The 121,685-nt window shown below is 33.1% G+C and overlaps 11 protein-coding genes, 3 long non-coding RNA genes and 1 other non-coding gene across 20 annotated transcripts; 6 read left to right on the top strand and 9 right to left on the bottom strand.

Moving 5' to 3' along the window:
- Window positions 1–3,615: 3,615 nt before the first annotated feature.
- LOC133829559 (ABSCISIC ACID-INSENSITIVE 5-like protein 7) lies at window positions 3,616–5,909 on the bottom strand. The gene is made up of 3 exons (XM_062259261.1): window positions 5,125–5,909; window positions 4,955–5,002; window positions 3,616–4,006 (listed from the first exon to the last, which is right to left on the bottom strand). The coding sequence occupies exons 1-3, from the start codon at window positions 5,884–5,886 to the stop codon at window positions 3,923–3,925; spliced, it is 894 nt and encodes a 297-aa protein (XP_062115245.1). The 5' UTR covers window positions 5,887–5,909; the 3' UTR covers window positions 3,616–3,922.
- A 5,523-nt stretch (window positions 5,910–11,432) lies between these two features.
- On the top strand, window positions 11,433–12,721 carry LOC133829558 (uncharacterized). Its single transcript, XR_009891831.1, has 3 exons — window positions 11,433–11,703; window positions 12,091–12,165; window positions 12,359–12,721. It is a non-coding gene; the product is annotated as an uncharacterized LOC133829558 (long non-coding RNA).
- An 11,463-nt stretch (window positions 12,722–24,184) lies between these two features.
- Window positions 24,185–25,055, bottom strand: LOC133829557 (uncharacterized). Its single transcript, XM_062259260.1, has 2 exons — window positions 24,520–25,055; window positions 24,185–24,437 (listed from the first exon to the last, which is right to left on the bottom strand). The coding sequence occupies exons 1-2, from the start codon at window positions 25,014–25,016 to the stop codon at window positions 24,299–24,301; spliced, it is 636 nt and encodes a 211-aa protein (XP_062115244.1). The 5' UTR covers window positions 25,017–25,055; the 3' UTR covers window positions 24,185–24,298.
- Window positions 25,056–30,026: 4,971 nt separating this feature from the next.
- Window positions 30,027–30,492, bottom strand: LOC133829556 (uncharacterized). The gene is made up of 2 exons (XR_009891830.1): window positions 30,232–30,492; window positions 30,027–30,083 (listed from the first exon to the last, which is right to left on the bottom strand). It is a non-coding gene; the product is annotated as an uncharacterized LOC133829556 (long non-coding RNA).
- Window positions 30,493–31,465: 973 nt separating this feature from the next.
- On the top strand, window positions 31,466–35,551 carry LOC133831764 (uncharacterized). Of its 3 annotated transcripts, none has more exons than XM_062262173.1 (8): window positions 31,466–31,800; window positions 32,005–32,068; window positions 33,844–34,113; window positions 34,368–34,449; window positions 34,535–34,601; window positions 34,722–34,895; window positions 35,002–35,065; window positions 35,189–35,551. In XM_062262173.1, the coding sequence occupies exons 3-8, from the start codon at window positions 33,873–33,875 to the stop codon at window positions 35,278–35,280; spliced, it is 720 nt and encodes a 239-aa protein (XP_062118157.1). In that variant the 5' UTR covers window positions 31,466–31,800; window positions 32,005–32,068; window positions 33,844–33,872; the 3' UTR covers window positions 35,281–35,551. The 3 variants fall into 3 exon arrangements, with proteins under 3 accessions (XP_062118157.1, XP_062118155.1, XP_062118156.1); XM_062262171.1 differs by having other exon boundaries at window positions 31,472–31,800; window positions 35,179–35,551; XM_062262172.1 differs by lacking the exon at window positions 32,005–32,068 and having other exon boundaries at window positions 31,472–31,800; window positions 35,179–35,551.
- A 2,064-nt stretch (window positions 35,552–37,615) lies between these two features.
- LOC133831763 (uncharacterized) lies at window positions 37,616–42,950 on the top strand. Its single transcript, XR_009892558.1, has 2 exons — window positions 37,616–38,025; window positions 38,905–42,950. It is a non-coding gene; the product is annotated as an uncharacterized LOC133831763 (long non-coding RNA).
- Window positions 42,951–46,451: 3,501 nt separating this feature from the next.
- Window positions 46,452–50,311, top strand: LOC133831761 (uncharacterized). The gene is made up of 3 exons (XM_062262168.1): window positions 46,452–46,672; window positions 47,542–49,396; window positions 49,480–50,311. The coding sequence occupies exons 1-3, from the start codon at window positions 46,669–46,671 to the stop codon at window positions 50,141–50,143; spliced, it is 2,523 nt and encodes an 840-aa protein (XP_062118152.1). The 5' UTR covers window positions 46,452–46,668; the 3' UTR covers window positions 50,144–50,311.
- Window positions 50,289–54,181, bottom strand: LOC133831762 (uncharacterized). Of its 2 annotated transcripts, none has more exons than XM_062262170.1 (6): window positions 53,744–54,181; window positions 52,120–53,016; window positions 51,497–52,025; window positions 51,187–51,431; window positions 50,601–51,106; window positions 50,289–50,519 (listed from the first exon to the last, which is right to left on the bottom strand). In XM_062262170.1, exons 2-6 carry the CDS (start codon window positions 53,014–53,016, stop codon window positions 50,378–50,380), a joined length of 2,319 nt encoding a protein of 772 aa, XP_062118154.1. In that variant the 5' UTR covers window positions 53,744–54,181; the 3' UTR covers window positions 50,289–50,377. The 2 variants fall into 2 exon arrangements, with proteins under 2 accessions (XP_062118154.1, XP_062118153.1); XM_062262169.1 differs by having other exon boundaries at window positions 53,739–54,180.
- An 854-nt stretch (window positions 54,182–55,035) lies between these two features.
- LOC133831759 (uncharacterized) lies at window positions 55,036–57,153 on the bottom strand. Of its 3 annotated transcripts, none has more exons than XM_062262165.1 (4): window positions 56,610–57,153; window positions 56,045–56,497; window positions 55,439–55,688; window positions 55,036–55,342 (listed from the first exon to the last, which is right to left on the bottom strand). In XM_062262165.1, exons 2-4 carry the CDS (start codon window positions 56,480–56,482, stop codon window positions 55,263–55,265), a joined length of 768 nt encoding a protein of 255 aa, XP_062118149.1. In that variant the 5' UTR covers window positions 56,483–56,497; window positions 56,610–57,153; the 3' UTR covers window positions 55,036–55,262. The 3 variants fall into 3 exon arrangements, with proteins under 3 accessions (XP_062118149.1, XP_062118150.1, XP_062118148.1); XM_062262166.1 differs by having other exon boundaries at window positions 55,036–55,347; window positions 56,610–57,152; XM_062262164.1 differs by having other exon boundaries at window positions 55,036–55,688; window positions 56,610–57,152.
- Window positions 57,154–57,524: 371 nt separating this feature from the next.
- Window positions 57,525–58,155, bottom strand: LOC133831760 (probable histone H2B.3). The gene has a single exon (XM_062262167.1). The coding sequence runs from the start codon at window positions 58,050–58,052 to the stop codon at window positions 57,645–57,647; it is 408 nt and encodes a 135-aa protein (XP_062118151.1). The 5' UTR covers window positions 58,053–58,155; the 3' UTR covers window positions 57,525–57,644.
- A 3,522-nt stretch (window positions 58,156–61,677) lies between these two features.
- Window positions 61,678–63,834, bottom strand: LOC133831758 (uncharacterized). Its single transcript, XM_062262163.1, has 2 exons — window positions 63,151–63,834; window positions 61,678–62,024 (listed from the first exon to the last, which is right to left on the bottom strand). The coding sequence occupies exons 1-2, from the start codon at window positions 63,762–63,764 to the stop codon at window positions 62,018–62,020; spliced, it is 621 nt and encodes a 206-aa protein (XP_062118147.1). The 5' UTR covers window positions 63,765–63,834; the 3' UTR covers window positions 61,678–62,017.
- A 2,096-nt stretch (window positions 63,835–65,930) lies between these two features.
- On the bottom strand, window positions 65,931–68,299 carry LOC133831757 (soluble inorganic pyrophosphatase 4). Its single transcript, XM_062262162.1, has 9 exons — window positions 67,915–68,299; window positions 67,546–67,732; window positions 67,415–67,443; window positions 67,254–67,319; window positions 67,036–67,143; window positions 66,870–66,935; window positions 66,656–66,776; window positions 66,449–66,530; window positions 65,931–66,356 (listed from the first exon to the last, which is right to left on the bottom strand). The coding sequence occupies exons 2-9, from the start codon at window positions 67,679–67,681 to the stop codon at window positions 66,314–66,316; spliced, it is 651 nt and encodes a 216-aa protein (XP_062118146.1). The 5' UTR covers window positions 67,682–67,732; window positions 67,915–68,299; the 3' UTR covers window positions 65,931–66,313.
- A 13,166-nt stretch (window positions 68,300–81,465) lies between these two features.
- On the bottom strand, window positions 81,466–81,572 carry LOC133833414 (small nucleolar RNA R71). Its single transcript, XR_009892795.1, has one exon. It is a non-coding gene; the product is annotated as a small nucleolar RNA R71 (small nucleolar RNA).
- A 26,232-nt stretch (window positions 81,573–107,804) lies between these two features.
- LOC133831756 (ras-related protein RABE1c) lies at window positions 107,805–110,305 on the top strand. Its single transcript, XM_062262161.1, has 9 exons — window positions 107,805–107,963; window positions 108,060–108,157; window positions 108,689–108,761; window positions 108,866–108,966; window positions 109,107–109,172; window positions 109,371–109,468; window positions 109,549–109,611; window positions 109,701–109,793; window positions 109,934–110,305. Exons 2-9 carry the CDS (start codon window positions 108,085–108,087, stop codon window positions 110,015–110,017), a joined length of 651 nt encoding a protein of 216 aa, XP_062118145.1. The 5' UTR covers window positions 107,805–107,963; window positions 108,060–108,084; the 3' UTR covers window positions 110,018–110,305.
- Window positions 110,306–118,428: 8,123 nt separating this feature from the next.
- Window positions 118,429–120,951, top strand: LOC133831755 (WAT1-related protein At2g37460-like). Its single transcript, XM_062262160.1, has 7 exons — window positions 118,429–118,699; window positions 118,796–118,858; window positions 118,955–119,071; window positions 119,162–119,405; window positions 119,516–119,677; window positions 119,765–119,916; window positions 120,511–120,951. Exons 1-7 carry the CDS (start codon window positions 118,503–118,505, stop codon window positions 120,716–120,718), a joined length of 1,143 nt encoding a protein of 380 aa, XP_062118144.1. The 5' UTR covers window positions 118,429–118,502; the 3' UTR covers window positions 120,719–120,951.
- The last annotated feature ends 734 nt before the right edge of the window (window positions 120,952–121,685 follow it).

The raw sequence follows: 121,685 nt of genomic DNA, 5'->3' as shown, positions 1-121,685 counted from the left end.
TTGAGCATAAGTTGATAAAAATAAGAGTTTATACTTTTCTAGACCTGTAATTTTTATCTCATTGTCTGTTTGGACTTTGTATGTTGATAAATTATTTTTTTTGACATTGTGTTTTCTAAAATAGTTCAAATAGACTTATAAACCTGATTTTGATCAAAGTTTTTTAAACTAAAATCACAAATAATTCATCAAACTAATAATTCTGAACTGTGTTGTTATACTCAATTTTTTGTTCATCAAAATCAGGTTTAGGGGCCTATTTGAACCATTTTATAAAATACAGGGTCAAAAAAAATAATTTATCAAAATACAGAGTCCAAACAAATAATGAGACAAAATACAAGATCTAAAAAAATATAAACCCTAAAAATAAACATTATATATTAATTTTTTAATAAAAATAGGGTGCAATTATAATCACCCTTTGCATTTTCAATTATTTGAATGTGTGGAACATTTTTAAAATTAAAAAAGGTGAATCAAAACTTTATAAATAGATACAATTTTCTCACTTGTATGTAATTAATTTGTAATGTGATTAAACATACTATATAGATTAGAACATTTACGATGACATGCTTATTTTTAAAACACTATGCTGAGTATGAGAGAGACCTGATAAATCTGTAAAAACATTTCTAGAGAATTCCATTCTTATGAAAGATTATATATATTTTGTTTCATTTTGATTATAATCATCTGCATTGTTATATATTTCTTAAACAATAATCTACTAAATTTTAAAAGCAAATTTAAAAGTCATAATATTTAAAGTATATTCATTATTGAATTATTCTCATCCTCGTGGATCCATATATACATGATCAATAATTCATTACAAAGGTAAATCATTTCACGTAATTAGGTTATGAAAATACTATAATTTTCTTATCAAAACTTGGAAATTTTGATATGCTACTATACTTGTTACCACTTAAAACAATGGCATGGCATGAACTAATATTGTTGTAACAAATTAAAGCAAAAATCAACTTACATGGTTTACTGACAATGTATTAGCTACGTCCATAGCAAGAACCCCGTGAAGAGTTATCTGAAAGGGAGTAAACAGATTCAAGACATTCTAACAAAAAATCACGAAAAAAACTGCAATAAGGTTAACATTAAATCTACCTACATAATAATCCAAGACACAATCCATTTACAAACATCCTTACATTAAACAAAATTCAATGTGTTAGCTATGTCCAGAGCAAGAACCCCGTGAAGAGTTATTATGTAGAGCTATCTGAAAGGGAGTAAACAGATTCAAGACATATTTTAACAAAAATCACGAAAGAAACTGCAATAAGGTCAATATTAAACCTACCTACATAATAATCCAAGACACAATCCATTTACAAACATCCTTAAACTAAACAAAATTCAATTTAGTGTTAGCTTTGTCCACAGCAAAAAACCCGTGAAGAGTTATTATGTAGAGTTATCTGAAAGAGAGTAAATAAAATCAAGACATATTCTAACAAAAATTGCGAAAGAAACTGCAATAAGGTCAATATTAAACCTACGTGCATAATAATCCAAGACACAATCCATTTACAAACATCCTTATACTAAACAAAATTCAATGTGTTAGCTACATTCACAGTAAGAACCCTGTGAAGAATTATTATGTAGAATTATCTAAAAAGGAGTATACAAATTCAAGACATATTCTAATCAAAATCACGAAAAAAAACTGCAATAAGGTCAATTTAAACCTACGTACATAATAATCTAAGACACAATCCAGAATTTATCATGAGTGCGTACTTAAGTAACTTAAAACAACACAAATTACAAACATTCTTACTAATAAATCAAAATTCAAGTTTCAAACCCATCATCCTCAATCATTTATTAGGAACTAGAATTTACCCAACTCTATCAATGAAATATTCTAGTTAGAGATTGAATAAAATTAAATTAAAATATTTGAATTATAAATAAAAATACCATATTGAAATATTCTAGTGAGTACTGATGATTCTCCTTTCGCATGGTCGACGAGGGCTTCTGCGTTTGGTACTTTGGCGCCAAAGGTAATTAAAACAAAGCCATGGAATGAGAGAGAGAAAAAAATTTGTTGTTACGAAAATTCAACTTTTTTTTACTATAAATAAGCCTAAATTGTTTAACATTAGTACAAATATTATTAGTTGTAAATATTATAAATATTTTAAAAAATATACTTTTAAAATTAATTAAAAAATATAATAAAATAAATATTTAGTAATTATATTAATATAAATTTAAATATTATAAAATTTATTATTATAGTAATTTTTTAGACAAGATTAAATATTTAATAATTTTATTAATATAAATTCAAATGTTATCAAATATTATTATAATAATATATAATACAAAACTAAATATTTAATAACTATATTCAAACTATTCAAATGTTATAAAATATTATTATAATGTATAATAAAATTTCGGTAAAATAAATATTTAGTAATTATATTACTACAAATTCAAATATTATAATAATATTTAATACTAAATTAAATATATAATAATTATATTAATATATATTCAAATATAATAAAATATAATTATTATAATAATAATCTTAATTTTTATCATTTATATTTAAAAATAAGCATTACTTTTTTTTAATCAAGTAATCTAATTTTATGATGTATTACAAACATTATAAATTCATTATATATAGGTGTAGAAAAAAAAAACTAGCAAGATCAACATGTTCCGGTATATATATATATAAGAGTAAATATATGTGTATTCAAAATTATGCACAAAAATATTCACTACTACAAAAATAGGCTTTTCTCTACGGTTTTTTTACTTAATACACTACGGTTTTCGAGAGTATTGAAAAACGCAGTGTATTCGACCGCAAAGAAAAGTGGTATGCCAACCGCGGTTGTAATAAGCCAACCACAGAGAAAGATGTACTTTTCTCCGCGGTTTTTTTAAAACAACCGCTGAGAAAGAAAGACTTTTCTCCGTGGTTTTATTGAAAAAACCGCAGATGAAAGTATTGTAATTTTTCAAAACTTTGACGAAGCATAACTTTGTGCTCAGTTGTCCGTTTTTGGTGTTTTTTTTTTTTACTTTGTATTTTTTCGAGATCTATCTATCTGCATAGAAAGAAAATCTGAAAACCTGAAAAGAAAAAAAAAACAAATTTTTTAGGTCTTGTCAACGAAAAATCTGAAGAAAAAAAATTCAGCAACGAAATTAATGATTTATGAAAATCTCTCAAAATTTTGATTTTTATTTGTTTATTTCACTCAAAATAAACTCTAAAAATAATGATGAAAAAAAAAAAAAACTATACTAGATCATTACCTATTCTGAAGCTCAAGAACACAATATATGCTCAAAAATACAGTGAAAATAGACAATTTTTCGACCAAATCCTAACCATTTTTACTACCAAAAACCTGAAAAATAGACAAATACCAAGCATCTACTTTAGTTTTTAACTAAGATTTGGCTAAAAATGATGAAAAAAAAATAGTAAGATTAAGGTTGAAAGACATACCGTCGCTGGTTTTTCGCGAAATGAAGTAGGTTTACGAACCTTGTGGAGAAGAATGAGTTTATATATAGGTCTGGAACCTTTTCTCCGCGATTTTCTTAGGAAAACCGCAGAGAAAGAAAGATTTTTCTTTGCGGTTTTCTTAAAAGCAGAGAAAAGTATTGTAATTTTTTAAAACTTTTACCAAGCATAACTTTGTACTCGATTGTTTATTTTAAATATTTTTTTTTTAACTTTGATATTTTTTCGAGATCTATCCAAAGAAAAGACTATTTTCTTTGAATAATTATTTAAGAGAGAAAACGCGAAACGACTAATCTATATACTATGATATTGTGCAATACAAAATAAGTAAACAAACAAACAAAAAAGAAAAAAAATTGCATATAATTAAGTTCTTAATAAAATTCAGAAAGGAGCTGAGTTGGTCCGACGCAGTTGAAATTTAGGCATTGTATTTTGATAAGAAGACAATAATTGCTTCTCTATTTCCTGCAACCAACATTTTCATATATTATACTAGTAACATCCCATTATTATTTACATTTCTTCGTATAATATATTTGAACAACTCCAAACTTGGAATCTACGTACAAAAATTAATTAGATGAAAAATAACCCAACTAAAGAAATAAAATAATTAGATATAGCCATAATAAACGAAACAAAAAATAATAGTTAGACTAGATTAAAAATAATGTTACATATAGTTTATTTTCGAAAATGTTATAGGAATGGCCACTAAGAGATTTTCTAATAGAATGGCTGCTCATTGCACTCACTTGGTATATATAATGCCCAAAATGTTGGGGTTCAAATCTTATTTGTATTGCTCTTTTTATACAGTTTGAATATATGAGTTTGATATTTAATGGTGAATATATGTGTAAATTTAAGTTTAATTTTGATACTTTCTCATGGTTATAATTATTATTAAGATTTTTTTTTTTTTTTTTTTTTGGTGATTTTAGACTATTCTTCTTTTTTACGTGAGATTTGAAGCTCTCTCACGCAGTCACAACACAACGTACCACTCAAAAAGCTAATTTCAAGTTAGAAATCACTCCATCAAAATAGAGATTTTATGATTTTATTTGGGAGATATTGAAAGTCTATAATATCTCTCAATTGGATCGCAATCAATTCAGTCATCTCTCGCATTCCAGGTCTCACAAGTCGGGAGAATAGAATAGAAAGGAAATCCTCGGTATTCATACTCCTAATTTCAAATTTTTAGGTGTTTCCTCTCATTTATATGAATTTTTAATAGTATTATTGTTGTCTAACCTCACAAAAACGTGCGTACATACGGTACATAATTATTTGTGTAATATAATATCGGGTCCTAATACGGTATATAACTATTGGTGTAATCTAATTTCGGATCCTAATATCGCCAAATAAGTATGAAATACGGAAATGATGATGGAAAGTACGTACCCTTAACTTTACGAGAAACTCAATCCTCTTCTTCAAGCTTTCGGCTTTCTGCTGCAACTCATTGATATAAGCCTTAAATCATCAAACTATATATTAATTTGTTATTACATATAAATATATATATATATAAAAATTAAAATAACATAATAAAATGAAATAAACAAACAAACCTGTTTTCTAGCTCTGGACCTTGCGGCGGACTCTCGGTTCTTGAACATTCTATTCTGTCTCCTCTCAATCGATTCCTCCGACGGCGTCGTTTTCTTAAAGCTCCTGGTCGACGACGCCCCCACTGCCGCTGCTTCCGGCGTCGCAGTCGTCGAATCCACCGTCGGAATCATCACCGCCAGTTTGTTGTCCGATGAGTATTCCGAGTCCAACATCGACATATTTACGTGCTCCTGGTATTGTACGGACGGCGGCGGCGGCAACAATTGAAACGGCGTCAAATCCGGCTGTAGGTACTTGAACATCCTATTCTGTCTCCTCTCAATCGATTCCTCCGACGACGTCGTTTTCTTAAAGCTCCTGGTCGACGACGCCCCCACTGCTGCTGCTTCCGTCGTCGGAATCATCGCCGCCAGTTTGTTGTCCGATGAGCATTCCGAGTAGTTCAACATCGACATATTTACGTGCTCCTGGTATTGTACGGACTGCGGCGGCGGCGGCAACAATTGAAACGGCGTCAAATCCGACTGTAGGTACTGCGGAAACGGGGAAAGCATCGTCGTCGTCGTCGTCGGATCTAACGGGGCAGCCATAAATGGATTGTTATGGTTTTGGAAATCGAAATCTTCAAAACTCATCGTCATCATCTTGTTGTTCACGGCCACCGGTGGAGGTGGTGGTAGCGGTGGTGGTGTTGGAGCGATGAGCTTTTTTAATATTACATTCATAGGCCACCTATATAATTCATCTTCTTCATCAGACATCAATCTCAATTATTCCTAGGTAATTTTAAATCAAGCTGTAGTTTTTAAGAAGTGTAGTTTTTATATATGCATGTATGTATATGTATATGTGTATATATATATATATAGCTGCCATAACAAATATCAAATTAATTTGTTATGTAGCTAGATTATAGGAGTCAAATTTGTGTTTAAAAGAAAATAATAAATACTTAAATATGTGCACTATTAAGGCTAGCTAATTAGGTCATTTAAAAGAAAACTAAACTGATTTTTTTTTTTTTTGAAAAAACTAAACTGATTATTAGATTGTGCCGATAACGATATATCGTATTATCAATATGTGTTAGACACTATATTAGTGTTATTGAGGAATACTTTTTAAATTAATAAATAATTAATTTTAAAATTTTTAATTTTATATAGTTTTTTTATTAATTTTTATAATTCAATAATGTTTTATTTGAGATTATTAAATTCACTAATTTATAAAATTAAAAGGATTTTGGTTAAATTAAAAAAATTTGACCAAAATCTGATCCGGAGTACTCTTTTGTTAATCGGTAACTTTTGTAAAATACAAAGTCTAAATCTGGATTTATCAAAAAAAAAAATTAGTTAGATTACTAAATTGAATCAATGATGGTATATCATATTAAGCGTTGTTAGCCACTTCTAGTATTATTTAGCAATATTTTATATTAATAAATAATAAACTTTAACTTTCTAATGTGTAACAATATATATTAAGAAATTTATTTTAATTATCATAATAATAATAATAATTATGATGCTTTGAAGAATTATAATTTGATTATTAATATAAAAAATTTTATAAATAATAATATTTATATGTATATTAAAAGTCTGTATGCAAACAGAATGTTGCTTAACCATTTTTTATTTTTCTGTTTACTTTAACGAATTTTATCAATATATTTTTAAAATCTATTAAATAATACAATTGACTACGTACTCTTAAATTTAAATTTCAAATTCAATATATATATAGATGGAATGTATATGAAACTTTTTTTTAAACTACGGATAACGTTTTAATTTAAATTTTTTTTAAAAATAATTGTTTATCTCATATATAATATTAAATATATATTTTTTATAATATATAATAAAATTAATCAAACTTGCAAGGTAAGTTTTGTAAGTTGTTTTCATCACCTAATATAAAATAATTATCAAATTAAAAAGAGAGAGAAATACATTTTAACCATTATCAAGACACATCTTTTATAAAATAATTACTTATTTACTTATACCATTTATTTAGTTAATTGATTTCAAATTTTTTTAATTCAAATTTTGGTAACTATACATTTTGTAAACACTACTTGGTTGTTTGGTAACACTTAAAAAAATAGTTTTTTATTTAATTAATTAGAAATTTGAAAATTAAACATAAAATGTATTTGATAAATCTATTTTTATTTTTATTTTTTTTAATTTTAATTAAAATTTATTAAATTTTGAAAATAAAAATTTTTCACTTTCAAATTTTTTTTAAACAATTTTCATTTAATATTTTTATTCTTTTCTTCAAATCAATACCTCATGTTGTTAAACCAAAAATAAAAATAAAAGTTATCAAACACGTTTATTATTTTTTGTTTTTAAAAATAAAAAACAAAAATATTTACCAAACATATTTTTATTTTTTAAAAATAAAAAAAAACAAAAATAAAATAATATTTATATTTTTGTGTTTAAAAAATTCAAAAACAAAAATTTTAACAAACCAACCCAACCTACCTCAATTTTTTTTTTTAACACCACTATGTATACATAAAGAAAAATTGAATTGAATTAATGTGTTGTAGTTGGTATTTGAAATTCATATCACAATCAACCAAAAGCCAAAACAATAACAAATCATTGTACTTTATTAATTCCATGGTACTAGCTAACTTATTTCCTTGATAATTAATGATTGCAGACTTTCTATTTATTAGATTAGAATGGTTTTGGATAAAAGACTTGGGATTGGATTGATTAAGCATCTTATTTGAAATTTTAAATTATGCTGAGAATGACAATTATATTTAATATCTCTTTTATATAATAAGTGTGGAGACAAATAAAATTTTTGGTTTAAAGGATTTTTTATTTTTTTTTAATGTTAACTTTAACGGAATATTTTTATATTTAACGATAGTTTGTAAATACTTAAACTTAAATAAATAATTGAAAAAATTAAAATAAGATATTTTTGAGAGATTTTAAAATGATAATTATTTAAAAATAATAAATATTTAAAAAAATTAAAATATGATATTTTTGAGATATTTTACAATAATAATTATTTAAAAATAATACTACTACGAACCCGACCCATAGGCCCATACCTTTCTCGACCGAAGCCATAAGTAGTAGTTTAACGCTTGATCGAAGCGGCAGTTACTAGGCCCGGCCCAACTATCCCAAGGCAGAAGGATGCAAAAAGCCAAATGTTACAAGGACAGGGACTTGGGGCAGGAAGATTTATAGACACAGAAAGAGAAGATCTAGAATCAAAGAAGAGAAGGGAAAGCCGCTCACAAATGCTAAATTGGGGAGCAGAAGCCACTCGCTTCACTAAGGGCAAGGAGCAAAAACCACTCAATTCTTTGTGAAATGTTGGAGAGAGCCAGCCCTTTATTATTTATTATAAAGTACGTGGGGTTCGCTTGGTGAAGCGAAATAGACGGGTATCCCCTAGATATCGAACGAACTAGCCACTCGTTATTGTAGCAAGGCGTCGTGGGTCTTGCGAGCTTCTGGGTGTATACGCCTGGAGCTCCTCTATATGTAAGGAAATAGCTACATCCAAAAGGGGCAATAGTCGCCGCCCTGGACTCTCCCAACAGTCTTTAGCCTGAAAAAGGCTAAGGCTTGAATGGCGCTCTTAGAATGGCTTGTGCTTCAAGATCATTAAACAAATTAAAATATGATATTTTTGAGATATTTTACAATGATAATTATTTAAAAATAATAAAATCACACATTTTATAACTTAAATAAAATTTAATTAAACTTAAACTCACTTATTAGAATAATATCATGTTAAACATATAATATAATTTACTGTCAATTAGCAACAAATTATTTAAAAAAAAACTAGCATGAAACTTAAATTTAAAATCAACGTATAATATTTAATATTATATTAAACATATAATATATAAGATATTGTTGTCACTCCCAAATTCAAAAACTAGAACAAATATAAACTTAAGCAAAAATAAATAAATTATTTAATTAAAATAGGATATTTATTTAAAATTCATATTTAATAAAAATAATTAATAAATTCTATAAATAAAACTAAGCAAACGTGCATACTGCATGTTGCTTGTATCTAGTAATAAAATACATATATAGACTTTAGAGGAAGGTCGTACGGACTTTTCACCATATAATAATTAAGGTTCTTCTTTACTAATAAACAAACATAATAATCTAATCTAATCTAATTTAATCCAATAATTAAGCTACATTATAAGAATAGGAGAGTATTTGATCAAGTGGGATATATATCAAATCTATATATCAACATGAAAACCCTAATGATGAACAAAAAAACACAAGTATTAAAGCTATGTATAACCAACATAATCAAAGAACTGCTATATAAATAAAAGAAGAGTTAACACATATATATATATTGGGGAATTCTTCTGTAGGTGTTTCACTTTAAGTCATACCGGTGGGACTCTCAGTGTTCTCGACCCGTGAACAATTTTCGGAGAGATTTTTTTTTTATGACCGTGTATATTGTAGCTATTTAGAGCATCCCGCAAATTTTCAGAAAATTCCGAATAGTTTACAGTACCGAAAACTATTTTCAAACATGTTACTGCACTCGTGACTAATTTTTTTTATGCGCATGGAAAACAACATGTTTGAATCTAGTTTTTTGTACTGTAAACTATTCGGAATTTTCTGAAAATTTGCATGATGTTCTAAATAGCTACAATATACACGGTCATAAAAAAAATCGTGCCGAAAACTAATCACAAGTCGAGAAACACTGAGAGCCCTACCAGTAGGGCTTAAAGTGAAGCCCTTATATATATAGGGAATTCTCCTATAGGGGCTTCACTTTAAGCCCAAGCCCTGCCGGTAGGACTCTCAGTGTTTACAACCCGTGAACAGTTTTCGGCGCGATTTTTTTATGACCGCGTATATTGTAGCTATTTAGAGCATCTGCAAATTTTCAGAAAATTCCAAATAGTTTACAGTACCGAAAACTAGGTTCAAACATGTTGTTGCACGCGTGACTAATTTTTTTTATGCGCGTAGAAAACACATGTTTGAACCTAGTTTTCGGTACTGTAAATTATTCGAAATTTTCTGAAAATTTGCAGGATGCTCTAAATAGTTACAATATATACGGTCATAAAAAAAAGTTGCACCGAAAATTGTTCACGGGTCGAGAAACACTGAGAGCCCTATCGGTAGGGCTTAAAGTGAAGCCCCTATATATATAGGGGAATTTTCCTATAGGAGCTTCACTTTAAGCCCTACCGGTAGGGCTCTCAGTGTTCTCAACCTTTGAACAGTTTTCGGCGCGATTTTTTTTATGACCGTGTATATTGTAGCTATTTAGAGCATCAGCGCGATTTTCAGAAAATTCCGAATAGTTTACAGTACCGAAAACTTGGTTCAAACATGTTGTTGCACGCATGACTAATTTTTTTTTTATGCGCGTGGAAAACAACATGTTTGAACCTAGTTTTCGGTACTGTAAACTATTCGGAATTTTCTAAAAATTTGCAGGATGCTTTAAATAGCTACAATATACACGGTCATAAAAAAATTGCACCGAAAACTATTCACAAGTCGAGAAACACTGAGAGCCCTATCGGCAAGACTTAAAGTGAAGCCCCTTATAACAAAATTGTCATATATATATATATATATATATATAACCCAATCAATTAAGCAATTAAGCAGACGCGTGTTATAATTAAGTAACAAGGCAATGGGTTTGAATTGTTGCCCAAATCCATGGCTATATATAATCTTGAAAATTGAAATCCAATCATCGACATGACGGTCACAAGAGTTTTGCTTTGAAAATAAGCCTAGAGTTTCCCTCACTCACTAATTAACTCTCTCTTTCGTATTATATATTTTATATTTTTCAATTATTAATTAACATCTTTTTATATATAAGAGACTATTATTGCAAAGATAAGTCTTGGATATTTTATAATTTGATTACTTATTCAAAGAAAGTGATATATGTTCCATATATATATATAGTTCTTAATTTTGAATGCACTTTACAAACATTGAGGACATGACATTTACGTACCTTTTCACATTTACTTATTCTATAGGAGTTTGTTTTGAATAGTTGAGTTGCCTTAAAAAATAGGGGATTTTTCAAAAATATGGCTTTTTAGCCATCAGTGTGCAAAAATATGGGAGTTAAACTTTCTTTAATTTGTATGGGAAAATTTAATTAAGAAAAACTTAGTTTATGGGAAAACTAATCCCATATTGAAAATCAAAACAAATGAGCAAAAAGATGGGTACTATAGTAATTACTATAGTAATTAACATAGTCCATCCTCTCTTTCATTTTGGTACTGTGGTAATTAACAATACGTTGACATTTTCAGAATCTCATTCCACTTCACTGTTCTCAGGCAAAGAGAGCCCATTTCTTTCAATTCTCTGTTACTTTTAATCTTCTCCTTCATCGCACTTTTATGGCGGACCACTCTGACGACCCGCCTCTCATCCCACCTTCTCCGATCACTGATCCCAACAAGATCGACCTTGAGGCAGGCCCCGGCGAACAAATCCAGTGCCGAATTTGTCTTGAAACAGACGGTGATTTTTCTTTTTGCTGCCAAATATTTTTTCTGTGTCCTCTTCTTCTATTCAATTTGTTTTAAGTCTCTCCCTTTCTCATTTTGGTGTTCTTGAAATTTGATACTGAATCGGAATAATAGGTGCTTGAAAGAATAGCTGATGTAGATTTAAGGGAAAGTGTAGTATACAATTTTATTGGTGCTGCTGGTTTGTTTGGATAGTGCTGATGAAGAATTAGTCAACTAAGCCAATTTATTGGGTCTGCTTTGGCTGCGGAAACAACTAAGCTGAACCAGTTCATGTGACTTTTGAAAAAAAAATTGTTTTTTATGTAATAGTTGAATTGAGGCTCCTAGAGTGGAGAAAAGGATTTAGTCCTTTTTTCTATCTTTCTATCTTTCTCAGGTAGGGACTTTATAGCTCCTTGTAAGTGCAAGGGCACATCAAAGTACGTGCACTGGGAATGTTTGGATCATTGGGGTATGTATGCAAATACTATTTTTTCACTCTTAAATAAAAAATTATGGAGCGTAATATGATAATCATGTGAATGTGATGCTTTTTATGCATATGGTTTGTTGCTTAGTTTTACAAAGTAATGACATATAAATGCAAGGACAGGCCAGAATAAAGTTACAAATTTAAAGGATGCTAACACGTTTTTTGTGTGTAGGGTTTTGTGCGTAGGGGATGGGGGTTTCTGGTGGTTGTCGGAGGCGAGGGAGGAGGTTGGTTCGTGGTCAGATCTAATTTTTTTTTCTGTCTTGAGATCTGTGGTAACTGGTTACCTTCACGTTGTTTGTTTGTATATTTTAGGAGGTAACTGGTTACCTTCACATTCTAATGTGTGTATATTTCTGGGCTCTATATGGTAACTGGTTACCTAGGTTATTAAATCATACTTACTCTTCTTCTTTTTTTCCTTCAAATGTGATGTTTTTTTTTTCATTTCTAATATGAGTGACTCGTCAACCTCTTATGATAACTGGTTACCCCTCTTATGGCAGTAAGTTACTAATCGCACTGTAACTGGTTACCCCTCCTGATACATGTTATTTAACCTCTAAGATTATTTTTTACATAAATGTGAAAAAACACAAACAAGTAACTGGTTACCCCTTTAGATAAATGTTATTTAAGCTAGCTGTAGGATTTTTTTTACATAACTTTGAAAAATTAATTAAGTAACTGGTTACCTTACCCAGGTTTTAAAAAAAAAACGTACAACCTAAAAAAAAAAGGAAAAAAAATGTTTACAATAAATAAAAATAATAATAAACACAATTCATATTACAAAAAAAAAATATATATATATTTGCAAAACAACCATGGAAAAATTTAATATAAAAATAGTTATATAAAATTAATATAAAAAATAATAATCAAATAAGCTAAAAAAAATAATCAAATTACAAACACACCATTTCAAATCCAAAAAACTTGATTAAGAGTGAAAATATGGCATAAACAAACTTTTATACAAAACTATGGGAAACTAAACCCATAAAAGTGAAATTAAAACAAAAAAAGCCATAGATTAACTTTTCTTGAAAAAAAGCCATATTTTTGCACAATCTATTAAAATTCCCATATAATATGTAATTTTCACTAAAAAATATAAATGGACTTAGGATGGAGTTAATATTAAATTCTTGTATACAAAATGGTTCACTTTATCCTTAAAATACAATGTGAGACCCACACAAATTATTAATTTTACCCCCTTAAAATTTGAACCAAAGAGATTTAGGTCCTGTTTGGTATTGTTTTATATTTTTTGTTTCCAAAATTGTGTTCTCAGAAATGATAACAGAAAACTGTTTTTGTAGTTTTCAAAAAACAAGAGGTGTTTGGTTAATATTTTCTAAAAACAATTTTTTAGTTTTATTTTTTTTAAATCTTAAATAAAAAATTAACAAATATATTTACAAAGAGAAAAATATTTTAAAAGTTTATAATAAATAATGAGATAAAATAATTTAAAAGAAAAAATGATGAAAAATAAGAAGTGAGAAAATTTGAGAACAACAGAAAACAACTTTTTTTTGTTCTCAAAATTTTCTATTTTTTGTAACTTTGTTTTTAAAAATTGTTTTATGAAAACAATGCCAAACACCACCACTTGTTTTCAAAAAACAGTTTTTAGCTTTTAAAAACAAAAAACAGTTTTTTAGTTAAGGTGTCAAACACCCTCTTAGATTCTCATTCTCATATTTACTTTAACCCATACCAAATACCCCTAATTGCTTCACTATTGCATTCCATCTCCTTGAAAAAATACAAGTCCTATCTATATATTATTCTATGTATAATTTTTTAGAAAGAAATAAATATTGAAATAAGAAATAGGTTTATAAGAATCATGTTTTGGATCCAAAATGAAAAAATCTCAAATAAAGGAAGGAAACATATATTCTTCTTCTTTTTCAAGACTACTAGTACTAAATGCTAATAAAAGAGTATCAACATCAACATCAACATCATAGCTAACGTGTCACTGCTTTTTAAAACAGTGGGTTTCATTCGCTCATGCTAGGCCTTCATAGGATAGTGTTTGGCAAGCCTAAAAAATTCCAATTTGTTAGAAAGTGTTTTGGAGTTGCGAGGACTTAGGTAAACTTTGGCTTCGTAAAAGCGCTCATCTGTTGCTTCTAGTGTCAGATAAAACCAACGTCCATTCACTGGCATCCCATTCGCTTTCACAATCCTCTTCAGCTTAATAGCCTCAAGCTGACAGTGGCACACAATTACAAAAACAAATTAATTCATATTATAATTATATATATATATATGCATGTCATATCTTTAGCAAATTGGTCTGATTAATTAAACTTTAAGGGAGTATTTGGAGTGAGATTTGAAATTGTGGCAATAGAGTCAGAGGGGTTTAAATTAAGAGAATGTGAAACTCAAGTCTCACAAACCTACTAAACAACTAAACATAGTTAGATTTGACATTCTTATTCTCACCAAACCAAACTCCCATACCAAACACTCCGAAGCATGAGTCTGTGAGAGCCTGCTACCAACAATATTATATATATCTCTATTATTTCTAGTATGAGATTTGAGATTGTGGCAGTAAAGTCAGAGGTGATTTAGATTAAGAGAATGTGAAATACAAGTCTCACAAGCTTACTAAATATGGTTAGAATTAACATTCTTATTCCCACCAAACCAAACTCTCATACCAAACACCCCGTAAACATGAGTCTGTGAGAGCCTGCTACCAACAATGTTACATATATCTCTATTATTTCTATAGTATGAGATTTGAGATTGTAGCAGTAGAGTCAGAGGGGTTTAGATTAAGAAAATATGAAACGCAAGTCTCACAAGCTTACTAAATATGATTAGATTTAACATTTTTATTCCTACCAAACCAAACTCTCATACCAAACACCCCGAAGCATTAGTATGTGAGCCTGCTACATATATCTCTATTATTTCTAGTGCACACACCTTATCTTTGTTGTACTCTTTGAGTGCAAATATTACTGCATCCTTTGCTTGTGATGAAGTTTCCCAATTTGGTGTGATCGTAGGAATAGGGGCATATTCCATTGGGATATATTTCAAATCATCATCAATATGAAAACCCTAGACACAAAACAAAACCATTAATTAAAGTATATATATAAAAAACAAAGTTAGATTATTGTTATACCTCCCATTTTCTGAGTTGCTCCCTATGTTGGTTGATCTTAATTTGACTCTCAATATATTTAGGTATTGGAATATTGATATATTGTAGGTATTGGAATATTGATATTTTGGATTTTGCAGCTCTGCAAATTCCTGGTTTTAACAAGTGAATATAGAGACCTCATCATTTTAATAATATATAACACAATTAGCAATTAAAGAAACTCATGAGATAATTAATAAAAAGAGAATAATAGAATAAGTCATATCATCATATATCTCTTCTATATAATAAATGTGTAGATAACGAAATTTTTTTGTTTTAACGGTTTTTTATTTTTTTAATGTTAACTTTAAAGGAATATTTTTATATTTAGCAGAATATTTTTATATTTAACGGTAGTTTGTAAATATTTAAACTTAAATAAAATAAAATAATTAATTAAAAAAATTGAACTATGATATTTTTGAGATATTTTACAATGATAATTATTTAAAAATAATAAATAATTAAACAAATTAAAATATGATATTTTTCAGATATTTTACAATAATAATTATTTTAAAATAATAAATAATTAATCAAATTAAAATATGATATTTTTTAGATATATTATAATGATAACTATTTAAAAATAATAAAATCATACGTTTTATAATTTAAATAAAATTTAATTAAACTTAAACTCACTTATTATAATAATATCATATTGAACATATAATATAATCTACTGTGAATTAGTAAGAAATTATTGTTTTAAAAAAAACTTGCAAGAAACTTACATTTAAAATCCACGTATAATATTTAATATTACATTAAATATATAATATATAATCTCTCGTTGTCACTCTCAAATTCAAACTAAAACAAACATAAGCTTAAACAAAAATAAATAAATTATTTAATTAAAATATGATATTTATTTAAAAATTTATATGACATTAATATAAATTTAATAAAAAATAATTAATAAATTCTATAAATAAAACTAAGCAAATGTGTGTATTGCACGTTGTTTGTATCTAGTATATATATAAATAGTATGACTATATAATTGAATAAGAAATTAAAATAACATTTATCTTCTATCAAGAATAAACAAGTTTATTCTCCAATCATTAAAGTGTAATTCGAATAATATCATGAATATTTTTTTTTACCTAAAATGAGCTAATTTGTAATCTAAAATATTATCATATTATATATATTTTAAAAATATATATATAAACAATATTTTGGTTTAATTTATCTTTTAATATGTGTATGAAATTATTTTATATATATTATATTGTCTATTTATTTGAAATTCATATGACAATCATATAAATTTGATAAAAAATAATTAATAAATTTTATAAATAAAACTAAGTAAACGTGAATTGTACATTGTTTGTATCTATTGTTTACATAAAATTGTAATATAAATAAATTTCTTTTTAAAGTAAACTCTATTTTATTACTTTTAAAGAAATAATTAATTGTTGACGCCGTTTTTCGTCAACTTAAACAGTAGAGCAATTAAACAAATGAAAATGGAGCGAATGAATTTAAAGAGGAAGATAAGAAGGTTTTTACGTGGTTCAACAATTAATTCTGCCTAGTCCACGAGTCTATATTATTAAGACTTGGAGTTTTCTGAAAATTCTTCAGATATGAACTACCAGAGCTTTCTCTCCAAAAGTTAGAAATCAGAGAATCCGACTATTACAAGTGGTGATTCCTTTTCTATTTATAGGGAAGGTTACAGAGTTCATTCCTACATATTTCGGGAAGATATTCTGTATATCAATTGAAACAATGATATTACATGCAATATCTCCTATATATATGGAAACATTCCATGAAAATCGGGAACGGAAAACAGATTAAATTGTATCCCTTAAATATTGGGATTACACAACAATAAATATGTTCACACGTAATGGGCTATCCCAAGTGACTCATCAGGTCTTCGAGATCAACAATCGGCATTGTGACTGTCAAGACTTACGGAACTGTTACGAACTTGTCACCCAACTTCAGGCCATGCTTGGGATAGGTAGGTACTGTCAAAGCTGTCACACCCGAGCTTGCACTTCCCAAGTTCGGATTGTCTTATCTGAAGACAATCGGTAAAAGATATATCCCAGTGTCGTGCCATTTGGAACTCAGAAAATATCTTGAGGTTACACATCTTCGAGGTCGTTGTTTTACTTCAGAGATTTTATGGCTGGACCATATGATGTTTTCATACATTTTGAGCTCACACCTGATGAGTCTAATTTTCGGGATCATAACCTCTTGTCTCGAAATCTAGACGTAACATTAATAAAATATGAAAGTATTTTTTTACTAATGAAACAGATATATTAAAATAAATGAAAAAAAAACATTAAAGTGATATATATATATTTATTTATCATACAAATAACATCCCCAATCAAATACACAAAATAATGAGTTTTTATTTTTATTTTTTTAGAAATAGAAAAAAGAATAAAGTAATTGATCGGAAACGACTCTCCTTCTTCAAGAAAACAAGAAATTACTATCCAATAGTTTAAATGGTTGTGCATTTCTATAAGAGTCTCAACTTCCAAAATGCACGTCAAATTAGTCCCACCCAATCGATCGTTGAGAAGTGCAACAGTCAAATAAATTAAATTCAAGTTTGAGAGGTTAATTAATTAGGTATTGAATCTAGGCAAATTAACCATAGATCAAGAAGCCGAAAAGCTGACCCCATGCATCCATATAAGTAGTGCTAAGGGGCACCACTACACTACTACAAAATAGCATTTATCGGTCACTTTTTTAGGACATACAACTAAATGTAAGTCTTAAAAAATGCATTTAGAACTTTTAGGACTCTCATTGAAAGTCTTTAAAAAATATATTTTAGGATTCTCAACGAGTATTCTAAAAATATATGTGGGTCCTAAAAAAATTTGAATAAAAATTTAAGTTTATAATATAAGTGGTGACTTTTAAGGAATAAAAATCTTCTGGCTCAAAACTCTCTGTCCCCTTTCTGTCTCTCTAATTAAAAATGGACACGTACTTATTTTTTTTAACCTCACGTGATTAACAAAGGGAAATTTGATAAATCATGCTTATATTAGCTTAATAATTAAAATTTGAACCAAAGTTAACCACCATATAATATCAATGCTCATCTTTCATTTAATATCAAAAATACCCCTCTCATAACACCTTTCCTCTCTATTCTCCCTCTTCCTCTCTACCTCTCTTCACCATACATTCTCTCTCACTCTCTCTTCACCATACGTTTTACACACAAGATTTTTATACTAAAATCTTGCAAGAAAGATACACATTCGGACATTGTGGATTGTTTGAGGAGAAACACCAAGCTTTGTGTTATTTTTGCTCATAGTAAAGAGATTAAATGGGTAAGTGATTTTCTTTGATTCTTGTTGTTGTTGGTTGCTTTTATGATTCATAATGCTATTTAGATGTTGGATCTGTAGTTTGTTGGTATGTTTTGCTGTTTTTTTGGATGAAAATCGTGTTATGTGAAAATCTGCATTTTCTTGGGTTCCCTGAGTTTTTTCTAAATGCCCGATAGTGTCCGATACAGGAACGATAGTTGTTGAGTTTCAAGGTTAGGGATAAAGGTCCGATGGCAACCCGATGGTTGCCCGATAGTTTGGTTACCCGATGGTTTTAAAGGTACGATGACTACCCGATGGTTGCCCGATTATTATTTTAAATCTATACACCCTTTTAAGTACGATAATGGATCGATAGTAGTCCGATATATGCCCGATTGTTATTATTAAGTTACTGCGGACCTAATAGTACGATGGTACACGATGTTACCCGATACTTGCCCGATATTAGTGTTTTAAGTGATCAAAAACATAAATAAAACTTTGCCCGATACCGCCCGATATGGACCGATACTAGTACGATGCCAAAACATTTGAACTAAATTTCGACATTTTGTTGCCATTTACTGATTTTTTTTTTCTTTGTACATGATAGGGTCAACTTTGTTCGCGTACTTAATGTATAATGGTGTTTGGGAGCGTGAAGGTAGAGATTGGGTTTTTAATGGAGCCGAAAATTTAACGTTCGAGTTGGAGAAGGACATAACTTACTCACAACTTGTTGAACTTTTGTACTCAGAGTTGGAGGTTGACAAAGTGCAGTATAACCTGAAATTAGAAGTGAATTATTAGTACATGAAAGGGTTAATGTATCGGCCTGAACTTATAAGGAATGACAAGGGTGTAAGCTTATATTTGTCAATGCTTTTGAAGAAGCCAGATGAATTTGTTCCCTTTTTTGTGACTTTGGTGGAGAAGAATATCATTGTTGATCGTAATCCTCCACCAAGTATTGTTAAGGATACTCGTAGTGAGGCTGGGACTTATGTTCCAGAAACAAATCCGGAGGTGCTGGTAGCCACTGCTGTACCTGAATCAAACCCTTTCATACTGACAGTTGATCATGTAGCACTGATGGACCCAAAACGGGTATGTTTAAAAATTTATATATCGCAAGCGCACGAATCGTCCATATAGAATAGTGATCGTAAGCAAGGATGTCGAACCCAAAGGAGTTGTCTAAAATCGAAAATGAAACTATTTTAAATCAAAAGTAATAAATTCTAACCTAGTTCCAAAGATTGATAAGTTTTAATATTATGAACATAAAATAAAAGATTGAAAAATAAAGCTATTTAAGATAATGAAAATAAACCAATAATGAGTTGAAAATAAGTGTTAAAAGAAAAGATTATTAAGATCCTAGAATCCACAAAATGTAAGTTTAATAATATTTATTAGTATATTGATTCCCAAGTGTTAGTGATAGTTAAAATAATTTAAACTATCATTTTTCAAAAAGATTTATAATTTCAAACACAAATTTCTTATAAAAAGATAGGATTTTTCTTCACTTTTCAAAATTATAATTTCAAAGCATTTAGTGTAAATCAAACTAATGAAATAACAAATAAATCAATGAACATTATTTATAAGGCAAAACATAATATTTTTGTTCTAAGCATGGATGTGTACAATTTAATGACACATCTTACACAAAGAATATTATGTTTATGCACTAATGAAGAACAAAGTGTAAATATGTTCCAACAATCTAAAATACAAGATATTTAAGATGAAAGAAGTATATGAAGAAGAAAAATCCATAGACTTTGTTGTATTACAATGGAAATCAACATACAACATAAATATTATCTAGTTACAAGTTGCTTCATCATGATCTTAATAATCTTATGAAAAAGATTAGAAGCACATAACTAGAGTAGAAATTACAAAATAAAAGACATACATACTTGCAAAATGCTCTTGAAAAACCCAAATGGAAGATAGAATGGTAGAGAGAAAATGAGAGAAAAAAGATGGTAACCAAAATTAAGCACCCAAATGGTCTTGAAAACCCTTATTTATAGCCAAAATGACATTATTAAACTAATCAATTTAAATTAAGTAAATTGATTAAGTTAATAATAATATGGTAAATAGGGGTAAATTGTAGGAGTGATGATGATTTTGGGGTAAAAAGTGTGTAGAAAATGGGTAAAAAGTTGGCCATTTTGTCATAGGGGACAAAATGTAAAATGATGGGCTCAAGATGTGCTATATGGCAGCAAGAGGCGGCTGGGGCGTTTTGGGCCCTGCTGGGCGAGCTGGGGCGTCTGGGCCGGTTGACAGGCCCACGGGCTTGGGCTGCTGGAAAATGGCAGGAGGCCCACGGTGGCTTGCTGAAGGAATGAAGCTTCAGCTGAGTGCTTGGCTGGTCACGTGAAGGCTGAAGCTGAGTGCTTCAAAGTGAGGAGACAGCTGGCGAGTAGGAGAGGCTGAGCATTAGTGTAGCTGAATGGGGCGTGAAGTGCAACTGTGTGGAGAAGCTTGTGGTGGCAGGTGGCTGTTTGGAGAAGCTACTGGGCTTGGGCCACGGCTGAGTGCATGGAGCATGGTTAAGGCCTTTCAAGAATGCCACTATTATTATAGATTTCCTTTAAACAAAAAAAATGCAAATAAATTTCTATAAAATAGTATAAATTAACTTCAAATAAATATTTTCAACATACAAATACATCTCATTAATTCAAAGAAAATATTAATTTAAACTTAATTTGTTTTGACACTTAAGTTGAATAAATATGCATTTATTTTTACCACTAAACACACAATAATAATTCAAATAATTAAATTACAACACATTATAATATAATAACTATAAAAACATACAAATATATATAAAATCAAAATAAGCCCAATAAATTCAAAATTACTTTAAAATTTAATAAATCAATTAAAAACTCAAGAATTAAGCAACAATTAGCACATAAAAAGTGGTAAAATAACTCTATTTTGTAGAGTTATCAAGCACAGATGCCATTTCATGATGATTTTCCTGATTGTCCTGACCCTGAAAATGATTTTGAGGGCAATGACGATTTTCTTGATTATCCTGAACCTGATGCTGATTTTGATTGCAATGAAGATGTAAGAGACAACCAAGAAACAGAGGTCCGTTCTCAAGCTTTGAGCCTGAGTCCACTGTCGTACCAAATACCGAGGCAAACAACATGTAGAAGTAGACCCTGTAGAGAAGATCGCCAAACACCTGGTACTAGTAGTAGTCGTCCAGACGGAACAAATGATGCTAGAGAATTTAGTGATCCACTCTCTTCTTCGACATATTATAGTAAATTCAAAGCTCAGATGTTTACAAGAGAAGACATTGAGGATAATAGTCACTATATATCTATGGGTGGCACATCGGGCGGGGAGATTCATTTAGGAAAGTTTTTCAGAGATAAGGAACATTTAAAGAAGGTTGCTGGCTTGTGTTGCAATGAAGAAGGGATTCGACTTTATAGTTAAGAAGTCTGGTACTGATGTTTGGTACATTACATGCAAGGATCCTGATTGTGGGTGGAGGTTAAGAGGGAAGAAGAAGCAACTTTCTAACATGTTCGAGTTGACAGCATTTGAAAATGTACACACATGTTCCCTCGATGTTCGAAAAAAAGATAACTGTCAAGCATCACCTTTGGTAGTTGCCGAACTGATCAAGGATAAATTCTCAGTTAACGGTTCAGATTATTTAGCCTCCAAAATAAGAGAAGATATGAAGAATTCTTTCGGGATCGAAATGAGTTATGAGAAGGCTTGGAGATGCAGAGAGAAAGCACTCCACATAGTTAGGGGTACGCCTGAAGCTTCATATTCGAAGTTACCTGGGTACTTGCACATGCTGCAGTTGAACAATCCCGATTCCATTACTGAGTTCAAGGTAGACGAGGGTCGCTTCAAGTATTGCTTTTTTTCTCTGGGTGCTTGTAGGCGGGGATTCAAGTTTTGTCGACCTGTTATATGTATTGATGGGTCCTTCTTGAAAACTAGGTATGGTGGCCAAATGTTGTGTGCCGTGGCATTGGATTCAGACAGCCACATATTTCCGATTGCTTTCGCAATAGTTGACAGTGAGAACCACGACTCTTGGACCTATTTCATGAGGAAGTTGAAACAAGCGATTGGTGATGTTGAGAACTTAGCATTCGTATCGGATAGGCATCAAAGCATTGTTCATGCTTTGGAACTTGTCTTCCCTGATGCACCCCATGGCGCATGCTACCACCACATTATTATGAAAGTGGCTAGCAAGTTCAAGATTGATTGCTTCACGGATCATATTTACAGTTATGCCTACTCGTATAAGAAGACAGATTTTGAAAGAGAATTTGAGAAGATAAAAGCAATGGATGTTCGAGTTGCACTATATCTTGAGGGCATTGTATTTGAAAGATGGCTTCGTGCGTACTTTCCAGGGGACCGTTACAATGTAATGACAAGTAATTGGGCTGAAAGTTTCAACAGCAAAACTAAGGACGCAAGAGCCTTCCCGATCACTGCTTTTGTTGAATTCATCAGGTTTACTATTCAAACATGGTTTGCTACTCGAAAGGAAAACGCTGAAAAGTGTAGCACGACTCTATCACCAGTTATGGAGGGGGACTTGTCATGTCAATTTGAGAAATCTCGGTTCTTAAGCGTCGCTAGAGCTGGACCTTATACATTTAATGTCCACCCCGGAGGAACAATTCAGAGCGGTGGTATAGTTGATTTAGAGGCACGAACATGCAGTTGCGGCCTATTCCAAATCATGAAGATTCCTTGTCCACATGCATGTGCTGCTGCTCAAGAACGAAATATTAGCATGTACGCATTGTGCTCTCAATATTACACAAGAGAGAGTTGAAAGAGCACATATGAGGGGACAATTATGCCAGTTGGTGATGAGGATGATTGGGAATTGCCTGAAGACATTAAGAACATCCAAGTTGGAGTACCGATTGAGAAGAAACCTGTAGGCCGACCGAAGAAGCAAAAGGTCGGACGAATTAGGAAAAATCGATATCCTTCTAATGGAGACAAGGTTGTGATACAACGATGTTGTAGCAAGTGTGGTGGTAAAGGGCACAACAAAGCGTCTTGCAAGTACCGAGGTTAAATTGTTTTGTTTGTATTCTAGTTGACCTATTATGTTTTATTTCTGCATGAACTAGTAATATTTGTTATGTGCTGGATTTTGCAGGTTTTTTTCTGTTTTTTTCTCCATTATGAAACTCTTAAATATGTAATAATCCAGTGTTGGTTTGATAGTGCACGATGTCGGTACGACAATGCACGATATTGTTTGTTGTATGATTATTTAAATGTATCTTACAATATGGTAAGATGTTGCTCGATGTAGTACGATAGTTAATGTACGACATTAGGGTACGATAATGTACGATATTGGTCCGATAATGGTACGATGGTATGGTTTCAGTACAGTTTCGTGAAATTTGTGAGGCATGTGAGGGTACGATAGAGTACGATAGTGATCGACGATAGTACGATGCAAAGATTAAGCACATTAAAATGTAGTAATTACAAAAAGAGCAATCAAAAAAATTATACAATTCAAAAAAATTAAGACCGTTCAACATAAGTTTTGGTAGAATAAGTCTACACACCACCTTTGCCTAAAAAGTTTCATATTATTGTCAGTTACATTATCAAATGGTAGTTGTAGAAGCTTATGTTCAATATGCTCAATTACGTAACATCCGCAATCGCCACTGCATTAGAAAATAAACAATAATTTAATAAATTTTGTAATTAAGAAATAATAATTAATATGTGATATTTAATAAAGTTCACCTGGATTTTGTTTGCGGTACGAATTCACGTGGAGTGAGTTTCCAATCGAAGGGTCTGACCTGGCTCTCTGATGCTGTCAACTGAGGCGCGAGTATAACGTCATGATTCTCAAATAAACCGGACTGTCGCAAGACCGACGAGAAAATGGTACACCAGTCAACCATCAAGCTGATCAAATCGTTTTCGGAAATTGATCCAATACTGGAGTCAAAGATGTTGAGCATCCACCCATTTAGGTCTGCCTCTACAGCTACCCAATGCAATTGGTCTTTCAAGAATAGGGCAAAATAAATGAACTCCTTGTTCTGCCAACTCGGTAAGAACTGGACTGCATCACCCCTAACCAGGTCCAATATACTGTCATCCCAACTAAATCTAGAGTAGTCAGAACCTGGAAAAGCGTCCCACCGAGCCTTCAATGATTCGGGAAAAATTGTAGGCATAACAACACATTTCTGAGGGTACACGTTAGGATAAAATTCTAGACGCCTCCTCATGAGATGGAATGTTGCATCTAAATGCTACATTAAAGGAAAATTAAGTCAGTAACCACATTATCGTACCAAAATAAATAAACAAAAAACTATCAGACATGAATATAGTAACTATCGTACCCCAATCGTACCATAATCGTACCCCAATCGTACATGAATATAGTAACAAAATAACAACAATAAAACATTCTATCGTACCCATATCGTGCTAATGTCGTACCATCATCGTACCTTTATGGAAAAAACTAATATTATACAACATCGTACCCACTAGTGTCTCACTGTCGTACCATCATCGTACAACCATCGTACCTATATCGTCCCACTACAAATTCTAAAATTACGATGGTAATAGTAACTACTTAACAAATTATATCGTACCCCTATCGTGCTAATGTTGTACCACAATCGTACCATTGACATATAAACAATTTATAATTTGACACTTATAATTATCGTACTACCATCGTACACCAATCGTACCTATATCGTACCACTACATATAGAAACATTTAAATAAATTTTCAACATTATTTAATTATGAAGTTATAGAAAACTTACAGAGTCAGAAAGCCATGTCCTCAGAGTATGCAGTTTCAGGAACCAAGCAGCATCGTGTGTCCCTGAGAAGCATTCCCTCGGATATTTATTCTCAATGGTGCCAAGCAACCACTTGTGAAAGGTCATAAGTAATTTACCATCAACAACCCTCAATGGATCCACATTCACTGCTGTCTTCGATTTCTTATTCCTTTTCCTCATTACAGTGTACTCATCGAACCACCTAGGCCTCTTTCTTTCTCTCCTCTTCTCCGGTGCTGGTGGAGCTATGTTTAAGAATTGTACTTCAGAATCTTCAGTATCTCCGATTACAGTAATTTGCATATCCTCTGGTGTGCGAAAAATGTGATCATCTACATCATCAGGTCTGTAATCGTTAGGGAGAATGTCTTCATCTACAGGAGACTGAGGGCCTTCTTCAGTGGACTGAGGGTGTGGATCTAGAGCTGGCCTACTAAGATCTTCCATCATTGTCATCAGCTTCTGCAATTGACCCAAGATCTCGGAATGACCTTTAATAAGGGCACTTTGTTGCCCTTCAACCTTTTCCAACATGGCCAAAGTCATAGAGTATTCTGGTTGCTCAGCTTGGGAGGAGGTGCTGGCATGAGGTGTTGATGGGGGAACCTCAGGTGCCTCAGGTTGAGCTGGTGGAACCTCCTTAAAAATATTTGCTGCTTCTACTTGCTCAGCTAACTTTTCAGCAAGCTTTTCAGCCTGGCTTTGTAAGGCTTCCTGTGTAGGCTGTCCATCGGGACCCACCTCTAGTTCCTCTAACCCCATGTCCACATACAATGGGGCTTCATTGTCTGTAAGGGTCCTCACATACTGTTCTTCAGCAGGTCGGGCACACAGGTAGGGGTATATTGTCAACTGCCACAAAAAACAATGCATATTTAGATTGGAAAGCAAAACAATATAAAAAATAAGTAATTGTCATCAGTGAAAAAGGGTACACTATCGTACCCCAATCGTACCATATCGTACCCATATCATGCAATTATCGTACCCATAACATAACAATATCGTACCCGTAAGCGAGAATTACTTGCTAATTATCGTACCATCATCGTACAACATCGTACCAATATCGTACCTCTACAACTACATTAATAAAGCATGCATATCGTACCCCCATCGGACCACCATCGTACCCCTTAGCCAGTTTTCAAACAGTTGACAAAAAACCACAAAATAACCCCATAATCGTACTCAAATCGTACCCTATCGTATTCCTATTGTGCAGTACCCATAAAATTGCATATCTAGAAAAAAATATAGAACATTCAAAAGTAAAGTAAAAGCTCACATTTTTGGTAAACAACTTAATAAGTTGCTCTTTGTGTATCTCTACTTTCTCCTTGCTCTGCCAGTTGATCATTCTTGGAATGCCTTGGCCCAATCTCACAGCATAATCCTGACCTAACTCAATGATGGACTCAAAAGCCCAATACTGCAATGCTGCAGCATACCCATAAATAGAGTACTTGGCCTCCTTCTGAGTCTTTCCTTTCTCAATCTTCTTCTGTAAATGCTTCTTCATTTCAACAAAGTCTTTTTGACAAGTTTGTAACAACTTCTGGTATGATATCTTCCCCCATGGGTACTGGAAAAAGAAGTCAACGTCGTCTACCATCTTCAGCATGTCAGTCCAAACCATCAACTTCTCCTCTCGACCTTTCTAAACACCCTCAACTAATAAGCATAAACCCATCTTGTACACATCATCAACTATTTGACAACTCTCAAAAGTTCTCCGCAGTTGCCCTATGCTCACTGGGGAATGACCATTGAAGTACTCAAGAATCAACCGATCCAAAGTGTTCTTCGCTTTAATCTCAGCTTCAGACGATCCGGCCTCAAAATTTAAACCAGTAACTAAAGCGAACTCCAATTGGCTAAATCTATATCTTTTTTTTCCAATATAAAACTGGACTTCGTCAGTCTTCTCCCCTCTGAATTTGTGCAACAACAGCTGATGGACTAAGGCACCAGAAAAATTTAATGGTTCCGCCATGAAGAAATGTTTGAAAGGGGATTCCTTCACCCTATCCAATAAACCACACTGTATAAATTTTGCTTTAATCTTTGGAAAGTACCAACTGCCGCGCCAAGTGATACGTCCCGTAAAATGTTCCTCTACTGGAACTATCAGTTGTGGAGGTCTTAAGTTCTGCATAAAACAAATAAATACCCAATTAAATAGAATAACAAAAAAAAACATCAAATGTTATATTCTGCAATATACTATCGAGCAACTATCGGACATTATCGCACCATATCGGACACCAATGAAAAACTAGAACTATAACATTATCGTGCACAATCGTACCTCACATCGTACACCATCGGATTACAACAACACAACCAAATTTCCCACTATCGGGCACACATCGTACCCTATCGTACCTCCATCTTCAACCTCAAGTTATCAGAAAACACAAACCTATCGTACCAATGTCGAACCACTATCGTACCCCTATCGTACACTCATCTTCAACCTGAAGTTATGAGAAACACAAATACTATCGTACCCCTATCGACCCACTATCGTACCCTATCGTACCTCTAAAAAACCCAGAAATTTTTTTCAAAATTTTACGGTTTATCAGATTTCACACAGTTAGATTTCACACAGTCAAATTCAACAATACATACTATAACATTTTCCAATGGAAAAGAAATTGAAAAAAACACATACCCTAGACATTTTTGCGTAATGGGGTGTCGGTTTTTCTTCTCCGGTGAGGCTTGGTTTTTCTTCGTCTCCGGTGGGGGTTGGGGCTTGGTTTTTCTTCGTCTCCGGTGGGGGTTTTTCCGACCGTCGGGTGAGGGAGAGAGAAGCGTCGGGTGAGGGTGGGTGAGGGAGAGAGAGGCGTCGGGTGAGAGTAGTTATGTTGCTCGATGGTTTTGTGGGAGTGAAGAGTTTTGGGAGGGAACAGGAAATGGGCAGGGGAAAAGCCGAAAGGTACGATTTTTATTTAAGTTTTTTTTATCACTATCGTGTACCATCGTGCACCATCGTGTACCATCGTGCACCATCGTGTACCATCGTACTATCGGGCAAGCATCGGGCACTTATCGGGTACCATCGTGTACAATCATACTAATAGGTCCGCATTAACTTTATAACAACTATCGGGCATATATCAGACTACTATCGATCCATTATCGTACTTAAAAAGGGTGTGTAGATTGAAAATAATGATCGGGCAACCATCGGGTAGCCATCGAACCTTAATGACCATCGGGTAACCAAACATATCGGGCAAGCATCGGGTGGCCATCGGACCTCATCCCTAACCTTGAAACTCAACAACTATCGTTTCTGCATCAGACATTTAGAAAAAAACTCAAGGAACCCAAAAAAACGCAAATTTTCACAGACCACGATTTTCACCCAAAAAACAGCAAAAAATACCAACAAACTACAGATCCAATATCTAAACAGCATTCTAAATCATAAAAACAACAAACAACAACAAGAATCAAATAAAATCACTTACCCATGTGTATCTTTCTTGCAAGATTTTAGAGAGGAAAGGTATGGGATTTTGTTATGAGAGGAGTATTTTTGGTATTAAATGAAAGATGAGCATTTGTATCATATGGTGGTTAACTTTGGTTTAAATTTTAATTATTAAGCTAATGTAAGCATGATTTATCAAATTTCCCTTAACAAATAAGGCATATTAATATATACTCTGTTACTCTTTTCCGTTTCTTTTAGAATCCTTAATTTATAAATCTATTCTTTTGTGACAATAATTGTTCCTCTCGGTCAACTATCATCTAATTAACAATCTGTCAATATTTTTTAAATTGAGAAAAAATCATACATTTCCTTTAAAAATACTATAATAAGTCTATAATGTAATTTTTTTTTAAAGTGAATTGTCCAATCATTTATTAATGCATGTCAGAATTACCTTTAAAAAAAGTATATAGCTACACATATTATTTTATTAAAATTGTAATATTTTTAACTTTTTCTTAATTTGTTTCTATATACCATATTAGTTCATTTGTGTATATTATCACATTCATATATTTTTTTTTTGAGTAAATATGAATTTGTGTAATGAAATTCCAATTTACACAATTAATTGTGATGAGTTTTATTTTTATTTTTAATTTTTTTATCTCCTGTTCTCATTTGGATTGTTCTTTTTGTGCGTATATAATTCCGACAATCATCAAGAGTAAATCCAAGATTCTCACGCCCACCAGCTCTCCTAACCATGAGTTCTAAACTAGCCTTAGGAGCAATTCCATAATCCTCAGCCAATTCAATTTCAACTGCTTGGGCAGCAGTTAATTTCCTTTGGGATCGATGCAAATGACTCTTGGTAGGACTTGAAGTCACATGACTATGCTCTTCTATAAATTCAACAATTTTATATTTTCGTGTTTGACGAGAATTTATTTTTATCTGGGCTAGACAACCAAACCTTGTTTCAGCACGATGGCGTTTCATATTAACATCTCGTTTATCTGTTCCACGAAAACCTTCACAAGAACAACAAAAAATTCTATCCTTCATTTTCCCATCTTTATCCTTATGTCATTTACTTCTTCGAATGCTAAAACCTACATTGTAAGCACAAGTATTATAAAAATTATATACTTCTTCTCCAATTTCAAATTCCATACCAACCTTAGGTATCACTTCATCACGAATACATGCATGGATCATTTTGATATTTTTCTCACTTCCAATGCTAGCTTCAATATCTTTGCTATCATCTTGCAATACTTCTTCAAAGCTCACAGTATGATTTTCTTCATTATACTTAAATTCTAATCTTCGATGCGAGAGAAAATCTTCTATAATATTATTGTCCATATCTATCATCAATATTAACAAAAATATAAATTTAGAAATTAATAGTAACAAATTTTCTTCTATGAAATAAAATATTAAGCTAAACCACAAAGGTAAAAATATCAATTCTATTTCTTAAGCAATTGTTATTCAGATAATTTCTCTTATTATTATTATTTTTTTTTGACAAAGAGCCATTACTCATCAATTTCTCTTATTTTATAGTACCAACAATAGATATTAAGTAACTATGAATCTATAATATGTCAAAAGATTAAAATTAAAATTAACAAATTCTATATAAAACAATCAATAGCTCATCAAATCAATATAAATAAAAAAATATTATTAAAAAATCACCTTTGTTATCGGGTAAATTTGTTTAAACAAAAGAACTTATTTTTAAACATTCAATCTATACAATCAAATTATCTTTAAAAAACAATCAATCTATCAAATCAATATAATATAAAATAAATATTATAAGTCCTAATCATTATTCTTGTACAATAAAATAAAATAAATTAAAATAATATATAATATAATATAATTGTTTAAATGAATGGCATAAATTGGAGGAATGCTCACCATAAATCTTTTCTCTATTGCAGGCTTGGATATTGAATGTGATATTATTGAATATGATTCACTTTTTGCAGAAACAAATTCAATATCCCTGATATTTTTTCTAGTTTAGGAGAGTGTGCTCTCAATCTTCTGAAAGCATAATAAAAAGAGGGACAGAGAGGTAATTGGTAACTGAATGATATTTGACCGAGAGGTACAAATATTCTCATAATATTTGACAAAAGAATAGATTTATAAATTAAGGATTCTAAAAGTAACGGAAAAGAGTAACAGAGTGTTAACTAATATGCTTTATTTGTTAATCGCGCGAGGTTAAAAAAAATAAATACGTGTTCATTTTCAATTAGAGAGACAGAAAGGGGACAGAGAGTTTTGAGCCACAAGATTTTTATTCACTTTTAAGGGCTCACCTTGAGAATATAAGAATATTAAGGGCACCGAAAGAGTATTGAATACAATTATTTAAAACAAAACATAAAAATTAATTAATATTGAATACCAAGAATAACTCTGAGAATATTAAAAAAAAGTTGATTGTATTTTATGTCTTATATAATTATAATAACAAAATAATCTATTATTTATATTAAAAAGATAACCATTATGTTAATCTAACATAAATCCTACAAACACTTCTTCCTTCCTCATCTTAGCCGCCACACTATTCTTCCACTGACTTTTGAAGCTTTGCCACAAGCTTCATAGACCAAACTGCTTCTCTCTTGGCCATTTTGGGTCTCTCTTGGTTGATTTGAGTCTTGAACGTTTCAAAGAACAACAAATTGTTGAATGATTTTACTGCTACTTTTAGAGGTAAATCTTTAAATAATCTATGCTTTTTGTTCAAGTTTTCACAGTATGTAACAGTCTTACATATCTATTAAAACAATATTTTTTAATGTTTCCATTAACTATATCCAGCAGCTCAAATTTGGGTTCATGGGCAGGCTTCTGATAATTTGGTGTGCAAGAAATTTGTTGTTGATTTATTTATCTTCTTGTTTGGTATGGTTTTAGGGAATCAGACACAGTGGTCAAGGAGTCAAAGCTAATTTGGTTATTGACAAATTTAAATTTTAAGGTATTGTGATAGATATTATAGATGTATAAATTAAAACTTTACATGTTTATTGAAAATGGAGAAAAAAATCGAGTAAATGACCATTTTTTTTTTCTCTCTTTCTTTCTTTTTTTTTGTTTTTGTATTTTGTGTGTGTTATTAATTGCAGAAAACTGCTCAAGTAATATATTTTTAATTGGTCAACTTTTAATTTCGTGATTTAATGCTGAAAAAGATTGATAGTCTCAATTGTTTGTATCTATTATATGGTTATGTTCGGATTGGTTTTGACCGTGATTAGATATGATGATAGAGATGATGTGACTATGAGCATATCAACAAATTAATTGATGCCTTTAAGACTATAGATTAGAACATTTTTAGAAAAGGTAAAATAAATACAAAAATGCTAGATGCATATATAGCTAGTTTCTTGTATAATAGAATGGTCATATACATATTTGTGTAATTCTATTTCTTTAGTCCATGATTGTTTGTTTGTTCCCAAGTATATGCTTAGTACATACAAAATGAATCAGAGGTTTGTCCGATTAATTCTTAACAAATTAGTATTTGCGATTTGTGAGAAGTTTTTCTATATTTCAGTGTCTTGTATATAAAAATTGTCGGTATCTAATTGAAAGTACCATGAACTATGTGATACGACATTGTAACAAATGTAGAAATTAAACTATGTGGTACACTTAATAAAATATATACTATTTTTTGCACAAGTTTAGGATTTTGGAATGTACTCCTTAGAGTGTTGAATGGAATAAATATGGAGAGCAATGTTTTATGAATTATATTTTAGATCAGTAAAGTTTGCTAAACTATATTTTTGTTATATTCTAAGCTATTTCCATTATTGACTTTTAGCTTGATCCGAAGTCAAGAAGAAATTTAAATAATGATACAATACTATTAGAATTATTACTTGATTAACATATAGCTATAGTTCTAGTTCTAGTTATCCAAAAATAGTCGAATCATTTACTTGATTTACTGACTTTTTCCATCGTAAATAGCCTCACTAGTTTATTAGGTTGTATAAAGATTAATAAATTGTTGTATTATAATATATATTTTATATAATATACTAGATTCCAGTTTGTTTTATATTTGTATATTTATTTGTTATATTATTGTATAAGCTTTGGAAGATTTTAGTTATTAGTGCCTATATGCGTAGCCGTTCCTTTATTGTACATAAGTAGTAATACTTGCAATCTCGATTATATTTGAATAAGATTTAAATAAAGAAATATATAAATCAATATGGTTAGCTAGTAATAAATGTGTGATAGTAAAGATATATTTACATATTAATAATTATGATTGGATTGGTTTTCTCTAGTCTCGATTTAACAAAAATTCCTTGGTTTAATTTTTGCGGCCAATAAAATTTTGATATCGAGTGATCCTTGGTTTGTTTGCTCTAGCATGTGTATTTAAATGATTTTAAGATGCTACAAAAGAAATTTTTTTCAAGAAAGTTGCACAAAGCTCATTTTTGGTAGACAATATGATTTTTTATTTTATTTTTATTTCATTATGCTGAAACTTGAAAATTTTCCATATTTTTTTTGGATCTTTGAGTTTTAAGTAGTTTGCTTGCTCTAACAAGTGTAATTGAATGATTTTAAGATGCCACAAAGTTTTAAGGGCATGCAAAACGAGTCCTAAAATTTTAATTTAAAGACACTCAACGGACGGGATCCTTTAGGACTCGCAGTAGTGCTACATATATATATATATACAATATATTACTCACTTTCTGTATAATTATATTTTAGAGAGCACTGTTTTCTTGAGAAAATTAAGGATGGCCGAAGGGATTGGTAATAAACTGAAAGGAAAACTAGTATGTGAAAGTGGTAGCCACCATGAAGAAAATGATGGTGTAGAGTTTGGGGACTTGTTAGAGAGACTGAACCTTGGTCAACGAAAGAGAAAGCTTATCGTTCTTGCTCTTGGTGGACTGCTTTGCCATAGGGTCTACCGTTATGATAGGTCTAGTGTTCCTAGATCTCGTCTTCCTGACACATCTTATGGAAGCATTTTAGGTAAGAATGTTGCTATTTGACACCTTAAGGTACCCAACACCACATGATGTGGCATTCTATGATTGGTTAGCGATATTCAAACAAGTGGGATTCGATATTGGATTGCACCAATAGCGATAAGCTACCTATTTGTGGTGTTGGGCACCAGTGGTGCCCCTTAGCAATTATAATTAACATTAATTCATTTCTAAAGTATAATGTATATTTTTTCTAATTGAATTTCTCAATAATACCTTTGTTACTTTCTTTTGCAGTTTACAAGAGGCCTTACTGTGAAGATTTCATGAAGTTTTGCTTGGATAGATTTGAAGTGGGAATATGGTCCTCTGCTAGGGAGTTAGTATTATTACCATACCACTATTATACTTTTCTTATTTGTACATAATTACTTTTCTTTTTTAATACCATTTCTTTTTATCAGATGGTACCTGAACAATGCATTGGACTGCATAATGGAAGGATTAAAGGGCAAGCTGCTGTTTGCATGGGCAAGTTTACTTTAAAATCAATTTATCATTCTATTTTTTTATCATCAATTTCAATTGTGATCACTATTTCCTATTTCATGATTTGTTTCATAAAAATATTTAGTAGTTTATAAATTTCAGGATCAAAATGAATGCACTAGATCAGGTTTCTGTACTTTGGAGAAGAAAGATAAACCTTTATTTTTGAAGGATTTGAATAAATTGTGGCAAAACAAATACCTTTGCAAAGGGACGTTTTCTTCATCAAACACTCTCTTAATAGACGACAAGCCTTATAAAGCTCTGCTAAATCCTGTAATTTATTCAACACATGGATATTTGTTTTTTGTTCTTCATTTTAATCTTTATTATGAGTAGCCATTTTTTTAACACATTTTTTTTTTTTAAATTTTGTTTTCAGTCAAACACATCTTTATTTATTGAGCATGAATATAAAGTTGATGATGTTGATGATATGACTCTAGGTAAGTGGCTTACATTTATGATATTTTTTATGCCTTGATATTTTTTGTATATAATAATATATATACAAATGCATATTTGGTTAGTTGTACAGTACTAATTTTGGTGTAAATAGGTCCAAATAGTGAGCTTCGTCTTTACCTGGATGAATTGGCAAAAGCAGCTGATGATATTCCTTGTTATGTTGAAAAACATCCATTTGGGCAGCCTGATATAACTCCACGCCATCCGGACTGGAATTTTTATTCCAAGGTTGTTCGTAGTTTTGGAAAGGCCTCTTCTTGAAGCTCTTTTGACATACATATATTTACATACATATAAACTCTTTCGACGTACATATATTTACATATACATATGTGTGTGCCTGTATTTTTATTTGCACTTTAGTTTCATATGTTTTATTTTTAATTTCGTTTGTGGTTTGAAAACTGATCAAATGTTGAATGTTATGGATTCGTAATTGGAAGTTATTGCTTTGTTTTCAAGAATTAATGTTGTTATTTGGCGTTTATCGTCGGGGTTGTCACGATTGAAGAGAGGAAATTTGGGCGATCTGGAGAAAAATAAGATTTAAATTTTTTTTTTTAATTGATTAGTTTTTTTATATTTTACATTTAATTTTTAAAATAAATTAATACTTTAAAAAATATATATTATGAAGTGGTCAGTAGCGACGAATGTAACAAAAACGTAATATTAGATATTTTTGTTGGCGAAAAAAAAATAGATATATTAGTGTATAAACTCCAAAACATATCATAAAATATTTATACCACAAATACTTCCTACTTTTAAATTAATTATTAATAAAATGAGTGTATTTTATTACTTTAGAACAGATCTATTTTTTTTTTTTGAAAATAGAACAGATCTATTTAAATAAAACGTTAAGGTGATATCTACCAACGACATGCTTTTATTGTTTTTATTATTATTTTGTCCGAATTGCTTTTCCACCTTGAAACAATTACATAGTTTTCTTTCTTTCTTTCTTTCTTGTTTTTTAATCTTCGTTGAATTTAAAAACTTTTATAGCATTTATTTTTTTAATTGTCACTTTAAAGGAAAAATTGGGTAATTGTTTTTTAAATTTATTTAATATTGTATTAGTCCATGAACTATATTACTTGTTAAAGTTTGGTTTTTTAAATTATAATTTTAGCAATTAAGTTCTTAAAATATTAATATTTCAGCAACTAAGCCCTTTTTTTATCAAACAAAGCCAAGTTATTAAATGGAAAGTTAAAAATTTAGTATTTTAGCAGTAATGTCATTTTTATTAATAAAAGTAAAGTTTTCACCGAATAAACAGAAAATGTATTTATTTTTCTGAACACAGAAAAATGTTTTATTTTTTATTTTTGTAGCAAAACACAGTGAAATGTTGATTGATAGTGAAGAACACATATTTTTCTAAAAAGTTTGTAAGTTTTGTTACTATAAATGAATTAAGGCTTAGTTTAACTTTGAAAAACAAAATTGTAATAAGTGATAGTTAGAAACCAACGGATTCAAAAACTCACTAAAAAAAAGATAAAAAAAAAAATGAAAATATTTTGAAAAGAAAAGTCTTACTTTATTGAGTTTTTTGGATTTTCCCAGAGGCAGTTTGTCTAATTACCCTGAGAGAAAAGAAAAAAAAATTGATGTTAAAAAAGCTTTTAAATTCAATGAAAAAAATATTTAAATCTACATAATTTTCTCCAATGTATTCAATTTAAAAAAATGTAATAACTTGCCTTTGTTAATAATAAAGGACTTGGTTGCTGAAATATTAAAATTTTAAGAACTTAATTGCTACAATATACAGATCCAATAAATCTTACCCAGTAAAAGAAAGAATTTTGGTGTTCAGTTTCCATCTTCCCCAATAAATACCCAAAACCCACCCCCACATGGTCGGTGCGAAGGCCGACTGTCTGCCCAGATTCTCCATTGAAGTCCACCCAGATTTGCTCCGTCTCCTTCGCCTAATACCAACTCAGGCAGCCATCTCCGCAAGAATTGCAAGTAGACAAAAAGGTCTGCGAGTTCTCCACCATTCCTTTCTCCCTCGAAGAGTCCCAGAAGGCTCTGGACTCGCAATCCCACCAGCAGTCTCAACAACACAAAAATCATTCATCCTTTTCCTCTGCGAACCCACAATTCAAACTACTCTCCAAATGCCTCTGCAACATGCCAAGCGCATTCGAGTCCCTCAAACCAGATCTGCCCAAGCTCAGTTGCCGTAAGTTGAGAAGAAGAAGAAAGAAATGGGGAAGAAGAAATAAAAAAAAAGGAGAAATAAGTTTTTTAAAAAAATAAACTCTGATATTCTTCTTATAATCATAATTTTAATAGTTTTTAATTTTTCGTACAATTTTTAATATTTTATTATTTAAAATAGATTTTTAATTATTTTTTATTTTTAAAATCAATTAATAAATTTAAAAAATAATAATAATGATGTGGACCTACAAGAGAGTGACATGTGGCTTCTAATCCGTTCTAGTATATATATATATATATATATATACCTCACGACTATAACGCATTGGTTTTGAATTGTTCCCCAGATCCATGGTGATTCAAAAGAGAAATCTTGCTTTGAAAAGTCTAGATTTTGACAAGTGAATTAGAATGAATTTCTTAAGAGCTTTTTATCTTCTATTTATAGCTTTTAATTAGAAGATAATTATCAATAAATATATACATTTTTTTTAAATTTGATTTACTATATTTGTGGGCTTTTGTTAGTTTGGTTTCAGATTTAAATTTAAATTGTAACTATATGAAAATAGTTTTGCAATCGGTATTTTTTTGTAAAATTAAGTATTGTTTTGAAATTTAATAATAATAAACTTATTTGGCTCTGTTTCTATCATCTTCTCCCAAACTCTGATATGTTACTCTCTCTCTCTCTTCGAACAAGAACAAGATGAAGTCCAAGGAATTGGAGAGTCGAGCATTTAAAGCTAGTCTGGTACTGCAACTCTCTCTCCCTTTCTCTCTTATTCTCTTCTTCTTTTGATTCATTCATATAAAAATGAACTCTAGACATTCAGATATCTATGGAGATCTGTATGGTCAAGGGAAAACAGGGCATTTGACTATTGTTTTTATGATTAACTCCACTCTAGATCTAGACATTCAGATCTATGGAGATCTTCGTATGTTATCAACTAATTCTTCAAGGTGTATCCATTTCCATGGATGTTTATTAAAATCTACATTCGGAAACCATTCATTCTGTTAAAAATAACATATCAGTGCATACTTTTTCATAAGCTTATGAGTTTTTTATTAATTGTATTGACATAGAGGGTTGAATTGAATAAATTTTTGAAAAATCATAAATAATTTTTTGGATGGGAAATATTTCAAACACATTAATTCTTACTGTTTGCTTAATTTAGTAAACCAAGTGTTTGTAGATAGTCCCCTGAGGTTGGCCTTGGCCTTTTCTGTATGTGTAAATTCTTAATCATTATTTTGCAAAAAGTTGCAGGTTGGAGAAGGTTAACCTTAGCTAAGAAAAGGTTTAGTTAGTGCATATATTTGATCTTTTGAAAGTAAAAATCTCTTTCTCTTTCTATATTAATATTATCGTTATGGCAAGGCTTGACAATATTGCTATGGGTCTGTTCTATTTTGAATCAGTACACATCAATATTTTCAAAGCTCTTTATCATATTTATTATCATTATATATAACTGCTTCTCTTTGTTTGATTATCATTTTGTTGTTTGAATATAGGCCTAAGCCATGGTAAAACTTGTGATGAGCAGCATTATAATATTTTATTAATAATGTTTTAACATTATTGTTGTTGTTGTTTCATTTCTGGCCCAAACAAACACAGATAAAGGGAATCAAATAGAAGGTATGTTATGATACATAATATATACCTTTTGATTTCCTTGTTGTTCACTTTTTAAGTCAAACATGGAAGTTTATTCAAAGTTTTGCTAAACTTTTTAGCTTATAGTCTGTTATTATGAACTATATTTCATGTGACACAGTGTAATCTGGTCATGTTATCTTTATGGTGGATGGATGATGTATATTATGTTATCTGCCATTTTCTTCCTTAGCTAACAACTCTAGATTTTACTCTACATCTCTACTTAATTTTCCCTTCTAAATTTAATTTCCTCACTTTCTCCTCTACCAAACATAGCAAGTATAAGTTTCAATTCAAATTTAGGTACTAATTAATAAATAACTTAAGAGTGGAAAAGGATCTAGAAGAAAAACTGAGGTTTCCGGCCAGTAGTAGTACTAAAGCTGAATTATTAAGGAATTAGTATAACCCTAAAAAAATCAAACATAAAAAGAAATTTCTGATAGGAATTTCCCTATCTGATTCTTTCCAAACAGCCAAACAAACAATAACAGCAAAGAAATAATACAGAGCAGAATGAATAAAACTCAGATTTGTATTGAAACCCAGGTAGTTCGAGAGCCTGGTCTCTCCAAACAGAAAATACAACTCAATTCCAGCTTGATTCCAACTGAACTCTTACTAGCTATATATATCATTACCCAATGTATTATTATGCACCCTATGCCCACCCAATAACAGCTCCCATAACTAACTTCTAATTGACAAATACCCCTGGACAGCAACTACCCTTTTGCTTTGCCTTTCCCTTATCCCTCCTAGCATACACGTTTGAGGTACTCTGTGTTCTTGGTATAAATATTTAAGAGCCTGCAGGTGCAAGGCACAAGCGATTATTGGATTTTTTTGTTGGCTGTTTAAAACTCTTCCAAAACCTCTTCTCCCATAAATGTCTCATCTGGCAGATCCAATATGGATCATATCAACACCATACATTACAGGACATTAACATCGGAGCCTTTTGAAGTCATTTCTCTTTATCAATATGCCAGGGTATAATCAGCAATTGGATATATTTTCATCATCATTCCTAACTAGAAGGCCTAAAATTAGGCGGACGTCTCCCCGCAAATGGATATTGAGATTCAAAAGCACATAACATGTTGTTTAATAAAATTGAGTACTAAAGGGAAAGCTGCTCCCTCATAAAGATCCTCATTGTAACACTTATCAATTAAGTGTTGTACTGAAAACTTAACTCTTAAAGATCCAAGCCTAAAATAAAAATGTAGACTTCTGCAGGATATTATTTGGTAACATTTTTCAATTTTTCTTTAAACAGTCATAATAGAGTATTTCCACCTAAAGAAACTGATTTTTGAAAGGAAGACTCTTGTTAACATCTATTTTGTCTATTTGCTTTAGAAGTTGCAGGTTGGAGAAGGTTAACCTTGGCTGAGATATTTGTTATTTTTATAAGTTGCCCTTAATTCCATTTTTCAATATCACTTCCAATGTGGTACTCCATACTTAATTTTACTCAATTTGAGCGTAAGACAATGGGCTTTATTGGTTTAGAATCCTAATTCGTTTTTATGATTTTAAAAACAAGAAAGCTGTGATGCCCATACAAATACTTGATTGGTTTACTATTTTAAAAAAAAAAAAAAGTTATTTGGAATCCAATCCAAAACTACCCATAATTAGTCTTAAAGAAAATGCAAATATTTTATTTTGTGTGTATCCAGTCTATTTTTTTTAGCTTATACCAATCAAGTTTTTGAAAACATATCATCAATCTTATTTTCAATTATTTTTTTTAAATATACTTTTCCAATATAAATTGTTTTCTAATTAGACCCCAATCAAGCCCTAAACAATCTTTTTCTATTAATTTCTTACAATTCTCATATATCATACATATTTTACTAATAATTTAAAATATAATAAAATCATTTCAGTTATATTCAAATGTCAAATAAATATGAGTAAAAAAACCCTAATATGCGAGTACAAAAGGGACCTTGCTAGAACTTCTCAACAAGCGTTCAAATATTTTGTTGTTATTGCTTACAACTTTGAAGTTAAATTTTAATTGAGCGGTGATTAAAAAAAATGGTTTAAATGTTAAGAAACAATTAACTCAAAGTTTCTTTTAAAAAAATGGGTAGGTAATCATTTGGTAACTTCTGTTTACAAATAATGTTCATTTAGTACCCTGTATTTTGAAATCATACATATTTGGTAACTTGCATTTTAAAATTATACATATTTGGTATCCTATATTTAAAATTGTACATATTTGGTACCTTAAACTCAAATTTAATTAATAAAATTTTACCAATTTAATCAAATTATTATCAATCATACGAGCAATAAATTATATATAATTGCTGATAATTTGGTCATATTGACAAAACTTTATCAATTAAGATACAAAATATCTATGTTTTTAAAATACTGGGTACCATATGAACATTATTGAAAACAGATGGTACTATAACGATACTTTGCAAAAACAAAGAATATCAAATGAGTAAATTCTCTTAAAAAAATCACAATAAAATCTTTCTATAATAATAATATTAGAATCAACATATTTTTATGACTCCAAGGGGTTGTAACTTAAAAGAATTATATCTATAAAATATTATTAAATAATAATTAATAAAACATGTCAAATTTACAATGTACATATTTATATAAAAGTTTATACATTTTTTAACTCTGTGTTTTGTCTCATTATCTGTTTGGACTATGTGTTTTGACAAATTACATTTTGGACCCTATGTATTTTGGACCCTATGTTTTGTAAAATAGTTAAAATAGAACCTTAAACTCAATTTTGATGAAGAAAAAATTGAATATAACAATACATTTTTTAACCAGAATGATTTTATTTTTGTTCTGAATTGTTAATTTGGTAAATTACTTGTGATTTTAGTTGAGAAAACATTGACCAAAATCGAGTTCAGAATTCTATTTTAACCATTTTACAAAACATAGGATCCAAAAAGTAATTTGTCAAAACACAAAGTCCAAAAAAATATAAACCCTTTATATAATTTTTAGATATATACAAAGTTATTTAATTGGGGCAAAAACATAACTATATGGAGGTGTTTTAGTGTATTTAGGGGTACTGAGGCACAACCCTACTCACTCATCGCCAAAACTATTCTTCAGTGGCAATCCTCCTCTTCACTCTGCATGACAGCCTAACTTGTTCTACTCTACTTGATCTCTTTATATGTCCACAAGAGATTTTTTACATAATTGCAACCCCACCAGTGAAATCTTACTTTAATAATAGAAAAAAGGGTTCGATTGAATTTGGAATAACTTGTTCGCGGAATTTACATGTTTTTCAAAACAAAACAAAAAAAAGTGGAATGAAAACTTACCATAAAGACTCTAGTGCTACGGCCGGCATAAGAGCTGGTTGGTATGTAGGCTACTGTTTTGATCAATGTTTTCTCAACTTTAGAAAATATTTATGAGAAAATTTAAAACCAATCGGTAAAATAAAAAGATTGTTATTGATGTCTCTTATAGAGATTATTCTATAGCTGTTATTGTTATTTATAAGAAGAAGATTTTATTGTTAATATCAATGCCAAGATGAGCCATGATGAGAAAGACACAGTAACAAAATATTCTTTGAAAAAGATTGAGAAGATCTTAATTACCATAAGATGAATCAGCATCATTGCCTAGATTCTTTGAATAGTTATATAAAATTCAAATAGAGATGCTTACATTTTATATATGAGATCACAGATTTTTAATAGAGTTTGCAATAATGTGGTATTTTTTTTCAACAAAATATCAAATTAAGTATGTTGTGTGAATTGGAATTCCATCTTAGATGTAAACCTTATTATGAGAAAATAATATCCCATAGCCGGTGGTACTTTATCTCAACATCTATTATCTCCTATATTTCTTCCAAAGTCGCAATTATTAAAATATATTGCTCTGTAGCTCTCATCATTATTTGCTTAGTTTCTTGAAGAAACTATTTGATTATGGAATAAAAGAAATCTCCAAGTGATTCTCTCCAATATTCCTATAGTGTTTCTTGGTTCTCTAATCCTTTTTAAGGCTTTAATGGCTCGGATATCATTATATATCTCAATGGCTCATCTCTAACTTTTCTAATAAAGCTAAATTATTAAATAAGAGATATTTTTAATTTTTTATAAGTTGCCTTGAATTCCATTTTCCAATATCACTGTAACTCATCTTCAATTCAATTATATTTTGTTGCATTCAATTTAGTATCTATTACAATCCAATGTGGTACCCAATACTTCTCTTTCCTCAATTTGATCGTGAGACAATCATGAAATACAAATCTGAGAAATAACTTAAATAATCTCTTTTTTCTATTAATGTCTTACAATTCTCATATCACATACATATTTTACTAATGATTTAAAATATAATAAAAACATTTTAACGATATTCAAATGTCAAATAAATATTAGTAAAAAAACCCTAATATGTGAGTACAAAAGGGACCTTGCTAGAACTTCTCAACAAGCATTCAAATATTTTGTTGTTATTGCTTAGAACTTTGAAGCTAAATTTTAATTAAGCAGTGACAGAAAAGAAGGGTTTAAATGTTACGAAACAATTAACTCAAAGTTTCTTTTTAAAAAAATGATTTATATATTTTTGGACCCTGTGTTTTATCTCATTACCTGTTTGGACTCTGTGTTTTGACAAATTACTTTTTGGGCCCTATATTTTGTAAAATTGTTAAAATAGAACCCTAAACTCGATTTTGGTCAATGTTTTCTCAACTAAAATCACAAATAATTTACCAAACTAACAATTTGGAACAAAAATAAAATCATTCTACTTATAAACTGTGTTGTTATATTCAATTTTTTCTTCATCGAAATTGAGTTTAAGGTTCTATTTTAATCATTTTACAAAACATAAAGTCCAAAAAGTAATTTGTCAAAATACATGATCCAAAAAAATAAATTGACAAAACACATAATCCAAAAAAATATAAATCCTTAAAAAAATCACGATAAAATCTCTCAATAATAATAATGTTATAATTTATTAATGTGAGAATGTTATAACTTAATAAAATTATATCTATAAAATATTATTAAATAATAATTAATAAAACATGACATAAAAAAAAACATATTTATATAATTTTTAAATATATACAAAGTTATTTTAGAATAATAAATTAAAAATTAATTTAATATGTACATATATAAAAATATAATTAGTATTGAGACAATTAAAGTTGGGGCAAATACATAACTACGTGGAGGGATTTTAGTGTATTAGGAGGTGATGTCTAGCTTAGGAGGGGTACTCAGGCATAACCCTCCTAACTTGTTATACTCTACTTGATCTCTTTATATGTCCACAAGAGATTTTTTACAAATATTTTACCCTAGACACGAAACAAAACCATTAATTAGAGTATATATATATATATATATATATATATAAGAAGTTAGATTATTGTTATACCTCCCATTTTCTGAGTTGCTCCCTATGTTGGTTGATTTTAATTTGACTCTCAATATATTTAGGATCACTCTTGTAGGTATTGGAATATTGATATTTTGGATTTTGCAGCTTTGCAAATTACTGGTTTTAACAAGTGAATATAGAGAGACCTCATCATGTTAATGATATATAACACAATTAGCAATTAAGGAAACTCATGAGATAATTAATAAAAAGAGAATAATAGAATAAGCAATATCATCATATATATATATATATATATATACCTCACGACTATAACGCATTGGCTTTGAATTGTTCCCCAGATGCATGGTGTTTCAAAAGAGAAATCTTGCTTTGAAAAGTCTAGATTTTGACAAATGAATTAGAATGAATTTCTTAAGAGCTTTTTATCTTCTATTTATAGCTTTTAATTAGAAGATAATTATCAATTAATTTATACATTTTTTAAATTTGATTTACGATATTTGTGAGCATTTATTAGTTTGGTTTCAGATTTAAATTTAAATTGTAACTATATGAAAATAGTTTTGTAATCGGTATTTTTTTTGTAAAATTAAGTATTGTTTTGAAATTTAATAATAATAAACTTATTGGGCTCATTTTATACCAATTCTCTCTCTCTTCGATTTGTTTCTGTCATCTTCTCCCAAACTCTGATTGTTATGTGCTATTCTGCACAATTGAAGATCAAGTTGGGGTGTTTTATTATTATCTTTTTCTTTTTTGGAAATCACTTGTGCAACAAGTATGAATATCAACTATCCCAATTCATATTCTGCATTTTTTTTTGGTTAGCCAAATTGGTATTCTGTATTTTCTTTGTGATATGCATATGAAAGTGCCCTATGATTATCTTCTGCCTTCCTTTCTAACAGGTTAAGCTCATACCAATTCCACTTGATGTGTTTATGATATTGGTATTTCGTTCTCATTTCACTTGATGATTGGTAAGAGAAAACAATAAAGACACAAAAAAGTTTCCAGTGCTGAATTTCTTTATAATGGTTAGAGTAGTGTGTTGGTTATAATTTTAATGTACCAAGAAGAAGATTATATTGTTAATATCAATGCCAAGATGAGCCATGATGCTTACATTTTATATATGAGATTACAGATTTTTAATAGAGTTTGCAATAATGTGGGATTTTTTTTCAACAAAATATCAAATTAAGTATGTTTGTAATATATCTCAGTTTCTCATCTCTAACTTTTCTAATAAAGCTAAATTATTAAATAATTAGAGTTGAGATATTTTTTAATTTTTATAAGTTGCCTTGAATTCCATTTTTCAATTTCACTATAACTCATCTTCAATTCAATTATATTTTGTTGCATTTATTTATTTTAGGGCTTGATTGGTATGTAATTTGAAAATAATTTTATAATTTTGAAAACACAAAATACATGGGCCCACAAAGAATAACTGATTGGTTTGTTATTTTCAAAAATTGTGTTCAAATACAAAATTGAATTTTAGCCTGAAAAAGTAAAATCGACTATTTCACATTTTCTTAGTATACAATTCATTTATCCAAAACAAAGAAAAACACATTCCAACCAGTCCTCACTTGTTTCCCCTATCTCATTTAACTTCTCTTTCACATCTTCAAAAATAATTTTTAGATTTAGTTCTACCAATCACATATTCTATTTTTGTTATAATTTCAAATATTCTATCAATTATATATTTAATTTTTTAAAATTAAAAAATAATTTACGAACCAATCACATTTTTGGAAACATATTTTCAATCACTAAATTCAAAATTTTATTTTAGAATCACATTTTTTTTAAAATATAATTTTATAATCACGAATCAATCAGACCCTTAGTATCTATTACAATCCAATGTGGTACTCAATACTTCTCTTTCCTCAATTTGATCGTGAGACAATCATGAAATACAAATATGGGAAATACTTAAACAATCTTCTTTTTCTATTAATCTCTTACAATTCTCATGTCACATACATACATATTTTACTAATAATTTAAAATATAATAAAAATATTTTAGTGATATTAATAGGGGGAAATTTTACCCTTTATGCATCATAATATATTTAATTTTTTTTAAATAACAACATAAAAATTCTCCCCATATTATGCCCCCTCTTATATTTTGGACACAAATACCCTCCTCCCCTCCTCACTCAAATTTAACACTTCACTCTCTCTATCTCTTTCTCTCATCCCTCATTTACAGCCATTTTTTCACAGCTCGGAGGTGGAACGGATTGGAAGTTTCTTGGCGTTTTTAAGAGAAAAAATCATGGGTAAGTATCATTTCATTAATTTACTTATGAATATGAAATGCCATAGTTAGAAATTAGATTTGAACTGTTCCGCAGTTGAGTTTGTATTTTTTTCTGCAACTTTTGAACTGTTCTTCGGATCTGAGATTTCCAAAATCGATAGTACATCGATGCTCCATCGATTCCCCATCGATTCCATGTCGATGCTAATGCGAACATCTAAATTAGATGATATTTTCGATGTAATATCGATGGTGTATCGATGTTGCATCGATGTCATATATGTTGATTTGGTTCAGCGTCGATATGGACTCGATATGGACTCGATGTGGCATCGATATTACATCGAAATTGAATCGCATACATAGGGCAACCATCAGCATCGATTCCACATCGATTCTACATCGATTCCATATCGATACTGAGGCAAATTTCGACGTTAGTATCGATGGTGTATCGAAATGACATCAATGCCATATATGTTTATTTGGTTCAGCGTCGATGTAGCATCGATGTGGCATCGATGTAACATCGACGCTGAACCAAATGAACATATATGGCATCGATGGCATTTCGATACACCATCGATACTAACGTCGATTATATAATTTCGATGTTGGTATCGATGATGTATCGATGGTGGTATCGATGTTGAATCGATGCCATATATGTTTATTTGGTTCAGCGTCGGTAAGGCATCGATGTGGCATCGAAATGGTATCGCATCGAAATGGCAACCATCAGCATCGATGATGCATCGAAATGTCATCGATGTGGCATCGATTTTGAACTACAATACAGATTTTCATAGGCATCGATTTACCATCGATTCTTCATAGATTACACTTTATTTTTATAATTTTCTTATGTTTTTTTTTGTAAATTTGCAGGTTCCAGAGTTAATATAATTGTTTCTTACAACGGTGTTTGGGAACAGAAAGGAGAAAAATGGAATTTCAAAGCTGGTTCGAACACTATAATACATGTACCAATTGATGTTGGTTACATAGAATTATTGGAGAAGTTGTATTCAAAGTTGAAAGTGGATCGGTCATTGTTTGACTTAAAGTTGGAAGTGCCGTTTACATGCAATGATTTTAGTGTAGATCCCATTGAAATCACAGATGATGAAGGAGTTAGTGCTCTTATTCTTGAAAATTCAAAGTCCTTAAAACATCGGGTTCCTTTATGCGTTAGTTCGATTGCAAAGAACATTGCTCTTATTGATCCATCTCCTAGAGCGAGTGTTAATATGGAAAATCATAATCAATCATGCACGGCTATTCCACAAACATCTACTGGGCCAAGTGTATGCATGGGAGGTCCTAGTCATAATGAAACCTTTTTTCCCCCAACAAATCTCCCGCATGATGATGGGTATGAGTATGAGCCTTATGTCAATGACGATCCAGTTGCCCTTTTTGGTGATGATGATGAAAGAGTTGAGGGGTGCAGTAGTTCTGATGATAACTCAGAGGATCAGTTGTCGATGCTACATGTGGTTCAAGTAGATAATTTAAATGTACGACCATTGCCAAGTCGTCAAGAAAGCCAAGGACGGAGGACTGCTGGATCAGAGAGCAGTCGTCCAACTACACAAGATGATGGAAATAGATGGAGTTCTCCAGCGTATACTGCTGAAGATATCCCATGCCCCTCTTATGTTATCCCCACGTTATCTAGGGTGAGTTGTGGAGTAATAGAAGTTGGGAAAGTTTTTGAGAACAAGTTAGAGTTGAAGACGAAGGCACACTTGTATGCAATGAAGCAGAACTTCGAGTTTGTGGTGAAGAAGTCAGGTACTGAAGTTTGGTATATCACTTGCAAGGATCCTGATTGTGGGTGGAGATTGAGGGGGAAGAGAATTCCTAAATCTGATATGTTCGAGATAACTCGTTTCACCAACAAACACACTTGCTCACTTGACCTCCGACATAAAGGCCATCGCCAAGCTGCACCTTGGGTTATTGGTCATTGCATAAAGAAAAAATATCAGACTGGATCGAATGCGTACATGGCAAACAACATAAGAGAGGACATTAAGAATGATTATGGCATTGAGTTATCATATGGAAAAGCTTGGAGATGTCGAGAGAAGGCTCTTTCTTATGTCAGAGGGACACTGGAAGCATCCTACCAGAAGTTACCATCGTACCTGTTCATGCTTCAACAGAAAAATCCCGGGACGTTGACAGATTTTGTCACTGAGGAAGATCGATTCAAATATTGCTTTTTCTCACTCGGAGTTAGTAGAAGAGGGTTTCGTACATGTCGTCCTGTGTTATGTGTGGACGGTACCTTTTTAAAGACAAAATACGGTGGGCAGATGTTATGTGCAGTCGCACTGGATGCAAATAACCATCTATATCCAGTTGCATTTGGTATTGTGGATAGTGAGAATCATGATTCTTGGAAGTATTTCATGTCAAAGCTAAAAGAAGCGATTGGGGAAGTCGAGGACCTGGCGTTTGTATCTGACAGGCATGCAAGTATTACACATGCCTTGGAAACTATTTTCCCTGATGCCTATCACGGTGCTTGCTACCACCACATTAGTATGAATGTGGTTGCTAAATTCAAGACTGATCATTGTCATGTGTTGATGTATAATGCGGCATATGCTTTTAGGAAATTCGAGTTCCACGCTAACTTCGAAAAAATCAAATCAAAAGACCCAGCCATTGCTCAATACCTAGAAGGAATGGGTTTTGATAAGTGGTCCCGTGCTTACTTTCCTGGAAATAGGTATGTCATTGTCAATTGTATTTTAATTTTTGAAATCTTCTAAATGTATGTTACTATTAAATTTTAGTTTTCCTGGATACTAGGTATAATATAATGACAAGCAATTACGCTGAAAGTTTCAACAATAAGACCCGGGACGCTAGGAGCTTTCCGATAACTACATTCGTCGAATTTATTCGCTTCACACTACAGTCCTGGTTCTGTAATAGGAGAGAAACTAGCGAGAAGACAACTACCACTCTTGCACCGACCTATGAGAAAAATTTGGTGGATATGGCTGAGAAAGCTCGATTCTTGATTCCTTATGCAATAGGGAGGCATGAGTTCCATGTGTTAGATGGTGAGCTGAATGGTGAAGTCGACCTCCTGAATAAGACATGCACATGCGGCGTGTTTCAGATTATTGGTATCCCATGTGCTCATGCACTATCTGGATCCCTTAAGCGAGGGGTGAACTTTTATTCGTTGTGTTCAGATTACTATAAAATTGAGACATGGAGGTCCTCTTACACAGAATCTATATATCCTACTGGTAACGAGGAAGAGTGGATTGTTCCACATGACATTATGACAATAACAGTGAGAACACCTGCGCAGAAAAACCCGGTTGGTCGTCCAAAGAAGAAACAAGGTAGGCCTAAGACGAAACGCCATCCTTCCAATGGAGATAAATTGGTTGTTCCACGCAAGTGCAGCACTTGTGGAGGTCTAGGCCATAATAGGGCAACTTGTAAAGTTCGTGTTTGAAATTTATGGCATCAATGTTAAACTTTTTATTTGGGTACTAATGGTCTTTGTTACTCTTTTTATTTGTGTATTGATGGACTTTGTTACTCTTTTTATTTGTGTATTAATGGACTTTGTTACTCTTTATATTTGTGTATTAATGGACTTTGTTAATCGAAACGACATTTTTTATATACAATACTAAGGAGAAATATACTATTGTGTGTCATCGAAATCAAAATAAATGTTCTAACATCAAGGGTACACATTCTCATAAAAAATGTCGATGCATAATTTATCCCTGAAGTACTGAATGTTGTCCTCGATGGCATATGATAAGGGAATGTCTCCAAGAATGAACTCCAAGTGTTTGATGGCGAATACACCGCAATCTCCGCTGAAACCAAGAAATCTTTATTGTGAGTGTATTGAAAATTAAAGGAGAACATTATTGAAAATATGAATTTAGTACGTCTACCTGGTTCTAGACTGTGGGACAATATCAGTGGACATGCGCCGCCAATCAAAGTTTGGAACGGTGATCTTCGGTCTAGCTATTTTTAACTTGGGGTGTCCTTTAAACATACCAGAAGCGTTGAGTAAAGATGGAAGCATCCTAGTCCAAGGCTCCATCAACTCAGACAACTTAGTATGGCTAAAGTTAGAATGATCTGAGTCAAATACAGTGATCATCCAATCAGCGAAATTTATTTCGCAAAGGACCCAATGCCGATTTTCCATGCACCAGTGGAAGTAGACCTCGTTGCAATCACCCCAAGGCTTCTTGTACTTTTTGGCATCTCCTTTCAGGAAATCAAGAATGTCCGAGTCCCATTGGTAAGTCCTGCCATCTTTCTTGAATTCCTCGTATCTGGCAGAAATATATTGTGCAAATGATGAATCAAGTACGGTGGCTTTCACGGGGTACGTCTTCGGCAACTCAAAAAGACGTCTCCGTATAAGATAATTCGCAGCGTCGAGATGCTGCAAATAAATAGAGTAACGTTAAGGAAGAGTGGATTGTTAAAATGAGATAAATGTTCTAACAAACATAAGAGACTTACAGTTTCTGCCAACCATTCTTTTGCCACCTTCAACTTCAAGAACCAAACAGGGGTCCCATCACAACATTCCAACTTCCTCGGTCTGCTGTTATCAATCTCACCGAGTACCCATTGGTTAAAAGTTGTCAACATATCTTGATCCAACACCTTTAAAGGAAGGATCGTAACTGGGTCCTTGAACTTTGGTTTCTTGGCTGCTGGAGTATAGTCCTCGTACCTTACTGGTCTCTGTCTAGTACGCTTACCTGTAAAGGAGCAATTAGTATCTAATCTTTTTAAAACAAAAAAAAAACTCATGGATTAGTCGTACCTAAGACCGTCTGCACTGGCTGAGAAGGTGTGGCTTCTCCAACAGAAGGCTCGTAACATGAGGGGAGGATGTCGTACTCTACATCATCTGTTGGAGTGGGTGCATGAGTATGTGCAGGAGTAGGTATACTACCTAGTGTTGCCAGCTTCTCTAATATGACTTCTTGATTTTTAAGGACGATACCTAGAGTGGCCTTAACATCGTCCACTGCACCTGATAGTCTGGCTATCTCACCCAACACCTCCTCATAAGCCCCAGGAGCAGGAGCAGGAGCAGAAGTAGGTTCTGTACTAGTATCTGGAGCAGACTCTGTCGGGGCATCCTCCACAAATATGCCAGCCTCAACGGCTATCTCAGCCACCGCAACAGCCTCTGCCTCAGGATCGTAAGGTCTTCCATCCTCTGGTGCAGGCTGGATCATATTCTGCAGCATCGCATACCTAGGAGCATCCCCCTCTGTCCTCTGATATACGGCATCAAAGAAGTCTCGCTCATTTGGTCGAGGCCTTAGGATAGAAATGCATGACAACTGTAATGGAAACACAACAATCAAATTAGAAATGACATAAGTTGATTAGTATAATTCAAAATTTCTTGAATTATTTAAATGTTTTATAACTTACATGTCTCCTCGCAAGTACATCCTTCAAATGCAAATGCTTCGGCTGGCCTATGCTCTCCCACTGTAGCATCCTAGGGAACTTGAATCCACAGGGCTTGGCGTGTTCCTTCTGTAAATCAAGAATCGTCTCGTACGCCCAATATTGCAAGGCTGGTGGATACCCCTTGCAAGTGTACTTTGCCTCCACCTTAAAACCCTTAGAAGACTCCGCCTCAATGATCTTCTTCGCCTTCTTACCTGGTATTGTACCACCAATCGCTTTCATATCTCTATTGAATTGTTTCACAGTTGTATCGAATGAAAGGGATCCCCATGGATACTTCTCAAAATAATCTAAATCCTCGACCATCGACAATGAATCTCGCCAAATAGCATTGTCGTTCTCAGCGCCCAATAGTATCCCCTCCACAAAGTAAACCAAACCGAGCTTGTACAAATCATCAGGTACATCGCACATACTAAAAGCTCGTTCCAAGATACTGAACCGAATGTCTTTTTCGGGTTCCACACTGAAATATGTATCAACTAGGCGGGAGGAAGTAATGTGAGGTTCAATGTCAACAGCAAGTGGTGGACAGGAGCAGCTCAGGCCGGTGATAATGGCGAACTCGTGCACCCCAAACTTACATAAGTTTGGGCCCATCAAGAAGTGCACCTCATCGCCACGCGGAGACTTGACCTTCCGCAAAAGTAGTGTGTGAACCAATGCCCCAGAGAACGAAAAGGGAGGGGCTGTGAAGAATGGTCCAAAAACAGACTCATTCACCCTCCCCAACAATCCATGCTCCTCAAATCTTTTCTTCAATTTTGTTAACCTCCCGGAACCCCTATAGGTCATACGACCGACATAATGATCCTCCATAGGGATCTCAAGTGGTGGGATACGTTTGGGTGGCATCTGCAAAATATCAAAAAAAAAAAAAAGAATTAGTTGAATTTATAAAAAATACTCAATCTTTTGTTCAGCATCGAAATGGGCTCAATGTACCATCGAAATAACATCGATGGAGCATGGAATCGATGCCATATATGTTCAGCATCAATATGGCATCGATGTGGCATCAATAAACCATCGTTTGCCATCGATTATGAATCAGTATCGACATGGCATCGATGTAGCATCGATGTAGAATCGATGTAGCATCGATGTAGCATCGATGCCATGTCGATGCTGATGCGAACATCCAATTGAGATGTTATTTTCGATGGTGTATCGATGGTGTATCGATGTCGAATCGATGCCATATATGTTCAGCATCGATATGGACTCGATGTGGCATCGATGTGGCATCGATTATACTTCAGTATCGATTATGCATCGATTATGAAAGAATCGACATGGCATCGATATACCATCGATGGAGAATCGATGGAGCATCGATTACTCACTGTATGTCATCGATGGAGCATCGATGGAGAATCGATGGAGCATCGACGTGGAATCGAAAGAACATCGACCCACAAAATTTTTGCAGAATTTGCAGAATGCACATAGAATCAGACCCATTTTAAGCTACATTTTTTGCAAAATAAAGATTAACAATCAAACCCATTTCATCGATTTATACATTACGATTCAATTTTTTTTTTTAAAAAACACATGAAAACCGAATGTCTTACCTTACCGTGGCCGGAGATGGAGAAGACGGTGGCGACGGCGACTGTGGGGAGAGAGAGAGCTTCGCCTGAGATGGTGAGAATGTGACCCGAGAGAAAATAATGAGATAGAAATGAGAGAGTTTGGCTGGGAAGAGGGAAGAATTTGGTTTGGCTGGGAAGAGGAAAGAGTTCGGTTTGGCTGGGAAGAGAGAAGGTGAGGGGTCCTGATGGGTATTTTTGTCCAAAATTTTAAAATGGCATATATATGAGAGATTATTTTATGGTGGCATTTAAAAAAAATTAAGTATGATATTACAAATAAATATGAGTAAAAATACCCTAATATGTGAGTACAAATGGGACCTCGCTAGAGCTTCTCAACAAGCATTCAAATATTTTGTTGTTACTGCTTAGAACTTTGAAGCTAAATTTTAATTAAGCAGTGACAGAAAAGAATAGCTTAAATGTTAAGAAACAATTAACTCACTTTCTTTTTTTAAAAATTACAGTAAATTCTTCTATAGAAATAATGTTATAATCAATATATTTTTATTAACATGAGAATGTTATAACTCAATAGAATTATATTTATAAAATATTATTAAATAATAATGAGAATTTACTTATTTGGTACCTTATGTTTTGTAATTTTTATAAAGTATCATTTTGGTACCCTCTTTTTTCAATAATGCGTATTTTAAAATTATACATATTTGATACCCTAGACTCAAATTTGATAGATTAAATTTTATCAATATAATCAACAGTCATATATAATTAAGTAATTAAATTTAAATTTAAAACTTACATAATTGACAGTAGTTTAATTAAATTGGTAAAATTTTATTAATTAAATTTGAGTTTAGAGTACTAAATATGTAAATCATTATTGAAAACAGAAGATACTTTGCAAAAATACAAAGTACCAAATAATTATCTACCCAATAATAATTAATAAAACATGACATAAAAGAATGTACATATTTATATAATTTTTAAATATATACAAAGTTATTTTAGAATAATAAATTAAAAAGTAATTTAATATGTACATATAGAAAAATATAATTAGTATTAAGACAATTAAAGTTGGGGGCAAAAACATAACTACATGGAGGGGTTTTAGTGTATTAGGAGGTGATGCCTAGCTTAGGAGGGGTACTCAGGTACAACCCTCTTCACTCCCCATGACCGCCTAACTTGTTCTACTCTACTTGGATCTCTTTATATGTCCACAAGAGATTTTTTACAAATATTTTACCCCAAATATTTTTTACATAATATTATCCATTCAAAGAAACAAAAATCACTTACCAACTGATCACACAACACCACACCACAATGTTTATTGTTTACTAAATGCACAATCAACCAAAAGCCACGCCTGGTAAAATCAAAATGCCACAACAACAACATTAACATATCACATGGTTCATGTTCTTTCACAGACACTGATCGATCAACAACAAAAAAAGAAATCCAAGTTCTCTTCAAAACAACCAAGAATTATTTATACACAGATGTGGATGGACGTGCCTGACTCACTCACAAGGCCTCTGCAACTGGATAGTGCATCTTGGTATGCGAATTCTTCAAAAAGGAAGTCCCACAATTGGACTTCGAGTCTAGGCTACCAACGGTAAAATCATCGTTAGGATCCACCAGCCTATCACGAGTATCAATTGATTTACTATAACCACTAGAATTTCCAGAAGATTTACCGCGTTGTTTCTTGTCTTTGCCACTGCTCCCTCGAGAAGAATTTCCCTTCTGCCCTTTTTTCCCGTTCTTCCAGTTCTTCTTGTTATTCTTAGACTTGTGCTGTTGTTTCTTGCTTCCTGTGAAAGTGTGCGACAAGGACGTCGGAATTGGATCATACACGTCGGGGGCCCATGACACGCTTAGTTTCATCACTGATGCGCCTCGTTTCTCACGGCTACCTTTCATGGCGGATACAGGTTTCAAAGGGGTCTGCCATATCAAAAATAAGGAAACTAATCCGTGAACATAGACACTAAAAAGTATTTTCAATCATCTTAAGCATTTAACATGGATTTCTAGGGGTATTCTCATTACACAGCAGTTCAATCAACTTCATAATGAATATAAAGCCACAAACTTCCTTAAATTTTGACAATGCAAGCGAATCAACAATGAAAAGGGGATATGAATATGATATCAAGTCAAGACCAAACTGAGAAGAAATTCAAACTCATTCTCTCATGGTGACTCAATTAAAGTAACTCGATTATGAAAATAAAGCCACAACATTCGTAGAAATTCAAACACAATCTCAAGGTATGTTAACTCAATTAAAGCATACTCACTGGCAAAGATTTTGACCGAGAGTAGGCACTAAGAGAAGGGCCCTCAGAGAAAGGTCCTTTCGTTGAAGTTCCGAGCTCGCCATCCTCTCTATCCGGGACTGGTAAGGATAAACATTTGCTCAGTGACTTCTGAGAGGGTTTTGCATACTCTATCTCATGTCCTTCACAACCATGTCTCTCTTTGACATTACTGACATCATCATCATCCCCATTAGAAGAATCATTGTCATGTTCCAACTGTTCCTCTTCTTCCTTCACATGTAAAGTCAGGGAAATGGCAGTGTCAAGTTCATTCACCAAATCATCAAGCTCATTAGCCAAATCATCGACACTGTCAAATTCAGGGTAGTAATTTTCCTTGATAGATGATGGCAGACTTCCAAAGCTGCTTACATCTTGACACCACTCCGACTTATCAGAACAAGAGCTAACTTCCATCTACAGACACAGACTCTACCAAGTACAAGCAAAGACAACAACTTAGAAAACCCATCAATCTAAGAGCATCAATTGCACATCATGAATCATAATAACACAAATCAAATCAATGAATTAAAAATAAAACCTGAAAATGGTATTGATGCGCGATCCAAGCTTTGTATTATCCGTCGATCACAAGTTTCCGATTTGCCGTTGACAAAGACCAAAAATGAAACGAAACCCAGAAAGCCCAAAAAAAATCTAGAAGAGAGAAATCAAAATAGAGAAAAACCTAATATTAACTAAGATTACCGCGACGATCGCTTTTTTCAAGATGTTTCAGACGATGAGTACAAGAGCCACCATGGAAAGAAGTGACGCAAGGAAGCAAAGGACGTTGAATGGGCACCGAAGGCATTATACGATGCTCTTCGAAACCCTGTTTCCCTTAAACCCTAAAATTTCTACAGATTCACAAACAAACCGGAAAGCCGCCTTTATAGTTTCTCACAGCGAAATTAGATAGAGCTAGAGAACAATAATAAGAGAATCAGAGCTCCGTATCAATGTAGAATCATTCTAAAGATTGAATAAGAAGAGAGAGAGAGAAAGAGAACTGATACGAAGGAGAACGAGGAGGAGGAAGATGAGGTTAAGGAATGGGAATGACTCAAGAATTTGGATTTGGATAATTGAGTCAATGACCCCATCTATAATGGCGGTTTCTGATCTCATCGAAGCCGTACACGTGTCCATTGACTAGACTTGGCATGGGCCTCAATGGGCTTTCTCGCTTAAATATCTAACAAAATGGGCCCATTTTGAAACTTATCGAAAACTAACCATTTGGCAACTTACAAGACTACAAACATTTCGTTCAGTCATAATTTTGTGTCCTTTTTTTCAAAATTCGCATTATGCCTCAATCTTCTTCTTGTTCATAATTTGGACTTTTCTACTAAATTAATGTCAATATTCTGTGCATATTTTTTCCACCAAATTTTATTAACTTTATGATAAAAGTGAAATGTGATAAATAAACTGAAAAATACCAAAGCGATGAACCATAAATCTGATAATCTCATTCATTAATACCACTCAATTTATAAACAATCAATCCAAAACATCATCATCATCATCATCATAATCAAGATCCCCAAAACGAAAGAAGAAAAATCAATCAAGAGCTGGTGAACTTGGTGACGGCCTTGGTGCCCTCGGAGACGGCGTGCTTGGCCAACTCGCCTGGAAGAACCAATCGAACGGCGGTCTGGATCTCCCGAGAGGTAATGGTGGGCTTCTTGTTGTACCTAGCAAGACGAGACGATTCCTGAGCAAGCTTCTCGAAAATGTCGTTGATGAAACTGTTCATGATCCCCATTGCCTTGCCGGATATCCCAATGTCGGGGTGAACCTGCTTCAGGACCTTGAATAGGTATATCTTGTAAGTCTCCATGCTCTTCTTCATTTTCTTCTTCTTCTTGTCACTGCCTCCTTCCTTCGCGATCTTCTTCTCCACCTTCGCCGACTTCTCCGCTACGGGCTTCTTCTCCGCCGCGGGCCTCTTCTCGCCTTTCGTTGGTGCCATCGCTGATTGGTTTTAGGGTTTTCGGTAGAATCGAATCGGAGAAGAGAAAGAAAAGAGAGTGAATTCGGGAATGAAGGAATGAATGTATGGTGAAATCAGAGTGGGGAAAGAAACTCTTTATATAGGACCAAGACGTATTCTGATTGGACAGGTACTTTGTCGCGGATCACTGACGTGGCAAATGTCTAGTCCGTTGGATTGAATTGAGCGGCTGCGATTTCACCACTGATAGTAGTCTGGCTTGGCTTGGATTGAATTTGTGGATGAAGGTACCCGGATTGGGTTACATTAAATGAATCCTTAATATAATTTCACAGATTAAATTATAATGCATTAACCCTTTCTTTCTTTTATTTCTTTATATACCTCACAAAATTTATGAAATTAGTTATTTTCAAACATTAAATAATTATACATTTTAAAAAATAATATTTATTAAATAATAATAATAATAATAAAACATACCCATTATGAAATATTTTGACTTTTCTATATCTTGTAAACACATTTTCAAATCCATCACCATAATGTTAGTTTTTCTTTTATTTTACATTATATCATAAGTCATATTTTCAATACATCATTTAAATATTAATTTTTATTCATTAAAATACTAAAAAAACAATATAAAACAAAATTTAATTTTTTATTCATTAAAATACTAAAAGAAAAAAAAACAATATAATTAATATATAAAGAAAAAGAAAAAAAATAATAAAATAATATTAACTCAATGAATAATTGTTATTGTCTCTACATATGTAATAATATTATTCATTAAGAGCACTCATAATAAATACTATTTTTTACCCTTCAAAATACCTTACCAAAGCACTATTTTAATTTTTACTTTACATTATACATCAACTTCTATATTTTTTTTTCTCTATATCCTTTAAATATTATATTTTTAATATATTCTATTCATTTTAAATATTTTCTTTAACTCTTAACAATTAATATCATTATATTTTTAATATTTATAATATTAGTCTATATTCTCTCCAACTATTAATATTGTAATTGTTATCCCCGTCTCTCCCCAAGAGTACGAATCCATACACTAAGTTTATGGGCCGCCTTCCAGGGAGTTAAAGCCCGGATCAGTCGCAGTAGACAGAGAGAGAACGAACATTGACAGCCCAAGTCTCGATAAGGCCCAAAGGGTATCCCAGAATATAAGCCTGGACCATCGTCTTGGTGTGTTGCATACTCCCGGGACCGCGTCCTGGGATGTTTCCCGAGATACAGCAGAAGAGGTCGTGGCTCCCAAGTTTGAGATTAGTCTGGGATCGTCGTGGATGAACCCGGGTCCTGGTAAACGAACTGGGACCCTAGTAAATGAAGATGGATGTTGGTGAACGAACCTAGATCGGATGGGTGAGTTCGGCGTGATAAAGTGTCCCTGATTCTGACATCATCACAAGAAGTGTGGAGCTATGTCCCCATAATTAACCTGCAAAGGAAGTTACATCGAGAATGTACGCCGTCGGTTCAGAACTGTACTGCCACTACACTGACAGATCATGTCCCTCGCATCTTCTTCGTAGCCCACGACACCCAGACTGGAACAACAATTTGTTGTGAGTCTTATAGCGTGGTTATATTTGGGCTGGCCCAATGGGCCCTGGTTAATATATGTTTTATACTTCAATCATTTGTATTAAGCTTCCATTAGAGAACAAATAATAATTATTCCCTTATTGGACCCGGATTAGTCTGGCCCAAGCCCAGTGCACTCGTTTGCCTATAAATATGAACAATGGTGCACAGGAGAAAATGATGATTTTTCTTTGAGAAGCACATACTCTGCTCAAATTCAGAGAGACTTCATTGCTTAAGTTCTATAAAAGCTCTAATACAATTGACTTGTGGACTAAGGCTCTTTAATGCCCGAACCACGTAAACTTCCTTGTGTGATCATCTATATTTTTTACTTTCTAAGTTCTTTTATCTTTTATAATTCTAGTTTCCGAAAAAACTCGGTAAACAGTAATATTATTATAATATAAATTATTTATATATTACTGTAAGTAATCAGTAATCAAATTAAATTAAAAAATAATAATATATTTAAATTTATTTTTTAATATGTATATTTCTCTATATGAAAAATATATATGTAATATATTTATATATGATAAATTGGTGAAAATGACTTATTTTTTTAAGTGACTTTAGACTCTGACCTCTAACCTACTTTTGATAATTTTTTGCAAAATGACAACTGTCTAAAATTCGACCAGCTGTCTAAAATTTTCAATCAGCTGTTTGAATGTTTTGGCCACCTGTCTAAATTTTCGACTAGTTGTCTAAATTATGAGAGGTCATTTTGCAAAGAATTATTAAAATTAGGCTAGAGTGCAAAATGACTTTAAAAAATATGTCATTTTGCCAAATGACCTTTTATATATATCCAAATATATGGAGAGAGATAAAGAAAGAAAGAGAGCGAGTGAGTGAATAATAAATATGTTATTTATATATATATATATGGTGAAATAAAGAAAAAAATATTAAAATATTTTTGAAGAAGCCTAAAGTTTAGCTATATATGGAGATGCACTATTCATGAGGTAATATATTAAGGTATTATAGCTCATCCTATGGAGATGCATTTTAAGAGTTTTGAGCTATATTTTAGCTAAGTAACTATTATAATTTTTTCATTCACGTGCACTAAGGTAAAATATATTAAAATAACTCAAATTTAGCGAAATTAGCTACTTTCCGAGTGCTCTTAGTTTCCATAGCCTAATTCTTTTTGTATCCTCCATTTTGATGAAAAAAAAACAATTATTATACATTAATGAGTTCACGATTTCTTTTTTCCATTTAGACTGATTAATCTTCATTATTCAAATTTAATTATAGCATAAAATGTTTTTTATTGATCTTACGGGATGTAATAAGAAATAATTTATAAAAAATTTACTAAATGAGTTCGTTAAAAAAATTAGGAGATGGGCAGAGTTTTTTTTTTAAAAAAATCAAAACTTTGAGAAGACTACAATTTCATGGTGAACAACATAACGTTTGGTTACATTTCCATTATTTTCGTACTTGTTTTGTTCTCCTAACTAGAAAAATGATGTATTCAACAATGGATTCAATTGAAATTCTAAATAAAAATAACAATATTCACTCTTCCTCTAAAATCCATACCAGCTTAGTTGTATCTTGTACTATGAACACCACATGAAATTAACAAGACATCAGTCAAAAAAATCCTCAATAAGTGTTAGATATTCAAGATTTGAACTTTAAAGTCGTAAGTATAAAAGAAAAATAACATAGATAAAGAGAAACTGTTGAAAATGACATTTTTTTTTTTAAGTGATTTTGCACTCTTGACCAATTTTGATCTTTTTTTTTTTTTTGCAAAATAACTTCGGTCTAAAATTTTCGACCAACTGTTTGAATCTTTCAACAATCTATCTAAATTATGAGAAAACATTTTGTAAAAAATTATTAAAACTAGGATAGAGTGCAAAATGACTTTAAAAAATGTCAATTTGTCAAATGACTCGTAGATAAATCATGTGGAGAGAAGAGAAAGAGATAAATCATGTGGAGAGAAGAGAGAGAAAAAACTTGGTTTAAATCCAATAGAGAATAGGAGGCCTTGGTTTCTAATCACTTTCACAATTCATTCACTTTTATTCTGTTTTCATAAACAAAAGAAATATTATAAAGTTAAACCCCTCCATTCAAAGTTCATTTAAGCAACTTTTTTTTTTTCAAGTTTATGATTATGGCTTTGCAACAATCAATGAAAGAGAAATAAATGGCTTTGACATATAGCAACTAATGGGAAAATATTATGACCAAACACTTGGCCCAAAGTGCATCATTACATGAGTTGAGATGAGGATCCACATTTCCACTCATAAAACTACTGAAAGCTCCCTTCGCAAACTGAAGCTACTCATCACACTCACTCCTCTCCAGTCCTGTCCTCTGAACTAAACCCTGCAAGAAGAAACAAAGTAACTATTATAACAACAAACCCCTTCTACCTTATCATCTTACAATTTAAGCTCAATCATTAAAAACAAGACCAAGATCAAGATCAAACTTTGAAATGAATTTAAGATATGTCCAAGTCCTATTACAATTCATTAGCCTTGTGCTCTAGAGCAACATAACACAACAGACACGACCCTTGTAACTAGATTCAACACAGCAAACACAAGCAACCCCAAACTAGATCAAAATAGGAAGAGAAAGTTGACATTAATCCAACATGTTGAGATGAGTATTGGTGTATTGTCAATAGGTCCAGGCCAGGCCATACACATGATCATAAAACCAAAACTGCAATGCAATCATTTGATACTTCCAAGCATAAGTGAATGAACTTTTTCATTGCTAAGGATAACTATGTCTTTGTTAAGACTCACGGGGTTCCAACTCAAAATCAGCAGAGTAACCATGATCTTATAACTGGGTAACATCCTTACATCTACTCACTGTGGTACTTCATTCATTCAAGTTTTCATTACACATTCCCAATTTCAAATACATCTCTCTCTGATTGTCAATTTTATTCATCAAAAATCACCACCATCAATCCTAAACTTATGTTGAATATCTCTTGAGTATACACTATTCTATATTAGCAACAAACCAAACCTGTGTACTCACTGTGGTACATCATTCATTCAAGTTTTCATTACACATTCAAAATTCCAAATACATCTCTCTCTGAGTGCCAATGTTATTCATCAAAAATCACCACCATCAATCCTAAACTTATGTTGAATATCTCTTGAGTATACACTATTCTATATTAGCAACAAACCAAACCTGTGTACTCACTGTGGTACATCATTCATTCAAATTTTCATTACACATTCAAAATTTCAAATACATCTCTCTCTGAGTGCCAATGTTATTCATCAAAAATCACCACCATCAATCCTAAACTCATGTTGAATATCTCTTGAGTATACACTATTCTATATTAGCAACAAACCAAACTTGTGTATAAAATCACATCAAAGTAAAACAGTGTATCTGAAACTCTATTTACTTCAACTCACAAAGCCAAGGAATGTAAACAAATGCATAAGTTCAAGAGTTGTTTTAAACAAACCTTGAAGAGTCAGCATTCATGTTCCGATGAAGGATTCGACCCTGACCAACCCCACCATCGTCGATCAATTCCCTAAGCCCCAAATTGACCACTTTCTCCTCCTCCTCTTCAGGCTCCACTTCTTCTCCCTCTTCCTTCCGCTTATTCTTCCCCTGAAGTCTCTCAAAGTAATTCCCGTATATGTACTCAGGGGTATAGCCGTTATCCTCATCGAAGAGCATGATGTGGCCGTGCCACTCCCACACCCGATACTCGGAGTCCTTTTCCTGGTGAAAGCCGACGCAGACGTGGTTGTCGGCGATGGTGACGGCCTGGCCTGAATTGGGCTTGAGTTGGTCTGTCTTTCCGGTGAGGATGAGGCGAATTATCTCCTTCTCGAGCTTGGATTCTTCTTTGGCGAGCTGGGTTTTGGAGCTGTCGTCATCGTCGTAGTCCTCGTCGGAGAAATTGGCGGATTCGAAGAGAAGCTCTTCGAGGGATGGAGATTGAGATTGGGATTGGGATTGAGAGAGCGAAAACAAAGGGTTATTGGGTGGTCGAAGCCGGAGCCTCCCCATGAGACTCTGGAGGAGTAGGTTGTCTAAGTTGCTGCCGTTGTTGTTGAAGGAACCCATGTTTGCACACACAGAGAATAAGGGTTTTAGGAAGAAGACAGGGTTTTGGGAAATATATACAAGTGAATTGGGAATGAAGAAGGGTCATACAATACAATAATTAAAAATAGATATTTTAAAGTTTAATACATTCAATTTTTTTTACCTTTCTTATTTTGCTTAAAATTCTGATAAAAAATGCCAAAATAAATTTGTTTCCTTTTTTATTGGAGTTACTATTGGTGCAATTACAATTTAGAAACTACTAATAAATGGAAATACGAAGATTTTTTTCGTGATTAGTACTTTAAAGAGACCTAATCTACGTCTCGATATTATTTTCCTTAAGAATTTGCAAAATTCAAGTTGTTATAGGATTTGCAATTTGGCAGCATTTTTGCATACTCAAGTTGGTTTGTTTTTATAACGAGACTCCGACCCTAAATATAGGCAGGTGTGAGTGCTTAGGACTCGTTAATTAGAGCTAATTACATTATTTTTTATAATCACAAAGGAAATACAAAGTTAACATGGAGTAGTGTAACCAATTACAATTCACTCGAGTACTTGCCATGGTAAATAAAATTGATAGTGCAACCGATTACTACCACATTATTAAAATATTCAAAATTGTTTTACAGTGTAATCGATTATTATTTAACATGAAACTAATCCAAGAATCATCCAAAACATACATATGCTTAGTGAGTGTAACTCATGCATCATCATAAGCAGCACCACTAGTGAAAGACAACCCCATCGCTTCATATTTGTATGTACATATAAAACAATATAATAGCAACAATAATACATATATATTTGTAATGTTCGATAATCGAATAAATACATATGATGAAGAAAGATATATTGTTTTATGTATATGATTAATTATATATATTATTAACCTAAATATAAAAACAAAATACAATAATAAAAATATCCATAAAAGTAATTAAAAAATTTATACTGAAGTTTTTTACTAAGTATATGACACAAAAATGTAAACAAATAAAATATCTCATACAAAACTTTAAAAAAAAAAAAAAAAACTCCATATTTATCAAAGTTTTTCAAAATAAATCTCATGTATCGTGTAACTTCTACTTTTAATTATATGTGATTTGGTGCAAAATGACTCTTAATGATGTAATGTTGTGTGAAAGTAAGTAAATGTTCATATTACTAAATATGTCATTTAGCAAATGACTATATTATTCTAAATATTTTAATATTACGCTTTATGCATATTAGTTTCATTTAATTAATTTTATTTATTTTTTTCGTTTTTTATGGATTGTTGAATGATATATCATACCACAAAATATATATACTGAGTTGAAAAATAATATACCAACAAAATAATTAATTAAAAATGTATATACTATGCTGACAAAATTATATACTATTATTAAAATGTCTATATCATGATATAAAATTATATATTACAATTATGTATAATAAGATAGAAACTAAATATAATAAAGAAAATAATATAGCATATCACAAAAAATATATACATTAGTTGGAAAATAATATACCAACAACCCATAAAAAAACTTAAAAATCAATATAACTTTAAAATAAAAACTAATTACAAAATTAATATACACATATTACTGTATTAAAGTCATATGCTTCTAAATAAATAAATAAATTATAGAATATGACAATTTAGATTATCAACAATATAAAATGATCTATTCTCTACAATTTTAAAAATGAGTACATTAGTTTCTTGAAGCCATTGTTTTGAGCCATTTACTATAATTCTAATTATATAGTGCTTTTTCACCTCCTCCTAAATCCACATCCAATTTCAACTATGTTTGGTTCTATTTGGTTTGGTTTCTTCAATTGCTTCCAATACATAATTATTACTAATAATATCAAAGTTTAGTTATAAATTCTCATTCAAAATGGCCTTCCCTACTTTTTTGTATGGTGAATTTGAGATCTCTATAGCTTAATTCGAATATGCTTTGCTTACGAACACAACAAAACACAAAGAATAAAGAGAACTATTATGCTCTTGCTTAAGATCACAACCACTAACTCCTTTACTTTGTCTCCTTTTATATCTTTATTTCTTCTTTCTAATTGCCTATTGGATTTAATATGATCAACTTTTCCAAGTTATTATTCATCTACTTTCAGAGCAAAAAAAACACTCATACATACACAAGAAAGTTCAGAGCAGAATTATATATATTTTGTCATTGATTTCAAACGTTTGAGAAGAAAATAAAATTGACAAGAACATGAAGTGTGGAAGTGTCACAGGGAAAGACACAGTTCCAAGCACTTCCTCTTTGTCAATAAAAACTTGGTAAACAAACTGGGCAAAAATAAATTTGAAAAAAATAATAAAAAAATAAGAGCAACAGAGCATCCATTGCTATGATTCAGTACTTATATATAGGAATAGGGATTGGTCTAGTAGTTTGAGTTGTTTGTAGTATTACCAGCAAAGGTAAGATAGTGTTCTTTTTTTTCCTTTATGGTTTTTAGTTACAATGAAGTAAATGTAAAAGGACATCTCTCTCTGTCTGTCCCTGTCTGTCTTGCTCCAGCTACCGCCTCAGACTCTCGACTATGTAGTCCGCATACAGATCCCTACACAAAATCATCCCACATTACAATTCAAGACTTGTTTTTAATCTAAGAAGAAGAACATCATCATCATTATCAGCAGCATGGAAACTTACATTGAATGCTGGATTGCTTCATAGGCTGCCGAGGCTGGAAGAAAATCGTTCACTGCAACTTCCTTGTTCTCGTTCTTCTTGTCTGTTTAGTTTCATCAATGATAATATTTTGATGTCATATACAAACCCCAAAGGCATAAACTTTCTATCACCCAATAAACTCTAAACGAAAAAAAGTTAAGTAGTTGAGATCAATGCAAAGCTTACAGTCTTCAAAGAAGCGGCGGATCTCAGCCAAACGATGTGGGGGTAGCTCCTTGATGTCATTGAAGTGTCGGTACTCGGGATCATCAGCACAAACAGCAATGATCTTGTCATCTTTCTCACCCTGAGTTCATATCATACAAGCCAAGATTAAGAACAGTAATAATATTTGGTTAAAAACAACAAGAAGAACAATTGAACGAAGCCCAAAATTCACCTGATCAATCATAGGCATGAGTCCAATAGCTTTGGCCCGAAGAAAGCATCCTGGGAGCACTGGCTCCTGTCAATCAAAACATGTCAGATTGAAGCCCCAATTGCATAAGAAACATAATAATGTAGAGTTATTATAAATGGGAATGAATGAAAGAAAGGTGGGGCACCTGCATGATGATGAGAACATCGATGGGGTCATTGTCCTCGCAAAGAGTACGAGGGATGAAGCCATAGTTGTGAGGGTACACAACTGACGAGTAAAGAATACGATCAACCTACATACACAAATCAAACGTTGTTAAAAAATGAATCCATGTTTGACATAAATTATAATCATTCAAAATTGGGTTCTTACAGAAAAGAAAGAAAGAAAGAGAGAGAGTACCTTAATCAATCCAGTTTTTTTGTCAAGTTCATATTTCACTTTGCTTCCCTTTCCTATTTCAATAACCTGAATGAAATTTTGTATGTTTTTTCATAAGAGCAATGTTCAAGCAAAACACAAAAGAAGTTGAGAATATATACAAGAATGTATTGTATGCTTACACAGTTGAAGACAGTTGGAGCACCAGGTCCTGCATTTATTGAAATGACAAAGAAAAAAGGGGGGTGAGATGTTGTGATGAAAATGAAGATGATGTTAAGTAAAGTTTAAGAAGATATTGATAGATTCATACCAATCTCAAGATCATGCCAAGGGTGAGCAGCAATGGACCTCCTGCTCATGGAGGAAAGAATCCTCTCATTCAGAGGTGGGTGTCCAGTATGGGACGAAACAACTGGCTTGTGAGGTGTTTCAATGGGGGGACTCATTCTCTCTCTCTCTCTTCTCTCTTTTCTCTTTTCTCTTTTCCCTGTCTGTATCTGCTCAAATCCATTCCATATATCATCAAATCAAATCATTATATACATAGATCCATACAGAATGAGATCATTTTAGCAACAACCAGATCCATTCACACACAACAAACACAAATGCACAAAACATCAAAACAAAACCAGAATCCATGAAAGTAGCTAAAGCTAGAGCTCATCAGTGATTTTACCTGAAACCAAAAGGCGAAGAAGGTAGATCTCGATTCAATGGAGCTCAACCCTTTCTCTGATTTCAGCTCAAAAATCAAAACCAAAAGCAATGCGATGAAACGCAATGAATGAATGGCACACCTTCCCGCTTCCTTTCCTCTCTGCCATTTAAAGACCTCTCCACATTTTCATTTTCATTTTTAATTAATTAATTTTTTAAATAATGCTTCGTACGTTCCATTCCATCCAATCCAAACTCACTTCTCAAAAAAAAAAATCGCATATTCCGCGAAAAATACGAATAGAGAAAAGAGAAGGTGATTCCAGCTGTGTATCGATAGGTACACGTGTCGTACTCTGATTGGGTGTATTGGGAATGAAGCCAGAGAGAGAGAGAGAGAGAGAGAGACGGAATTCCTTTCCTCCTAACAGCCAGTCAGTGAGTCTGAGTCGTGTGGCGCAGTTGTGCTTTTTGTGCGTCGTTTCGTCGGTGAGTAGTCCCTTTTCTTTTACGTATCGCTTCGAAAAAGGAAAAATTAAATAGAATGGTGATTCAGTGCGGAGGGGCGTACAGTCCATCGGGTGAGCTCAACACGTGGCCCACTGAGATGGTTGGACATAGTAAAACGTGGAGTAAAGTAAAGCGTGTATCGAGGAGGAGAGGATTAGAATCCGAGTAAGAGCTGAGTGGGAAGAGAATACCTAATAATTAATCAACTTTTTTTTAATTAATAAAATCTACCAGTCTTGATAAACTGGATAAAAGAAGAAAAGTCCTCAAAAGAATTGTCTATTTCTTGTGTTTGATTTGTTTGGGGACGCGTTCTCCATTGATTTTGGTTTGAAGTTTGACCATTTGGGTTCATACTATTTATTTCATAAAAACTCAACGAACGAGTCACTCATTTCCAGAAGCAAAACAAAAGAGACTAGTTCCATTTCGGTCCTCCCACCGTTTACAATCAAGGATTTAAATTTTATGTCAAATTTAGCATAAAAATAAATTAATATTATATTTAGTTCAATATTTATACAAAAAAATATAAATTAACACAAAAAAAAATTAATATTTGGTACAATTTTTATGATGTGTCAAATTTGTAACATTTTTTGAAGGACAACTAGAGTCATATTTTTTATAAAATGTGATGAATATAGTATTGCACTAATTTTTTGGTACTCGATATTGGAGGTGCTCTCATAGTGTCGAGTAACACCTTAGATTAGTTTAATTTAGTATTTGTCCAATATATTATAATTAAACTAAAATATGTAGAAATTAATACTAAATTATAATTTGAGATGTCATATGGTATAAGGTATCACTGGTACCCTATAGCAATACTCTAAAAAAAATTTAGAGTAATAATATAACTTTTACACCGAAATAATACACACACATACATAACAAGTTTTTTATTTTGTGTGGTCTATCCAAACTAAATGTAATTGGTTTTAAAAAAATTGTCACATAAATATATACAATGTTTCGAAATAAAAAGTGTGCACACAAAATATGCACTATTATATTATGAGCATTATTATAAGACACTCTAAAACATGGTATATTATTGTTGTTATAATTTAGTATCGAGTCGATATTGACTTACACCAATTAATAACGATATATTATTGGGCACCATAAGGTGTTCTTTAGTATTTCTCTTGTATTATGAAGTGATCATGATAATGATTTTAAAAAAAGTTAATTTTATTATAAATAAATGTGATTGGTTAAAAAAATTGATACGAAATTGTACGTACAATTCTCATTTTTGGTACGCAAGTATAGAAGCGCATATTCCAACGTTGCTTCATTTGAAATTGCTTTGCTTAATAGTAAAGCCTCTTTTTGGTGAATGTTTTTCATTTATGGTTCTCTTCTTATATACGTATTCTATCCAAATTCCTTGAACATTTTCTGATCTCAAAAGAAGAAGGAACAATCAAATAATAAGGTGGATTCTGATTCTGATTCTGTTTTCCAAATAAAACAACAATAATAATGGCATAAAGTGGTGGAGGTATATATATATATATATATATATGGACAATTCTTTTATAGGAGCTTTATTTTAAGTCCTACTGGTAAGACTCTCAGTGTTTCTGGACCCATGAATAGTTTTCGGCGCGATTTTTTTTATGACCGTGTATATTGTAGTTATTTAGAGCATCTTGCAAATTTTTAGAAAATTCCGAATAGTTTACAGTACCGAAAACTAAGTTCAAACATGTTGTTTTCCACGCACTGAAAACTGTTCACGGATCAAGAACACTGAGAGCTCCACCAGTAGGGCTTAAAGTGAAACCCCTATAGGAGAATTCTCCTATATGTATATATATATATGACAATTTTTGTATTGGGCTTCACTTTAAGCCTTACTGGTAGGACTCTCAGTGTTCAATAATTTTGGGCACGATTTTTTTTATGACCGTATATATTGTAGTTATTTAGAGCATCGACGCGATTTTCAGAAAATTCCGAATAGTTTACTATACCGAAAACTAGGTTTAAACATGTTGTTACACGTTTGACTAATTTTTTTTTATATGCGTGAAAAACAACATGTTTAAACCTAGTTTTCGATACTGTAAATTATTTGGAATTTTCTGAAAATTTACATGATACTCTAAATAATTACAATATACACGGTCATAAAAAAATCGCGTTAAAAACTGTTTACGAGGCGATAAAATTAATAACACTGAAAATTTCACCAATAGAGCTTAAAATAAAGCACTATACGAAAAATTCCATATATATTTATATATATAAAAATAACTAGTGTTGTCATTTGTCGTGACCTAATAATAAAGTAATTTTTTTTTTTTGAAAGAATAATAAAGTAAATTAAGGTCTTTAATTCGTTGACAAATCAAAAATCCAATATATATTAGACATTAGACATATATAGTCTATTCTAGATCTACCATTTGTCACGTATTTTCCAAATACAAAAGCCAAAAAGGCAAAAAAGGGATCGTTTTGAAATATCTATTTCCTTAATTATTAATATTATTATTACATTTTCATTTATTTTTTTATTTATTTTTTGCTTGTAATATAAAATATATACGTGGGAATTGGGATATTTTAACTATTAATTGGTGAGTGGTGACATATCAAGTATGTTGTGTACCACACCAACCATATATATATTTTTATATATTATATGATTATATAATCTCATATATATATATAAATATATTATACATACGAAGGTTCCATATGGTGGTTCCTCCTTTATCTTAGATATCCCAACAGCATTGTAATGTTTTAAAATGAAATGTATAGAAAGATGGTTCACATGTAATCTAATTAATTGCCACCAACAAATATATCATCAACTATATATAATTTAATTATTATTAATCTAACAACTTAACATATAATTAAATACCATGTAATTACGAATAAGTCTTGTTTATTAAATAAATAAATAAATATTCTTTTTTGTTTTTGTATTGTGTAATTAGTGGTTACAACTCATACAATCTTATAAAGACGTTCATATAGTACCTTATTATTAGTTATTCCTTCTCTTTCTATTATATGTTGGTGTATTAATTTAATATCATCAAATTATAAAAAAAAAAAAGTGGCTACCACACATCTAGTAACGGAGCCTGACTTTGGTAAGAAATGAAGCTTTTAATAGATTTATAATTTTAGTAAATGTTTTTATGTTATTTTATTTAGTTATGTTAAAATATTTTATTTAAATATTTTTGGGTTAATGTTTAAAATTTAAATAAATTATGGGAATAGTTTTTTTAATAATCAACATTTGTTTAAGAGCTAATATAAGGTACAGTTCTACATTCCCAAAATACGAGAGAAGTGAGAAAAAGATAAAGAAAATACAGCCAAAGAACTATCGGTGGTTAACAATAATTAAAAAAAAAATCATAAGAAATTAAAAAAAATGAAAAAATGATTGGTGAGTAACTTGATAATAAATATAGGGACCTTTGCTAAGTTTATGTTTATAATTAAAAGTAAATGATAAATAAAAGTTGTGGCTTATTTTATATTGAAAAGTTTTTTTCAAAGTGTTTGAATATCAATTAAAAATGATGTTTTATAAGTAAATTAGAAATTATGAAAATTATTCTAATTTAAAAAATAACTTCTTAAAAGTCCTTCTTGAGAAACCTTCTCCCATAAGAATTTATAAATTTAAAAAAAAAAACTTTAATTGTTTTTTACTTAAACACCTCCAAAAAGACTTTTTTATTTCTATAAGCAAAAAAGGAGCTTAAAGAACTTTAGAAAGATAGAAAAATACATGAATTTTAAAATAAATAATTTATTTTATTATACATAGCCTATTATCATGTTCACACGTGAATCCTTCTAGCACATATCGAGTGTGGACCAATGCTTGCAACACTTTGTTAATATAGATATTTGCAGCAAAATCCCTCAATCTTTTCGAGTTTACGCACCAATAACCCAAACCCATATCTGAAGCTCTACACAACTCTTAACCCCTCGCCTCGACTCTGATGACGTCGAGCTCGAGATGCAGGGCGGGTCTGATTCGATGATGGGAGAGCAAAGGAGTTTGATGAAGGCTTGACCCAATGGAGGAATGCTTATTGCTGTGGAGGAGCGGATGTCGGCAAAGTAATGGTCATTGGGTTTTGTTATCCCTCAAAATTCAACAGATGGCATGGCGAATGAAAAAGCGGCACGTGACATCACAAGTCATAGAAAAAACGACAAAGTATTGAAAAAAACCGATAAACAAATATGGATAGGTCCGGGACCTATAGGGAATTCGACCGTGCCTAAACTCCATAAGGGTGGTCGGCCTAACCCTAGCCCCCTAGGGGTGGTCGACCTAACATGCTTAAGAACCCCATAGGGTGGTCGGCCAAACCTACCAAATACACTTCGTTTGATAAAGTTCACACTCGTTCAAGCTGAAATCAATAGACTTAGCACCCAAAAGATCAACAGGCCTAGCACCTGTAATGCCCCGTAATCCCTAATATGGTTTAATGGCTGGATTAGTAGGCCGGGAGGGCCATAACTGTTTAATTATGCCATTTAATGAATTTATGCATGTTTATGAGAATTATATTATAATGTGATGTTAAATGCATGCATGTGGGTCCACATTTGTTTACATGGGTATTTTGGTAATTTGGCCCGTTGAGGGCATAATTGTATATTTGTTTACATGTCAATGATATATTGTGAGGCCACATTATAATGTGGATTGGTTTGAGTTATTCGGCATGAGACGATCTTTAAATATAATTTATCGGTTTGGTCATAACAGGCTTAAGCTCGGGGTGAGTCTCAGGGTGAGTCTCGGGGTGTTTTTAATGATTAGAGCGTTACCGGGAATTATAGGTTAACGGGATATGAATTATTGGTGTTTGTGATTAGCGGGAATTGGAGAGTGTTAATTATGATTAACGGTATAGGTTGGAAAGGACAATTTTGCCCTTAGGAAGGCTTTAGAAACCTTAAGTGACCTAAGGGCATTTTGGTCATTTGGTTTGGATGTATATGAAATTTTAGTTGGCTGTAGAAAAACAGAACAAAACAGAGCCTTTACTTCTCCTTCCCGTACATCATTCCCTCTCATTTCACCTTTGGAGTTTTTGAGCCCAAATTGAGGAATCAAGCTAGGAAATCAAGGGGTTGAGTTCTTAGAGTTGGTTCAGCCATTGAAGGGGATTTAATCTCAAGTTTGAGGTGAGTGTCAGCCATAAGTTTCTAGTTTTACTCTGTTTTGGTTTAAAATTTTAGTTTGTGATTTTGTTGAGGATAGTTTGGATTAATGGAAGTTTTGATTAGAGTTTAACTTGGGTTTTGATGAGGGTTTGATTTAGATGATGTTTAGGGGTTGGATTGAGTGTTTGGAACTGGTTTGAAGGTTTGGTTTCGAGGGAAAACGCAGGGGAAGACAAGCTGGTGCTTGCTGGTTTGGGTAAAGGGTCGCGGCATGGCTATGGTGAGCCGCGGCCTACGTTGGTTTCTTGAGTAGAAATGGCTCTGTCAGAGGGATGAGCCGCGGCCCATAAGGGCATTTTTGGCCAGAAATGTGTTTTGAGCTTGGGGATTCAAGCCTTAGGCCTCGGGATCGATCCTACTACCCGGTTTAGTAGGATTCGATGTCTCGGAGGCTAGGTTTTGATTTGGGAACCTTTGCTTATCATTTTCATTGATGAATCCTATATTTTGGTTATGACCAGGTGACCGTCAAGGAATTAAAAGATTGATCATTCTCAAGGATCGTTCTTATATTAATTTTCACTCGAACCAGAGGTAAGAAAACAGTGTATGAATACAATTGCACCCTGTATATGTATAAGACATGCGTGATTGTTATTGAGGCATGTGGATTAATATATGTGGACATGGATTGCATGTTAAATGCTAGTGAATGTTGATTACTTGTATATGGCACTGACTAGTCAGGGACACTGACCTAAAGGTCAGATCGGCATAAGCATTCTAAACACAGGGCCGAATAAAGATTAGATCTAATCGATATCAGTATTGAATGGCTCTATGGCATTAATGTTGAACCGACCCTAAGGTCGATGAATTTATAAGCGCTTGGATAGTCTAAGACTAGTTACTGAGAGCCAGGGCATAGGGCCCAGGTGACTGCTTGTCACGTGGCTAGGGAACGATGTTCCATGGATATGACTCTAGAGTCATGAGGAAGGTTATGTTGGTGACTAGTCACCATGAACCTGTCCTGTTAAAGCTAGTGAAATGTTCACTTATCTATTTAGCCCTGGTGATCCTATCGTCACATGGCTAAAGGGAGCTGTCCCCATACTTGTGACTTTGGCGACTGTCACCTATCCGTTTGAACTGAAAGTCTTGAATAATTGTTACGATCATTGTTGATATTATATCATGTTATATTGTGTTTTCTTGCTGGGCATTGGCTCATGGGTGCTATGTGATGCAGGTAAAGGGAAAGAGAAGCTCACCCAACCTTGAGTGGAGAGCTTAGGTGGTGTTGTGTACATATGCGGCCGCTTGACCACCACGGCCAAGGAGTTCTCAGAGGGACTAGGGGGTTTACCCTATTTTTGTCGCTTAGGTCGACGGGGATTGTAGATTTGACACAGTAGCGACCATTTTGTACTATAAACAACCTGTAAACGTTTTGAGTGGCTCATGAGCAATTTATATACTTAATGAAATGTATCATTTCCTTTTTATTGGTTTTTCAACTTAGCATGTTAATAACACTTGGATCACGTTTTTAACCAAAGGACTCGGGTAGCGGATCAAATTTTCGGTTCACTGTTCACCACAACTGTTATGGGGTAACCAGGGCGTTACAGCACCCAAGCTCTCAAGGGTCATCGGGCCTAACACCTAAGTCTCATAGACCAACCAAGACTTGACGTTTTCCCGAAGGTTTCAATCGTGCACGACAACCACGATCCAGAGAAACGACGAGAAGACCCACGATCTCATAATCATGGGAAGGTGGACATGTTTCTCCACTCCCAATGATCGTGTACCAAACCACTATCCCTAGTCTTACTGATCATGTAACAACCCCTGTGTACTATAAATACAGGACCCAGGGCTTCATTTAAAGGGGAGAGGAGTTGTTTGGAGAGAATTTTGGATCAATCATTTGGATTAACTTCTGGGCAAACCTGTGACGAGTGAACTCTTCAGTTCATCTTTGTAATTGTCAATTGAGTGATTCAATATTTAATTCTAAGTGGATTAGGTTATTATTGTTCATCAGAACAAGACTGAACCACTATAAATTTATGTGTGTTTTGTTTAGATATTGGTACCCTGTCATATATTTACATTTACATCGTTCAAAAGATGTCGTATATCGTACATACGACCGTTGACCAATTTCACAGGTCAACAAGATTCATATTTGTTCATCACATTGGGTCCGTCTGCGTTTGATGGGTTTGTTTCGGAAGCTGGATGGACAACTGCAATGGATGGTGGCGCTCAACGGAGGCACTCTGCAGATCTAGGTTTCTAGCTCGGATTGAAGGCGACACCAACTATGATTCGAGTCAAATGAAGGACAAAGAACAAGCACTAACGGCGGTAGACGATTCTACAGATCTAGGTCTCTTCATTTCCCCACTTTCATGTTCTTCTTCTTCTTCTTCTTTGATTTGTTCCTAGGAGGTTCGTCGCATGGTGTTTGCAAGCTATCTTCATCGTGGGTTTTTTTATGGGTTTCTATTTATTGGAATATGAGAAAATGATAGGATATGGGATTGCATGGATTGATTTTGTGTGTACAAATCTGAAAAGATCCGAGAAAATGACAGTGTGTGTTCATCGTAAGGTTCATATGTATGAGTTTTTCTAAAATTTTGTGTATAAATTTGTATGGGTTTTCTCATATTTTATGTCTATGTAAAGGCATTTTTTATTTTTGGAGTGTTCATATGACTTTGCTATAATTTGTTAGCTCCTTTTGGCTGGGTTTTGGGTTGTTACCTTTTGTATTTGTCGTTATCGATGGTGTTGGGGTTTTATGCTCTTATTAAAATCAAATTTCTTTGTAATATCATTTTATTATCAATAAAAAAAATATAAATCATTTCTGACTTGGTTAATCACTTTGCTCACACGTTTTATTTTCATGATTATTTGTTTAATATAAACTTTTATTAAATCCCGAGCATATAGCTAATCATATTTATAGTGGCGTAATCACAGTGGAATATAAATATGATTATATGTTAAAAAATAAGTTAATCCTAAGATTAGTTAGTGCACAAGATTTACACTGACTTGCCAATCTACGATATGATCTACTTACACATTGTAATGTTATGTTCTTTCCAGAACATTAGCAAAATAGATAAGAACGGATGTATTTGTTACATCATACTAGATCGATATTAATTTTAGATAGATAAGTAAATTGTAATGCCCCAAATTTCCTAATAAGGTTTAGGACCTTGATTAGGAGGCCGGGAGGGCCATAATTGATTTAATATGTTATAAAATGAATATATGCATGTTAATGTGAATTATATTATTATATGATGATAAATGCATGCGTATGGGAGTATTTAAAATGATAAGGGCATTTTGGTAATTTGGCCTATTGGGTGCGTATTGTAATATGTGAATGAGATTTCATTATTTTGGAGATATATTCGAGCTATGTGGCATGAGACGATCTTAGATTATGAGTTAGCGGTTTTGTCATAACGGGGTCAATTTTGGGGTAATAGAAATGTTATTTGGTGATAGATTGGGAATATTTGAGATCATGGTGAAATTCTGGAAGTTTTGACTATAGTGTTGTAACGACCCAAATTCAGTGTTTAGGCTTAAGGGCCTGGGGAAGTGTGCCTGGAGGGCATGATGGGATTTTGTGTGTGACTTTAATGAGCTTAATGCATGATTACGATTTATTGCACGTTATGTGATTAGTTAATTAATTGAGATGCACGACTATGTGAATTAGTATGCATGTAGACCTGATTGTCTTAGAATGAGCATGATTGTAATCTGGACATGTTAGGGCATATCTGTGATAATTGTACTATGTGAATTGTGCCATGTGAGTGTGATGTTTTTACCAGGATGCACGCATCGAGACGGTCCTAGTGAGCCAGTTAGTCTAAAAGTCACAACGGGATGTGGTACCCGGCTCGGGAGGAGCCTAGGGGTACTTCGGGAATCTTATAAGTTGAGTTGAGAATGAGTGATTAGTTATTGGTATTTTGGTAACCATTTGTAACTACTGTGAGTAACAAGTTTTAAGATAGGAAGTGGTAGAATTGAAATGAAAGTGTAAAGACTTAAGTACCCTTGAAGGTTTAGCTTAGAAGGATTAGTAAGGAGGGGTAATTTGGTCTTTTGGCAAGGCAAATAGACATTTTGCAGCTGGGATTTAGGGGGTACGGTTTGGGCATTTGGGTTCACTTGTGGCTTTGATAAAATTAGAAGAGAGGGAAAAGAAGAGGAGAGAAAGGCTAGGGCAAAGAAGAAGAAAGAAGAAGAGGTGTAGAAGGGGGCTGAAGTGGGAAGCTTAGAAGGAGATCAAGGGAACTTTTAGGGTGGATTCTACTCTTGAGGTAAGGATCTTATGCTTATTTAAGTTTGTTTTCTGTGTTGATTTGAGGAATGTAATGCTTGACTTAGGATTTTCATGAGCTTTGTTTGAGTTACTGAATTTGAGGATCAAAGGTTTGGATCTTGGGTGTGTTGAGGTTTTGATCTTGTTTCTAAGTGTCTATAGGTTATTAGATTGTTCATATGAAGTGTGGAATTGAGTTTGGGGTTGAGATATGTGTTTGGGGTTGGTTTGGAGGTATTTTGGATGAAGGATTTGAAGGAGAAAAACCCAGATTTTCGGGTTCGTAAGGGCGCGCCGCGGCCCTGTTCTTAGGCGCCGCGGCGCGAGGCTGGTTCCAGGCGAGGGGCTCTGATAACTCTACAAAATAGAGTTATTTTACCATGTTTTACATGCTAATTGTTGCTTAGTTCATGAGTTTTTAATTAACTTATTAAGTTTTTATGTAATTTTTAATTTATTAGTCTTATTGTAGTTTTCTAGATTTTTATATGTTTTTATAGATATGTTATTATAATATGTTGTAGTTTAATTATTTAAAATTAGTATTGTTAGTTTGAATGCTAAAAATATGATTTTATTGAAATTAAATGTTATGTAAATTAAATTTTAATTAATGTTTTCATGGGAGTTATATGATATATTTTATTAATGAAAATATTTAATTTTAATTTAGTTTATAATTTATTGTGTAGGAAAATTATTGCCCTTGAAAAGCAAGAAAATCAAAGGAAAGATGGTAATTTTGAAAGAAAGTAACAAGAAAAATGGTGTTTCTCCAAAAGCCCAACCACGTGAGGCCCACTCTAGGCCCAACCCGTGGCCCCCCCTCCAACACCCAACCACCACATTGCTGCCATTTCCCTTATTGAGCCCAACAAAAATGCATTTTGTCCCTTTGTCCCCTATGACAAAAATGCCAACTTTTTACCCTTTTTCCTACACATTTTCACCACAACATCATCATTACACCCTATAATTTACCTCTACATACCATATTTATTTTATTTAATTAATCTAATCAATTTAATTAATTTAAATTGATTATTTTAATAAACTCACTTTGGCTATAAATATGGACTTTCAAGACCATTTTTGGGGTGCTTAATTTTTTGGTTACCATCTTTTTCTCTCATTTTCTCTCTACCATTCTCTCTTCCATTTGGGTTTTTCAAGAGCATTTTGCAAGTATGTATGTCATTTATTTTGTAATTTCTATTCTAGTTATGTGCTTCTAATCTTTTTCATAAGATTATTAAGATCATGATGAAGCAACTTGTAACTAGGTAATATTTATGTTGTATGTTGATTTCCCTTGTAATGCAACAAAGTCTATAGATTTTTCTTCTTCATATATTTCTTTCATCTTAAATATCTTGTATTTTAGATTGTTAGAACATTTTTACACTTTGTTCTTCATTAGTGCATAAACATAATATTCTTTGTGTAAGATGTGTCATTAAATTGTACACATCCATGCTTAGAACAAAAATATTATGTTTTGCCTTATAAATAATGTTCATTGATTTATTTGTTATTTCATTAGATTGATTTACACTAAATGCTTTGAAATTATAATTTTGAAAAGTGAAGAAAAATCCTATCTTTTTATAAGAAAATTGTGCTTAAAATTATAAATATTTTTGGAAAATGATAGTTTAAATTATTTTAACTATCACTAAAACTTGGGAATCAATATACTAATAAATATTATTAAACTTACATTTTGTGGATTCTAGTATCTTAATAATCTTTTCTTTTAATACTTATTTTCAACTCATTATTGGTTTATTTTCATTATCTTAAAAAGCTTTATTTTTCAATATTTCATTTTATGTTCATACTATTAAAACTTATCAATCTTTGGAACTAGGTTAGAATTTATTACTTTTGATTTAAAATAGTTTCATTTTCGATTTTAGACAACTCCTTTGGGTTCGACATCCTTGCTTACGATCACTATTCTATATGGACGATTCGTGCGCTTGCGATATATAAATTTTTAAACATACCCGTTTAGGGTCCATCAAGTTTTTGGCGCCGTTGCCGGGGAGTTGCAAGAGAAAAGAAACGAATTTATCTCAAGGTTAGTGAATTCTTCTACTAGTTATTTTAATTTTTTTTACACTTAAAAAAAAAAAACAAAAAAATACATATCTATAAAATCTAAAAAAAAAAAAAAAAGATAAAAAGAAATTTGGGACGGTTCAACCACCCATAAAAAAAAATATATACTTATATTTATATTTATTGTTTTTTTTTTTTTTTTTAGTTGACGGCACTTGTGCCTCCTATCTATCCTTTTAATTTTTATAGTCGATGGCACTTGTGCCTCCTAATTTTGTTATAATTTTGTTGTAATTTTATTTCTTTTATATCTTTGTTAATTGATGGCACTTGTGCCTCTTGACATTTGTTGTAATTTTCTTTATTTATATTGTTGTAATTTTTATTTTATTTAATTTCCGCAAATTACTAGTTGATGGCAATTTTGCCTCCTAGCTAGTTGATGGCAATTTTTGCCTCCTAGTCCTCTATCTTATGTTTAAGTTGATGGCACTTGTGCCTCCTAGTTTTTACCTTAATTTTGTTATGGTTGATGGCATGCTATGCCTCCCTACTCTTGCTTAAATTTTAGTCTTATTTAATTTTTGCCTTATTTTTCTTTGTCTTCTTTAATATTTTAGCGTAATATTGTGAAAAATACTTGGAAAAAAAAAAAAAAAAAAAAAACCTAAATCTTGTCCTTTCACCATAAGCAATTCTTGCTTAAAGGAAATTTGACCAAAATTCCCATCCGCCTCTACTAATTAACCTCGGGGAGTTGTTAGTAGTGCGCGAGTAAGTGGAATCAAATAGGCCTGGGGACAAGTAAACCATAAGAATTATATTGTTGTGAAATCTCTAAAAATTCTAAGTATGCTCTGTGGTTGCGGTTTTAACTGATCTTCCACATCAGAAAATTGTTTGTTTGAGATTATCCTTGTTGCCTTGTTTGTGAAAAATTGTATGCATCATTGGGAACGTAACTCTAAAAAACGATTAGTAAAAAGACGTTTATCTTTGTTTGAAATTGAAAGTGTTAGTAAAAATTTGAGCATCATGGAACCTATTGCTAATATTGTTGATGAAAATGTTGTGCCTGAAAAAACTTTGCTTGAATATTTTGCACCTATTTCATCTAATGCTCCTTCATGCATTGTTTTACCTACTACTTCTGCTACTCATTTTGAGCTTAAACCCGCAATCATTCAATTATTGCCATCTTTTTATGGGTTAGATAGAGAGGATCTTTACATGCATGTCAAAGATTTCTTAGAAATTTGCTCAACATTTAAATTTCAAAATTTTTCTGATGAGTCGGTCAAACTAAGATTGTTCCCTTTTTCATTAAAAGACAAATCAAAAGCCTGGTTAAATTCCCTTCCCACGGGGTCTATAACTACATGGGATCAACTTTATAATAAATTCTTACTGAAATTTTTTCCTATGTCTAAAACTGATAGTCTAAGGAGAGAAATCTCCGAGTTTTTTCAAAAAGATAATGAAGAGTTTTATGAATGTTGGGAAAGATTTAAAGATTTATTATTAAAATGTCCTCATCATGGTTTTGAAAAATGGAGACTTGTAAAATATTTTTATGATGGTTTGACTCCCTCTAATCGTCAAATGATTCAATCTATGCATACTGGAAAATTTTTAAAATTTCAAGGACAAGAGGCGTGGGACGCCCTTGAAGATTTATCTGTCAATTCACAACAATGGAATTATTTTGATCCTAGGTCTAGGTCAACTAATTCACCAAAAAGAGGAGGAAGGTATGAAGTAAAAGAAGAATTAGACTTAAGAACATCCTTAGATAAATTAGCGAGAAAAGTAGAAGCTTTAGCCATAAGCCAAACTATAAACTCTCCAATTCAACCTAGAAAAGATGTTTGTTCTATATGTTCTAGTCCTTGCCATAATGCCCAATCATGCCCTTCCTACCAAGAAGCCTTTTCTGAGGAGGCCAATGCACTTCATACTTATGGGAAACCAAATGATAGCCCATTTTCGTCCACCTACAATCCAAATTGGAGAAACCATCCGAACTTTTCATGGAGACAAAACCAACCCCAAATGAATCAAGGGCACCAATACAACACACAAAACCAAGCTCATGCCCCACAAAATCAACCATATCCGCAACAAAGAAAACCTTCCTTAGAAGATACTTTACAACAATTTATGCAATCCACCCAACAAATCCTACAAAATCAATCTCAATCTATTACCAAACTCGAGACACAAGTAGGACAACTTGCCACTGCTTTAGCTGATAGAGAAAAAGGAACATTCCCTAGTCAACCTATCCCTAATCCAAAAGGTCAATATGAGATAGGAAAGTCTAGTCATAATGGAGAAGTCAAATCAATTTCAACTCTTAGGTCTGGAAAGAAAATTGTCAAACCCGATTACATACCCGAAGTTGAAAATGAAAAAGAAAAAGAAAAGAGTCAGCCTCCTAGTTCTAATCTCAATGACTCATCAAACAAAGAAACTCCAATCCATCCTTTCATTCCAAAAACCCCATTCCCACAAAGATTACTTCCAATTAAAAAAGGCAGCCAATATAATGACATCTTAGAAGTTTTTAAACAAGTTAGTATCAATATCCCTTTCTTAGATGCCATTAAACAAATTCCTGCCTACTCTAAATTTTTAAAGGATCTTTGTACTGTTAAAAGAAACACTAATGTTCCTAAAAAGGCGTTTTTAACTGAACAAGCTAGTTCCATTATTCAATATAAGAGTCTTGTTAAATATAAAGATCCTGGGTGTCCCACAATTTCATGCATTATTGGTGATCATTTTATTAACAAAGCTTTACTTGATTTGGGTGCTAGTGTAAATTTATTGCCTTATTCTGTTTATAAGCAACTTGGTCTTGGTGAGCTAAAACCTACCTCTATAACTCTTCAATTAGCCGATCGTTCTGTAAAAATTCCTAGAGGCATTATAGAGGATGTTTTGATAAAAGTTGATAAATTTTATTTTCCTGTTGACTTCATTGTTCTTGATACTCAACCTGTGGAAAATATGCATGCTCAAATTCCTATCATTTTAGGTAGACCATTCTTAGCTACATCTAATGCAATCATAAATTGTCGTAATGGTGTTTTGAAATTATCTTTTGGAAATATGACTGTTGAATTGAATGTTTTTAATGTGGTTAAATCTGTTGAGTGTGAAGAAGTGCATGAAGTTAACATGATAGATAGTATTTGTGAAAATGATGGAAATGACTTATTTGATTTTTGTGAAAAATACTTTGGTATGAACTTGCATGTTGATGACTCTAATGATGATGTGAATTCTTTGGTAGAACCTATACCCTTAAATGAAACCAAAGTTGAACCTTTTTCACCCTTAGGTCATGTTCAATCAATTTCTGAGTCTCCAAAGTTAGACCTTAAACCTTTGCCAGAAAATTTAAAATATGCTTTTCTAGGAGAGTCTGAAACCTTACCTGTTATCATAGCATCCGCTTTAGATAAAGAACAAGAAGGTAAATTGTTAGATGTCCTTAGAAAACATAAAGAAGCCATAGGTTGGACCATTGGAGACATTAAAGGAATTAGCCCATCCATATGTATGCATAGAATCCATCTAGAAGAGAATGCTAAAACCTCTCGGGAATGTCAAAGAAGATTAAATCCAAATATGAAAGAAGTAGTTAGAGAAGAGGTCATAAAATTGTTAGACGTAGGTATCATTTACCCTATTTCTGATAGTCAATGGGTTAGTCCAGTTCAAGTTGTGCCTAAGAAGTCTGGGATCACAGTTGTTGAAAATGAGAAAAATGAATTAATCCCTACTAGAGTACAAACAGGGTGGAGAGTGTGCATAGATTATAGAAAGTTGAATAATGTTACTAGAAAAGACCATTTTCCATTGCCTTTTATTGATCAAATGCTTGAACGATTAGCTGGCCATGCATATTATTGTTTTCTTGATGGGTATTCGGGGTATAACCAAATCCCCATCGCCCCAGAAGATCAAGAAAAGACTACTTTTACATGCCCTTTTGGAACTTTTGCATATCGTCGCATGCCCTTTGGATTATGTAATGCACCTGCGACTTTTCAAAGATGTATGATTTCGATTTTTTCTGACATGGTTGAAAGATTTCTTGAAGTATTTATGGATGATTTTTCTATGTTTGGTTCCTCTTTTGATGAATGTTTGCACCATCTTTCACTTGTTTTAATTCGTTGCAAAGAGAAAAACCTTGTGCTTAACTGGGAAAAATGTCATTTTATGGTTAAAAAAGGAATTGTTTTAGGTCATGTAATCTCATCTGATGGAATAGAAGTTGATAAAGCTAAAGTTGACCTTATTTCAAAACTTCCCCCACCTAAAACTGTGAAAGAAATTAGATCATTCTTAGGCCATGCCGGTTTTTATAGAAGATTTATAAAAGACTTTAGCAAAATTTCTCGGCCTTTATGCCATTTACTTGGAAAAGAAAATGCTTTTGTCTTTGATAGTAATTGCCATGTTGCCTTTGAAAAATTAAAAAATTTGTTGACTACTGCACCCATTATTCGACCTCCTGATTGGAAAATACCTTTTGAAATAATGTGTGATGCTTCTGATTATGCTATAGGTGCTGTCTTAGGACAAAGACTTGAAAAAATACCTCATGTAATTTACTATGCTAGCAAAACTTTAAATGATGCTCAATTAAATTACTCCACAACCGAAAAAGAATTGCTTGCTGTTGTTTTTGCATTGGAGAAATTTAGATCTTATTTGTTAGGATCTAAAATTATTGTCTATTCTGATCATGCTGCATTAAAATATCTCTTATCGAAAAAAGATGCTAAGTCTCGTTTGATCCGTTGGATCCTGCTTTTACAAGAATTCAACTTAGAAATACGTGATAAAAAAGGATCTGAAAATGTTGTTGCTGATCATTTATCTAGACTAGTTGTTGAAACTATACATGATTCCACTCCTATCACTGAAACTTTTCCTGATGAACAATTAATGCATATTTCTTCATTACCTTGGTATGCTGATATTGTTAATTATTTGGTCACTAAAGAAATACCATCTCATTGGTCTAAGCATGATAAATCTAAATTTTATTCTGAGGTGAAAAACTTTATTTGGGATGATCCTTACTTGTTTAAATACTGCCCTGATCAAATAATTAGAAGATGCATTCCAAACTGTGATCAGTCTAAAATCATATCTTTTTGTCATGATCATGCATGTGGAGGACATTTTAGTGGTAAGAAAACAGCTGCTAAAGTTTTACAATGTGGTTTTTATTGGCCTACTATCTTTCATGATACATATGTTTATTGTAAAGCTTGTGAACGTTGCCAAAAGTTAGGAAGTTTAACTAAAAGAAACATGATGCATTTAAATCCTATTCTTATTATTGACATATTTGATGTTTGGGGCATTGATTTTATGGGACCATTTCCTAACTCTTTTGGTAATCTTTATATTCTTGTTGGAGTCGATTATGTATCTAAATGGGTTGAAGCTATTGCATGCCACACTAATGACCACAAAGTTGTGCTTCGTTTTTTGAAAGAAAATATATTTTCCCGTTTTGGTTCACCACGTGCTATAATTAGTGATAACGGTACTCACTTTTGTAATAAGCCATTTGAACATTTGATGAAACAATATGGCATTACACATAAAGTCTCAACACCATATCACCCACAAACTAGTGGTCAAGTTGAAGTGTCTAATAGGGAAGTTAAGCACATTTTAGAAAAAACTGTGAATCCAACTAGGAAAGATTGGTCCTTAAGACTCATTGATGCATTATGGGCGTATCGTACCGCGTACAAAACACCCATTGGCATGTCACCCTACAGACTTGTGTATGGGAAGGCGTGCCATTTACCTGTTGAGTTAGAACATAGAGCCTTCTGGGCAATTAAGCAGTTAAATTTTTCTTTAGACAAAGCAGGTGAGAAACGAAAGCTTCAACTCAATGAACTAGACGAAATTAGGAATGATGCATATGACTATTCAAAAAAGTATAAGGATCGCATGAAATTTTACCATGATAAAAATATTTTGAGAAAAGATTTTTATCCAGGTCAGAAAGTCCTTTTATACAACTCTCGTTTGCATTTATTCCCGGGAAAGTTACGCTCTAGGTGGTCTGGTCCTTACATTGTTCGTATTGTTTTTTCACATGGAGCTATTGAAATTGAAAATCCTAAAAATGGTGATATATTTAAAGTTAATGGACAAAAATTAAAACCATTTTTGGAATTGAAAACTGATGAAGTGGATGAGATACTCCTTGAGGACCCTGTTTACCATGCTCTTTGATTCCTGTGTGATCTTGATAACTTGTGTTTTATTTGTATTGTTGTTTTATGTGCGATTTAATTTTTGTTAGTTGTATCCTGTTCTATCTTGTTCTATCTTCGCAATGCACAATATCGAGGTACGACCATTCTAAACTTTACACTCTTGTCAATTTTAATTTATATTTATATTTTGACACATTGAGGACAATGCTTAAATTAAGTTTGGGGGTATCGAGTTTTATTGTGTTTGTTTTGTGTTTTATTTATGTTTGCTTTGCATTGTTTTTAATGTTGTGTGTTTTATTTTATGTATGCTTGTTTGAAAAGAAAAAAAATGTTTGTTTGAATTTTTTTTTATTTATTTATATGTTGTGGTTTTGTTAATTTTTTTTTTATTTGTTCATTTTCATAAAAATTCAAAAAAAAAAAATTAAAAAAATTATTTACAAAAAAAAGAAAATTTGGTGATATTTTTCATTTTCAATGATAAAAATTCTGATTGAGTTTGAAATTAATTCTCTTAAAAATATGAATAATTTTTAAGCTTTGTTTTTAATTATAGGGTCAATTTTGCTTGTAACAAAAATTACATTTTTCATAAAAACTCTTATTTCCTATAAGTTTAAGTGAAAAATAATTTTAATAAAAACATATTTTCTAAAAGCAAAATTGACAATTTAATTAATTATATAAGCTTAACTTTTATTCATAATAATTTCTGAGAGTTATTTTCATTGTGCAATTTTTGAGAAAATCATTTTTATATCACCAATAAAAAAAATATATATATGTGTATTTTAATTTCTCTTTTGCTTGAGGACTAGCAAAACTTTAAGTTTGGGGGTGTGATAACTCTACAAAATAGAGTTATTTTACCATGTTTTACATGCTAATTGTTGCTTAGTTCATGAGTTTTTAATTAACTTATTAAGTTTTTATGTAATTTTTAATTTATTAGTCTTATTGTAGTTTTCTAGATTTTTATATGTTTTTATAGATATGTTATTATAATATGTTGTAGTTTAATTATTTAAAATTAGTATTGTTAGTTTGAATGCTAAAAATATGATTTTATTGAAATTAAATGTTATGTAAATTAAATTTTAATTAATGTTTTCATGGGAGTTATATGATATATTTTATTAATGAAAATATTTAATTTTAATTTAGTTTATAATTTATTGTGTAGGAAAATTATTGCCCTTGAAAAGCAAGAAAATCAAAGGAAAGATGGTAATTTTGAAAGAAAGTAACAAGAAAAATGGTGTTTCTCCAAAAGCCCAACCACGTGAGGCCCACTCTAGGCCCAACCCGTGGCCCCCCCTCCAACACCCAACCACCACATTGCTGCCATTTCCCTTATTGAGCCCAACAAAAATGCATTTTGTCCCTTTGTCCCCTATGACAAAAATGCCAACTTTTTACCCTTTTTCCTACACATTTTCACCACAACATCATCATTACACCCTATAATTTACCTCTACATACCATATTTATTTTATTTAATTAATCTAATCAATTTAATTAATTTAAATTGATTATTTTAATAAACTCACTTTGGCTATAAATATGGACTTTCAAGACCATTTTTGGGGTGCTTAATTTTTTGGTTACCATCTTTTTCTCTCATTTTCTCTCTACCATTCTCTCTTCCATTTGGGTTTTTCAAGAGCATTTTGCAAGTATGTATGTCATTTATTTTGTAATTTCTATTCTAGTTATGTGCTTCTAATCTTTTTCATAAGATTATTAAGATCATGATGAAGCAACTTGTAACTAGGTAATATTTATGTTGTATGTTGATTTCCCTTGTAATGCAACAAAGTCTATAGATTTTTCTTCTTCATATATTTCTTTCATCTTAAATATCTTGTATTTTAGATTGTTAGAACATTTTTACACTTTGTTCTTCATTAGTGCATAAACATAATATTCTTTGTGTAAGATGTGTCATTAAATTGTACACATCCATGCTTAGAACAAAAATATTATGTTTTGCCTTATAAATAATGTTCATTGATTTATTTGTTATTTCATTAGATTGATTTACACTAAATGCTTTGAAATTATAATTTTGAAAAGTGAAGAAAAATCCTATCTTTTTATAAGAAAATTGTGCTTAAAATTATAAATATTTTTGGAAAATGATAGTTTAAATTATTTTAACTATCACTAAAACTTGGGAATCAATATACTAATAAATATTATTAAACTTACATTTTGTGGATTCTAGTATCTTAATAATCTTTTCTTTTAATACTTATTTTCAACTCATTATTGGTTTATTTTCATTATCTTAAAAAGCTTTATTTTTCAATATTTCATTTTATGTTCATACTATTAAAACTTATCAATCTTTGGAACTAGGTTAGAATTTATTACTTTTGATTTAAAATAGTTTCATTTTCGATTTTAGACAACTCCTTTGGGTTCGACATCCTTGCTTACGATCACTATTCTATATGGACGATTCGTGCGCTTGCGATATATAAATTTTTAAACATACCCGTTTAGGGTCCATCAGGCTCTCTGACTTGCTTTAGCGCCGCGGCCCTGTAGGGCTGAGCCGCGGCGCTAGGCCATTTTTCAGGACACCAAAATTCCATTTTTGAGCTTTTGCTCCAGGGGTTCGGGGGATGTTTCCAATGACTTATTTTAGGATTTTGGGAGTCCCGAGAGTGCGGGATTGGTCCCGGGAAGTGGTTTTGGGTTGGTTAGTATTAAAAGTGTTTTATGTATGTTGTGACTAGGATTTCGGAGAGGCTCGTGCTAAGAGGACCGTGCTCGTGACCGTGGTACTTTGGAAAGCACGGGATACAGGTAAGAAAACCGTAACACCCGAGTTTAGGGCATGGCCCCACTGTGTGATTGTAGGGCGTGGCCCCGGATTGTATTACGTGCAAATGCTTAAACTTAAATGAACCATGATGTGTGTGAATGTTTATTTTGAATGTACTATATGTGTTATTATGATGAAACGAGCGGCAGAGGCCGGGTACGGCATAGGCCGGGGCGGCCGTGGGCCGAAGTAACACACAGCACATGGGATGCTTATATTCAGGGTGGGACCCAAGGGATACATGAGTTATCCTCGCGGTGAGAACCGAAACTCAAGGCTTTGGTAAAGCCTTGGGAGCGGCATGGCCGTACTTGTTTATTATGATGGTTTTCCTATGTATCAGTAAATTATTGCCAGCTATTTACTTTGCATATGTTATGTGTTATTTGGATTTTCTTGCTGGGCTTCGGCTCACGGGTGCTCCGTGTGGCAGGTAAAAGCAAGGAGTCAGTCAACCGGCCATGAGTATGGAGAGCGTGGGGGCGGCGCGTACATGTTCGGCCTGCCCGACTGCTTTGGTTGGGGGCATTTTGTATATGGCTGTATTTAACCATTCTTTTGATAGCTGATCAAGTGTAAATCTATTTTGAGTTGTAAATATTTTGTAAACCTTATTTTGGGATCCCAGATGTTTTATAATTAACGTTTTTAATGAAACTAAACATTTTCAAAGAGTACAGCCTTAAACTCTGGTTTATTCACACTTTTGGTTTTAGAAACCACTTGAGTCAATTAAATGCACAATTTCTGTTTTAAACTCACTTAGTAACGGCTCTAAGGTAGTAGGGCGTTACAACTTGGTATCAGAGCGAGCCAAGGTTTATTGGTTCTGGAGATCGACCGAACATGTACGCACGCTGCCATTGAAAAGCTCGACTCAGGGTAGTTTGGTATGATCGGTTGATATATTCATGAATATGTGTTTAATGCTTTGTGTGCCTGCCTAAATTATTATGAGCATGATGATTGAAATAACATATGCATGATGCCAGGGCAAGGCCCGTTGTATGCTGCATGGTATTTGTATGTCACTTTGGTCGATTGATCTTGGTTGTTGTTGAGATTGAGAGGTGGAAATTGGACCTTGTTATCATGCCTAATGAGCGGTGTCATTGATTGCAGGCATTTAGTTGCAATGCCTCGCCAATCATCGAGACTCCGCGGCATTCAGGCCGAGGATGATAACCAGGGGCAGGACCCTCCACCTGCTCCTCAGAACTGGCAACAGATTTTAGCAGAGATGGAGGCTAGGTTGAAGAAAACAGAGGATGAGCTTAGTCAGTACAGGCAACCAGCTCCTCCACCGGCCACTGTGATACCACCACCGCCTAGTGTGGTACCGGCTCCGGTTCAACCTGTGACTGGGAACAAGTTGGAACCTCTATATGAAAGATTCAGAAAACAGCAACCTCCTACCTTCGAGGGGGGAGCAGACCCACTGCAGGCTGAGCAGTGGATGAGTACAATGTCTGTAATCCTGGACTTCATGAGGGTTGAAGGAAGGGATAGGGTTGATTGTGCCAGTTATATGCTTAGGCATGATGCACGAATATGGTGGGAGGTAGTAGGGCAGCGAAGGGATACAGCTATTATGACCTGGGAGGAATTCAAGAGCCTTTTCAACGAGAAATACTACAGCGTATCCGTTCGAGCGGCGAAGGCGGATGAGTTTAACAGTCTGACTCAGGGCAGGTTATCTGTCACTGAGTACGCCTTGGTATTTGATAGATTGGCGAAGTTTGCGCCAGAGCTTGTGCCGACTGATATGGCCAGAAGGGACAGATTTGTACGGGGATTAGGTGCAATGATCGCCCGTGACGTGAGTATTACAATGGCTCCAGAGACTACCTATGCGCAAGTGGTAGACAAGGCCCTCACTGCCGAGAGGGCTGAGGATCAGATCTGGAAGGATAACGCTGCTAGGCGTGATACCAGGAGGGTAATGCCTTCTTCTTCTGGGCCTAGTCGGGGCAGCGGCCCCAGTGAGCAGAAGAGGAGAGTACCAGACTCATTTACTCCCTATGGTTCCGACAGGAGGGTTCGCGGTTCCGTGGGTGGCCGCCAGGGCGGTAATGACAACTGGAGGAGCTATCCATGGTGTCCTCGATGCAGGCGACGGCATCAGGGCGAGTGCCGGTCCGCCTCTGGAGCGGGTACCGGCATCAGGGCATGTTTTGTTTGTGGAAGCACCAGCCACTTGAAGAAAGATTGCCCGCAGGCTAAGAAGGAGGAGCCTAGGCAGGGTGACAGCCTCGCGCCTGCTAGGGTCTTCACCTTGACTCAGACTGAGGCAGAGGCCAGCCCATCAGTGGTCACAGGTCAGATTTTTAGCGCTGGATCCTTGTTTACTGCATTGATTGATTCTGGTGCTACGCACTCATTTGTTTCTGCTAGAGTGATTGATCAGCTGTGTAGACCTAGTATTTTGTATTCTAGGGGTTTTCAGACTGTATTGCCTACAGGAGAGCTGGTAGTCTCTAGGAGGTGGGTTAGAGCCTTACCAGTAGTGGTAGATGGTAGAGAATTATTTGTTGACCTGATTGAACTAGATATGGACGATTTTGACATAATACTAGGGATGGATTGGTTGACGCGGTATGGAGCAACAATTGATTGTAGGCGACGAATGGTGACCTTTGAACCGGAGGGCGAGGCACCCTTTGTGTTCGTGGGAACGGTGGATGGACCACGGGTACCTGTGATCTCGGCACTAAAGGCTAGAGACCTGATGCAAGAGGGTTGCATAGGATTCCTAGCAAGTATAGTGGATTTCTCTAAGGTGGCGGCAGTGGGACCGAATGAAACCAGAGTTGTCTGCGAGTTTCCAGACTTGTTTCCAGCGGATCTACCGGGGTTGCCGCCACAGCGGGAGATTGAGTTCGTCATAGAGTTGGCTCCGGGAGCAGAGCCAGTTTCCAAGGCACCTTACAGAATGGCTCCGGCAGAATTAAAGGAATTGAAGATTCAGCTGCAGGAACTACTTGATTTGGGGTTTGTCAGACCGAGTTTCTCGCCGTGGGGTGCACCAGTTTTATTTGTTAAGAAAAAGGATGGATCGCTCAGGATGTGCATCGATTACAGGGAGTTGAATAAGTTGACAATCAAGAACAAATATCCATTGCCTAGGATCGACGATTTATTTGATCAGCTTCAAGGGAGTATAGTGTTTTCGAAGATTGATCTCCGATCAGGCTACTATCAATTGAGGATCAGAGATGAGGACATACCAAAGACTGCATTTCGGACTCGGTATGGGCATTATGAATTTCTGGTTATGTCCTTTGGATTAACCAATGCCCCGGCGGCATTTATGGATTTGATGAACATAATTTTTAAGGATTACTTGGATAAGTTTGTGATTGTGTTTATTGATGATATCCTAGTATACTCCCAGACAGAGACAGAGCATGAGCATCATCTGCGTCTAGTGTTGCAGCGGTTAAGAGGGCATAAGCTATATGCCAAGTTTAGTAAGTGCGAGTTCTGGTTATCGCAAGTTTCATTTTTGGGCCATATTATCAGTAAGGATGGGTTACTGGTCGACCCAAGTAAGACGGAAGCAGTGAGGGATTGGCCTAGACCCAGCAATGTTCCTGAAGTTAGAAGTTTCCTTGGACTAGCAGGTTACTACCGGCGGTTTGTAGAGGGGTTCTCCAGAATTGCTACTCCGTTGACAGAATTGACAAGGAAGAAGACCAAGTTTGTGTGGACAGATCGATGCGAGAATAGCTTCAAAGAGCTGAAGCGGCGGTTGATTACTGCACCAGTGCTGAGCCTGCCAACAGATAATGAGAAGTTTGTGGTCTACTGTGACGCTTCCAGACAGGGTCTGGGATGCGTGTTGATGCAGGCTGGGAAAGTGATAGCGTACGCATCAAGGCAATTAAAGGAGTACGAGCAGAGGTATCCCACGCATGACCTGGAATTAGCTGCAGTGGTATTCGCACTTAAGATTTGGAGACACTATCTGTATGGAGAGAGGTGCGAGATATACACTGATCACAAGAGTCTAAAGTATTTCTTTACCCAGAAGGACTTGAACATGCGCCAGAGACGGTGGCTTGAGCTGGTAAAGGATTACGATTGTGATATCCTATACCATCCTGGGAAGGCTAATGTGGTGGCTGATGCATTGAGCCGAAGGGGCCCAGGACAGTTGTATAGTTCGAGGCAGATATCTGACAGACTAGCAGGAGAGATGACCAGAGCAGGTATAGAGCTAGTGGTTGGGAGGTTAGCCAACATTACTCTTCAGTCAACACTCCTCGAGAGGATTAAGGAAGCACAGGGAAAGGACCCCCAGTTAGTTGAGCGTAGAGAGAACGTCCTATCGGGAGCAGCTAAGGACTTCTCTATTTCTGAGATGGGTTTGTTGAAGTACAAAGGACGGATTTGTGTTCCGATTGATCCAGACATTCGGCGAGAGATCTTGGACGAGTCTCATACCACTCCCTACTCTTTGCACCCAGGTTCTACGAAGATGTACCATGACCTGAAGGTTTTGTATTGGTGGTCAGGCATGAAGAGGGACGTGGTGGATTATGTGGCTAGATGCCTAACCTGTCAGCAGATTAAGGCAGAACACCAGAGGCCAGCAGGATTATTACAGCCTCTTGGGATTCCCGAGTGGAAATGGGAAGACATTGCCATGGACTTTGTGGTAGGATTGCCAAAGACCGTGGGTCAGCATGACTCGGTATGGGTGATTGTGGACAGGTATACGAAGTCCGCCCACTTCTTACCTGTGAAGACGACTTATACTGTGGAGCAGTATGCAGAGCTTTATGTTAAGGAGATTGTTCGACTTCATGGGGCTCCGAGGTCGATAGTATCCGACAGAGACCCCACTTTCACTTCCAAGTTTTGGAAGAGCCTGCAGAAGGCTATGGGCACGCAGCTTCGGTTTAGTACCGCTTATCATCCTCAGACGGATGGACAGTCTGAGAGGACAATTCAGATACTGGAGGACATGTTACGAGCTTGTGTGTTGGATTTTGAGGGAACTTGGAGTAGGTATCTCCCTCTGATTGAGTTCTCGTACAACAATAGTTATCAGGCGACAATTGGTGTGGCTCCGTATGAGATGCTGTATGGAAGAAAATGCAGATCACCGATTCACTGGGATGAGACAGGTGAGAGAAGGTATTTAGGTCCTGAAATGGTTCAGAGGACCAATGAGGCACTTGAGAAGATTAGGGCTCGTATGCTCGCCTCCCAGAGTCGCCAGAAGAGTTATTCAGATCAGAAACGCAGGAGCGTAGAATTTCAGGTTGGTGATCATGTATTCCTCAGGGTTTCACCCCTGAGAGGAGTAAAACGATTTGGCGTTCGGGGCAAGCTGAGTCCCAGGTTTGTTGGCCCATTTGAGGTTCTAGAACGAATTGGGGAGGTGGCTTACAGGTTAGCAATGCCTCCAGCTTTATCAGGAGTTCATGACGTGTTTCATGTATCCATGCTCCGGAAGTATGTTTCGGACACTACTCATGTGTTGAGCTATGAGAACTTGGAGTTGGATCGGGACCTATCGTATGAAGAAAAGCCTGTTCAGATCCTTGATAGGAAGGACAAGGTCTTGAGGAGCAAGACCATCGCTTTGGTCAAAGTATTGTGGAGGAACAGCAAGGTCGAAGAGGCGACGTGGGAACTGGAATCAGATATGCGGGAGCGGTATCCCGAGTTGTTTAGGTAAATTTCGAGGACGAAATTCTCATGAGGAGGGGATAGTTGTAACGACCCAAATTCAGTGTTTAGGCTTAAGGGCCTGGGGAAGTGTGCCTGGAGGGCATGATGGGATTTTGTGTGTGACTTTAATGAGCTTAATGCATGATTACGATTTATTGCACGTTATGTGATTAGTTAATTAATTGAGATGCACGACTATGTGAATTAGTATGCATGTAGACCTGATTGTCTTAGAATGAGCATGATTGTAATCTGGACATGTTAGGGCATATCTGTGATAATTGTACAATGTGAATTGTGCCATGTGAGTGTGATGTTTTTACCAGGATGCACGCATCGAGACGGTCCTAGTGAGCCAGTTAGTCTAAAAGTCACAACGGGATGTGGTACCCGGCTCGGGAGGAGCCTAGGGGTACTTCGGGAATCTTATAAGTTGAGTTGAGAATGAGTGATTAGTTATTGGTATTTTGGTAACCATTTGTAACTGCTGTGAGTAACAAGTTTTAAGATAGGAAGTGGTAGAATTGAAATGAAAGTGTAAAGACTTAAGTACCCTTGAAGGTTTAGCTCAGAAGGATTAGTAAGGAGGGGTAATTTGGTCTTTTGGCAAGGCAAATAGACATTTTGCAGCTGGGATTTAGGGGGTACGGTTTGGGCATTTGGGTTCACTTGTGGCTTTGATAAAATTAGAAGAGAGGGAAAAGAAGAGGAGAGAAAGGCTAGGGCAAAGAAGAAGAAAGAAGAAGAGGTGTAGAAGGGGGCTGAAGTGGGAAGCTTAGAAGGAGATCAAGGGAACTTTTAGGGTGGATTCTACTCTTGAGGTAAGGATCTTATGCTTATTTAAGTTTGTTTTCTGTGTTGATTTGAGGAATGTAATGCTTGACTTAGGATTTTCATGGGCTTTGTTTGAGTTACTGAATTTGAGGATCAAAGGTTTGGATCTTGGGTGTGTTGAGGTTTTGATCTTGTTTCTAAGTGTCTATAGGTTATTAGATTGTTCATATGAAGTGTGGAATTGAGTTTGCGGTTGAGATATGTGTTTGGGGTTGGTTTGGAGGTATTTTGGATGAAGGATTTGAAGGAGAAAAACCCAGATTTTCGGGTTCGTAAGGGCGCGCCGCGGCCCTGTTCTTGGGCGCCGCGGCGCGAGGCTGGTTCCAGGCGAGGGGCTCTCTGACTTGCTTTAGCGCCGCGGCCCTGTAGGGCTGAGCCGCGGCGCTAGGCCATTTTTCAGGACACCAAAATTCCATTTTTGAGCTTTTGCTCCAGGGGTTCGGGGGATGTTTCCAATGACTTATTTTAGGATTTTGGGAGTCCCGAGAGTGCGGGATTGGTCCCGGGAAGTGGTTTTGGGTTGGTTAGTATTAAAAGTGTTTTATGTGTGTTGTGACTAGGATTTCGGAGAGGCTCGTGCTAAGAGGACCGTGCTCGTGACCGTGGTACTTTGGAAAGCACGGGATACAGGTAAGAAAACCGTAACACCCGAGTTTAGGGCATGGCCCCACTGTGTGATTGTAGGGCGTGGCCCCGGATTGTATTACGTGCAAATGCTTAAACTTAAATGAACCATGATGTGTGTGAATGTTTATTTTGAATGTACTATATGTGTTATTATGATGAAACGAGCGGCAGAGGCCGGGGCGGCCGTGGGCCGAAGTAACACACAGCACATGGGATGCTTATATTCAGGGTGGGACCCAAGGGATACATGAGTTATCCTCGCGGTGAGAACCGAAACTCCAGGCTTTGGTAAAGCCTTGGGAGCGGCATGGCCGTACTTGTTTATTATGATGGTTTTCCTATGTATCAGTAAATTATTGCCAGCTATTTACTTTGCATATGTTATGTGTTATTTGGGTTTTCTTGCTGGGCTTCGGCTCACGGGTGCTCCGTGTGGCAGGTAAAAGCAAGGAGTCAGTCAACCGGCCATGAGTATGGAGAGCGTGGGGGCAGCGCGTACATGTTCGGCCTGCCCGACTGCTTTGGTTGGGGGCATTTTGTATATGGCTGTATTTAACCATTCTTTTGATAGCTGATCAAGTGTAAATCTATTTTGAGTTGTAAATATTTTGTAAACCTTATTTTGGGATCCCAGATGTTTTATAATTAACGTTTTTAATGAAACTAAACATTTTCAAAGAGTACAGCCTTAAACTCTGGTTTATTCACACTTTTGGTTTTAGAAACCACTTGAGTCAATTAAATGCACAATTTCTGTTTTAAACTCACTTAGTAACGGCTCTAAGGTAGTAGGGCATTACAAGTGTCCCCGGGGGTGTTTTCGGGACCCCGAGCACTAGGTTTTATTTAAGGTTACTTAAGCTTGAAGTAGCTTGACAGATAAGAACATACGTTAGAAACTTCTCGTTCTCTCTCAAAACAGTCTGTTTTACCGTTTGAGCCTTTTTGAGGAAATCTTGAGTTCTAGGAGTCGGAATTAAGCGAGGGTCGAGGCATAGCGATCCTAGGAAAGATTAGAAGCTTCTTAACCGAAGGATTTGATGAGAAACAACCCAATCGAAGGTAATCTAAGTTTGAAGTTTTAAGTCTTTAAAGTTTTAAAGCTTAGAATTGGACTTTGTTAATTGTTGAGTTTTTGGTCGGTTTGAGCTTTGGGTTTTGAGGGTTTTGGAGTATTGGGAAGCTTGGGAACTTTGATTTGATGATTGGGGAATGTTTGAGTATGTTTTTGGAAGATTTGGAGTGCTTGAAACGCGTTTGGGAATGGCCCAGGGTTGGGGGCCGCGGCCCTGTTCTTGTGCGTCGCGGCCCTAGTTCGATGAAGCAGGTGTCAGGAATTTGTGCTTGCTGGGCGCCGCGGCCCTTGCCTCAGAGAACCCTGGGGGCCGCGGCCCAAGGTGCTAGGGCCGCAGCCCTTGCCCTGTTTTCGCCCCGTTTGCTCGTTTTGACCCCGGGAACTTAGCTATGGGCCTCGGGAGTGTCCCTACTACTTGGATTAGTTTGGATTGATCTCTTGGGGGCTAGATATTGGTGTGGAACCTTTGATTATCATGTTATTAATGGTATTCCATATATGGTTATGATTAGGTGACCGCTAAGGACTTAAAGGTTGATCGTTCTCAAGGATCGTTCTTATATTGGTACTAGCTCGAATCTGAGGTAAGAAAACTGCACCTTGTGTATATGTGACCTGCATGGTTATTATGGATGCATGTTGGTTGATTATTGAGCATGACGTGCATGGCTATTATGATGCATGTTGATTGGCTACTGAATATGACATGCATGGCTATGATTGATGCATGTTGGGTGATTAAATGTAAACATTGTTAGCATAATGAATGCTTGGAAAATCTTGTCCATTTGCATATGATTATTATTGAGGCGTGCTGGATGATTAAGTGTGATGCATGTAATGCACGAGAAACATGTGATAGGGCATGCCATGTACGATGAATATGAGATTGGTCAGAGCTTGAGTCTCTGAGTTTGTGCATGATCATGACTGTGCTAGAAACTGTTTAGTAAGCATGCTGAATGCCTTATTCTTGGATAACTGGCATATGATACATATTGATAGCATTGCTTGCTTGTGTATGGACTGAATACAGAATCGACAAAAGTGTTAGTATCAGCTGTGAGGCTGTGACTTATTTGTCAGGCTCGGCAGTGTTACTGGACACAGGTCAGGAAGCGCTGACTTACTTGTCAGAACGGCCTTAGCGTGAATCACACAAGCCAACAGAGATTAGATCTAATCGATTACTAGCATTGAATGACTCAAGGAGCATTAATGCTTGACCGACCCTGAGGGTCGATGAATAAACAGAGCTTGAAGGCCAGTGGCTTACCTATCAGCCACTCTCTTGCTAGAAAATAGAGCCTGAAGGCCAGTGGCTTACCTATCAGCCACTCTCTTGCTAGAAAACAGAGCTTGGAGGCTAGTGGCTTACTTAACAGCCACTCTCCCGCTAAAAGACAGAGCTTGAAGGCCAGTGGCTTACCTATCAGCCACTCTCTTGCTAGAAAATAGAGCCTGAAGGCCAGTGGCTTACCTATCAGCCACTCTCTTGCTAGAAAACAGAGCTTGGAGGCTAGTGGCTTACTTAACAGCCACTCTCCCGCTAAAAGACAGAGCTTGGAGGCTGGTGGCTTACTTAACAGCCACTCTCCCGCTACAAAACAGAGCTTGGAGGCTGGTGGCTTACTTAACAGCCACTCTCCCGCTAGAATCATGTGATGTGCACCCATTGGTTTGAAAGCTTTATGTTCAGTGTGGTTATAATGATAATCATTTGATAATATTTATGAAAAGCATTATGTTTTCTTGCTGGGCTTCGGCTCACGGGTGCTATGTGGTGCAGGTAAAAGCAAGAGGAAGCTAGACCATCCTTGAGTTAGAGGGCTTAGGTGATGACGTGTACATATGCAGCTGCTCGACCGCCACGGTCGAGGTTTAAAGTGGAACTAGGGTTGAACCCTGTTTTGCCGCTTAGAACGGCCTGTTGTAAATATTTTCTGTATTAAACTCTGAATTGTATTTTCGGGATCCCAATGTATATGTTAAACGTTCTAGTGAAACGTTATATCTTAACCAAAATGTTTAATCCCTAAACCGCTAATCATACTTAGATCACGATTTTGGCCAAATGTCTCGATTAGCGAGTTTAGCACTATTTACAAGGCACACCGTAACGGTCCCAGGAGTTGGGGCGTTACATAAATGTACTATTATTATCTAATATAGTCATATCATAAAGTTGGCCATAAGTCAATTCAATTTCAATTCTAAGTGATTAATATTCTAACTGATTGTATTATTCAAGTCATTTGATTTGTTCGCAATCAGCTTACCCTACATACTAGCCCATACTAATTACATCTTGGGGATTTGTTAGTATAATTGAGTGAGAGTGTTAAGCATAGATATGAACATCTATAGCTTCTAGTAAGAAGTGAAATTATGATCACCTTATAGCTTGGTTCAACGCGTTAAATGATTTAGTACTCATTTATCTTATTAAAGTTCACATAAATATCATTTACAAGGAACTTAGTGGTATTTAAGGATTAAATACAATGATAGGTAAAATGGTAATTTGTACCTATTGACGCGGTTCTTCGCCAACAGGTAATTAAGAGAAAGAGAGGAGATGATTGTAAGAAAAACTCATTGCAGGATCTTTATTTATTTTCATGCAATTTATATATTATCAAACAAACATGCAAATTCCTAGAACATGTTCCTATGAAATTGATACAAATACAAAGTAAAGTAAAAACTTACATTACGCAGCGGAACTGGAACAACTCCATCCTTCAATCTCTCTAACCCTTGATTCCATTCTGTAGCAGAGTATTATCAAGAGATTGAACAAGGTCAGCAACACAGTCTTCCTCACCAAGCCTTTGATCAACCTAGAACTAGTGTGGGCTGGCTCTCAACACATGAGATAGAGATCTAGAAAAGAAGAAGAGATTGTGGCTAAGAAAGGATTAGAGTGTCTAGGTTTTCACTTACCCAAATCAACTGAGACTGACTTGCTGCTGAAAACCCTAGATATCACATTCCTTATATAGGCAACTTAATGGGATTTATTTAAATTTAAATTAATTAAAAATAATAAACAAAACTAAAAGCCTTGGGCTGCCATAAATGAACTTGGGCCCAATCTCTTTATTTTGAATTTAAATCCCAATTGGGCCTAAATTCAAAACCTTTTTTTTTTTAATTAATTAATTAAATCCTTATTCAAATTAACTAATTATAATTTGAAACTTGATTTAATATTATTTATTTATATTGATACCAATTTATCAATATTAATAAATTTACCCAAATAGTATATTTTATTCTCTAAATCTCATATCTCTGTAAATTTTCCAAAATTGACCTAGTCAACTTTAAAAATCCTAATTGATAATTAAATCAATTAATTGAGACATTCTAGATGATTTACTCAAAGGTGATGCGGAGACCATGGATCCATGAAATCAAGCTCCAACAAGTTACCGTGAATTTATTTACGAATAATTTCACTACCTTATTAATTCCTCGTGACTCCACTATAGACTCGGAATTGAACTCTTGAATTCATAGAACGTATTTTCAAAACCATAAATACGTTATCCATTGTTATAACCATTACAATCAGTCAATCATCTATCGATGACTTATTAACGAGCTGGGTGTAAATTACCGTTTTACCCCTCATCAGTATTTTATCCTTAACTCCCACTAAGTTCCTTATAAATGATATTTCCGTGAACTTAATCACAGAAATGAGATCTCAATCATTTAACCTTTTGAACAAAGCAATTAAGGAAATCATCTTTTCACTTTTCATACAGAAGTTATAGATTTCGTATCTATGAATAATACTCCCACTCAATTACACTAATAAATCTCCAAGATGTAAGTATGGGCTAGACCGTAGGGTAAGCTGGTAATGAACAAGTCAAAAGATTTAAATAATATAATTAGCAGAATATTATCACTCAGAATTAAGATCGGCTTAATATATGGTCAACGTTGTGACATTGATTAGATTTGATAACAACGATACTTATTTATCAATCAATAATCAATATCGGTTCTAGTCCGATGTAACTAAATACATTCGATCTTATCTACTTGGTCGATGCCTTGGACAAGACATCACACCCTGAATGTGTAAGTAGATCATATCGTAGATTGCCTAATCAGTGAAAATCCAATGCACTGATCTAATCTTAGGACTCGTTCTTTTGAACATATAATTACAACTATAATCCACTGTGACCTAGTCACTATAATTGTAACTATCCATATGTTCGAGATTTTATAAATGTTTGTATTATTTCAATAATCATGTAATAAAACAAGCAAGCAACACGGTTGTCAAACTAAATGATTTCTACTACTTTTATTGATAATATGAAATCATGCTACATGTCCGACATGGTTTTATAAGGGCATAAAACCCAACAATGATTAGTGCCAAATATAGAACCGTAACAGATATATGATCTTGGTGAATGAAATAGGTGACTCGAGACACGTTTTTAAGTGGTTCAAAGGTTAAAATCCTTCTACTCCACTAGTCAATATTATTGATATATTCTGGGTATTTGGTTACAAATTATATCTCTCCAGAGACTATTTTTTCCAACCCTTATCAACTCCCAGGGTCTCCATATTTATAGGAGAAGGCACCTGGAAGTTGGTAAGGAGGTCATCCCGTGACCTTCTTATTTGTCATATCAACTCTGTGACATTCATGATTAATTCCTAAACCTGACACATAAGTATGGTCAAATCGATAGATAAGGAGATAATGGGTCGCACGGCCCAACTCAGCCGTGGGTGTCTGAACATGCACGTTCCTGCAGCGTGTCCGAGAAGTCAGGGAGATATCGGACACGTGATGTCAGATATATGCACGTTTATCTTGCGTGTGTTGACTTTACAAGGGGTCATGGCCTCCATATCTAGCTCGTACCACGAGCTGTGCATCTGACCCGACCTTCGACCTTTCGCTAACTTGCTCCAGTCTTGGGACTCTTGGCGAGTCCTTGAGGATTCCTTGAGCTAAGGGGGTACGACCTCAAGATAGGATTTCCGACCTGGGGGATGTTTATGGACTAACCATGATTAGTCCGAAGCTCGGCTTGCTAATCAGCCCGTGGGAAAATCAGGGCGTACAGTACCCGACTCAGTTGTTGATCTTCTTTAGATGATTGAATGACAAATTATAGTTGTAACAATGGATAACATATTTACTTTAAGTGTAAAGCGTCCTATGAGTTAAATAGTGTAATTCCGAGTCTTTAATGGAGTCACGAGGAATTAATAAGGTGGTGAAATTATTCGATAATAATTTTACGGTAACTTATTGGAGCTTGAATTCATGGGTCCATGATCCCCACAATGTCTTTGATTAAATTATCTAGATAATCTTGATTAATTGATTTAATTATCAATTATGATTGTCAAAATTGCTTTGTGTCAATTTTGGACAATTTTACTAAGATGTGAAATTTAGAGAAAAAAATATAAATTTGGGCAAATTTATTAATTATGACAAATTTGTGTCAATTTGATCAATAATATTAAATCAATGTTCAAATTATAATTAGTTAATTTGAATAAATAATTTAATTAGTTAATTAATTATTGTTTAAATATAATTATAATTATATATATGTATATAAAGTTTTAATAAAACCTTATAACATTTCGTTTATAAGGAAATTTGTTTATAAAATATATTATATTTATTTAATTAATTAATAAAAGTTTTGTTTTATTATATAATTATATAAAATAATAGTATTTGAATTTAAAGGCTTTCATACTTTGAATTTAACAATAGTATTTTTAAGTTATTATTTTAATTATTTAATTAAATTAAATTAATCCTAAAATTATGTTATAAATAGGTACTTAAATATAGGGTTTTGAGATCTTAAGTTTTGAGAAAGCAAAAACCCAGACTTAAAAGACCTATTGTGGCGCCCACTTCTTCTCTATAATTTTACCATCTCATGTGTTGAGAATTGCCCACCCTAATCTAGGTGATCAAAGTTAATTGTGGAAGAGTGTGTAGTTTGAAGATCCAGTTCACTCTTTCGTCATTACTCTGCAACAGAAAGGAACAAGGGTTAGAGAGAGTAAATGAATGAGTCTCAATATCTGTTGTGTAAAAGTAAGATCCTCAAACTCTGTTATTTAATTTACTTTGTGAAATTCATTAGAAACATGTTTCTAGGTTGTTTTATATGTTAATTTGTTTAATATATGAAACATACATAAAATATGATCATGTAAAATGTATTCCCTACTGATTGTAGATTACCTTTTGTATTTCTATATTTCATATTATTCTACAGAGGCCATTTTATGATTTTGAACATGAGATGCCCAATAAGGAAGATAAAGTAGAAAGAAGAAGGCAAGAAAGAGATGGAAGTTTTTGGGTTTCATTTTTCTTTTTTCACCTAGTTTTGATCAAAATTTTGGGCTATCTGTGTGTTTGATCGCTATGAACAAGAACATAATTTGATTTTACTTAAGGTTAATTAAAAAGTTTTTAATTAATTAAATTTATTTTTATTTTTAGTTTCTAATTATAGTTTTTTTTAATTATTTATTTTTAGTTTTAGTAAATAAGTCCATGTCATCAACCACGTGGACTAATAAAGCAATGACACATGGACATCCTTGTTCTAGACTGACACTTAATGTCCAATAGTGGATGGCTACAAGAAAAATGTAATAGTCGGGAGTATTGCTGTCAAAATTTTTTATTGGGGTTATTGGTGCTTCAACTCGAAAAAATTGGGGGGTTTTGCCGCAAATATCCCTTGTTAATATAATGGAGTTTTGCCATAAAAAATACCCTTAAAGGAAGGAAAATGTTGCGGCTCACAATTTGGCTAGGCACGCCCTAGGCTTAGATGACAAGATTTGTTGATTTGAGGAAATTCCTCCCCCTATTTCTGCTGTGATCTAATTCTCTCTAAATAGTTTATAATGTAATTACATATGAATTTTATTAAGGTCTATTATTGGGTTTGGATCGTTGGTTGGATAAGCAATCCCCCAAAAGTATTCCCAACTTGATTTCATTAATATTTTCTTATGTTTGGTTTATTTTTGTGACGCAGGTACTTTAATGACCTCTCAAATTGAGGCATTGGTATTATCAGGGGCAGTTGATTGAGATTACTTTTTCTGTTGTCTTCAGTTTAAACCCATTTTTGCAATTGTTCTAAAACAGTTATGTTTGATTACCTTATGCGAACTTCTTTGTCTAAATTTTTGAGAGCTTTTGAATGTTCTTTGGTTAGACGAAGAGTTTATATTGGGTAGAGGATTATCCTCTCTTTCAATTTGTACATTTTATCTTTCCAGTCTGAATAATAATAAAGTTATTCCTGACAAAAAAAAAGTCTAATTTGTAATTAAGTTGAAAAAGTTGATTGCTTGTGAGCTTTTTCAGCTCCAACACCAATAAAAATGGTCAATTGGGTTATATTGCTTCTCGTCCAACTTAAATGAAACTAAAAAATAAGGGGGTTTTTGGTATAAGGAGTTCAAAATTATCTGATTAATGAGAATGTTAAGGAGGAGAATATAATTGTCTGGAAACTAGTAAACTTTGTTTGGTTGTGCATGAGAATATTTGGTTAGATTCCCGTTAATTGAATTATTTTAATTGTTTGGTTGAACACGACAATGTTCTACACTATTTTTAAAAATTTAATAAAAACAATAATATAACATATCATAATATACACTAAATTAAATTATTTATTTTAATTTAATTATTTTTAAAATTAATTATATGTGCACCCATTCTATTATGATTAATGTGGATGTTTGAAATCCACTTTTTTTTGGAAGGATATAAGATTACTCTCTCCTAGAATAATCTCATTTCCACTATCTTATATAATTCCCGAGTTTAAAAAATGAAACACCTTATACCAAACACATAAATCTTGAAGATTATCATTTTCTCGCAAATATTAATTTATACCAAAGTGCCCTAAGGGTTTTGTTGCGAGTTTGCCATTATAAAATAATATATTTAATATTATACATATTATTTCTATATGTTAGTGATGATGTGTCAAAAGTCAAAATGATGACGTGGATAATCATGTTAGGTGGATGTACTAACGTGGAATTGAATGTGAGTTAAAAATAGCTAAGAAGGAATGCTAGCATGGTTGAAAGACGATAGAAGAAATGTTTTGATTATTAAGGGCCCGATTGGTAGTGAATCCAAATTCAATTTTATGATTTCAAAAACGAAAAAATTGTAGGACCCACATGAAATATTTGATTGGTTGCTTGTTTTCAAATTCTCAATCTAAATACTGATTATAACTTTAAGCTACAAAATAGAAAACACTATTTTCATGTTTTCTCAAATCATCATATCCTAAAATCCTACAAATCTATCACTTTTTTATATTTTCGGATTCTCTACCAATCACATATTTATCTTTTTAAAATTCAAAAACAGTTTATGGATTTTGAACCAATCACATTTTCAAAAATATGTTATAAGACTATAAATCTAGATTTCTATTTTAGAAATACACTTTTTGAAAATGCAGTTTTTCTATCACGAACCAATCAGACCTTAACTCTTCAAACGGAAAAATGAGTTGTCTTTGTAAAAATAAGAGTTTCTTCTCATGCATTTAGAGGAAATTTGCTATTTAAAATGTGATAGATAGTAGCCTTAGCCTATAAATAGGTGACTCTCCAATGTGAAAAAGCAATAAGCTTATTTTGATACACCACAAAAGTGATGAAATCACGATTGAGTTTGATCAAAACTGCAGAGATTCACAAAGTTAATGTTAGATTCATATCTCTACAAGTTTGTTTCTTAATTATGTGTGTTGGGAAATAACTAGTTACCACTTTGAAAGTAAAAACATTGGTAATAAGTTGTCGTGTTATGTTACTAATTATAATTCCCATATATTTCAAAAGAGAAATGATATGTGCAACCCAAATATACACTCAAATATTACATACAGTGATGTAGCAGTTTAGCCTAGCCAATCACATTTATTAAAATTAGGACCTACTGTTTTTAAAAGCAGTGATACGTCAATTGTGTAATGTTTGGATGCATATTTTAGGTGCACATATCATTACTCATTTCAAAATATGTATTTTTTTCCCTATAACTCTAACCCCTTTCCATATTTCTTAAAAGTTCCAAATAAAATAGAGAAATTTACAAAAAATACATGTAATTCATAAAAAAATATTTGAAATTACGGATGCAAAAAATAATTATGAAAATATTTGTTCTTTTAAACAAGATTATAGATTTTTTTAACAAAAATACGGAGGGGCAAATTTGTAAGTGCGGACTAGCAATTTTGAAACCAACATTTGCAAGGAACAACTTATAGAAAGAGATTTCTATAAACAACATTAACATTCTAATTTGTAACTAAAACACATTTTTTGTAACAAAATTTACATGATTAATTTAGTAACAAAACAATGCTTTCTTTTAAGTATAACTAACATTTTGCATAACTTATACAAAAAAATACCAAAATTTTCATCATTGAAATGGGATTTTGGGGGGGGGGGGGGGGGGGGGGTGGGTTGTGAATCCAATAATTATCAATTCTTTGACCCCAAGGATCAAACAAACTGACTTTGTGATAGAGATGAAATAGTAAAAAAAAGAAGTGTGCCACCCAAATTTATGGCATAATGACAAATAAATAAATATTGAAATGCACTTAAGTGCTTTTTCGAACAATATTAGAATGACATGTGAAATAATGAGGTCATATTAAAAATAAAAAAGGTAAATACTATTTTGGACTTTGTGTTTTACAAAAGTTACCGATTGGCTCCTGTGTTCTGTTAAATGACAATTCAGATCTTACGTTTTACAAAATGAAACAAAAAACTACCTTATACCCAATTTTGGTAAAAAAAAATTCAATTATTAAGTCGTTAGTGATGCGATGAGTTCAGAGAAGCAATGAAAGTGATCGAGGAGTTGAGAATGAAATATTATATTTTAAATTTTTTTGACTAAAATTGGGTATAAGGTACTATTTTGTTCAATTTTATAAAACATATGGTCTGAATTATCATTTAACAAAAAAAATAGTCTGATCGGTAAGTTTTTCAAAACTCAGAATCTAAAATAGTATTTACCAAAATAAAAATAATTTTGGAGTGGGTTGGTTTTATAATTTTTCCAATAAAACAATACTTGCTAGTATGCTAGATTTGGGTAGACATAGGCCAGACTGTATCTTACAAGGCCACGGCCACTAGTATGGGCCTTAAGGAACTTAAGGTCATGATGGGCTGGCCCAAGATTCATTTTTGGGCTCACGGAAGCAAATACGACGTCGTTGTGTAAAAAAATAAAAAGTAAAGAAAAAACGACAAGAGAGAGGGGGTGATCTGCTCCGACGGTGTTGACGAGTTCAAGACGCAGATCTCAATGATCCGAAATCCAACGGTGAGGAGTTGTCTTCCGAAACATCAGAGACCTCAAACAAACAAATATACCTTTACTGCTTTCCTTTCTCAATTCTATTTTCTCTTTCTTTCTCTCTCCGAAGAAAATTTCAACGGCCGGCCGGTGGTGGTGGCGTAGCCAGCGTCTCCGTAGATCTGAATCCTCTCTTTCCTGATCTATCCGGTAACGCTCGTACTCCTTCCTCTTCAATTTTCTATTTTCCATTTCCTTTGAATCAATGAATTGATGAATTTGAGTGTTTGTGTGTGTTTACGTTAGAGCAAGTGACATATTTGGCATCGCCATGGCTGCTCCACCCGCTAGAGCTCGAGCCGATTACGATTATCTCATAAAGCTTCTCCTGATCGGCGACAGCGGTACCATTTTTTAGTTTCAATTTATTATTATTATTATTTATTAATTTGGGGCTAAAAGTCATTGTACTAGATTTGATTTGATTTGATTTGATGTTAGTTTTAGGGGATGTTTTGTAATGTAAAGTTCATTGCTCGTTGGATGATATGATAATGCTAATGCTGATGCTACATTCAATTGTAATTGTAAATTAGTTTCGATTAATCATAAAATGCTCATCAATTTATGGACCTAGCCTTGCTTTTGCTTCTCCGAATGTTTTGATAAACTTTGAACTATTTATGGAAACTGTAAGTCTCCAGTTATCATCATGCAACTGGCTGAGTCACATTGTCTGTTGAAATGGTATTATTTGGATAATTTTGGTGTTGTTTGAACTTTGATGGACCTTTTTTAAAATATTGTGTATCGAATCACCACTGGAGGACGTGAGATGAGATGAAGTTCTTTACATGTTTGTTGTGGGTTCTGAATCAGTTTTGTTTTGCTGTGCTGTGTTTTATCTATCTTGGGGATGGGGGGTGGCATTGCAGGTGTGGGTAAGAGTTGCCTTCTTTTGCGTTTCTCTGATGGGTCCTTCACAACCAGCTTTATTACAACCATTGGGTAGGGTGTTTTGATATATTCAGTCCCTTTCTGCTCTCCTTTTCCTTAATTCTTGTTTAAACTTAAATTCAGTTTTCACCAATATGGACTTTATTTTTTAACAGCATTGATTTCAAGATAAGGACCATCGAGCTTGATGGAAAACGTATTAAATTGCAAATCTGGGATACTGCTGGTCAAGAGCGGTTTCGAACTATTACAACTGGTTAGTATCTTACTCATTGAAAATGGGAGAGCTTGATAGTTTTCTGTTGGCTTTATACTCCGGTTGTTCTGTGTAATCTGTGATCTGTATCAATTTATAATTTTAATGTTTCCTCAAGAATATTTCGCCCTCTTTTGCAGCTTACTACCGAGGAGCCATGGGTATTTTGCTCGTGTATGACGTCACTGACGAGTCATCTTTTAACAGTAATATCTTCGTTTACTATTTCATACTTTTATCATTTTCTCAGTTCTGCTGATTTTATAAAAAAGTGTGGCAACTGGCAACCATTTTTCATGGTATTGCAACTTCTTGCTATTCGTCGTGTTTTTATTTGTCAATGAATTGTTGCAACCTTCTTTGTATTTTAAATTGTAACTGATCCTATTTCGTTCTGTTTTCAGACATCAGGAATTGGATCCGTAATATCGAACAACATGCTTCTGACAATGTTAATAAGATTCTCGTGGGCAACAAAGCTGATATGGATGAAAGCAAAAGGGTTTGCTCTCCTCTCTCAATATCTATATGCTATGTGATATGGTGATTGTGGATGTTGTCTTGATTCATACCCTTTTTCAGGCTGTCCCCACCTCAAAGGGCCAAGCTCTTGCTGACGAATATGGCATTAAATTTTTTGAGACTGTGAGTGGTTACTTTGTTACTGATGATGGAGCTAGTGATCAAATTTTTTTACTTTATTAAATATGCTGAAAAATTCTTGTGTGTTGCAGAGTGCAAAAACAAATTTAAACGTGGAGGAGGTTTTCTTTTCAATAGCTAGAGATATCAAGCAAAGACTTGCAGATACTGACTCGAGAGCCGAGGTATGCGCCATTGGAACGCATTTCAACTTTCCGATCACTAGCTATAACTTCTGTTATGTGTCTTGTCTATGAATTTACCATGTATTAGTTGTTAGCAACATACAGAGAGAGCCTTAAATCCTTTTTTCGAATGGTTGCAGCCTCAGACGATCAGGATTAACCAACCGGACCAGGCAGCGGGATCTGCCCAAGCCGCCCAAAAATCATCTTGTTGTGGGTCTTGAGAGCCAAGCAAATTGTGATTCAAAATTGGTAACTTTCAAAAGCAACCATCCATCCTTGGTTGGAAAAAAAACTGATTTCGCTACAACTATGTCACTGGCGCTTGTATTGCTTTCTCTTGTCATCATTTTACAGTTAGTTTGGGTGTGAAAGGTAGACCTCGTATTTTTTTACGAAAGTAATTACATATTAGTTCATTTTCTTTTAAAACTTTTTTTTTAATTATTATTATTATTAATCTTTGTGAGCTTGGAAAAAGAGTATATAAAAATCGTTTCTTTTGTGGGGTATGATGAGTTGGAGGAGAGGCATCTCAACTCTGATTTCATTCAATGCATTCCTGTGAAATACTCACTTCTTTTACTCTCAAACAATTGCAATTGAAGATTAAGCTTACCATTTTAATTTTATGTATTTTTACATAATACCAAAATGATCATGTTCAAAGCCTCTTTTATCTACTCTCAATGAATTCTTAAAGTGTCTTTTTGTTCAAAACAAAAAGAAAAGAAATAAAAGTCTAATTTATATTTGAGATATTGATGTGCCAAATTAATTAAATTAAATTAAATTAAATAGTACGCAAAAGAAAAAGAAAAAAAAAACGCCACTCGTTAAATGTTAAATCCTACAAAAGTTATTACTTTTTAAAATGTATGAAGACTACTTTTTACGAAAATTTTGTGATATTTTAGCTTTCATGTTTCATACAAGTTTGACCGAAAAGGCAATAAAGTTCAACTTTTCTTTTTGGTGAATGTGTGGTGTTTAAGTTATTATAGTACCCAAATTGCCTCAATATTGCCTTTTTTTTCTTCTTCTAATTTTTAAATACTCAATATGGCCTTGTTGGTATTGCAATACACAAGTTGATTTGAGATTTTTTTTTAAATAAAATAAAGGGTTAAACAAGGTTCTTTTAAAACATTGTTTAAGATTTACAATAGAAGATTGGCTAAGAATACCATATCATTATTAACAAAAGAAAAACAAAAAGTTGGAGAAGACCAACACACCACCACTATGAAAAAGGGTAATACTACTTGTACTCGTAGAAACCAAATATTATGTAATCCAAATCCAAATATGTATGTGAGAGGGAACCCAAATAACTATTTCAAATTGGTAATCAAGTATAGAGGAAATTTAGGCATACAAAAGTACTATTTATATTAAAAAGATAGAATCATTTTGTAATCATAGTTAAATTATGCTAACCGATTGTGCAAGCATTGTGAATTGTTTGAATTGAATCAGCCAATTCAGCCCCAAAAAAGTATAGCAAATAGATCAAGTAAGTAGATTGGAATAGCAAAACAACTATTAATGAACAAGACTCCCACAATCAACAACATCATCACTGTCAAACAATGCCTCGTCAGTGAGGGACACACATACATGGACGAGAGTAGGGCCTTTGGCTTTCTCTTTAATTTTTTCTTCATATATATATATATATTTTTAAGATAAAATGAGTATTTTTTTAAAAATAAATATAATCCAATTTCAAAAAAATAAAAAATCATAAAATTTAGGGTTTACATATTTTTAGATCTGTGTTTTGTCTCATCACCTGTTTGGACCCTGTGTTTTTACAAATTATTTTTTGGACCTTATGTTTTTTAAAATAATTCAAATAGACCCTTAAACCTGATTTTGATCAAAGTTTTTTAAACTAAAATCACAAATAATTCATCAAATCAACAACTCAGAACAAAAATACAGTCATTCTGCCTAAGAACTGTGTTTTTATATTCAATTTTTTGTTCATCAAAATCAGATTTATGGGCATATTTGAACCATTTTACAAAACACAGGTCTAAAAAAGTATAAACCCTAAAATTTAAGATTATAAATAGCTTTAGTATTGACTGTAATGTTAGATATTCATATAATATCTTATCAATAATTTTGCATACAACTTAGAGCACAATAAACAATTAAAGAATATAGTAAACATATATGATTTAGCTATGGAGAAAACGTGAATTGTTAGTGCAATATTAACCAACTAAGCCTTCCTCCTTAGGATATCTGTTTCTGAAGCAGATTATCAGACTACTGAATAGCGATGAGACTATTTATATATATAGAGTTTGGGAGAGAACTTAGCTTATATTAACTCAGTTGCACTGAGCTTTTTCATCAAATGATTCAGTTAATTAGAAAGCCAACACTTTTGCATCAACTAGACTACTATAGATACTAAGCTTATAAACAAGAGATCACTAAAATTAAATAGGCTAAATCAGCAAAGAACTATTTATCAACCCATATTTTATAAAATATGAAAATAGATAATGTAAGCCCAAATAAAAATCTAACACGTAATTCAATTCTCAAATATAAATAGTGTATAGAGAGCTATTTCCTAATATGTTACTTTTATTTAGTGCCACGTAGTGAGAAGATGAGACTCAAGTCCCTTCAATTTCAATAATGATGTTTTGATTGTGTTTAGATCTTTACTCATTATTGGAGTTGATAATTCTTAAATTGTGGACATTGTAAAGGGCTCGGCTCGATAGTTAGCCATTATTGGTCATTTGAACTTGCTTTGTAAGCAATTCGACCTGTCACGTACGTAGTTGGATCGATCCCATTAATGAAAATCATCGATTACATTTAAAAAAAACTCCCTCTAAAAATTAAAAATCAATAAGAACACCTTCTTTGAAAGCAATTATTCATTGAATTTTTCATCACACCAAATTATATGGATATGGTTGGCAAAAAAATAAATGAATTTTGTGATCAAAGATAACATATAGTTACGTATAGATAAACTACACATCCCTAGGATCACCAAAATAGTGGAAACATGTGAGAGAAACCCCTCAAATAAACATGATATTTAGTGGCACATATTATATATATATATATATGTATATTTAGAATAATTTCAAGAAAGAAAGAAAGAAAGAAATAAAAGGAGAAAAGTTGTGGAGAATTGAAAAAGCAAAGATGAAATGTATGTAATTGGTTAGAAAAGAGGAACACCTTTAATAATAGGAGATGTGATTATGAGATAGAAAGAGGCTTTAGAGATTTGTAGTATTGCTCCATTCTATCTATCTATCTATCTATTTTATGGTCATTTCGATCAATATCTGCATTTATGAATATCTAAAATTTTAAAAAAAAATTAAAAAGCATATTAAACAATCAAACACAAAGATAAAAAAAAAAGTTTCAGTCAAAGCTTCAAAAGCTGTAATCTCCTTAAAATGCCTGCTTATATCCATTCCATGCCATCACTTGGGTCCCCACTAAAACCAAAAAGATGAATAAAACAAAAAATAATTCAAAAGAAAGTAACTAAATAATGAAAAGTATAGTACACTATATAAATATATATTGACCAATGTAATTCATATTCATAACCAATCACAAATAAAGAAAGATTTATATATATATATATATAAAAATCGAGTCCACATAAAAATTGTACTAGTAGAAGTCTAGTACGTATGATATTATTACTACTTTAAAATCATAATCATTCATTCATATCTGTGTTTTTTAGAGATTGTTCATGAATATTTATATATATATAAATATAAAATAAATGAAGCTGACAGATTGGACAACGATGTCAACTACTCTTAATATTTAGTAGCATTTTCATCCAATTGGAAAAAAAAGAATCCAACTTTTCATGCATTATTATTATTATTTAAACATAACCAATGGAAATAAATAAAATAAAATAAAAGGAAAAGAAGAATGATATACATACTAATAATTGTTGTTGTTCTTCTTCTTCTTTTAATTTCATGCAAAAAAAAAAAAAAAAACATTGAGTGAGAAAGATGATTGGTGTGGTTCTCAAAATCCAAAAGGCCATTTTCATCACTTTACTATTTCTTTATTTTTTAGTTGCGTGGTTCGATCACCAGCTTTTAATTGAGCTTTGTTCTATATTATATATGTGTATATCTGTTTATATATATATATGTATGATGTTAATGTTGCTTCACTAGCTATTAATTAATTAATGCTATACTATCCTCTACTCAATTATTATTCCTAATATCTTTATCATGTATTATTATTCATTATTTTTTTTTTATAAAAAAATAACATTTTAAAGTATTTTTCTCATTACCTGTTTGGACCCTGTATTTTGATAAATTACTTTTTGGACCCTATGTTTTATAAAATGATTAAAATAGAACCCTAAACTCAATTTTGGTCAATGTTTTCTCAACTAAAATTACAAATAATTTATCAAACTACAATTCAGAACAAAAATAAAATCATTCTGCTTAAAAACTGTGTTGTTATATTCAATTTTTTCTTCATCAAAATTGAGTTCAGGGTTCTATTTTAACTATTTTACAAAACATAGAGTCCAAAAAGTAATTTATCAAAACACAAGGTCCAAACAGGTAATGGGAAAAAACACAGGGTCCAAACAGGTAATGAGAAAAAACACAGGGTCCAAAAAAGTATAAACTCTTTCAAGTATGGTCTTTGTTTTTTTTTCTCTAACTAAAAAATCTCACTTTAAAATTATTATAATCTATCTTTATAGTTTAGAAGCTCTCAAAATATTATGGTAAATGGTATTATGTAGTAATGACACATGATTTAATTAATTCATGCATATATTATATGATTTTCATACAAAAGAAAATATATAATTAATATGTGGCACATATGCATTTATATGTACAAGTATACAATCGACTAACAAACTCCACATATAATATAATATATTATATTATATTATATATAATATATGTATATATAATTAATGATATTGTAATCATAAAATAATATATGCTCAAGATAAAATAGTCACTATAATTATGTATAATACAATATCATTAATTATATATACATATATTATATTATATATAATATATGTATATATAATTAATAATATTGTAATCATAAAATAATATATGCTCAAGATAAAATAATCACTATAATTAAATTATTAAATAATGAGTGGACTATATTATATTGTCCTATGATTTAATTTGAATTTTTTATAAATATGTTAATGTTTTCACTTAGTTTTTTTATGCCTAACAAAGTGAAGTGATAAAAAAAGAAAAGAAAGATGATATATAATGTTGAGCACTACACACTAATATTAATATATATATATATATATATGAATCTCATATATTAAATTAATATTGGAATCTCACCTATGTATTAATATGTGCTCAAAATCTTAGAAAAAAAAAAGAGAAATGATTTCAAGAGAAACATATCAATAACTTTATTCGAAATTTGAAGATTGATATGTCCGAACTGTTATCATCGTTATTCGATGATGTTTGATCGAGCCAACCTCCTCCAAATAAAGAGGGCAACAATCCTTTTATTGAATCTAACTACAACAACATCAACCGACGTATCTTTTCTCGACGATGTTACTTCTGTCGGTGTATTTTATCGTCACTAATGATGTACTTTTCTGGTGAAACTTGTTTTGGACAACAAAACACACAAAGTTTTTTACATGAGCCAATAAAGGTCAGTGGCTATTTTTTTTAGTGTAATAATAATTTTATTAAAAAATAATCATAAAAAAAATAGTGAATAAGCAATCGACACCAAATTTCTAATGTATTGGGATTGGTAAGAAATTACAAATTACCAATAATAATAAAGGTGAAGAAGCATTATATGTCCCACTCCCACCACAGCACTATTCTCAGAATCATATTTTTGTAAATGTTTGATGTGTCACTCATCACTTATATATCACTAATTTCCAAACTATACAACCAATCTCTTTAGTCTTTATTATAACCTCTTTTGTTGTCCCTATATATTATTTCATTGTTAAATTATTATTATATTTTGTCTCACCTTTATTAGCACACAATAAACACACTTGCTTATTCTTTCTCAAAATTCCTTCACATTCATTGGTCTAATATTTTATTTATAATTATGACCTTATTTCTTAATGTATAGTTAAGATAATTTCGATATGGAAGACTTCTCAATGTTATTACTCATGGATGATTACCATAAATCACTAAATACGTTTTTGATGATAAATGATTATAATGATAATGAAAATATATATTAATAAAATGTATAAAATCAATAATTTCGAATTTTTTAGATTGATTAGACAATAAACATTAGTTGGAAAGATAATGGTTACTTCAATTATTTCCATTAATTCCAAAATATTTTTTTTTTCATGGAATAGATAAAAAGAATGAAGAAGGAATAGAATAAATATTAAATAATATTTTTTTATTATTTAATTAATAAATATGTGACCGTTATATCATCAAGTAGCCTTTCCAAAAAATTGAAAAGTTAAAATTTATTTTTAAAAATATTAATTAACAATTATAAATATAAATCATTAATCTTAATAAAATGATTAATATTAAAGTAACTATTTATATATATATACATGTATATACATTTCAAAAAAGAAAAGATATGGGTTCCACTCCGGATTCGGGTCACCCATATATCCCACACCTGAATAAAGCTGTCACCTATATATCATTGAATGAATAATGCCCTACTGCTACTACATTCTTAGCTTCTATCTATAATAATAATAATAAAAAAATATCAAGTGAAGGGACCTACCTATTAGAATCACACAACAAATGGGTTCCAGATCGGATCTAGCCTAGCCTGGATACCACCACTACATTATACTCCCCAAATCCCACATTACATTATACCATATACTTTCTTTTTTTGTTCTAGCTACCAAAAAGAAGATCACTTGGTGCTGATTCTATTCTCATATACCTTTTGATTTTTTCCAAGCGATTTTGAGCGTCGTCACTCGGTTACAAGAGTCTGCACCGAATCTCCTCAAATCTTAAATCATGAGATTTTATCCGCGTATTCTCGTTCTTTTTGGTTTTCCAAACAATTTTGAGTATCGTCAGCTAGTTATAAAAGTCTGAACCGAATTCACTTAAATGTTGAATTATAGGAGTTTGAACCGAATCCCCTCAAATGTTAAATCATGAGATTTTATCCCCGTATTCTCGTTCCTTTCGATTTTTCAAACAATCTTGAGTATCGCTAGCTAATTATAAAAGTCTAAACTGAATTTACTTAAATGTTGCCTTATAGAAATCTGAACCGAATCCCCTCAAATGTCAAATCATGAGATTTTATTCACATGTTCTCGTTCCTTTTGGTTTTCCAAACAATCTTAGCTAGTTGTAAAAGCCAGAATTGAATTCACTTAAGTGTTGAATTATAAATTCTTATCCATAAAGCACTTGGCACAATTGAAAATTACCACTATACCAAATAATTGGTGGTGATTATAGTACTATATATATATACTTGATCATAATTCATATCCATACACAAAGTAATTTAAAGGACAAATTAATCCACCTAGTGTACATTAGATGAAGTTGGTTGTAGTTGATTGACCTTAACTCTATTATAATTCCTTTTGCTAATGCAACCTTTATTATGTCTCCTTTATCAACATTATCAAATTAAAACATGCTTATTACTTTCTCTTATCCAATAAATTTATTTATAAAGCTAGTTATTCAAGAAGGTTGATTTTTAATCGACTAATGAAACAAGAAATATAATAATAATAATAATAATAATAATAATATGAGTACCTATTTGTAGATACTCCAAAGATTTTCTCACGAGATACGTGTTTGTAGAATAAAATTTCTCAATCATATATATCATCAAATCCAAATAAAAACATTATATTATACATATATACCTCTTTGAGGATAAGAATATGTATCTAATATTACTATATATGAAAAGAAGTAACTACAGAATCTGCACTTGTTTTCTCTTAAATATTATTAATAATAATGTTTTATGAAATGAATATATTTACAAATTATGCCAAGCTTAAGCTATGGCTAGCAAGGAATAATCGTTTATCTAAAACGACTTGTTGAGAATCTATCTATTTAATTAGTAAATAAAGGGTTATTCCACTGAACCATGCAAAGCTATACTGGATTATTATACACACACACACACATATATATATATGTATATTTTAATGGAGGCACTATCATATAACACTTTGTTAAAAAAGAAGGAAAGAAAGAAAGAAACTCAACCCAATAATGGATGAGGCTTTATCTTTGTCCATATGACGACATAACATGAAAAAATGCTCAAAAATCTCATGCACTTCACATTCATCATATCAATTATTGACATAACATATCTTATATGAGAAGTTGATGATGAGGTGCCCACCATATAAGGTTGTTTCGTTTAAGTGCTCTAACAAAGTTGAAGAATATATATATCACTACTCTTCAACTAATTAATTAGTATTTGATTAAGACTAATACAAAACCATTTTGGTTTAGTAGTGTATATACATATCTCATTATCCAAAGTGTATATATACCACACGTAATGTTACATATATACCATAAGAGTTGTCTATATAAACACAAGCCTACATAGCTTCAAAGCATTCATATTCTAAGCTCAAGTGGGGTTACATTAGAAGATTTAATTGGAGTCACCATGACTAGTAGTGGACGAGGATTGTTCGAAAGAGCAAAGCCATTCCTTGGTGTTGTGTTCTTGCAGTTTGGTTTTGCAGGAATGGATGTTCTGTCTAAGGCTGCATTGAACCAAGGAATGAGCAACTACGTGCTCGTTGTCTACCGCCACGCCGTCGCCACTATCGTCATTGCTCCTTTCGCAATCTTTCTCGACAAGTATGCTTTGTTTTCTCTCTGTCTCTTTCGTTCGTTTCCACCAATTGTACTCAAAAATGACTAAAAGGGGTTTCTTTTTTCTTTGTTCTTCAACAGAAAAGTGAGGCCAAAGATGACACTTCCCATCTTCATCAAATTAGTAGCTCTGAGTTTACTGGAGTAATCAACCATCTTGTTATACTTTGTCCTTGCTTGTTAAGTTATTTTTTCTCATTCTAACTCCATGTATCGTATCATTGTCTTTTGCTTTTTCAGGCCAGTTATAGACCAGAACTTGTATTTCATGGGAATGAAGTACACAACAGCAACCTTTGCAGCTGCCATGACTAATATTCTTCCGGCCATAACTTTTGTTTTGGCCTGCATACTTGGGTGAGCCTAAGCTTATCTTTTGTTACCAAATGATCCTAGCCATTGGTTTGGGTGAGTTGTCTCCAATAACATCCTTGTCATGTGTGGTAGGCTAGAGAAACTAAACATTTGGTCGATCCGAACTCAAGCAAAGGTGGTGGGAACCACAGCAACGGTTGCAGGGGCCATGGTGATGACTCTGATGAAAGGTCCTATCTTAGAACTTTTTTGGACTAAGGGAACGGCAAGTGGGCATCACGGGCAAGGTGGCGGCACAAGCCTTGCGCATTCTATCAAGGGTTCGCTCATGATCACAGTTGGGTGCTTCAGCTGGGCTTGTTTCATGGTTCTGCAGGTACCCTTTGTTTTTATTTTTTTGAAAAAAAAAAAACAGAAGAATTTTGATCATATTTCCTAATTAAAGAATGAAAAATGAAAGTGGGTTTTGTTTACTTGTACCACAAGGCAATCACTCTAAAGACCTACCCTGCTGAGCTCTCCCTCACAGCATGGATTTGCTTGTTAGGCACATTGGAAGGAACTGCTGTGGCTTTGGTCATGGAAAGGGGAAACCCTGCCGTTTGGGCTATCCAATGGGACACAAAATTAATGGCAGCTGTTTACACCGTAAGGACATACACAACATGTTCATGTGGATACAAACTAGATCAAATCAAATCAAAATGACCAACTTTTTGTGTTATGTTTATGCAGGGTGTGGTGTGTTCTGGACTAGCTTATTATATTCAAGGAGTTATAATGAAAGACAGAGGCCCTGTCTTTGTCACAGCTTTTAGTCCACTATGCATGGTTATAGTTGCTATCATGGGCTCTTTCATATTGGCCGAGCAAATCTTTCTCGGAAGGTAAAAACTACGCTCCTTGCCTAACCCTACAATATGGATCGGGAAACTATCCCGACCATTTGAGCTACCCTATTGGGTTCGGCTTGTTTACAAGGTCGGCTCGTAGGGTGGCTAATTGGGGCATAGGTCCAAGACCCCCAACTTTGGGCCAATTTTTTTCGCCCGAGTTTGTTTTTTCATAAAGACCCCTATTTTTCTTGTTTTTTCATTTTATACGACAAGTTTTCAAAAAAGGCCCAAATTTGCCCAAGGCCCCATTCTTGTTGGTCGGCACTGTTTGGAGATTACTTGATAAGTACCCAGTTTTAGGATTAGTTAACTAAAATTAGCTATAAAATAAATTCAGTTAAATTTTACCTATTATTATAATGACATTTCCCATAATACCCTTGCTTATACTCATATAACTTAGCTATGACTGAAGGGTATAATTGGTAGATTCAAATAAACATTGGGTATAAAATTAATTTTTTTAAAAAGCGGCTAAAAATGAAATGACATCTCTAAAAATGGACACTCCCTATAATTTGTACCACTTTGCTTGTTTGATAAAACTTTGTTTGGATTAAGATTTGACGATCTTACATTTTACAGGGTAATTGGAGCTGCTATCATAATTGTTGGCTTGTACCTTGTTGTGTGGGGCAAGAGCAAAGATTACAAGTCCGAATCACAAGAAACCATCGAACAACAAAAACAAACATCATCAGACTCAGCTTGCAATGGAAAAGACATCAACACCCTTCAAATCATTACTATTAGTAAACCTGATGAAGGATCAGAACAGGCTATGGCCAAATAGAGTATTAGGCTTGTTCTTTGAATAATTTCAGAGATTTTAATCTACACTAATTAAGTAGTAAAGTATCATATATCCAAACCAAAACAGATTTAGTAACTCTCTATCTGGATTGGCATCGTTTGTCACTATAAGAAAAGAATTTTCCAAGTACTCGTTTCATTGTAGCATGTTTTGTTTTTTTTTTCCTTGTACTTGGGCTTTAATTAAACTAGATTTTTTGTCTTTTTTTTTTACTTTAATGTTTTTTTATTAAATAGTTTTCATCTCTAAAATAAACTCATTGCGGATTTTGGTCATCTATCTATTGAACAATATTAGCTAAGATCGGTGTTCAGCCAAATTGGGCCACTCAAAGTTTAAATAAACATCATCAGACTCAGCTTTTAATGGAAAAGACATCGACACCTTTCAAGTCATTACTATTAGAGCAACTCCAATGGTGGTTTAATATATCCAAATCATCTCAAAATATAATTTTTTATTTTCTCTCTCATCCACTTCACTTTTGACAACTTTTTTCATAAAAATGCTCCAATGCTAAGCCACCACAAAAGTTGTCAATTATGACCCCACGTATTATTATTTAATATATTATTTTGTAATTATAAATATTGTCACACTAAATTTTTTAAATCCATATATTAATATAAATAAATATTACATCAATTGATAATATTGAAAATTTAGATTTTGAGGATTAGTAGAAGGATTATTTTTAAAATTTTGATTGAAATGAGAATATTGAAAATTTGGATTTTGGGGATTGGTATGTGGAGAAAATGATGAATTTTGAAAATTTAGATTTTAGGAGTTGGTATTTGGAGAATTTGGAAAATTTTGATAATTTTGGGAATCCATTGTTAAGAAAAGAAATTTTGTGATATTGATAATTTAGAAAAGGATGTATGTAATGGTGTAAAAATTGAATGAAATAAATGAGTATTTATAAAAAATAAAAAAATAAAAA

Source organism: Humulus lupulus, chromosome 4 (genome assembly GCF_963169125.1).
Source record: "Humulus lupulus chromosome 4, drHumLupu1.1, whole genome shotgun sequence".
In the NCBI taxonomy this organism is placed as follows: domain Eukaryota; kingdom Viridiplantae; phylum Streptophyta; class Magnoliopsida; order Rosales; family Cannabaceae; genus Humulus; species Humulus lupulus.
Note: the sequence above shows the minus strand (reverse complement) of the source record. Positions and strands in the feature narration are given on the sequence as shown.

Coding starts and splice junctions, on each gene's coding strand:
- LOC133829557 (XM_062259260.1), bottom strand. CDS start 25,016: ATGAGGAGGCGTCTAGAATTTTATCCTAACGTGTACCCTCAGAAATGT. Junction 24,438..24,519: donor GTACCGCAAACAAAATCCAG/GTGAACTTTATT, acceptor TTTCTAATGCAG/TGGCGATTGCGGATGTTACG.
- LOC133829559 (XM_062259261.1), bottom strand. CDS start 5,886: ATGTCTGATGAAGAAGATGAATTATATAGGTGGCCTATGAATGTAATA. Junction 5,003..5,124: donor GGTCCAGAGCTAGAAAACAG/GTTTGTTTGTTT, acceptor GAGTTGCAGCAG/AAAGCCGAAAGCTTGAAGAA. Junction 4,007..4,954: donor AGTTTCTCGTAAAGTTAAGG/GTACGTACTTTC, acceptor TGTTGGTTGCAG/GAAATAGAGAAGCAATTATT.
- LOC133831756 (XM_062262161.1), top strand. CDS start 108,085: ATGGCTGCTCCACCCGCTAGAGCTCGAGCCGATTACGATTATCTCATA. Junction 108,158..108,688: donor TCTCCTGATCGGCGACAGCG/GTACCATTTTTT, acceptor GTGGCATTGCAG/GTGTGGGTAAGAGTTGCCTT. Junction 109,794..109,933: donor ATACTGACTCGAGAGCCGAG/GTATGCGCCATT, acceptor GAATGGTTGCAG/CCTCAGACGATCAGGATTAA.
- LOC133831758 (XM_062262163.1), bottom strand. CDS start 63,764: ATGGGTTCCTTCAACAACAACGGCAGCAACTTAGACAACCTACTCCTC.
- LOC133831757 (XM_062262162.1), bottom strand. CDS start 67,681: ATGAGTCCCCCCATTGAAACACCTCACAAGCCAGTTGTTTCGTCCCAT. Junction 67,144..67,253: donor AAAAAACTGGATTGATTAAG/GTACTCTCTCTC, acceptor TTGTGTATGTAG/GTTGATCGTATTCTTTACTC. Junction 66,777..66,869: donor TCATGCCTATGATTGATCAG/GTGAATTTTGGG, acceptor ATATGAACTCAG/GGTGAGAAAGATGACAAGAT.
- LOC133831761 (XM_062262168.1), top strand. Junction 49,397..49,479: donor GCTTACTTTCCTGGAAATAG/GTATGTCATTGT, acceptor CCTGGATACTAG/GTATAATATAATGACAAGCA.
- LOC133831760 (XM_062262167.1), bottom strand. CDS start 58,052: ATGGCACCAACGAAAGGCGAGAAGAGGCCCGCGGCGGAGAAGAAGCCC.
- LOC133831762 (XM_062262170.1), bottom strand. CDS start 53,016: ATGCCACCCAAACGTATCCCACCACTTGAGATCCCTATGGAGGATCAT. Junction 52,026..52,119: donor ATGTACTTGCGAGGAGACAT/GTAAGTTATAAA, acceptor TTTCCATTACAG/TTGTCATGCATTTCTATCCT. Junction 51,107..51,186: donor AAGAATGGTTGGCAGAAACT/GTAAGTCTCTTA, acceptor ATTTATTTGCAG/CATCTCGACGCTGCGAATTA.
- LOC133831759 (XM_062262164.1), bottom strand. CDS start 56,482: ATGGAAGTTAGCTCTTGTTCTGATAAGTCGGAGTGGTGTCAAGATGTA. Junction 55,689..56,044: donor CTCGGTCAAAATCTTTGCCA/GTGAGTATGCTT, acceptor TTGATATGGCAG/ACCCCTTTGAAACCTGTATC.
- LOC133831764 (XM_062262172.1), top strand. CDS start 33,873: ATGGCCGAAGGGATTGGTAATAAACTGAAAGGAAAACTAGTATGTGAA. Junction 34,450..34,534: donor ATATGGTCCTCTGCTAGGGA/GTTAGTATTATT, acceptor TCTTTTTATCAG/ATGGTACCTGAACAATGCAT. Junction 34,896..35,001: donor ATAAAGCTCTGCTAAATCCT/GTAATTTATTCA, acceptor TTTTGTTTTCAG/TCAAACACATCTTTATTTAT.
- LOC133831755 (XM_062262160.1), top strand. CDS start 118,503: ATGACTAGTAGTGGACGAGGATTGTTCGAAAGAGCAAAGCCATTCCTT. Junction 118,700..118,795: donor TTCGCAATCTTTCTCGACAA/GTATGCTTTGTT, acceptor GTTCTTCAACAG/AAAAGTGAGGCCAAAGATGA. Junction 119,072..119,161: donor GTTTTGGCCTGCATACTTGG/GTGAGCCTAAGC, acceptor CATGTGTGGTAG/GCTAGAGAAACTAAACATTT.